Consider the following 121896-nt stretch of genomic DNA (forward strand, 5'->3'; position numbering starts at 1 on the left):
TGTGTAGCCATTTTCAGTGAGCTATGAACTTTGACCCAAGACCCCTCTATACATCAATTAACAGTCTCTTTACATTTGATCTCCCAAAGTGCAACACCTCATATTTTGCCGGATGTAAATTCCATTGACATTTCTCCTTCCATATCTGCAACTGGTCTATACCCACTGTATCCTTTGTCAATCTTCTATGCTATCCTTAAGAACACTAATCTTTGTATCATATTGTGATCGTTGTCAATATTGTAGTCTAATGAGAATCCTGCTAAGCCTGAAGAAAACAGTTCAACAAAACATTGATGGAATTAATGGATTTTGTGAAGAATCACTTTAACTAAAGCCATGCAAGATAATGCAGTGGTGTAAGTTTGATTCACAGCCAGGAAATCTAATGGAACAGTGGTTGAGATATGCAGCCAAATTGGGGAAATTATCACAAGACAGTGATTACAGCACCATTCTGTCATAGGCAGGTTAGAGTGCACAATTGATGATGAGTGGATGCAAAAGATAGCTATCAGAGGTGAATCTGACCTTTGAGAATGCGTTGAAAATTGCCAAAGTAGTAAAGTCAGCAATTGATAATGTGCAGGACTTGCAAATTCCATCTAACAGTGAGCATGGTGGACAAGCGATAAAACACACCGGTCTGAAGCAAAGTGGGATGCTTTAAGAAGGTAAATAAATGGCTGTTAACACTCCGGTAGGAAGCACACTTTCTCAGTGCAGATACAAGCAAGGAAAATGTCAGCGAGGTGCTTTAAAAAGCCACATTGCCAGATCTTAATATAATCCATTTAAAGTTGAGTAAACAAAATGGAAGTGAGAATTTAAATGAATTTCCAAAATTTCTTCTATCTTCAGCACAATCAAGTGAAGGCTGTAATACTGAGGTGAGTATTCACCTTTAGCACAAAGTTCCCACTAATTTGTAATGACCAGTGTGTGCAAAACTCTTGAGCTGTGCAATTATTGACAACAACATGTGTGCACTGAATAATTTCTTCTATATTAAAAAAAAGTATAAATAAGCCAGTTCTAAACTCTGCAGATAAATCATCGCAGACTCCATGTTGTCAACACTGTCTGCATCAGAAACCAGAAAAGGAAGTGTGATTGTGTACGATTGTGGAATACGCTTAACATGATATGAGGTGGAGGATGACAACCTTTTGTGTGGAGTTTAAATTCCTTTGTGCACTTAGTAAATGATGTGTATGTGCGTATATACACACACACACACACACACACACACACCCAACCCTTAAAGGGAACATTGATTGTAGGATACTTTCTGTGATGCATCAATAAAAGTTTGTGAGGGTCAAATTTCTTTGGTATCCTGAGGAGTAGTGGCGCTGGTGAGCTTTCTTGGCGGTGATGTCAACATGATTGCACCAGGACAGACTATTATTGCTGATATTCGCTCCTAGGAACTTGAAGATCTTAGTCCTTTTGACTTCAGCACTGTTGATGTAAATAGAAAAGTGTGCACTGCTCCCCTTCCTGAAGTCAACGACCAGCTCTTTTGTTTTGCTAATATATAGGTAAGGTTGTTGTCAAGACACCATGTCATTATGCTCTCTATCTACTCCCTGTAGACCACCTCATTTTTATTTGTAATATGGCCCATTGTGGTGGTATCATCTGTAAAAGTGTACATAACACGATGCAGCCAAACAAGTTATCAATCACAGAAACCAAAGTTGGAGTAATGGATTCCAGTCCACCCTGTTTTTCTTCTATGTTTCTTCTTGATATTCCTTACCCCATTCCTGATAAGCCAGAACCGCTCTCTACATTTATACCCTTTTCTCCAACTTGGATAACTTCACATGCATATGATATTTCTTCAGATATCCTTTTAACACAAATGGTCTAAAAGTGTTTTGGAGACATGAACCTCAGCTAAGGCCTGTAAATGTTGTGTTTTTAACTTCAAGCTGATTACTGTTTTCCATTTACATTTTAGGAACTGAAGACTGACTCCCATTTATGATCAGAAAGTACACAATACATATAATTGGAAGTTTATTTACATCTGTGTTTGATCCTATAAGTGGCAGATGCTATGTTTAGAAAGCGGACATTAGCAAACATAAGCCAGGAAGCGAATATCTATCACCACTCCCTGCCCACTCCCCGCGAAGAGAAGATTTCTAACCCAACTTCTTCTTTCCGATATCAACTTTGAGGTCAAGGCTCCTGCCAAGACTCCTTCTAGGAAAACACTATCACTCCACCATCAATTCTAGTAGGTTACCAGAGCTAGAAAGAGCTCCCTTCACTCTGAAGCTCAAATATCTCAATGTAAGAGTTCCTGTGTGATTTTGTCTTTAGAGTATCCACTTCTTCAATCTCATCTGCACACACCTCTCAAACCTTAAAGGAATATCACCATTATAATTTTCTATAAACACGCAACAACCACACATCGATGTCCATGTTATAAATCCATATTAGTCCGTCTTTAAAATCATCTTCCCCGCAAACATTTCTTGCCATTTCCCCAAGCAAATTTGAATCACTGTCTCTGTCGCCATAGTTCATCAGGTGAGCTGGCTCTCAATAAGCTGAAGGTAGTTCATCTCTTTCACAGGGCTGTTCGTGTTGCTTTCGATGCGATGCACAACTTTACTCAGTTTTCCTGAAAATGAGTTGAAGCATCAACTGTTCGTTCTTTTCCATGGATGCTGCCTGGCCTGTGGACTTCCTCTATCATTTTGTGTGTGCAGCTTTGGATTTCCAGCATCTGCAGAATTTTTCATGTTCCGTACAGTATATAACTGTTCAGGTCTTTATGCTTTACTTTAGAGAGTTGTAAAGCACTACAGCACAGAAAAAGGCCCTTTAGCCCATCCAGTATCATTTGTTGTTTTTATTATTTGCACGACTTGTCCTCTTTTGCACATTTGGTGTTTGCGAATCTTTGTTGCATGTGGTTTTTCAGGGATTCTATTGTATTTCTTTATGTTCCTGTGAATGCCTGCAAGAAACAATCTCAACGTCGTATATGGTATACCTACATTGATAATAAACTTATTTTGAACTTTAACAGAGAACTCTTCACACATACCTCAGGTCAAAATAGTACATGAAGCACAGATGAAGTCCCTGAAGCCCAGTGTCGAAGTTGGTGCAGATGGTATCTGTGATTAGAAAATTAAGTTGGACAGACATGGACTGAAGAGGAGTAAGGCCACTTACTCCTTTCCTTGATAAATTAAAATTGATAAATGCAGTTTTCCCCTTTTGCTTTCTTGACTGCAAGGCAACATAGCTCAGTTCTGATCATTTACACCTTTCCACATCCAGAATTCGCTAATGAGAGCATTTAACATGTGGGAATGTAAATGCGAGGTGAGAGTAAAGTACATTATGTTCGCAGTAGTCCTGAAAAGGAAAAGGTGATATGAGAGTTGTAAAAACCTACAAATCTCTCGATTGAACACAGGCAGCAGAGTAGCATTTCACTCTGCTGTCAGACATATGATTCACTGTCAATCTGCCCACAAGTTTCAAGAAAGTGCTTCAGTTGTACCATTGAAATGAGGTAAACACCACAAGGATGAGACCTAGAATTTAAGATGTACAGAACCTCTTAATTGCCAAATTCCGTTCTGGTAGATTAAAATAAATCTCCAGGATTGAAAGGGAAAAATATTCAAGACACATTTACACATTCATCAGTTTGTAGGGTAGTGAAGAAACATAGTGAAGAAGGTACTCGACTGGCAGTTTTAGCTCTAGACCACTGATCCAGAGACACAAATTCAATTTCTACCAAGGAAGCTGGTAGTTTAAATATAGAATTTAAAAGGTTAACCACTGCAGCAGCAGCCTTGAAAATACTGTAATGTCATTAAAACACAACTGGTTTTCCAATGTACTTCAGGAAACAAAATCTAATACCCTACATAGTGATTATAGAGTAGAGTTGAGGTGATACTGAATGGAGACCTTTAACACACCTTGTCAATGCTGACCACTGGGTACCTAATTACATTAATCCAATTTCCCAGCACTTAGTCCTTGGCCTACTTATCCTGCAGTGTTTCATTAGATCATCTAAATACTTAAACACTGTGAAAGTACTTGTCTTTACCATTCCCTAATTTCAAAGTTCAATGTAGATTTATTAGAGCACACAGCACATATATGTCACCATATACAACCCTGAAATTCGTTTTCTTTTGGACAATCAGAGTAAGGAGCACAATAAAATACAAGAATCAATGAAAGACCACACCAATAGGATGGACGACAACCAATTTGCAAAAAAAAACCATAAACTGTTCAAATACATAAAGAAAGAGAAAAAAGAAATAATAATAAAAAATAAACAATACATATCGAGAACAAGAGATGAAGAGTCCCTGAAAGCAAGTCCATAGTTTGTGGGAACAGTTCAGTGATGGAGCAAGTGAAGAGGAGTGAAGTTATCCCCTCTGGTTCAGGAGCCTGATGGTTGAGGGGTAATAACTGTTCCTGGTGGTGCAGGTCCTGAGAATCCTGTATTTTCTTCCTAATGGCAACAGCAAGAAGAGAGTATGGCTTGGATGGTCCTTGTTGATGGACGCTGCTTTCCTGTGATCCACTCCATGTAGATATGTTCAATGGGTGGAGGACTTTACCCACGATGAACTGGTTTGCATCCAATACTTTTTGTAGGCTTTTCTGCACAAAGACATTGGTGTTTCCATGCCAGGCAACCAACCAATTAATATACTCTCCACCACACATCTATAGAAGTTTGTCAAAGTTTTAGATGGCAGGCCAAATCTTCCCAAACATCTAAGAAATAGAGGTGCTGCCTGCTTTCTTCGTAATGGCACCTATGTGCTGGATCCAGGACAGATCCTCTGAAATTATAATACAAAGGAATTTAAAGTTGCTGACCCTTCCCACTTCCAATAACCTGATGAGGACTGGCTCAGCAACCTCCGGTTTCCTCTTCCTGAAGTCAATAAGCATCTCCTTGGTCTTGTTGACCTTGAGTGAGGTGTTGGTATTGTGGCACCACTCAGCCTGATTTCCAGTCTCCCTCTGATATGCTGATTCGTCTCCACCTTTGATTCGGACAACGGCAGTGATGTTGTCAGCAAGCTTCAATATGGAATTGGGGCTGTGCTTAGCCACGCAGACATAAGTGTAAAGTGAGTAGAGCAGGGGGCTAAGCACACAGCCTTGTGGTTCACCTGTACAGATGGAGATTGTGGAGGAGATGGTGTTGTAATCAAAACTGACTGGGATCTGCAAGTGGTGGCGAAGGCAGAAGCAACAGGGTCTTTTAAGAGACTCCAGGATAGGTACATGGAGCTTAGAAAAATAGAGGGCTATTGTTAACCCTAGGTAATTTCTAAGGTAAGGACATGTTCGGTACAGATTTGTGGGCCGAAGGGCCTGTATTGTGCTGTAGGTTTTCTATGTTTCTAGATACTTCCTGACCTGCTGTGTTCCTCTGGCACTGTGTGTGTGTGTGTGTGTGTAGGTGCGTGGCTGCAGATTTCCAGCTTCTGCAGAATCTCATTTGTCTACCACGTCTCCCCTATTGTACCAACTAATCAATAGCTTTACTTAGCCCAAGACTATCTTCCTGGTTGTCAGCAACATCAACAACCTTTATGCTATTTGGTCTAGTTCAAGCCACAGTGTTACTCCTGTACTTGTCTCTTCAGTTCAGAGGCAATTATGACAGGACACGAATGATGACAAGGCCATTAATAGCCAAATCCCATCAGGAAACACGTGGTACAAACATTTCAGAAGTAAAATAAATGGTGTTTGCCGCAAAAATAGCAAACTCTAAGCACTGAGTTAGACATGAGATGTAGTTCATTTCAACAGTGCTCATATTTATTTGGCTATGTCCTCGAAATCTCCCGATAAACATCTTCTACTTTCCATTTTTTATACCTCAACAATTAGCTCCGCATCTCACTCCCAATCTTTACTCACGGAGGAAATAGTGAACAATGTGGTAGAGTCAAAACACAAACACGGGGAAATCTGCAGATGCTGGAAATTCAATAAGGAGGTAAAAGCGCTCTAATCTGTATTCGCCCACGGAGGCACATGTATTTTCTTGATACTTAGGTGTTTTATTCGATGCTGAAACACATGATTGTGTCCATTCGCACCGTTGTGAAACGTTTCCAGTATTCTGGTTGGATGGAAGCCCAGCCACACGCACGGAGTTTCCCGGTGTCCCCCGTGAACGCAGCGAGTCCACGTACTGCGGCGGAAAATCCCTGAAACCAAAGCTGATGGAGGAAACGTCGGAGGACTTCCGCTACTTTCTTGGAAAGCTCTGTAGCTATGCAAATTTCCTTGGTTACGTGCATCGAAAAAAACACTTTGTTTTTTATATGCAAATTATATAGGTAAGCATCAGTTCTCGGCATTATAGGATGCACGTGCACAGAAATCTGCAAATATGCACTTTAAACACCCCCCCCCATGATGCATTGTCTTATTTTTTTTAATCAGAGTGGCTTCAATTAGTCCTGCAATAAAATGTCAAATTCTGTTTCAGATCTCGATATGAAACACAGGAGATTCCCGATTTCCCGATATAAAACACGAGATTCTCTTCACAATAGAGACAAGATATCCGGAGTAACATACACTCACAACGCTGGAGGAACTCAGCAGGCAGCATCTACGGGCGGGGGTCGATCGAGACTCGTTATAAAGGAGGGAGATTATCTATGCTGCATTAACTGCTGATCAGCAAGGAAATCAGGGAAGCTAGATCTCCACATCAGTTCTGTCCACCATTCCTCGGCTGCTTTGGAGGGAGTTATTGAAAAAAGATTTTAATAGCTCCTGTCAAGTGTAAATGGCAGCAAAACAACCATCTGTGGAGCTCTTTGCAGCTGATGGATGTTATTAGTGCACGGGACTCGGTAGCCTTCTTAACTGCTAATGCATTTTTTGGGTGCAATCCACATTTTGCTTTAAGAATTAAATCCATGTCGAAAAGAAAGTTCAATCCGAAAGTGGTAACATCAAGCTGACGTTAACGGTTAGCTCTTATACGTATAGATGACAAAGTTACTGTTTTTATAAGTTACACTACTCTGTTAACTTCTCAGACAGCAAATATTCTCACTATATTGTATGTAAAGTTAAAGTTAGATTACACTTTTTATAGCAATAATTTTACTGTAAGGTTTTAGCAACTAGCTAACAATTTCAGTTCGCAAAATGAACAGACACAGAACAAAGAATGTAATTAAGGATTAAGAAAAACGGAGAATTTTTTTTAATGATGTGAGCCTGCATGGTGTTAGTGATCAGACGTGAATCACTGAATGTTAACATGCAGAAACAGTGAGCAATTAGGTTGATGTGTCGAAAGCTAGAGGGCACTGGTTTACAGAAGAGCTGTAACAAGGATTGAGTGATTTTTTTTCATACAAAGATGATGGCTGCAGGAAAAGTAGCAACATTTAAGAGAGATCTTGACAGATATTTGAATGAGCATGGCATAGATGGATATGGAATAAATGTAGCCATGGTGGATTAGTATAGGCGGTTGGCATAGTCACAATGAAATAATAGGCCTCCTTCTACACTGTCCAACTCTAAGAGTCCATTATAAATTGTATATTTGGATGTATTGTAAGAGGATTTAATTGTAAGAGTGTCAGAGCACTGGAGCAGGGATCCAATCGCAGACCCAGTACTATGACACAGCGATATTAATTGAGTAACAAATCTAGAGGTGCAAACAAAGTTGGCGTCAAAGTTCAGGCAGCGATCAAAACATCCAGAGAAATCCAAAGACCAGAATCGAGAAACAGGCAGAGTCAATATTCAGATGGACAGAGTACAGATACCAATGCTGGAAAGGCTCAGGAAAATTCACAGGCACAATCTGGCAACAAACAGTTGAAAACACAGGACTAAAATACACTGAGCGATAAACAGAGAGGCAGGTGATAGGTGGAGCATGATAGATAGATAGATATACTTTATTGATCCCGAGGGAAATTGGGTTTCGTTACAGCTGCACCAACCAAGAACAGAGAATAAATATAGCAATACAAAAACCACAATCAAACAACAATATGCAAACTATGCCAGAACCAGCCTATTGGCTCAGGGTGTCTGACCCTCCACGGGAGGAGCTGCAAAGTTCGATGGCCACAGGCAGGAACAACCTCCCATGACGCCCAGTGTTGTATCTCGGTGGAATATGGCCGGAGTCCAACAGCAAAAAGTTCAATATCTGGTCTAGAAACACGTTCCTTGATCGTAATATGACCAAGATTGCACCATCCATTGTTAACCAGAACAGTAAGCCCCCAACTCCTTTACGCTTACCGCTCTCAGTGCACTTCCAGTCAGCCCGAACGGTCTGGAAGCCCTCCATGGAAAAGTTTTGGTCGGGTATGTCCTCGTGCAGCCCCATTTCAGTAAAACACGTAACACTGCGCTCCCGAAACGTTCTCTGACGCCTGGCTAGCGCCGTCAACTCGTCCATTTTATTACCCACAGAACTCCTCTTCTCCAGAAGTCTCTGTTGTCTCGACCCGGTCCTCTTTCCTCGCCATTGTGATCCCCCTCTGCATCCTCTGTGAGTTTTCCTCCGGATTTCAGCAGAGGTGTCCGCCGCTCTGCTCGCTAAACCAGCCAGCAATGAGACAGAAATGGTAGCTAAACAGGTAATAATGTGAAACAGGTGAGAGGTGGAGTACTCAGTAATACAGGGGCCGGAGTAGAGCAGGAGCGGGGACAGGAGCGCATGGCAATACAAAACCACAGACTGACGGCTAGGGGGAAAACACACAAAAAGACAAAGTTCAACTGGAGGTACTAACAAAGAGTCAGAATGTCTTGCTCCAATTATATAGGAAACTGGCATGCCTCATCTGGAAAATTGTTTATAGACTTGATCTTCCTGCATAAGAAAGTGTAGGAGCCATGTATCTGTTCTCTATCTGCATTGTATTCTGTGTTGTGCATTTATTATGTTTATTATGGTAACTAATCACATGAGTGGGGGTGTGGTAAAAACTAAGGGAATAAGTTACGCCTTCATGCTTTGTACTAGGCGGTTTGTAGCTTGGGACCAGCGATGTCGTATCTTTCGCTGACTGCTCAATGTCACTCAATAACATTCAATTATGCTGTGCTTACACTTGGACTTGCTTAAGTTTCATTGCTTCAAGATTGTATGTTTGCTAATTGTTAATAAAAGGTTGAATAAAGGATCCAACATTTGCAGCAATCTTTGCAGCTGCGGGTGCGTCATGCAAGTATAACAACTCTGTAGGTTTGCAGGCAGTGGCAAATGTTTTGCCACTACAAACAATATGATGAAGAGTTTGCAATAAAAATTCATTTGGTTGATTCTTGGAATTGGACAGTTAGTTGTATGAGAAGGTTAAACAGACTGTGTGAGGAGATCAGTGTTTCAGGAACAGCTTCTTCTCCTCCGCCGTCAGATTTCTGAATGGATAATGAACACTTACTTACTTTTTTCTCCCTCTCTCTTTGTGCTACTTAATTAATTTATTTTCACATATATGCTTATTTTAATTTATAGTTCATTATAATTATGTAATGCAACATACTGCTGCTGCAAAACAACAAATTTCTCGACATATGCCAGTGATATTAAACCTGATTCTGAAAGAAACTTTGAAATTCTTGTATTTCAGAGTGAGAGTTGATGTCATTGAGACATAAGATTTTTTATGGGATTTGAGGGGAGAGATGCAGAATTCACGTTTTTCCTGGTTGGGTGTCTTAAGACAAAAGGTCACATTCTCAGGGCAGAGATCCAGGCTTCAGGGCAGAGATGAGAAGAAATCTCTTCACACACAAAACAATTCCCAACCAAGAAGGTCGGTAGAGTCAGTTAGCCAGCATGTTCAGGATAGAAATAGATTTTTTTGGAATTTATTAAGAAAATCAAAGGGTGGGGAAAATTTAAGAGAGTGGCAGTGAAGTAAGGGATCAGTCATAATTTTTTGAATGGGAGAACAGGTAAAGGAGGCTGACTAGCCAATTGCTATTTCTAGTTCTTAAGTTCCTTCATCTTTATAAGCTTGCACAATTTATACAATTAATAGCTAAAGAAGGAAAAAGCTTTACTCTAGTATTAGCTGTATTTAATGTTGGAATAGCTGAAATACTGTATGACAACTTTGTATTTTGAAATCTTCAGTCAAAGTCTGACATATACACTTGGTGTATTAGATGCTCCTTTACACCTGCTCATTAACACGAATATCTAATCAGCAAATCATGTGGCGGCAACTCAATGCATAAAAGCATGCAGACATGGTCATGAGGTTCAGTTGTTCAGATCAAACATCAGAATGGGGAGGAAATGTGATCTAAGTGACAGTGGAATGATTTCTTGGTGTTAGACAGGGTGGTTGGAGTACCTCAGAAACTGCTGAAATCCTGGGATTTTCATGCACAATATGATTATGAGGACGCACAGTCCCCTTTTATTGTCATTTAGTAATGCATGCATTAAGAAATGATAAAATGTTTTTCCAGAATGATATCACGAAAACACACGACAAACCGACTTAAAAGCTAACAAAAACCACATAATTATAACATATAATTACAACAGTGCAAAGCAATACCGTAATTTGATAAGAACAGACCATGGCACAGTAAAAGTCTCTCGAAAGTCCCATCATCTCACGCAGACGGTAAACATCCAGCGCTGCCAACTTGCTGGTGCAGCATCCTGGAAGCATCCAACCACAGTCCGACTCCGAGTCCATCCAAAATACTCCGAGCCTCCGACCACCTCCTGACACTGCGCACCATCTCTGCCGAGCGTTTCAACCCCGGCCCCAGCAACAGGTGATACACAAAGCTGAGGATTTGGGGCCTTCGTCTCCAGAGATTCTCGATCGCACAGTAGCAACGGCAGCAAAGCAGGCATTTCAGAAGTTACTCCAGATGTTCCTCTGTGCTTCTCACAGCTGTCTCCATCAAATCCGGATTGTGCACGGCACCCCTAGTTACACATATCGATATCATTCAGAACGGCTGCGCGCGCTGCATCGCACCACCATCTTCTCCTCCCTCCCTACTATAGTCCTAGAGGTTATAGAGAATGGTGGAGAAAACAAAAGACATTCAAGTGAGTGGCAGTTGTATGAACGAAAAAGCCTTGTTAATGAGAGAGGTCAGAGGAGAATGGCCAGAGTGTTCAACCTGACAAGAAGGCAACAGTAACGAAAAATAACACAAAACACATCAAACCTTGAAGCATATGGACTACAGCAGTAGAAGAGCACAAGCATTTACTCATTGGCCACTTTATTAGGTATGGGAGGTACCTAATTAAATGGCCACTGAGAGTATCTTTGCATCTGGTTAAATAGGTTAATTATATGGAGCTATAAACTAAGATCCCCTGCATTAATGTTGAATGACTATATTTGTATTTAAAAGTATTCTAAATTTTGACCATGTAAAAAGGTGAAGCTTTATCCAAATTTATTGCAAAATTGAGACACACCCACATCAATCTGATACCAATTTCAATAAATTAACTAGCAATTACCTTTTAACACTGCACACACTTCTGAATTTCCTGAAAGCATGTCCTTTGGCTTCACAATTCTAAAAGATCCAATTCATGTCCTTCTTCATCATCTCACACCAATTTCATGCTGACTGAAAAGGTAGCAACATTTATGATACCATCTTCTATTGTATCATTGCATTTTAGTGTGGCTTTTGGTGATGAGATAGATCTTTCTGTTGTGCATTGGCAATATTCTCATCCTGAATCTAGGAATAGACATTTCATTGCCACAGAATATTCTCTACACATGACCTATTTGTTTGGTCATAGCAATAATTCCGTTGACCATATATATAACAACTACATTTAACATTGAGATGTTTCAGACTTCATTAAATTTTATTGGATTTTTTTAGTGATGCCGACAAAAACAATGCTCTTTGAAATACATGTCATGATAGATGACGATTAATCTGTTTGATGTTAGCAAAATAAAACTCATTTGATATAAATAAAAGCTTGGCTCTTTCCCATCAAAAGCACAAAAACTAAAAAAAAGTTCTTATTTTATTGATGTAAACACCGATATTATTTTGAATGACCTTGTCCTGGTTAATTGGTCTCTTTAATCTATACCTTGTAAAGCCCAGAGCTTTTGTGCAGGGGATATGAAGAGTCTGCAGAGGGATATAGATAGGCTAAGTGAGTGGGCAAGGGTCTGGCAGATGGAGTACAATGTTGGTAAATGTGAGGTCATCCACTTTGGAAGGGAAAATGGAAGATTAGATTACTATCTAAATGGTAAATGATTGCAGCACGCTGCTGTGCAGAAGGACTAGGGCGTGCTTGTGCATGAATCACAAACGGTTGGTTTGCAGGTGCAGCAGGCTATCAAAAATGAAATGGAATGTTGGCCTTCATTGCTAGAGGGATTGAATTTAAGAGCAGGGAGGTTATGCTGCAACTGTATAGGGTACTGGTGAGGCTGCAACTGGAGTACTGTGTGCAGTTCCGGTCTCCTTACTTGGGGAAGGATATACTGGCTTTGGAGGTGGTGCAGAGGAGGTTCACCAGGTTGATTCCAGAAATGAGGGGGTTAGAAAATGAGGAGAGATGGAGTCGCCTAGGACTGTACTCGCTGAAATTTAGAAGGATGAGAGGAGATCTTATAGAAACATATAAAATTATGGAAGGGCTAGATAAGATAGAGGCAGGAAAGTTGTTTCCACTCACAACACGCTGGAGGAACTCAGCAGGTCGGGCAGCATCCGTGAAAACGATCAGTCAACGTTTTGGGCCGGAACCCTTCATCAGGACTGAAGACGGAAGGGGCAGAGGCCCTATAAAGAAGGTGGGGAGAGGGTGGGAAGGAGAAGGCTGGTAAGTTCCAGGTGAAGAACCAGTAAGGGGAAAGATAAAGGGGTGGGGGAAGGGGAAGCAGGGAGGGGATAGGCAGGAAAGGTGAAGAAGGAATAGGGGAAAGCACAATGGGTAGTGGAAGGAGGTGGAACCATGAGGGAAGTAGTAGGCAGCTGGGGGAGGGGGCAGAGAGAAACTGGGATAGGGGAAAGGAGGGGGAGGGAAATTACCAGAAGTTGGAGAATTCAATGTTCATACCAAGGAGCTGGAGACTACCTAGACGGTATATGAGGTGTTGCTCCTCTAGTAGGTGAGACTAGAACTAGGGGACATAGACTCAAGATTCGGGTGTGTAAATTTAGGACAGAGGTGAAGAGGAATAGCTTTTCCCAAAGAGTGGTGAATCTGTGGAATTCTCTGTCCAATGAAGCAGTGGAGGCTACCTCAGTTAGTATATTTAAGACAAGGCAGGATAGATTTGTGCACAGTAAGGGAATTAAGGTTATGGGGAAAAGGCAGGAAGGTGGGGATGAATCCACGACAAATCAGCCATAATATTATTGAATGGCGGAGCAGGCTCGACGGGCCAGATGGTCTACTCCTGCTCCTATTTCTTATGTTCCTATGTTTTGATACAATCACTGAGTAATCTTCAATATTAAATCTGCAATCCTCAGCTCTCAAAGTTCCTTCACTTTTGACATAAAGGAAAAGCATTAGTTTTCATCACTTTTCTTCTTATCACAAGCTTTGATTGTACTGTAGGGTTACTTAGTGAAATCAATACCTTAAAAACATAATTACTTGCTTTAAAATTCAATGGACAATACAGATTGAAAATGGAAAGTAATGAAGCAACAGGAATTAATTGATTGAAGATCTGTACTACAGCTCAATAGCTCCCTCAAAAAGGCATTTTTGAAACTACATCAAGATGAATTCAAAACGGCAAAATACTGTATATATTAATAGGAGATAAAATTACTATTTTTAGTGAGGTATTTAACTCTGAAGATTAAAGTAGCTACAAATGTAATCACACTCACTTATTTACAATTTTGCATTAATCACTGTGCAGCAATTTACCAATGTTACCCGAGCATTCACTTACTCATCTGGACCGGTACAGTACAACCCAGGTTTAACCCAGGTGTCAGAGGACCACTTTAACCCACATTAAGTAGAGTTCAGAGTAAATCTATTATCAAAGTACACACTGTATATGCCACCATATACAACCCTGAGATTCGTTTTCTTGTGGGCATACTCAGAAAATCCAAGAAACGTGACGGAGTCAATGAAAGACCGTACCCAACTGGATGGACAAATAACCAATGTGCAAAGGACAGCAAACAGTGTGAATACTGAAGAGAAAAAGAAATAATTAATATTAAATAAATAAGCAATAAATATTGAGAACATGTGATGAAGAGTCCTTGAAAGGGTGTCCAAGGGTTGTGGGAACAATTCAGTGATGAGGCAAAGTTCTGGTAATAGGACCCTGCTGGTTATGGGGTAATTGCTATTCCTGAACCTGGTGGCGCGAGTCCTGAGGCTTCTGTACTTTCTTCCTGACGGCAGCAGCAAGAAGGGAATATGGCCAGGGCGACGGGGGTCCTTGATGGCGGATGCTGCTTTCCTGCGACAGTGCTCTGAGTAGATGTGCTCAATAGTGTGGAGGGCTTTTTCCATGATGGGCTAAAACATATCCATCACTTTTTGTAGGATTCTTAGTTCAAGGGCTCTGGTGTTCCCCTAATAAGTTACCTGCATTATGTGTAGCTAGCACTCACCTAATTTCATCTTGGAAGACATAGTAAAATTAGGGTATTTCTAGAGTCACAATCTAATGAGGTTGTATTACATTGAGAATGCATTGAATTTTGTTTCTTCATATTCATATAGGCAAGACAGCAAAAGTATTCAGATTTAATGAGACTGGAAAATAAATCCAAAAGGTATTAATTCTGAAATAAAATTTATTATTTATATAAATGTTGCTGGTGAACGCAGCAGGCCAGGCAGCATCTCTAGGACGAGGTGCAGTCGACGTTTCAGGCCGAGACCCTTCGTCAAAACTAACTGAAGGAAGAGTGTTGCTTGAATTTCCAGCATCTGCAGAATTCCTGTTGTTTTTATTATTTATATTGTGCTTTTATATTGTAGTATTACGTAAGACTTTTGTTTAAGATGCTTTTGAATTTTGTGGATTCGTACATTTAGAAGCAATTTCCCGATTCCTGTTTCTGATCTTTCCAAGTTGACTCATTGGTTTAACAAGACTGTAATCATTATTATTATTTAATAATTATTATTTTGAACAAATGAAAATAAGAAGTCGATTGTCATTTTCCACAACTACGTTCCTTTAATTATGATGGCGAATTTCACAATCATAAAGAAAGTATTTTTTGAAGGAAAATTGTAGGAGACACTGCTGAAAAGACACTGCTGGAGGAGATGGATGGGTTTTAAGGATAAATGTAAAAAATATTAGACTGTAGTTCACAGGTAATGGATATACAGTAGTGTATTCTATATATAAACTGATTCAAAATGCACATAAAATCTTACACTAACTCTGTCAACACCAATATTAATATATTCTATGAGGTTAGCTTCTACTAACTAAGACAAAGTTGTATTAAGGTGAAACAGAAGATTTTCCAATAATGGAAAACAAAACAGCACAGAGAAAGCAGGTTTCTTTACTGACCACCCAAGCTTTCGCCTAAAATATTTTCAGTCCAGTCCTCTCTGAACTGGCTGCCTCCATATCCCTAATGATTTAAACCTTTTCAATTGAGTTTGCTTACCCCTCTTTGATTTCCCCGGCCTAGCTTTTTAAATTTTAACTTTACTGTGCAAATACCCCAATCAGGACCAAGGGGGCCGATACAAATGTGAGCATTCCTAGAGAGAAACACCAACAAGTGCACACTGAGGACGTGACCTTGATCGGCAATGAAACGTCTGCAAGCTAATCGCTAAGCTCTGTGAACACTGTAACATCAAGCCCCTCAACCTCAGCTACCAATATTCACCACCATCCAAAACCCCAATTTATTTTCAATCAATTCCTCGACCATACTGAGCCGTCATTTATCTCTTCCTTATATTCTTCATCAGTCTGCCTTTCCCCTCCTTGCAACACCACATTTATGCATGTCTACACACCGTCCGACCTCACCCGGAGAAGAGGGATGTATATGTTAGAATGCTATTCCTGGACTACAGTTCGGCATTCAACAGCGTAATTCCCCCAATCTTCACCGGAAGCTCAGAGACCTTGGCCTGCAACCCACCTTGTGCAGCTTGATCCCAGATTTCCTATTGGATCGCTGACAGATGGTAAGGATCGGCTCCCTCACTTCTGACCCTCAACACAGGTGTCCCTCGAGGGTTGTGTCCTGAGTCCCCTCCTCTACTTCCTTTACACCCACGACTGTACTGCCACACACACCTCCAACCTGATCAAATCCGCAGATGACACAACTTTGATCAGCCTTATTTCTAGCGCTGACGAGACAGCCTACAGAGGAGAGGTTGACACCCTGACACAGTGGTGCCAGGATAACAACCTCCCTCTCAATGTCCAAGAATTATAAGAGCTGATTGTGGATTATTGGAGGAATGGAGACAGGCTCTGCAGTTGAGAGGGTGAGTAGATACAAGTTCCTCGGTATACACATCACAAATGATCTCACCTGAACTGTACACCAGCTGTGTGGCAAAAATGATCTCACCTGGACTTTACACCGACTGTGTGGCAAAAAAAAATCGCAACAGCGTCTCTTCCAACTCAGGCAACTGAAGAAGTTCAGCATGAGCCCCCAAATCCTCAAGACCTTCTACAGGAGCACCATTGAGAACATACTGACTGACTGTATCTCTGCCTGATATGGGAACTGCACCAACCCTGATTGCTGGGCACTTCAGAGAGTGGTATGGACAGCCCAGCACATCTGTGAATGTGAACTTCCCTCCATTGAGGACATTTATAACAGCAGGTGCAGAAAGAAGGCCTGGAAGATCACCAGTCACTCAAACCATGAACTGCTCTAGCTGCTTCCGTTTGGAAAACAGTACCACAGCATTAAAGCCAGGACCAACAGGCTATGGGACAGATTCTGTCTACAAGCCATTAGACTTTTAAGTTCACATGTCTGTACAATGCAGCAGAGTCATAACGCAAGGATTTTTACTCCCTCACATTGTGGGATGGATGTAAGATTTAAATAAATTCCAAACTCTAACAGCCTATCTCCAACTCTGTCCCTGCCAACATTTTCATGTATTTTATTTTAATCGCTCATCTGGACAATTATCTTATAGACATGTTGCCTTTTCCAATGCACAAGAAACTTCAGACATCCCTGAATATAAGACTTGCACCTCCAGAATTCACTTACTTAATGTCACCAAAGTGTAGTGCCTCCTGCTCCAAATTTAAAGCAGGTCCCTCCATTACCTCAGTTCTACTCACTCCATACCCCACAACCCATCTGCATGATACATTCCACTTATAAAATTCCAAAATTCCAATCCATTGATTTGATCCACATTTTGGAAGTGATGAACTAACTCTGGTCTCTTATCCCTTGTCCCTTCTGCCCTATTTGCAAAAGTTTTGGTGACTATGCCTTCAGTTATTTAAGATATTACATTGAATTAAATGTGATGCCTCATTCTCTCCAGGACTCACCATAAAATGTAACTCTTGAGCCTATCTATTGCTGTCCTTCGTAATACTGAGTGAATTTTTTGTCTAATTATACCTTTGTATGGTACCTGTGGATGTATTCCTGTTAAATATGCTACATAAATCCAAGCTCAGTTTAATTCTGTACAAATATTGCAGTTGTATCAAATATCTGGTTTATAATGCATGAAACAGGAATAATCAGACATCTCCACCTAACTCGAGCTGGCAGATTTCCCAAAATGCATTTTGTACATTTAGACAGAAACACATCGTGAACAGCAATTGTTCTAGCTGACCTAATTTCACGGACAGCTCAACTGAGGGACTAATTCTGTTTTTATTATAAAGGGTGGTGTAAAATGAATCTGAATAATTTAATGTATCTGAAAATTACAAAATATACACTTTGTCTTTGAATTAGTACAATTGGTCAAATGATCATTATACCAGATTAAAGAGGTATTTTTGGATTTTCTTGTAATGGACTCTGGTCATTAATTGAATGAAATTATTGCTACTTTAGGTGTGCATGTACTGAGTAGATTACACTATGAAATACAAAGCAAGGTCAAAAATACCTGCAACACACACAAAATGCTGAAGGAACTCAGCAGGCCAGGCAGCACCTGTGGAAAAAAGTACAGTCGACATTTCAGGCTGAAACCCTTCGGCAGGACTGGAGAAAAAATGCCGAGGAGAAGATTTGAAAGGTGGGGGTGGGAGGGGAGAGAGAAACGCCTGGCGTTAGGTGAAACCTGAAGGGGGACGGATGAAGCAAAGAGCTAGGAAGTTGATTGGTGAAAGAGACAGAAGGCCATGGAAGAAAGAAGACAGGGTGGGGGGGGGGTGGAGGAGCAGCAGAGGGAGACGATAAGCAGGCAAGGAGCTAACATGAGAGAGGGACAAAGGGGATGGGAGTGGGTGTAGACATTACTGGAAGTTTGAGAAATCGATCTTCATGCCATTAGGTTGGAGGCTACCCAAATAAAATATAAGGTGTTGTTCCTCCAATCTAAGTGTGGCCTTATCCCGACAGTGGAGGAGGCCATGGATGGACCTATTGGAATGGGAAGGGGAAGTGGAATTAAAATAGGCGGCCACTGGGAGATCCCGCTTGTTCTGGTGGACAGAGCGTAGATGCTCGGTGAAGCGGTCCCCCAATCTACGTCAGGTCTCACCAATATACGAGAGGCCACACTGGGAGCACCGAACAGAATATATGACCCCAACAGACTCACAGGTGAAGTGTCGCCTCACCTGGAAGGACTGGTTAGGACCCTGATAGGTAGTGAGCGAGGAGGTGTAGGGGCAGGTAAGGCACTTGTTTCGCTTGCAAGGATAAGTGCCAGGAGGGTGTTCATTGGGGAGGGACGAATGGACAAGGGAATCATGTGGGAATGATCCCTGCTGAAAGCAGAAAGTGGTGGGGGGAGGGAAAGATGTTTGGTGGTGGGATCCAGTTGGAGGTAGCAGTGGTTTCGGAGAATTATGTGCTGGATGCGGAGGCTGGTGGGGCGGTAGGTGAGGATAAGAGGAACCCTATCCCTGGTGGTATGATGGGAGGATGGGGTGAGAACAGACTGTGTGAAGTGGAAAAGATGTGGTTGAGGGCAGTGTTGATGGTGGAGGAAGGGAAGCCCCTTTCTTTGAAAAAGGAGGACATCTCCTTCGTTCTAGAATGAAGAGCCTCATCCTGAGAGCAGATGCAGTGTTGATGCAGGAATTGAGGGAAGGGGATGGCATTTTTACAAGTAGCAAGGTGGGACGAGGTGTCGTCCAGGTATCTGTGAGAATCCATTGGTTTGTAATAGACATCGGTGGATAAGCTGTCTCTGGAGATAGAGACAGTGAGATCGAGAAAGTGAAGGAAAGTGTTGGAAATGGACCAGGTGAATTTGAGGGCGGGGTGGAAGTTGGAGGCACAGTGGATGAAATCGACAAGTTCAGCACAGGTGCAGGAAGCAGCACTGATGCAGTCATCAATGTTGCACAGGAAAAGTGCGGGACAGTCAGCAGTGTAGGCTTGCAACGTAGATTGTTCCACCTAGCCGACAAACAGGCAGGCATAGCTGCGACCCATGCGAGTGCCCACGGCTACGCCTTTTGTTTGAAGGAAGTGGGAAGGCCCAAAAGAGAAATTATTTAGAGTGAGAACGTTCCACTAAGCGGAGGAGAGTGGTGGTGGAGGGGAACTGGTTGGGTCTGGTGTCCAGAAAGAAACGGAGAGCTTTAAGGCCTTCCTGGTGGGGAGTGGAGGTGTACAGGGACTAGACATCTATAGTAAAAATAAGATGATAGGGGCCAGGAAACCTGAAATCCTTGAGAAGATCGAGAGTGCGCTTTATGTTTTGCCAGTGGGGGGAGGGGGGATTGTTGCTCACTGCCGCTTACGCGCGGGAGGGCGGAGCTGGGGGGGACTTTGGGGTTTTCACGTTTAATTGTCGTTCATTGTTTGGGGCACTTCTCTGTTTTCATGGATGGTTGCGAAGAAAAAGCATTTCAGGGTGTATATTGTATACATTTCTCTGACGTTAAATTGAACCTTTGAACCTTTGAGTGTGTTAGGTTTCATGGATATAGGTGGGAAGGTAAACCAGGGGGGATAAAACCCAGTCGAGGTATACAGATATGAGTTCAGAGGGGCAGGAACAAACTGAAAAAATGGGTCTACCTGGACAAGCAGGTTTGTGGATTTTGGGTAGGAGGTAGAAATGGGAGGTGCGGGGTGTGGGAACTATGAGGTCGGTGGCAGTGGATGGGAGATCCCCAGAGTCAGTGAGGTTGGTGATGGTGTGGGAGACAATGGCCTGGTGTTTCTTAGTGGGGTCCTGTTCGAGGTGTAAGTAAGAGGAGGTGGCTGAGAGCCTCGCAAGGTAGAGGTCAGTTCACCAGACTACTACAGATACATACCTGTAATACCTGTTCAATAGCCGGTCAAATTACCCATTTGACTTTTACAAACAAATGGCTGCTAATACAGCTCCCTTACCTCTTCCACCATGCAGTCTTCAACTCTGCATTTTTCTGGTGTATTTAACTAACCCATCAATTACAAAAAAAGATCACCTTTAATATTGACAGTGCACCCCCACCTTCCCATCTTGAAGAATCTATTAGAGACTCGGTAGGTGGAATACTGAATCGCTACAGAAAATGTAGAGGCAAAATCAGAGCTTTTTCCCAAACTTGTGTTCTCATTTCTATACATTGACATTAACATTGCCTTTCAACTATTGACGAAAAATTCAGGTAACTTCTATCTTGAATTTAACAAATATTAATACCAATCCTGCTGTGATGAAAAGGCAGGAAAAATAGAGGACTTGCCACCAATAGTTGGCAATAATTTCCCTTCTCCCAGAGACGGAAAACGTTACCCCGACCAGGAGCTGCTGCAACAGAAGGAAGACATTGAATTAGGAGATCCCTTTTTAACACCTGAATACAAAGCATTCCTATGGTTAGTGAATCTTAGCAACAAACTAAAATTATGTCTTGATGACTGTCGTACTCAATAGATTTGATGAACCATGAATTGTCTGTTGAAACTTTTCAGGATCAGTGTAGATCTAACAACAGTCAAGAAGTTGACACTATCCAAGACAAAGCAGTCCATTTGATTGGTACTTTGTGAACCACCCTAATATATATTTTATATGTGATTATACGGGCAGTGGGAAAAGTGTTTGTAGATCTCGTACTGGAGATGCAGTATCACTTCACCATGCCACTTTGTCTTTATCAGCCAGGTACCCCACTTGCGTTCATTAGGATCTTCCTCCTTGTTAAGTCCGTTTTAAAGTTTAAGGTTACCAGTATGATAAGGTGGTGGGGTTATTACTCAAGCTTAATGTTGGAGGGGTTTGAGTACAGTATAGGAAATGGGTGCTGTGATTTGAGGAGTTATGCACCAACTTTTTTAGGTGTGGAGGGAAGGCCAGGAATGGGGGTAGGACTGGACAATGGAGGTGGAGGCTACACGGCAAAGGTGGGGGGGGGGGTACTGGCATTGCGGGGGAGGGCTGGGGAGGAACCTGACGGTGTGGGGGTGGGGGGGGGGGTTGAGGGAAAAGGAAAAGAACTGATGGTGCTGTGGGCTGAACCAGGCCCCTAGTTGGGAGAAAGCTTGGGTTTATATATATATATGTGTGTGTGTGTGTGTGTGTGTGGATACACATATATAAAAGGTATATATGTTTTATCAGTACTGCAGTAAATGTTATGTTTACCATCTACAAAGTCACTGCAGTTACTTGCTATTTCTTCAATAACATCTATAACGGCAAACTCTATCACCAAGAACAATAGCAGGGAAATAGGAACTCTGCAAATTGTACATCACCCAGACTTGAAACTTATATTGTAGCTCCTTCAGCATCATTGGATCTAAATCCTCAATTTTCCTCTTTGGTGGTATTGTAAGTGTACCATCACCGAATCATTCCTGTGGTTCAGGAAAGCATCTCATGAAGGAATTTCGCAAACTTCTACAGATGTGCTATGGAAAGCAATGTGGCAGGTTGCATTTCAGCCTGGTGATGCAGCTCTGCTCTGGACCGTCATAACCTGCAGAGAGTGGTAAACACTGCCAGGTCCATCACAGACTCAAAACATCCTTCCATCCAGTCCATCTTCGCAATATCTTGCATCGTGGAGGCTAACTGTAACATAGAGGATGCCTTCTGCCTTCCAGGACAAGAGACGCTTGAAAGCCTGTATATGAGAATAAAACAGTCTGAATGTGAGCATTCTAAATGGCAATTAGGAATGCATAATATAAGCTGGCCTTGCCAACTATACACTCCTCTGAGAAACAAATAAATGAACAAACAAACATTCAATTAATAAGAAATAAATAAAATTGATTGTAATGTAAAATATTGCAAGCCTGTTTCACTGGTAACATAGAATACTGCAATCCCAGTTCCTGGTTCATTGGATAGACCGATGGCAGGGAAGCTGCATTGCCTTGGTTGTTGCGCGGAAAAGGCCCACGTGCCTTGGACTCGCCTGTTCCAGTCATCAGCGAAGGAGACTGCGGAACTGGCCATGTGCTGGTGGATTTTGTACTGGGCTGGGGACTGACTCCTGTCCAGTTGGTGTTACCCTCAAGTGTTCGCTCAATGGAAGGACAAGCTGGACCAGGACAACTCAGGGACTTGGGCTATATATTATTTTCCTCTTTGCAACTGTTCTTTGAAATCATAACCATATGTGTTATGTGCAATGTGCTGTGAGCTGTGGGTAATGTGCTCTGCAACTTGGCTCAAGACGAACACTGTTTCATTTGGCTATATTAATGTACAGCTGAATGATTGTTAACCTTGAAGCTTGGAACTTGAACTTGATTAATAAATAACAAAAGGGTATTTGGCAGAAAACATTATCAGCACATAAGCGAGTAATGCTGAGGGAAGTCCTTTCCTATAATCATCAGGATAAGAAACAACGAGCACCAGAGGAAGTCGCATCAGCTCTATCATGCACCCAGCTGGATGTAGGAAATGAGATGAGAGAGAAAATGAGAACTTGTAAAGGAGTCAATTGAAGATTATCAGAGAGCAAATGAGAGGGAATCTGTGGGGGGAGGGAAAGCCAAAGAACTATGAAAGGGTATAATAACTGAAAGGGTTAGAATAAACCCCACTTGCACGCCAACAGCTCACAATGAAGTTCAGGCATTTCCCCAGCACTTACGATGGGGAATCTGCCCAGATTCGGAAGCCCGAACATTACAGTAACAGCAAATTCATTCACTTCAACAGACGGGGTGAAATATTGGTCAGGTAACTTTTTAAATTAATTTTAATATTTTAATTGTTGCTAAAATAATTTAATTAAAATCATTTAATTGTATGATTAATTTAATAGCTCGTAAAATCAGTAACTAAAACCTTGGGTTTTCATTTTTTCCACAGTTATTATCATTTGTAACCCTTTTCAAAATAGATGGGCTTTTATTTTCCCTAGAACTTAAGTCAAGTCACTTTTATTGTCACTTCAACTATAACTGCTGGTACAGTACACAGTAAAAACGAAACAATGATCCTCCAGGACCATGGTGCTACCTGAAACAACACAAAACTACACTAGCCTAGACTCTGGGTGTTAAGGAGTCTGATGGCTTGGGGGAAGAAACTGTTACACAGGCTGGTCATGAGAGCCTGAATGCTTCAGTACCTTTTGCCAGATGGCAGGAGGAAGACGAGTTTGTGTGAGGGGTGTGTGGGGTCCTTCATAATGCTGTTTGCTTTGCAGACGCAGCGTGTGGTGTAAATGTCTGTAGTGGCAGGAAGAGAGACCCCGATGATCTTCTCAGCTGAGCTCACTATCCGCTGCAGGGTCCTGCGATCTGAGGTGGTGCAATTTCCGAACCAGGCAGTAATGCAGCTGCTCAGGATACTCTCGATACATCCTCTGTAGAATGTGGTGAGGATGGGGTGTGGAAGATGGACTTTTTTCAGCCTTCACAGAAAGTAGAATCATGTGGATTAGATGTGCAAGCCTCTGGCAGAATTGTACACATTACCTCACAGAAGCACCATAAATCAGTCATACATTTTGCCTGATCATCTTCAAAATTTCTAGGTGTTCTGCTATAACGAAATTCTAATATTTTCCCCTTAACAGTCATTAAGCTATCTGGTCTGTAACTCCTTGCTTTCTGTCGTCCAACAGTTTTTGAAAATTTTGAGCTCCATTAGCAGTTTTCTAATCTGAAGGAAGCTTCGCCTAATTTAGTGAAGTCAGAAAATTAAAGCCAATGCTACCTCAATGATTGCTTTTTTAAAACCCTAGGATGAAGTCCGTCAAGATCTGGAGACTTTTGACTTCTTGCACTTCCAAACTTTTCTCTTTGTGATATTCCTGTGACTGGAATTTTCCTGAATTCCTTCCTCCCTTCCAATTCTCATTAAGTATTTCTGGTATATTACTTGTGACCTCTAGAGTGAAGAATATGCTAAATATTTGTTTGATTAATTTGCTATAATTCTTATTTTCTTCGTGTCCAAGACTCACTTTCTATGGGATCAACACTCACTATTTGTTTTAAAAATAGCTGTAGAAATTCATCAAGCAACACATACAAAATGCTAAGACCCATCATCAGGATTGAAAGGAAGGAGGAAGGGGTAAGAAGTCAGCTGAAGGTTCTTGGCCTGAAATATTTATTCATGCCAGAATCTTTCCTGTAATACCCTGGGCTGGTAGCTTGTTAAGCAGCATCACATGTGGCACCTTGTCAAAGTCCTTCTGAAAATCCAAGTACACAACATCAAGCAATTCTCCTTTATCTAACTTGCTTGTTATTTTATTAACTTCCTACATTTTGGCACTGATGAACAATATCTGTTGTATTAAATCTGAGGTTGAAAACTTGGCTGAGTGGTGTAATAACAACAGCCTCTCACTCAATGTCAATAAGACCAAAGGACTGCTTGTAGACTTCAGGAGAGGGAAACCAGATGCCCATGAGCCAGTAATCATCAAAGGATCAGAGATGGAGAGTATCAGTAACTTTAAATTCCTGGGTGTCACTATGTCAGTTGATCTGCACTGGACCCATCATATAAATATTATTGTGAAGAAAGCACGGCACCAACTCTACTTCCTCAGGAGTCTACAGAGGTTCGCCATGTCATTGAAAACCTTGGCAAACTTCTTTAGATGTGTGGTGGAAAGCGTGCTGACTGGCTGCATTGCGGCCTGGTATGGGAACACCAATATCTCTGAGCAGAAAATCCTACAAAAGGCAGCGGATTTGGCCTAATACATCACAGGTAAAACCCTCCCAACCATTGAGCACATCTACAGGAAACATTGCCGTAGAAAAGTAGCATGAATCATCAGAGATCCTCACCACCCAGGCCATGCTCTTTCCTCGCTGCTGCCATCAGGTAGAAAGTACACAAGCCTCAGGACTCCCACCACCAGGTTCAAGAACGGTTACTACCCCTCAACTATCAGGCTCTCGAACAAAAGGGGATAATTACATTCAGTTAAGGACTTCGTTATTTCATTCTCGTTATTTATTGCTATTTATTTATATCTGCACTTGCACAGTTGGCTTTGTTGTTGTCTTGATACTTTAAACAGTTTTGTGCTTAGAACGCTTTACAGCATCAACAAAGATTCATTCAAAGAATATTTAGACCTCAAAATTAGATCACACTGAACTCAGTCATTAAGGTGTAAAAGAAGTGCTCAGCGCCTTACCTTCATTCACCCAGCATGTTAACAATGTCCATTCTCTGTTAATGCAGAACGCCAGAGGGGAAAAAAATCTATGATCTCAGATTCTGTGAATAAGAAAATTTACATTTAAGTATATGTTTGCTTCTTCTCCTCAATTAGCTGCTTAAATGAGCTTAATGTTTTTGCTGTTGGCTATAAATGGCCACAAACAATTTACCACATATGGTAAAGAAAAAGAACTCTTAATATACTTACTATTATTTTCCAGAAATGTATCTTATCAGTATTTTCATTTAAAAAAACACAATATGGATCTTCTCAGTTTCAGATATTTTCATATAGAAATAAATTTACTAGTGAACTAATTAAATCACCACAGGAAAAAAGGGGTCAGGGTGAAGCTGAACATGAGATTGCAGATGTGCTATTCTCATTAAAGAATCCTGGAGGAGTGTCAAAAGAGCATATTATTATTTATTTTTAAATCATTTACATTTTAAAAAATAAATATGCTCCAAGATGGAATTGGCATATTATCCCCAGCATTGCAACTGGTTGTTTTAAAAATTCGACAAATAGAAGCATAAACATCAAAACCTGAGGAGATTTGATGATATTACTACAGGACGAGGTTCAGCTAAGTTGAAATGTAATTAGAGGAGTGGAGGAGTATTAATATTGAATGCCCTTCTGTTCTAATGCAGTTTCTTTTTAAATCATGGCTTCCCCACAGCAATTAGAATTACAAATGCATTAATATTTAGTGCACTTCTGATAAAGAGCATCTAACTGCATTATTTACAACTTCCTGAATAAACATGCCATTCGGATTAAAGATCTTAAGGTTCCTACTTTGAATTAATTTTAAAAACATTATATTTTGTAAATTCTCACGAACAAAAGAATAACCATTAAGTCCAACCACCCTAACACTTTCTTGGCAGCTTTAGATGAAGGTTACCATAGAAACAATATTAAGGTGCAGACAAAACCAGGTACCGTTCCAGAAACTAGTGACTAGTGGAGTGCCGCAGGGATCCGATGTTGTTCGGCATCTATATCAACAGTCTGGATAATAATGTGGTTAACTAGGTCAGCAAATTTGCGATTGACACCCAGACTGGGGGTGTAGTGAACAGCAAGGAAGACTATCAAGGCTAGGCAGTTGAAATAGTTTGTCACAGTCTGGATGGGCTGAAGGGCTTGTTTCTGTGCAGTAGTTTTCTCTGACTCTAAACTGGATTCTAAGAAATTATGTATTGGAAGCTCCTTTTAAAAATGTTCAGTAGTCTGGCCTGTACGTGAATTCTGACCCACACATGTGCTGTCTCTTTAATGCTCCCTTAAATAGCTCCTGTTTGCACTTAGTTGTCTGATAACTGCTACACTGAAAGAATAAAAATGGACATACCAATTACATTGACTGAGGCACCAAATTTAGGCAGAGGAAAGTCACTCCCAGTTTCAAAGTCTGTTATATAAACAAATAGCGACTGATGATTAAATTGTCCCAGAAAGCTGGTTAAGCAACAGGCTGACATTGTTATTCTCACTGACACATAACATACCAAACTGCTCCATCATAATCCCTATGCATGTCCTGTCCATCTGACAGGACCAACCCATCAGATGGAGGAGCAGAAGTACATAGAGACAAAATGGAGCGATCCTGGAGTCTAAACATTGACATCGGTCCCTTTGAATTCTCGAGCACCAGACCAGATACGGGCAAGAAAATCTTTTCCTGATTGACCATCGTCTGTGCTCCTCCAGATAATGTATTTTTCCTGCTCTGTGTTTGTGGCTTAGTGCCAAGAGCTGAAAATGCAACATATTAGATATTATTTGGTTTCAAATACAGTGGTTCCAGTTAATTGAGCCATTGGTTAATCATGGCAGCCGCATATTTGGGACAACTCCGAAAGAACAAAAACAAATCGAGAAGATTGCTGGTATTCCCTTTGTTTATTCGGGACACTATGCTGATTGGGACAGGAGACTTGCCAAATAGGTTCAACCTGGCTGCTAGACGCAGTTTTTTAATTAGTGTAGTTGTATGTGTTTGCGTTCAAAGAGCAGTTACTGTATACTTTTCACCGATAGTTGGCGAGAAATAAGCAGTAAGACAAATCAGGACTGTTTTGCACACTGTCGTTTTAAGCACTGAGGCTTGGAGGTGCCTGAAATAGCCAGGAATGAAAATGAAACAGTTTCACTATTTTAACAAGTTAGGAACTACGAAGAATTTGAAGGCATCGACAATCATCTTGAATGTTTCCTTTGTTCCCCACAGGACACTCAGCTCTCACCTGCGGTACCAAGTACCTGTTTGCATGCGACAGCAGTCACACCCCGGTACACCTCTTCGACAGGTGGGCTAAACCAGGTGAGAGTAACTGTCAGGTCTCATACCCTGGTGAGGTAGAGACATATCTGTCCTAGCATGCAAAGTCAGCTCTGGCACATCGGACAGATGAGATCTACAGTGAGATCCGATGGCTTGGAAGGTGGTACTGCAACACTCCGTGGAGACCGAGGAGCATGACAAGGCACCGAAGAGGTCATGGTCATCTCCTGCAACCAGGGAATACCCCAACTGAGATGTCTATACATAGCTCTGGACCCGGGCTTCTGAGGTCAACAGTGGAAATACCCCAGTTTAATAGCTTTTCCACTTAAAAAAAACTCTCCCGCACAGGTTTCCTGTCATTGTCAGATATGACCAATAACCACCAGTAGGTAGTGTTATAATTTATTCTGTATTCCACTTACATGCATAATTTGTTACTCAGTTAAATAATACTTTTTGTTTTTATACCCTTTAAACTATTTCCTTAAAACTTCGGCTATTTGGAACAGCCACTTAATTGGGCCAGAATTTATTAGTCCAAATGTGTGTTCAGAATCCACACGCTCTTAAAGTTTTACTAACCAGCTGGTGCAGTTCAGAACTGTATTCTTGTGGGTGCTATTTGATCCTTTATGAGCTCTTTCTAGCACTAGTGAAAAGGTCCTGTGGATAATCATTTTTCCTGGTGTCTAATCACTACTAAAGTTATTTTTGTTCTTTCAATCCCTCTATCTTTTTTGTAAGTTTAAATATGTTGTGCCTTTCCGCACCTTGTGGCACATTGGGTGGCAACCTTGCTGTTTTTGTCTGCTTTTTACGAGGTCAGGTTGCTAGCTCGGCACTCAACTCCCAGCACAGATGGAAAGCATGCAAGGAGCCGGCTCGAAGTCCGGTGTGGATGCCACGACACTACCAGCTGGCTAGTAGCTTAAATGTGCTATATCCTAAAATGTTCCCATTCAAGAAAGGACATTGATCTGAAAAGTTAACTGTTTATTTCCCTCTTCATAGATGTTAACTGAACTGCTGAGGTATCTCCAAGATTTTCTATTTTTATTCTAAAAATCAAAACTATTTAACTATATTTATGCCTACCTCTTTAATTTCTTTCCATTGTTCTCTCCAGATTGCATCATAACCCTAATTTCAAATGTCACTCAATTATTAGCACTCCAGCACCTGATTAAAAAGGATCTATCGAAGCCATCAAAAATCCAGGTGAATACAACTGCACTCTTCTTCTGCATAAGATGTACAACATAATAAAATGCTACATCATTCAATGTGCTATTTTTTAGTTAGGGTATTACATCTGAGGCCCTCTTTAGGCGTAAAAGATCCCACTGCACTATTCAAAAGAAGAGCAGGTCCAATTCCCCGTTGTCTTAGCCAATTAATGTAAGATCCAGTGTATAAGCCATTCTTCTTTTAGGGATTTCAATTTTCAGAAAACACATTTCTTGGAAAATCCTCCCGTCTAATGCTGTGGTGTTGGCTGAGCTTGGCGATTAGGTTGCAGCTGTCTCATCACCAGTCAAGTGACATCCTCAGTGTGCTGTTGTTGGTGTTTCTCTCGGGGTTTGCTTGCGTTTATATAGGGCCTCATTCACTTGCCTCTGTCCTGATTTGCTACCCCTCCAGTTGGCCTTTGAATTCTATTGGCTTGCATTTCTTTGCCTCTTAGGAGTCTGTAGATGGCACCTATTTCAATATGTTTGTTTGTAAAGTTATCTGGATAGAACAACGCTTCAAAAAATTATCGTGCCTGCTTCATGTTTGCCCATGTGAGAATCTCTGTGGTGTCCTTCTTGGTCTTCATGTACTGAGATCAATGACAGTGGATCATGACCCTGTACTGCCCATTTGTATTCCCATAAATGAGTTGAGAGTTTATGTCCTGTTTGGCCGACGTAGTTTTTGTTGAAGTCTCCACAGGAGATCCTGTACACCACACTGCTTTTGTCAAAGGTTAACTGAAGGGGTAGCCAATCAGGAGCGAGACAAGCCAACGGGGGGCCTCTATAAACATGAGCATTCCCAGAGAGAAACACCAACAACTGTGCGCTGAAGGTGTTAACTCGACTGCTGATGAAATGTCATGGGTTTATGTTAGAGCATTTTATTGGTGAACTGTTCTGGTCACTCTTTTCTTTCTTGTCGACTGCTCGAGACAACAAGTCAGCAGCAAACTTATTTTCCCAGTATGTAGATCATCTTCACATCATACTTCTGCATGGTTGTCACCTCCCTTCCACTATCAACGTGCGCTGTATCCTCATGGGGCAGTCATTCGGTGGTTTGGACATAATTCAGACCAGTGGTTTATGGTCTGTGTCCACTGCAAAAACTTGTCCATAGATGTACTGATGGAACCTTCCGCGCGCATATGTGCTGGCGAGAATCTCTTTCTCTATCTGTGCATAGTTGGCTTCTGCACTTGTTAAAGTCTTGATGCCAAGGTCACAGGTTGCCATGCGTCATCATGCTGCTGCAGTAGTACTGCTCAAGGCCATGCCGGGACGCATGAGCCAAGATCGTCGACGCCTTTCTGGATCATATCGGCACCGGCTCTTCAGTTAGGTCCTGATGAAGGGTCTCAGCCCAAAACGTCAACTGTGCTTCTTCCTATGGATGCTGACTGGCCTGCTGCGTTCCACCAGCATTTTGTGTGTGTTGCTTGCATTTCCAGCATCTGCAGATTTCCTCGTGTTTGCTCTTCAGTTAGGATTCATTTCAGCCTCTGGAAATACTCTTTCTTGCTCGTGAGACCAAATCCATTCATTTTACTGCTCAAGGAGTGACCCAAGTGGTGCTGACACAGTGAACTATCCCCAAGAAACGTCTCATCTCCTCTTTGTCTTGGGGCCTCTCCATGTTTTCAATGGCTGACATCTTTCTTTGGGGTGAGGCTTCACTTCCTCTTCAGATATGACATCTCCTGTGAAGATCAGTATCTTAACACCAAACTCACATTTCTCTTGATTTAATTTCAAATTGAAACTCTGTGTCATGTCAGCACTTGTCTCAGTTATGCATCATGTTCATCCTTGGTGGACCCCCAGACCACCAAGTCATCCATCATAGTCTCAACACCAGGTATGCTGTCGAAGATCATGAGGATGATTTTATGGTAGTGCAGACAGAATCCCATATGGTAGCCAAAGAAAGCAATATTTTCCCTGTGGTGTGTTAAAAGTACACAGTCTCGAACTTGCCTCATCAAGTTTCATCTGCCAAAACCCAGATGACCCGTTGAGCTTGCTAAGCCACTTGGTACTTGCAAACTGGGACATGATCTCCTCCCATGTTGGTAATTTAAAATACCCTCTCTTGATGGCTTTATTGAGCTCTCTTGGGTCTAGACATATCCACAATGCTCCATTTTTTTTTTTGCACAGTTAGTGAGCCCACTCAATCTGTTGGTTCTTCAATTTTCTGTATGACATTCACCCATTCTTCACGGTGCTAGTTCTTGTTTAAGTTTGTCTCTAAGTGGAACTTTCCTGCATGCATGGTCAACAGGAGCCACTATCTCATCTATTTGAAATTTGTGTACACCAGGTAAGCATTTGAGCCCCTCAAAGTCGTCTGCGTACTCTTCCATAAGTTACTGGGTGGTCATCTTTGGTGGTGAAGACACTATGAGAACTCTTTCCACCAGTTTGAGCTATTCACATGCACTCAGACCTAATATTGGCTTTATTCTCTTTTCTACAATCAGTAGCTGTGCCTTTAGGTACTGCCTCTTGTGCACGAAGGTCACCATACAGCCCCCATTTACTTGAACATTCTCTCCAGCATAGCCTGTCACTTTTAACTTCACAGTGAGAATCTTGTAATCATCCATGGATTGACCTGGGCTCCGGTGTCAAGCTTGGATGGAATTGCTTTCTCATTCACAGCCAGTGGAATGACCCATTCTGTTTTACCAGCACCAGCAGTCTGCAGAGAATCCACAAAGAATTCCTCTATTTCCTCATCAACCATGTGCACCTTTCTCTTGGTCGGGCACCGTTGCAGCACTTTGCAAAATGATTCTTCTTCCCATAACTATTGCAGGACTTTCTGTAAGCACAACACGTCTTTGGAATATGCCTACATTTTCTGTTTGGACCTTCCTCTTTGATTTGGGAAACACCTTGTACACCGCTCCTCTGTTTTCACAGCATGCACTGTTGTGTCTGCTCTGTGCAGCTCCTTAGCTTGTGCTCGTGGGGTCTCTGCTGCCCTACACATAGTCACAGCCTTTTCCAGAGTCAAATCTTTTTCACGCAGCAGTCTTTCACTGAATCCATTACCTGGAATTCCACAAACTATTCTGGCTCTAACTGGTGAGTTTCTCAAACCTCCAACTTCACAGGACTTACTCAGAGTGTAAAGTTCAGCTGAACCTTGGTTGAAGCTAACACCTGGTTTCTGGTCACAGGAAAAAAAAACTTCTCTCTCTCAAACATGGTGTCTTTACTTGGGACAAAATACTTCTCAAATTTTGTCATCAGAGTGACCAACATAAAAGCTGCCTTATAATTTTGAAAGCTGTTATTGATATCCACAGCATCTTTGCTAATTACATGCCGAAAAATTTGGTCCCTCCTGCTCTACTAGCAGCTAAATGGATCACTGTTTGAAGTGTTTTCGGTTATCAGTTAGAATGCTGATAAACTGCATAGGTGCGGGAGGACTTAGATTATCCACAAAGGGAACTTTCGCCCTCTCACCTGAACCTGTCTTGGTGAATCCGGAGACCACTGAACTTCGTAACAGTGTGCCCTCTCACCTCACCGGCCAGCTTCTCTCCGTCGTAACTGGTGTCCGACCTCACTTGCTGCTGGCACCTTTCGTACTCACGCACTCCCTTTCTCATTTGTGCACGGTATTCATTTACTCTCCATGTTCAGACCTCACGCTATCTTCTGACACCATGTTATGCTTGCACTTAATAAAGAGAAACTTGGCTTGGGTTCACATTAGAACATTTTATTACTGAACTGCTCTGTTCTATCAGGAGATGGTGGAAGGGAGGTGACAATCATGTCAACATAGGCCTGCATTAACTTCTTGGTTGCTTTTCTTTCTTGATGACTGCTCAAGCAAACATAATTTCCCGGTGCGTAGATCACGGATCACCCATGGGCAAGATGTAGCACCTGCTTAGCACTCCCCCCCCCCCCCCACCACTTCCCGATCAGGGTCACACGGAGCCATGGGAGCAGGTGGTGGATGGTCGTATGAGTCGCTGGTGCATATCACAAATCCTGGTTATGCAACCACTGATGCCAGGCAGACAGTCTCTAAGAAGTATTGATCATGAACGGGGTCACCCATCTAGTGCAGACACTGCCCGGAAGAAGGCAATGGAAAACCACCTCTGTAGAAAACTTTGCCAAGAGCAATCATAGTTGTGGAAAGAGCAACAGCATAAAGGGGGTCTTCCCTCCCCTGCAGGCAACGATTCCTCGCTCAGTTGACAGATTAAAGGCAGATGAAAGACCATGATCTCCCACATCATATGACAGAGCGCATAATGATGATAATTAAATTTAAAGCCCTCTTTAGCCATAAAAGATCCCACTGCACTTTTCAAAAGAAGAGATCACACTCCCCATTGCCTTAGCCAATAATTTAAGATTTAATGTATAGGCCATTCTTTTCTTTTCTTTTTTTTTAATATAATTTTTATTGAGTTTTCAAAAATACATGAAAAGATAATATCTACCTTCCCCCCTCCCCTTAACCCTCCCCTCCCCATATAAAGTCCTACTTAAAAAGAAAAAAAGAAAAAAAAAAGAAGAGCCGCCTGGGTGTTGGAAGGTTTCCACATGCTCCATGGAGTTCAAAATAAAATTGGTATACTTATTCGTTACTTTCCCCAACGGACCAAGATCTTTATCGGAGCACTTAACTATGCCATCCTATCTTTTGTAAATAAGGGCACCAAATATTCAAAAATGTTACATATTTATCTCTTAAATTATAAGTAATTTATTTTTTGTGGTTTAATATATAATTGGTGTAAAAAGTTATATTATACTAATCTAAGTCGAACATTTATTGTGTTTGTCATACTGTCAAGGCACAGTCTTGACCAATTTGTTTCATCAATATTAATATTCAGATCTGTTTCCCATTCTTGTTTTGACTTAAAAATTGCTACTCCCCACTACAACAACACTACCCACCCAATCTCTCTTTAATTTCTGATATTCTGTTTCTGTTAAATGTGTTTCCTGTAAAAAGGCTGAATCTATCTCCATTTTCTTAATATGTGTTAAGATTCTTTTTCTTTTCACTAGTCCATTAAGCCCATTAACATTAAAACTCAAAAAATTCAATAAATTAGTCATTATTTTTAACAAAGTTACTCCAATCTAAAACATTACTTAACTTCTCAACTCTCATAGTTCCTTGGGGAATCTCTTTGAACTTCACCATGTTGCTATACGTTCCCCCCCACAATCATCCAGGCAAAAAGAAAAAAGATAGATGAGATATAAAAAAAAAGAAAAAACAAAATACCCCCCCATTAATGTTGTGAATGAAAGGATACACAACACTACCCCCCTCCATTTTGCGGGTCATGGCTAGAGCCACGCTTGCACACATGATTAGCGTAGCAACTGATCAGTGCTTCTTCCAGCTCCCCCGCAACAAAAAAAATTATATATATATAAAAAAATTAATGTTACTATTCCCAACCAGTATTCCTCAAATTTTAACCTTACTTCCCCTCCCTCATATAATTAGTAATATATTTATATATTCATCCGCCTTCAAAAATCCAACAAGTCCATTCTTTGACCCAGTCTTCTTCTTCAATCCATCTCGCTCCCCTGGTTTTGTTCTTGTACCTGGTGAATATTCAGAGAGTCTTGCATAAACTGCTCTGCTTTCCGGTAATCATCAAAAAATCTTTTTTCTCCACCAGTCAAAAAAATCTTCAAGGTTGCAGGGTAACGCAATATAAAATGATAACCGTGATCCCATGGGATTTTTTTCACTGGATTAAATTTCTTCCTTCTCTTCAAAAGTTCATAACTTATGTCAGGATAGAAAAAAATTTTGTTCCCTTGGATCATCAATGGCCCTTTTCTATTCTTGGCAGCTTGGGCAGCTGCTTGTAGAATCCTTTCCTTGTCTTGAAATCTTAAAAATTTTATTAAAATTGCTCGTGGATATTGGTCATCTTGTGGTTTTGGTCTTAGAGCTCTATGTGCCCGCTCAATTTCAATTAATCGGCCCTCCTCTTTCACTTGCAAAACTTCCGGGATCCATCTTTGAAAAAATTTTATTGGATTTCCTCCCTCCATACCTTCTTTAAGACCAACAATTTTAATATTATTACGTCTACTAAAATTTTCCAACATGTCCACTTTCTCCAAGAGTCGATTTCTTTCCGTGTTCCAGACAAGCAAATCATTTTCTGTTTTTTCCACTCTATCATTAATATGCTCCATTTTTCTTTCCATCTCCTGAAGCTTCTTATCCATTTTATCCTGTCTTTTCATAGCTTTATTATAGCACATCTTCATGTCTCTGAGCTCTGCTCTTACTTTTCTTACTTCAGCCGTTAATTGCAATAAAGCCTCTCTTATGTCTCCATCATCTCCTTTAGTTCCAATCCCTTCCAGTTCTTCCTCCTCTTCTTCATCTGTATTCTCTGCGGTATCCGATTCTGACTCTGAGTCACTTTCAGTTGCAGTGGCTGTCGGTTCTTGTAGTTTGAGTTGTATCGATTTGCGCATGCGTTCTTCTTTGCGCATGCGCATTTCCGGCACCTTCTTCCGAGAGACTGCTGCCGCCGCCATTGCTCCCTGTTCTCCGGCAGAGATAGAACACATCTCCTCCAAAAGAGATCTAACCTGAGTCCGAGAGGCTCCATCACTGCAGTAGGCCCTTTTTTCTTCCCTTCTCGCGGTGGCTTCGCAACAACAGACTTCTTCTGTTGCGGATTAGGAGGCATATCGTAAAGTAGTCTTGCAAAGTTATAAATAGTTTTCGGAAAGTATTTATTAACTTTGTTTTGTTTAAACGGTACTTTGCTAATTTTTTACGGGAGAGCTGGATTTACACGTCTCAATCCCACGCTATCACGTGACACCCCCGGCCATTCTTTTCTTGAAAAATCCTCCCATCTTTTCACAAACTATTCTCTCTATCCATCTGAATGAGAGCTGCTTGCTTTGGCAAACAATACACAGTATGTAAATACAGAAATGCTGCAAGAACTCAGCCAGTCAGGCAACATCTGGGGGAAGAGAAATCAGTCATCATTTCTGGTCAACGAACTTTCTTTTGAGTTTCAGATTCTCGCATCTGCAGTTTTATTTGCTTTCCAAAATATGGGAAAACCTGACATCCATAATGCAAAATCTGAAAATCTGCAAAGCAAATCTTGAAACTTCACCCCTATCTGCAGTCTGTGGACCGAGTGGGTAAGTTAAACATTGGCCACCCAAACAGGGAGAGGAGATGGGCTCTAACAGCAGAATGGGCAGTACAACAATGAGAGTCAAAGGAACAGTCCAATGGTTTGGGAGATTAGTTTAGGCAGCAAGAGTAGAGAAGTCAGCCTGAGAGTGTGAGTGAAGAGGCCCACCTTTCGCCTGAAGAACTCATACCAGCAGCCAGAGTGAAGAGGGCAACCCCGCATGTAAGAGATGCCAATCAGTGAATGGGAATATGGAGTCCAGAACCATATGCAGGAGAGACAAATCTGAAGAGTGGAAGAGGTCAAAGTCACAGGAGTGGAGAGGGCAGTCCAGCAGCAGAAGGAGAGGCTGTTGTGGCAGCAAATGTGCAGGAAGTCTGAGCAAATGTCCAAGGAAACATGATGAACTAAATGTGACCAAGCTGAAGTCATTACTCACATTTTGGTACGACTGAACTGTACTAGATGGAAGTCACTCTGGTGTATCTGTTGCTTTACACTCATTGCTGTGTTGTTACCATTTATTCTGTTTTCCCTCTGAGTTTCACACAAGCAAGGAATTTCATTGCACCCTGGGGTGTATGACAATACCTGCGAGTTTCACATGAGCAAGGAATCTTATTGCACTCTGGCGTATGATGACAATAAACCATTCTGAATCTGAATCCAACTCTGAAGAATCAACCCCTTTGTGGGCCTTTCAATAAACACTCTTAGAAAATCAATTAACATACCAGATTCTACAATATCCTTCAATCAACATTACAAGAAAACAATAATTTTAGTTATTATTTTGTTGATGTTCTGGAGGAATTGATAATAAATGTTCAACTTGCAATTCAAGTCTGTTATGGGAACAGGAAAAAAGCTATAGCCTACTCATCCATTGGAAGAACCCAGGGTCTAGTGGATAAAAAAAAACTTAAATAATGAAATTACTTGGCTTTGAAACAAGGATGTAAAATGATCTTTGATTAACACTTTTTGATAAAAAATTAAGTTTCAGTTTACAGAAAACTTCTTTCAATATTAAAGCCATTACCAATAAAGGCCAAATGCAGCTCTCCATAGAAGATATTATTCTTAGAACTCTGATCAGGCGAGTATGACCTTCCAATCGCTTGTCAATTGTTAAAATTGCAAAACCAACAGAGTGTTGCATACCTCGAAACAGTCAAATGATCTTTCACTCTGGATCTCTAGCCTTTCTTTTTAAATCTTTTTATTAATTTTTCAAAATTATAAACTCAATAACAAAGTTGGTACAAAGAGATTGGAAAAATGTTCATCAGTATATATAAAATGAATTTTAAGTAACATAGATATAAAAGACTTCCAAATTCATAATGAGATTAAACATTAAAAGGAAAAAATATATAAACAAAAAAAACCCGAAAAGAAAAAGAGGGAAAAAAAACCCCAAGAAAAAAGTAAAACAGGGCTAGACCAACAGCTTGTATCAGACACATTCAATAATGTCGTTAACTTCACTCCTCTCATCATATAATTTAAGTTTAGAAAAGAGATTCGGAAAGGTCAGATTACATCATATGAAAATGTTGCATAAAAGGTTTTCAAGTTTCTTCAAATTTAACCGAAGGGTCAAAAATATCACTTCTAATTTTTTCTAAATTTAGACTTAATATGGTTTGAGAAAACCATTGGAATGTAGTTGGAGGATTAGTTTCCTTCCAGTTCAACAAAATAGATCTTCTCGCCATTAAAGTAACAAAAGCTATCATTTGACGGGCTGAAGACAACAAAGATCTATGTTCTACCATTGGCAATCCAAAGATTGCCGTAATAGGATGGGGTTTTAAATCGAAGCATCGAACTGTTGAAATAATATCAAAAATGTCTTTCCAATATTTTTCCAAAAGAGGACAGGACCAAAACATATGAGTTAAAGAAGCCACTTCAGAGTGACATCTATCACAAGTAGGGTTTATATGGGACTAAAAGTGAGCTACTTTATCTTTGGCCATACGAGCTCTGTGTACTACTTTAAATTGTATTAATATATGTTTAGCACATATAGAAGAAGTACTAACTATTTGAAATTTTTTTCCCATTTCTCTATAGGTAGGGAAAGTTAAAGTTCCCTTTCCCATTCATTTTTGATTTTATCAGATATATCTGGCTGTAATTTCATAATTATATCATAAATTATTGCTATTAATCCCTTCTGCAAAGGATTAAAACTTAAAATTTTATCAAAAATGCCAGAAGGATTTGAAGTCGGAAAGGTAGGCAACGTAGTATTTAAAAAATTTCTTACTTGTAGGTATCTAAAAAAAATGGGACCTAGGCAAATCAAATTTCTCAGATAACTGCTCAAAAGACATAAAGCAGTTATCCAGAAATTGATCACGAAAATATATTATACCTTTCGTTTTCCATACCAAAAAGGCTTGGTCCATTACCAAGGGTTGGAAAAAAAATTAGATATAATAGGGTTTGATAACATAAGTTCATTCAGGCCAAAAAATTTACGAAATTGAAACCATATTCACAATGTATGTTTAACTATAGGGTTGAAAATTTGTTTATTCAATTTAGATAGTGCAAAAGGCAGTGAAGTTCCTAAAATGGAAGCTAAAGAAAACCCTTGTACAGAATGGCCTTCAAGGCTTACCCAATATGGGCTTGGAGTTATATTCCAATCTTGTGTCCAAAATATTAAGTATCGGATATTAATTGCCCAGTAGTAAAATCTTAGGACAGGCAATGCCAAACCATCCTCTTTCTTAGATTTCTGTAAGTATTTTTTACTTAATCTGGGATTTCTATTTTGCCATATATAATAAGGAAATTTTAGAGTCAACAGTATCAAAAAAAGATTTAGGAATAAAAATCGGTATCGCTTGAAATAAATATAAAAATTTGGGTAAGATAATCTCTAGCCTTAAAGCCCATTTTAAAGAAATTTAATAGTGTACATTGTTGAGGAAATTCTGATTGTTTCAACTAAATTTACTTTTACATAAGTATTGCTGCAATAAAATATGTACAGTGGTGCTAGAAAGTTTTGTGAGCCCTTTAGAATTTTCTCTATTTCTGCATAAATATGATCTAAAATATGATCAGATCTTCACACAAGTCCTAGAACTAGATAGGGAATCCAATTAAATAAACAACATAAAAACTTCATACTTGTTCATTTACTTATTGAGAAAAAATGATCCAATATTACATGTATTTATTGGCAGAAGTATGTGAACCTTTGCATCTATAACTGATGTGACCCTCTTGTACAGCAGTAACTTCAAGCAAACATTTCCGGTAACTGTAGATCAGTTCTGCACATCGGCTTGGAGGAATTTTAGACCATTCCTCCATACAAAACTGTCCCATTCCATCAATATTTCTGGGCTACCTTGAATGAACAGCTCTTTGCAGGTCATGCCACAGCATCTTAATTGGGTTAAGGTCTGGACTCTGACTTGGCCTTTCCAAAACAAAAAAAAAAAAAATTCTGTTGTTGATTTGCTCTTGTGTTTCAGATCATTATTTTTTGCATTATCCAACTTCTATTTAGCTTCAGGTGACGGACCACTACCCCGACATTCTCCTGTAAAATCTCTTGATAAAATAATCCCTCAACGATTGCAAGCTGTCCGGGCCCTGAGGCCAAAGCAGCCCCAAACATGATGCTCCTTCCATCATGCTTCACAGTTGGGATGAGGTTTTGGTGTTGGTGTGCAGTGCCCTCTGTCCTCCAAACATAGCAGTATGCATTTTTGCCAAAAAAGTTCAATTTTTGTCTCATCTGTCCACAGAATATTGTCCCAGGAGCATTGCAGAACATCCAGGTGGTCTTTGCAAACTTGAGACACACAATTTTTTTTTTGGAGAGCAGTGGTTTCCTTCGTGTTGTCCTCCCATGAGCACCATTCTTGTTCAGTGTTTTTCTTATAGTGGACACATGAACAGAGACTTTAGCAAGTTCTAGAGATCTCTGCAGGTTTTTTGCTGTTACCTTGGGTTCTTTTTCACTTCCTTCAGCATTGCACATTGGTGCTCTTGGTGATCTTTGCAGGCCACCCACTCCCAGTGAGAGTAGCAACAGTACTAAATTTCCTCCTTTTGGAGACAATTTCTCCTACTGTGGACTGATGAGCACTCGGGTCTTTAGAAATGGTTTTGTAGCCTTTTCCAGTTTCATGTATCTCTACAATTCTTCTTCCAAGGTTCTCTGAAAGTCGTTTTGACCGAGACATGGTGCACATAAAGGGATCTTCCTGCAGAAGCACAGGCTCTATTAAGTAACTTGACTTAGTGCATCTTTTCTAGAGGGCAAGGGCACCTCTACAATCCACACCTCTCATTGATTGGAACACCAGACTCCAAATAGCTTTTGCAGAAGGCATTATCCCAGAGGTTCACATACTTTTTTGAACCTAGACTGTGATTACTTAAACGATGTACTCAGTAATGATGAGAAGAAGTACAATTGTTTGTGTGTTCTTAGTTTAGGCAGATTGGGTTTGTCTATTATTGTGACTTAGATAAAGATCAAACCACATTTTATGATTAGTTAATCCAGAAAACCAGGTAATTGCAAGAGGTTCACAAACTTTTTCTTTCAGCTGTTGATTTGCATCTCTCCAGGCTGTGGAATTTATTGGTGGTTAGAACTTGTGAAAACACCCATAAAGAAAAATAACTGGTGTAATATCCTGTAAGCCGCTCTATTAATTTACTTGCACATGATCTAAAACTTTATTTGTCAATTTGCATTCATACTTCTCAGCACAGTTAGTAAAACTGTCTGGAATTGGGTGTGACTAATCATCAGTTTCTCACACGAGCAGCTGGACTCCCAGGGTGAGGGTGTGATAAATATAACATATTTTAAATTCAGTGCTCAATATCAAACTGAACAGTGAGGGGGTGGAAGTGCAGAAAATATTCCCTAAATAGCGCATAACAAAATGTTATGGAACCTCTCCCCTCTGAGGAACTATGTACATGAGATATTTGGTTGCATCCAAACCTTGCCTGTTCAATACAAATTAAGTCCAAAGCCTAATTTCAAACTTCAAATTCAAGTTCAGTTTATTGTCATTCGACTATACACATGTATACCATCAAACAGAACAACATTCCACCGGGCCAAGGTGCACAATACAGTACGTATAACTCACACACATAACAAGTTTGGTGGTGTTCTGTATAGTGTACAATTTTGTCATAGTTTACAATGGGAATTAGACAGAATGCATAGCTGAGCAGAGAAGTGGCGGATGGGGTTCAATCTGGAAGAGTGTGAAGTGATACACTTTGGAAGATCATAGTTGAAGATAGAATACAAAGTTAATGATAGGATTCTTAACAGTAGATTGGAACAGAGGGATCTTGAGGTCCAAGTGCATAGATTCATCAAAGTTACCATGCGAGGTCCAAGTGCATAGATTCATCAAAGTTACCATGCAAGTTGATAGCATTACTAAGAAGCTATATGGTGCGTTGGCCTTCATTAGTTAGGGGATTGAGTTCAAGAGCTGCAAGATAATGTTTCAGCTCTATAAGACTCTAGTTAGAGCACACTTCAATTGTGTTCAGTTCTAGTTGCTCATTATAGGAATGATGTGGAAATTTTACATACGGTGGAGAGGAGATCTGCCAAAATGCTGCCTGGATTGAGAGCTTGTCTTATAAGGGAAAGTTGAGCCAACTAGGAATTTCCTCTTTGGAGTGAATGAGGAAGAAAGTGACTTGATAACAGTGCATAAGATGATAAGAGGCATGGACAGAGTGGATAGCCACCATCTTTTCCCCATAGTGGGAATGCTTTATACTTTATTGTCGCCAAACAATTGATACTAGAACGTACAATCATCACAGTGATATTTGATTCTGCGTTTCCCACTCCCTGGATTACAAATCAATAGTAAATATTAAAAATTTAAATTATAAATCATAAATAGAAAATAGAAAAATGGAAAGTAAGGTAGTGCAAAAAAACCGAGAGGCAGGTCCGGATATTTGGAGAGTACGGCCCAGATCCGGGTCAGGATCCATTCAGCAGTGTTATCACAGTTGGAAGGAAGCTGTTCCCAAATCTGGCCGTATGAGTCTTCAAGCTCCTGAGCCTTCTCCCAGAGAGAAGAGGGACAAAAAGTGCGTTGGCTGGGTGGGTCATGTCCTTGATTATCCTGGCAGCACTGCTCCGACAGCGTGCGGTGTAAAGTGAATCCAAGGACGGAAGATTCGTTTGTGTGATGGAATGGCTAATTATAATGGCATTCTTTTGAGGTGAGTGGAGGAGGGTGTAGGAGAGATGCCATAGGTTGTTTCTTTTTTACACAGAGAGCAGGTAAGTGTCTGGAATGTGCTGCAGGGGATAGTGGTAAAGGCTGATACATTAGGGACGTATAAGAAACTTTTAGATGGACGCATGGATGGGATAACCCCATGGGGCTCTGTTGGAAAGAATGGCTAGATAGATTGTAGAGTAGGTCAAAAGGTTGGCACAACGTTGTGGGCAGTAGGGCTCATACTGTGCTGTACTGTTCTATGCTTTAAAAGGCGAGAAAAACCCTGGATGCTCTTGACCACAAAATCCAGACCAACATCACTTATTTAATGTTAAAAGACAATGAAATTACTCCAGTTTATATTCTAATCCAATTATATTCTAATCCAATAGATCACAAACAAGAGAAAAATCTGCAGAAGATGGAAAACCGAGCAACACACACAAAATGCTGGAGGAACTCAACAGGCCAGGCAGCAACTATGGAAAAAAGTACAGTCAACGTTTCGGCCAGAAATGTCCACTATACTTTTTTCCATAGATGCTGCCTGGCCTGCGGAGTTTCTCCAGCATTTTGTGTTGTGAGAGATTGATAGATTTTAGATATTAAGAGAATCGAGGAATATGGGGTTAGTATGGAAGGTAGTGTGGAGGTAACAGATCGGCCATGATTTTATTGAATGGTGGAGTAAACACTAGGGGGCCAAATAGCCTATTTCTGCTTCAGTTTCTTAGGTTTTTAATTTATCTAGTAAGAATCAGCACTAAGTAGAATCTCATAAATAAATATCACAGAAACATTGACCCATCCAATATATACACAGTGGTAACCAGGTTACCTTGTCCTGCCTAAAAATGATACAGTACCCTTGCAGAGATAGGAAACCGGACAACTGCATGGGCCAATGAGTTTTAAAGCAATCTGGGAAAATGGTTTCTGAAAATGGACTGCACAAGACTGCACTTTATATGAACTTAAACACTCATGCCTGAATGAAATGTAGACAATGATTATTAGGCAGGATGAATAGCTTAAGCTTGCCTCTCCCCAGTAACCCTGTGTATTCCCCATTTCTGACTGAATCAGAAACTATAAATTTTGTTAAGACACCAATCCTGTTGAATGTTATACATTTTTTTGTGAAACCATATAGTCTCACTCTCAGACCAAAGCATACCTGACTGGGAGCACTTGGTGAACAGAGGTACATTACATGAGCCATCTAAGTGCTAGGTAAAGAACCAATGTTTCCTCTAATTTGTAATGACCAGTGTGCACTAAAATCTAGTGCTATGCAATTTTTTGCCCAGTGACAACATGTGCACACTGAATAATTTCTTCAATAAAAGATAAATAAGCCAGTTCCAAAATCTGCAGACAAATCATTGCAAACTCCACATTATCAACACTGTCCGCATCAGTAACCGGAAAAGGAAATGTGAATGTGTACAATCATGAAATATACTTAACATGCCAATGAGGTAGTGGGTGACAACCTTTTTTGTGCCATTTAATAGACAATAGGTGCAGGAGTAGGCCATTCGGCCCTTCGAGCCAGCACTGCCATTCACTGTGACCATGGCTGATCATCCACAATCAGTACCCCGTTCCTGCCTTCTCCCCATATCCCTTGACTCCACTATCATTAAGAGCTATATCTAACTCTTTCTTGAAAGCATCCAGAGAATTGGCCTCCACTGCCTTCTGAGGCAGAGCATTCCACAGATCCACAACTCTCTGGGTGAAAAAGTTTTTCCTCAACTCCGCTCTAAATGGCCTACCCCTTATTCTCAAATTGTGGCCATTGGTTCTGGACTCCCCCAACACTGGAAACATGTTTCCTGCCTCTAGCATGTCCAATCCCTTAATAATCTTATATGTTTCAATCAGATCAGTTTAAGTTTCTTTGTGCACTGGTCACAAAAGATGTGTGCCCATGCACTGGGGCACACCTTACAGGGAACATTGAAAACAACCACATTTCATTATCACGCTTTTCCCTTTACATAACTTGAGATGGAGATCCCTAGCCTTTCTTGCTCTGTAAACAGATCAACTTTATCCTTGCTGCATTCAAAATCATAGTGAAAAATATATTTATAATATTTATAAATATGTTAGGTTTAGACTTCGTCTTGTTGGTATAGATTTTAGACCAAGACATAGCCTCTCAGGATGGATAACTAAATATCTGAAATTAAAAAGTTTAGTTGATGATGCTTAATTATTATTTTGGTTGGAGAAATCTATGAAGGGAGCACATCAAAGGAATTCGATAGACCAATATGCAAATATTGCTTTCATGATGTTTTTATACTTAGATTTTATACTTTGTAAAGCTAAATCAAAAACACTTCAACACCTTATTTAAATGTACAGCTTACATTATTTTTTCTATGATAGGCGTGGTAGCATAGTGTTTAGCCAACGCTTTAAAGTATCAGCGACCTGGGTTCAATTCCTGCTGCTACCTGCAGGGAGTTTATACATTCGCCCTGTCACTGTGTGAGTTTTCTCCAGGTGCTCCAGTTTCCTCCCACAGTCCAAAGTCCTACCAGTTGGTAGAATAATTGGTCATTTGTAAATTGTCCAGTGATTAGACCAGTATTAAAGTGTGGGCACGTGGCCAAGTGGTTAAGGCATTGGACTAGTGACCTGAAGGTCGTGAGTTCGAACTCCAGCCAAGGGAACGTGTTGTGTCCTTGAGCAAGGCACTTAATCACACATTGCTCTGCGACGACACTGGTGCCAAGTTGTATGGGTCCTAATGCCCTTCCCTAGGACAACATTGGTGTCATGGAGAGAGGAGACTTGCAGCATGGGCAACTGCTGGTCTTCCATACAACCTTGCCCAGGCCTGCGCCCTGGAGAGTGAAGACTTTCCAGGCGCAGATCCATGGTCTCGCAAGATGCCTTTATTATTAAATTGGGGGGATTACTAGGTGGCGTGGCTTGAAGGGCTGGAAGGACTTATTCTGCACTGTATCTCAATAAATAAAATAAATATATTACTGCTCTCTCAATTGACACATAAACATGTTAGTTACTTTTGTATTTGGATCCCTTTTAGACATCTCCTTGACACATGCCTGAAGGATGTTCATTAATTTGACCAATTCTATACATTTCCAAACTATTACACTGTACAAATTAAAAATGAAGAAATTAGATGTATGATTTTGGAAATGGATTCAGTAATGTTATTACAGATTGAGTACCCCTTATCTAAAATTTTTTGCATGCTGACACAATGTCACAAATGGAAAATTCCACAAGGCGCTGGGAAATTTTCCAGGCGATGCACAGGTCTCAGTGCATCACAAACATTTCTGGGAAGTGACGTCACATATGTAATGAACAGTAGTTAATGAAAAATGGAAAAACACTGCATAAAGCAAAATATGAAGATCTCGATCATGTATTGAAAGAATGAATTTGTCAGCGTCAGAGTGAACAGATGCTGCTTAATGGTGTACTGATCATGAAACAAGCAAAGATCTATCAAGATGAAGTGAAATTTGAAGATAATTGTGAATATTCAGCAGGATGGTTGCAGGAATTTAAGAAAGGGCACAGCATTAACGTTTTAAAGATTTCAAAAGTTTTAAAGATAAAGCATCTGCTAATCACGAAGCAGCAGATAAATTCATTGCGAGCATCACCGCTGATGAAAATCTAACACTGGAACAAGTCTACAATGCTGATTGTTTTTATATCTTAAGACAAAGATTGCTTGCTGGTAGCACATAAATTCAGAGTTAGAAATGATGGAGATCCCAAACAATCTTATTATATATTCCAAACTTTGAAAAAATCCAAAATATGAAAAACTTCCGGCCCCAAGCATTTCAGGTAAGGGCCACTCAACCTGTTGTACTATTTGATGGACTGCTTTGTTGATGAGGCTTTAAATAGCAAGGAGAATTGCTGTATAATGGAAAATCTATAGTCAAATTAATTTATTTGTAACTACCATCCTTCTTATCTCCCGATTTGAGTTTACTAACTCTGCAGGATGATTTTTTACCTATTCCACTGCATATTCATTATCCTCAAGGGCTTCAGATGAAATATAATAATTATTATGATGTTAAAACTCACTGCCTTTTTGAAAGTGTTCTTATGTTGCTTTCCAGTTTAATTAAGTAAATGATAATAATCATAGTCAACTAGGAGTCTATGGTTTTCTAACACTGTTATGGGGCTTAAATAGCCTTATTTAAGGCTGATATAGAGCTGATATTGGATACCATCATTGAAAGCAAACAAAGCCTGCTGAGACATTGACAGATATTTCACAAATACTTTGATGAATGCAGGAACCAATTCAAGATTGTTTAATATCATTTCCTGCACTGCAAGTGTAAAGGAGAATGAAATATTGTTACTCCAGATCAGAGACACAATAAATGTAATTACATATATAGCCTATATACAAAGATTAATTGTATGTCCATAAATTGATGCTGGGCTGTATATCAGGAGACTGGTGGGAGATAATAGAGTTGTTGATCAGCCTTACTGTTCAGGGAAAGCAATTGTTTTGAGCCTGGGGTGGTCCTGGCATGAATGTTATGTAGCCTCCTCCCCGATGGGAGTGGGGCAAACAGTCCATGAACTGTTTGGGATCCTTCATTATGTTACTGGCCCTTTTCCAGCACTTTCTGTATGTATGTCCTTGATGGTGGGTAGACTGGTGCCAGTGATGCATTGGGCATTTTCGACTACCAGTTGTAGAGCTTTCCTGCCTGCCGCAGCGCAGTTTCTGCACCAAGCAGTGACGCAGCTTGTCGGGATACTCTCTACCGCACACCTGTAGAATGACGCGAGTATGGATGTACAAAGCCCAGCTCCCTTCAGCTTCCTCAGAAAGGAGAGGCATTGGTGAACTTTCTTGACTGAGTAGAATGTGTGTGACCATGAGAGGTTGTGTGTGATATGCACTCCCAGAAGTTTGAAACTACTATGTTGCCTATGTAAGGTTGGGGCGGGTGGTGAGTGATGCGAGGTCTCCTGAAGCTGATAACCTTCTCCTTTGTCTGTTCACATTCGGCGAACTTGACTGTGTGATTACTTGGATGTTTGGCGGTGCAAGCATGCATGAGCAGAGTATACAACAATGGACGCAGCACACAGCCCTGGGCGGGGGACACACCCGTGTTGTGGATGATGGTGAGGGAGGAGCAGTTGTGTATCCTGACTACCTGAGGTCTGTTCATTAGGAAGTCCAACACCCAGCTGCACAGCGGTGTATTTACACAGAGGAGTCAGAGTTTGTTCATCAAGGTCACCAATAAACAGGCACTAATAGATATTATATTGCAGTACCAATAAGTCATGTGCCTTCATATCACTGTTAACATTTATGGTCAACAAATAATAAATTATCCCAACAGGAATATTCCACGATCTAAAACACATAGCAAATAGACATTAAGGAATCACACATTTTCAGCTGGGAGCATCAGTCACAAAAAACCACTTTCCACAATGCACAGAACACACATTTGGAAAGGTCTAAAATCTCCCAGTTAAAGAAACGCAGAGAAATCAAATGTTATAACACCAGGCAAAATTCCAAGCTAATCGCTTGCAGAATGAAGAGCAATTGCATCCTCCTAAACCTCATATTGCACGCTTACCTCATTATTCAATTAAATTGATTGACTAAAGCCAATGAATTGCAATTAAACGCTGAAATGGAAAACAAGACCCAGATTACTGCGGCAGGCTGTGGCTAAAACAATAATAATGGGCATATTATTGAAGTCTCCAGGAGAAATATATCCAGGCATCTATAGCAACATATTAGAGATTTTATAAATGGGGTACCTTTCATTCTCGTGATCTTACTTCCCGAAAGACTAAGTCTCAACATTTATAGTAGGAACTGCCAAAATAAAATAGCAAAAATAAAATTCTTGTCAGTTTGTAATCTTAACAGAAATATATAGAGGAACCAGGTGAATAGTTAATTCTCAGCCTATAGTTTAATTTCAATTTGTAGGTGTATGGATGAATCATGCTTGAGTAGGCTCAGTGAGTCATCTCAACTAACCAGTATGAAATGAAATGAAATTAATTTATTATTTCTCCGTTAAGTCACCCCACAGATGCTAAGTGAAAAAAATATTCTTGTCAAGTCATCAAGAAAGAAGCCAGTGCACACATCATGTACAAAACGTTTTTACTTGTTACAAATCACAAACATTGCTTGCAGGAGCACTTAAGAGATATACATAAATGTAATCAGTGTTACCAAGCATTTGAGTTGCAAATCAATAATGTTTAGTTACTTAACAAAATGAGTAGCAAAGTTAAGACTACCAAGCCAGTAAATCACTGCAAATCAGCACTAACAGCTGCAGATTATTAACTAGAGCAGTGACTGGAGCCTGATATTATAAACTGGAGAGATTATGTTGACAAATACCTCAGAGAACTAACAAATTAACAGTTTTGAGTGGCTTCAATCAAATAGCTATCTTTACGTATGATTTACAGTGGTTACATGACCTAATCCTTTTGAGTGGTCTGCTTGTACTTTATCTCCTTTCTGTGCCAGAATGTAGCCAAAATGCTGTACTGTTAAGGCAGTGGATTGGGTAGAAAGGTCAAGTCAAGTCAAGCTTTTGTCATTTAACCATATATAGGTATACCATCAAACAAGTCAATGTTTTTCCAGACCAGGTGTAAAGCACAGTAGTACACATTACACACAATAACTTAGGAAAGTAAGAATTAAATCTACAAATGATTTACACATAAATAAAATGCATAAATTCAATCTTGTAGGGTGATATTGGGAATAGCTACATTCTTACTTTTCTCTGACTTAGTCTACTCACAATTAAATTTACTCTTCAATTCTGCTTACAAGAGGTCTATGTTTCTACAGTTTTGTTATTAGCCTTTGACATTCTACCCTTAAAAAGGTACATTTTACAGTGGTTGAAGATTATATTTTAGTGCAAACAGCTCCCATTTATGACTGACAATCAGAAGTTTGAAAATAAAAAAAGGATATCAGCAGTGAGAAATGATAAAAAATTACAAATAAAATTTATGACAATGCACAGCAACCACAGATCAAACACAAGACTGATTTGTACCCCAAAGTAAGATCCAAGATAACTTTTGTTCCCCATACCTAATTTCACCAGTCTACTTGTCAAGCCTAACAACTAGAGAGAAAAAATGCAATGCATAAAGACTCACTGAAGGGACAAATCTTTGAAATCTGAAAGGACTGCAGTTCTGTAATCCTGAAATTCAATGAGATGGTTTACTTCTGAAATCAGACTCATAAATAAGACCTAGCATAACTAGTAAACATGAAATCCTCATCTACCCACCTATCAAAGCCACTGAACAAGAAGCATAGACTAAAAATTTGTTACACTATCATCATGCAGCTTCCAATTAACCTGTTTTTCAAGATTTAAGAGATTGTTTAGAAAGGCCTTCAATACATCTAAGAGTATTCCCGGGCACCAGGCTTACCACAACAACTGAAAACAAGTATTAACTATTCACTTGAACCGACGAGCTATCAAGTACCTTTCACCACACTTTTTAAAAACTAAATGTAACCATTAAATTGAAAACAATACCTTTTTTAACATCCCAATACTTTTGCTTTTATTGGCACAAGCAGCTATGTCCCTGATGCTGTTGGCAAGTAAATATGAAAAGGAAAGATTACGAAGGAAGTGATCAGATGCAGTATAATGGGATTCAAAGAAATAGATTTGGTTCCTGCTGTCCACAAAAAGCTTAGGACCTGCTTACCAATTCCCAGAGAGTTTCATTATTGTCATTCATCTCCAAAGCTTATTACAGTGGTTGAAGGAGGTGGTTCATTAGTTCATTACCAATGGTAGCTTGAGACTGCCATAAATGCTGGTAGCAATCCAAAGAAAAAAAGATATGAAGGATGTGATGTGTGTAGGTACCATAACAGTGAGACAAAGTTGAAGACTTTGGGATGACAGTGGTGTTAATAGTTAGAAAGTTTAGACATGAGTATGTGATAAATTTGGAGTCAGTGAGATTGAGGGAGATAGATGTAGGTTCAGTGACGGAGATGGAGACAGACAGAGGTGGATTCAATGAGATAGGGATAAAGTATAGTGAGAGACGGAGATGGGGAAGGATTCTGTGAGAGACAGGGAGGGATAGATTCAGTGAGATGGAGAGAGATAGGAATGGATTCAGTGAGATGGAGAGATATGGATGGATTCAGTGAGGTGGAAATACAATTAGATAAAGAGATGGGGGTGGATTTAGTAAAATGAAGATACAATTACAGAGATAGAGGTGGATGAAGTGAGATGGAGATACGGTGAGATAGAGAGAAATAGGGATGGAGATGCAGTAAGGTAGGGATGGAGATACGACGATGGATTCTGCGAGATGGGAAAAGGGAGGAATATTTTCGTATTTCTGAATCCAGAGGTCAGCGGGATGGAGCCAGGAATCGGGAGCGCGCCGCGTGGTGACGTCAGGCGGTGACTGCGACCGGTGGCGGCCCTGACGACAGAAGCTCAAGTGGAGGCGGCCTGAGTGCGACTCGAGTGGCCGCCCCGCACTTCACATCGCGCCGAGTGGCTGCTGGCTCCCCTCCTTCCCATCGGAACCGCCGGTGAGTGACTGACCAGGATGCCGAGTACAGAGAGGGCCAAGCCCCGACCGATGAGCCGGCCGAGCCCGGTATGCGGGTGGCCGGAGTGGAGTGGCCAGGGCGGGGGCGGTGATGATGGGGAGGAGGGAAGCCGGTGACTGCCGCTTCGGGTGTGCGGAGCTGTCGGCGGGTAATGCCCGTAAGATGGCGGAGCGGGGTCCTGGAAGGAGCGGGGGCACCCACCGTGTCCTCGGTCCCGCAGGAGTCAGAGATGCTGGTTATCAGAGCCCATCCCTTCCTCTGGCCGCCCACTGGGCTGCGACTGAGACGGGCGGGGCCAGGATCTGGTTGAAGGTGGGTCTGGCCCGTGGGGGAATATAGGGTGGTCCCGCCGGGCCCCGTGTGTTGGGCCGCGACCTCAGCTCTGGCTACGGCGGGTTGAAGTTAGCGAGACAGAAATTTAAACTTGTACTTTCCATCCAAAAGATGTCTGGACAGCTCCGGAATGGTAGAAATTGAGCGAAAATCGTACATTGCTATTTGTAGTCTTTTTCCCCCCTCGGTACTTTGTATTCAGCAGTAATTTATATTCTTGCCAGTGACAAGGCTTGATGTGAGTGAGGCAAGAACCCCGCCTCAGTATCCCCGGAGGCCGCTCTACAGTCAGGGCGGATGCTGTATTCGGATGCCTGCTTTATGTCGTCTAAAACCTCCTATTAATCCAGAGTCGATTTGAGCCGAAATAGGGTACCGATAAATGTGATTTCAGCACGTCTCCTTACTTTTACTTTTAGAATTGATTGCATTCATAATATGGCGAATGTGCCACAAGTTTGAATTTCAGTTGGGGGAAGTACTTTACTGAAAATCGTATTGTTGTATGCTTTTTTGTGTGCAGTTTGCTTAATGTTGAAGGGTTGCCTGTTTAACATGATTTCATGTACCTACTTGTGTTTTTTTATCTCGGAGAGACTGTCACTGAAATTTGTTAGATTCAGTATTGTGGATTGAAGCCTTGATTTTTATCCTGTGGGGGAATGTGGGAACATCAGGGCGAATTCCTGTGCTTCATTAAGTCAAAATGACAGGAAGTGATTTTGGTAATCCTCTCGAGTTTTGGTTTAAATATCATCTGGTATGTTTTCTTGTGTGAAGAATGTGAAAGCAAGAAGCTGTCTTTTAGATTTATTATTGTAGATTAAACTTTTAAATTAGAATGGCAATCTTGAAAATGAAGCATGTTGAGTAAAATTTAATGTTTTGGCAAGTTGTCCTAAAAAGCACCCCATGATAGAATGTAATATATATCTTAATAGATTGTTGTGTATGTATTAATAGATTGTTGTGTATATATTAATAGATTGTTGCTTTGGTTATGGTAGAAATTCTCCAGAATACTCACTTCAGCCCAGAAGAAAAGAGCTAAATTTCAATGCTGCCATTAAGGTAACATCTAACTTGGGGATGATACCAGGGTGCCCCTCCCAAATAAAACTAAAATAAGTGGGAATAAAGAGAAATATACTTCCCTGCTGCAGTCCTATTTTGTACAAAAACAGTTGTGAATTTTGGAGGTTAATTATCTTGCCCAGGCATATCACTTTGTACAATTTCTTCAGAGTAATGTTCTAGCCTAACAATTGTTAATTGTTTTAATAGCTTTCACTGAGTGAGGTCAGAAATGAGGGTGTTTGCTGATTGGGCAATATTCAGTTCATTTGCATTTCCATAGAAAATGAAGTCAGCATATCCAGGTCTTGCTGCATGCAGCATGCATGATGAATGGCAAATTCATGCTGTGTACCAAGAAGCGATAATTACCATTATGAGATTAAAGCCATGCATCTCTGTTCAACCACATTGCCATCACAGATATCCCTTCATCGACACCAGGGGGAGATGGAAATTGGGGTTTAAACTCAAAAACAATAAACCCAGAAATTTAACTGGTCATGCCACAAATCCTGTAACTTTAAGAGGAAGTCGGAGGCTGGGTATCCTGCTGTACGTGACTCACTTCCTGATTCTGCAAGGTCCCTTTCCACTATCTGCAAGTTGCAAATCGGAAGTGTAATGGAATAACCTTCACTTGCCTGGATGAGTGCAGTTCCTATACTCAAAAACCACACCATCTGGAAACAAAGTGGCATGCTTGATTGGCACCTCATCCTTCACCCTAAATATTTTCACGTTCCTTAAATGGTTCTCAGTGGTAATTTTTGTCCTAATTTTAGCTGATGGAAGGATATATTTGCATTAAGGTAGAATATTGACAGGCTCTGATTGACTAGTTTGAAGTCAATTTTGACTGGTCGTGTGCTAAAGACACCTGCCAGTAGTGTAAAATTGTATACCTGAGCCACTACTTTCAACAATCCCTGGTTTGCCCTAAAATTAAGCAAATCTAGTCCATGATTTTAGATTGGGTTCTGTAAACTTGCTGGACAAATTGAAACAGTGCAGTTTGTCTTGGTTCAAACTTAAGTAGAAATCTAGTTGGGTCAGTGGTGCAGCTTGTCGAGCTCCTGCTATGCACCTCCACCTATTGAAATTCAGTTGTAATCTGAGCTGTGTGTGGAGTTTGCATATTCTACATTCTCTCCATGATTGCACAGGTTTCCTCTGGGTTTTGCAGCTTTCTCCCCAAAAATTGGGCTGATGGGTAGGCTAATTGGTCACTGTAAATTGTTCTTAGTGTATAGGTGAGGGAGAAAATCTGGGGAGAGATTATTAGAATAGTATAAATTGGTGCTTGATCATGAACTGTTTCCATATGAGATTCTGCAGTGAATCCTTAGAAAATTAATAGATGATTATTACTTAGTTTTGACAATATCTTCAACAATTAACTTCAATTTTCAGTCATAGTTTTAAATTGCATTGATTCAAGGAGGTTGGAAATCAGTTTAATAGAAAGGTCATCTTTTTAAAAATATCAAAATATATTTAGATGGTGGGGTAGAAGCACTACTGTTTTATCTCTAGGCATTTAGTTTTAATACATCTGACAGAAATCTTTGGATTAGGGGTATAAGTACACCAGTGTAGAACTGGGTGTTGGACTTCATAACCAGTGGACCTCAGTTAGACAGGATATAAAAGCACTCCTCACTCCCCATCATTGTCAACACAGGTGCCCCCCGTTCCCATTGCTGTACACTCTACTCACACATGACTGCGTGGCCAAACACCTGACTAATCACATCGTCACATTTGCTGATGACTAACCAGTGTTGGAGCTCATCACCAACAATGTTGATATGGCCTATAGAGAAGAGGTGGAAAAGCTTGAGGTGTGGTGCCAGGCGAATAACCTCTTCCTCAGTGTTAGCAAGACAAAGGAGATGGTTGTCGATTTCAGGAGAGCTCTCACCACTCACATCCCATGAGACATAGGAACAGAATTAGGCCATTCAACCCATCAAGTCTGCTCCACCATTCCATTAGCTGATCCCGGGTCCCACTCAAACCCATGCACCTGCCTTCTTGCCATATCTTTTGATGCCCTGACCGATCAGGAAACTTTCAACTTCTGCCTTGGCCTCCACCGCAGTCTGTGGCAGAGCATTCCACAGATTTACTACTCTGGCTAAAAAAATTCCTCCTTACCTCTGTTTTAAAGGGTTGCCCCTCAATTTTGATCTGTGCCCTCTGGTTCTAGATACCACCACCATAGGAGACATCCTCTCCACATCCACCCTGTCTAGTCCTTTCAACATTCAGTATGTTTCAATCAGACTCCCCCCCCCCCCCCCCACATTCTTATAAATTACAGCGAGTCCAGGCCCAAAGCTGAAATGCTCCTCGTATGTTAACCTCTTCATTCCCAGAATCATCTTCATGAACAACCTCTGGACTCTGTCCAGTGACAACACATCCTTTCTGAGAGTGGGGCGCAAAACTGTTGACAATTCTCCAAGTGCAGCCTGACTAGTGTCTTATAAAGGCTGAGCATTATCTCCTCATTTTTATATTCTACTGCCCTTGAAATAAATGCCAACATTGCATTTGCCTTCTTTACCACAGACTCAACCTGTAAACTAACCTCTGGGAATCTTACACGAGGACTCCTAAGTCCATCTACACTTCTGATGTTTAAACTTTCTCCCCATTTACATAGTCCACACCATTGTTCCTTTTACCAAAATGCATTATCATACATTTCCCAACGCTGTATTCCATCTTGCACACGCTTCCAATTTGTCATAAGTCCTGCAATTGAATTTCTTCCTCAGCACTACCTACCCCTCCACCTATCTTCGTATCACCCGCAAACTTTGCCACAAAGCCATTAATTCCATTGTCTAAATCATTGACAAACAATGTGAAAAGTAGCGGTCCCAATACTGACCCTTGCGGAACATCACTAGTCACTGGCAGCCAGACAGAAAAGGCTACTCAGAGTTTCCTGCCTGTCAGCCATTCTGCTATCTATGCCAGTATCTTTCCTGTAACTGCATAGGATTTTATCTTGTTAAGCAGCCTTGTGTGGCACCTTATCAAATGCCTTCTGAAAATCCAAGTAAATGACATCCACTGCCTCTTCTTTGTCCACCCTGCTTGTTACTTCCTCGAAGAACTCTAACAGACTTGTCAGGGAAGATTTCCCTTTACAGAAACCATGCTAATTTTGACTTATCGCTAGTCTCCAAGTACCTGGAAACCTCATCCTTAATAATAGACTACAATACTTACCCAGTGGTTAAGTTAACACTTACCCATAGGCTAATTGGCCTATAACTTCCTTTCTTTTGCTTTCCTTCCTTAAAGAGGGGCGTGACATTTGCAATCTTCCAGTCTTCTGGAACTATGCCAGAATCCATGATTCTTGAAAGATCATGATCAATGCATCCGTTACCTCTTCAGCCACCTCTCTCGGGACTCTGGGATGTAGTCCATCTGACCCGGGTGACTTACCCACCTTAAGAGCTTTGAGTTTGCCTCGCACCTTTTCCTTTGTAATAGCAATGGTACTTACTCCTGCTCTCTGACACTCTCAGACCTCTGATCAAATCTCTCCTCCCTTTTACTCTTTATATAAGTGAAAAAACTTTTGGTATCCTGCTTTATATTATTGGCTAGTCTGCCCTCATTTCCCTTTTAGCTTTTTTAGTTACCTTTTGTATTTTAAAAGCTTCCCAATCATCCAATTTCCCACTCACTTTTGCTATCTTGTATGCCCTTTCCTTGGCTTTTTTGTAGTCTGTAACTCCCTTTGTTAGCCACGGTTGCCTACCCCTGCCATTTGAGAACTTCTTCCTCAGTGGGATGTATCTATCCTGCGCCTTGTGAACTATTCCCAGAAACTAAAGCCATCGCTGCTCTGCCAGTATTCTCCTTCAGTCCACCTGGTTAAGCTCCTCTCTCATGCCTTTATTCCATTGTGATACTGATGCATGTGACTTGTGCTTCTCTCCCTTTTCATCAGTGGCACACAGACTCCTGCGAGCGCACATCTTGCACAGCCTCTGGTCCCAGAATACATCCTACACAATCAGGAAAGCTCACCAATGCCTGTACTTTCTGATGAATGAAAGTTGGAGTATGCACATTTATACTGTCATCATTCTACAGATGCACAGTAGAGAGCATCCTAACAAGTTGCATCGCTGCATGGTATGGAAACCTCAAAGTGATGGACAGGAAAGCTCTACGAGTAGTTAAAACGACCCAATACTTCATCAGCACCAGCCTACCCTCCATCGAGGACATATATACAGCAAGTTGCCAGAAAAGAGCCAGTAATAGAAGGATTGTAGTCACCCTGCTCATGGGTTGTTCCTCCCACTCCCATAGGGAGGAAACTACATAGAATCCCCGCCAAGACCACCAGACTCAAAAACAGTTATTTTTTTCCCTAAGCAATAAGGCTGATCAACACCCCCACCCTCTAACCCACCCCTCGACACCCCCAATCACCACTACTTTATCATTTCTTGTCGGTCACCTTAAGTATAGGCACTCCTGTGCCTATCATCTCTTTATGGACATACAATCAATTCACGTATTAAGCTATCTTATGTATTATGTTTTAAAAGTATTATTGTGGTCTTTATTTTTTTTGCTGTAGCAGATCTGGCATAATAACTATGTTGTTCTCCTTTACACTTATTTACTGAAAATGACATTAAACAATTTTGAATCTTGAATCTATCTAAAACTTGTGTTTCAGTTCATTGCCTAAAAGATATAATCTAACTCGTAACTTCCTCCATAGTAGGTATCAAATATCCTTCAGCGAAACATCATAACAGTTGAAATAGAAAACGTGACTTTTATGTGCAAAGGAGTGTTTTAATGTTACAATCAAATTTTCTTATTTGGCATGTTATTGAAATTTGAAATTCCTTCGGCTCCAATGCTGCTATGATAACACAACATTTGGTATTCAGTTTTATTTATATAGCATGAATGACATTGTTTTCAGCTGAGTCAATGTGGTTTTGAGAACTTTACATAATGTATCTATATTTATACAGTGGAAAGGTTTAGTTTGTGAATCATTACATAATGTGCTGGAATTCTTTGAAACCAAACACTAGAACATGAGAATGCTTTGATTAGTGTAAATTATGTACATTAAGGCACTGTTAATGTTTATCCCAAAACAGACATTCATTGCTACTCCCATTGAAGTAAACATGGCAGCTGCTCATTGAAGAAATCGGAAAATGCATGGTGACATCAATCACAAAAGTTGGTTGCTGTTCACTTGCAGCAGTGGTAATCTCACACCAGTTTTATTTTGCTTTAACTATGATGGCTGGAAACATTAAACAAAATAAATTATATTATGTAGTGTGATGTGATAGAATTTTTGTAGCCCATCATTTTAGTTTGCTCCTATTTAGATTAGTTTTAACAAGGAATTATTTTTGAAATTTTCCAATTGGTATTTACTCTGTTAACTATGTATTAATGAGTGCAAATCAAAACTAATGTATGCTCAAGCAGAATTTAGTACATGAAACTAGTCAAAATCGACTCAAAGTAACTAATGGAATGCAACTGTCAAAATGCATTCTACCATGAGAATTTAGAGAAAGTTTCTGTGTTGTCATTGAGTGTGAACAAAAAATCTTCCAAGGTTAAACAGCGTAATGGATCCAAACTGTTTTGTGACTGGAACAGATCATTCTCAGCATAACAGTGGAGTCGACATAATCAGTTGAATAATGGTGTTATCATCCAGCTTGTTACAATTGACTACTTTGATCTGTCCATGGCCCAAATGACCTGTGACCACTGAAATTGTACATAGAAAAGTAAAGCATGTAAACAGGCCCTTTGGCTCATCTAGTCCATGCTGAAACCACCTAAACTGCCTACTCCCATCGATGTGCACCAGAAACATAGGCCTCCATGCCTGTTATCCATGTACCTATCCAATCTTTTCAATGTTGAAATCAAGCTTGTATGCACCACTTGCACTGGCAGCTTGTTCCACACTCTCATGACCCTCTGAGTGAAGAACTTTCCCCTAGTGCTCCCCTTAAACATTTCACCTTTCACCCTTAACCCATGGCCTCTAGTTGTCCCACCAAATCTCAGTGGGAAAAGTCTGCTTGCATTTACCCTATCTGTACCCCTCATAATTTTGTATACCTCTATCAAATCTCCTCTCAATCTTCTATATTCTAAGGAATAAAGTCCTGACCTATTCAATCTTTCCTTATAACTCAGGTCCTCCAGACTCACAACATCCTTGTAAATTTTCTCTGAACTCTTTCAACCTTATTTATATGTTTTCTGGTCATCCACCCGTAACCAAAGCTGCACACAGTACTCTAAATTAAGCCTCACCAACATCTTATACAACTTAAACATAACATCCCATTTCCTTTGCTTAATACTTTGATTTATGGAGGCCAATGTGCCAAAAGCTTTCTTTATGACCCCATCTACCTGTGACGCCACTTTCAATGAAGTACAGAGCTATACTGTATTCCCAGATCCCATTGTTCTACCACATTCCTCTGTGCCTTAAGAATTCCTACTGTGCTGTTATTAATAAGCTCTCAGGCCAGTTTTTAATTGCAGTAGTTTTAATGACATGGCATCTCAGTGTGAATGCAATTGAGACCAGCATATGAGTGCCAGTGCCAAGGCTGAAGCATTTCCAATCATATTCAGCCAGAAGGTTTGAATGGATGATCCATCTCTGCACATTCGTGAGGATCCCTACCATCACAGAAGACAATCTTTTTATTTGTATGATATCAAAAAATGGTTGATTGCACTTGAGGCTAATGGACCAGTCTATCCCAGCTGTGGTACTGAATGCCTCTAGTCAAGCTTTTCTAATACAATTGGAGAAATTCACAGGCTGGATTCTTGAGAGCAGCAACTGAAGAACATACTCCAACTCAAAGATTAGTATGTGGAGCGGTACCACCATTGAAAATATGCTTTTTCATATTTAACTGCATTTTTTTCTTCCATTTAAGAGCACAGGAGTTTGTCCTGATTTATTAGGATAATAGCCAGGCCTTCACTGAGTTCATTGCCGTCATACTCACATAATGATTTAATATTCTAAAGGTGTGCCATCTGAAGATTTTGACAGATGTAGTCTTGGAAGTTGGGACTTATTCAAAGGGTATTGCTACAATGTGTCATGTTACTGTTAAAGAGCTGAAAAAATATCCTTGTATACTGTGAGTTAACAGCTTAAGGGTTTGTGAACTAGTACAAGTGGGCAGAAAGCATCCAGTAGTCAGAATCGGAATCAGTATCACTGGTTTTTTATCACTGTCATAAGTAATGAAATGTGTTTTGTTGCAGCAGCACAGTGCAAGACATTAAATAAAATTATTAAAAGTTAAAACAGGAAATAAGATAAGTAATGCAAAAGAAGAATAGAGTGGAAGTGTTCATGGGTTAATGGACCATTCAGAAATTTGTTGGCAGAGGGAAGAAACAATCTCTAAAACATTTGAGTATGTATCTTCAGGCTCCTGTACCACCTCCCTGATGCAGTAATGGGAAGAAGGCACATCCCACCATGTGCTGCCTACGTTTGGCCTATATCATTCTATACCTTTCCTATTCATGTAATGTCCACGCATCAAAAATTTAAGTACGATTAACGTTAGAGTCTATTAAGGATGAGGTTTTGGGTTACTTAGAGGCACATGATAAAATAGAAAAAATGTCAGAATGGTTTTCTCGAGAGAAATTCTTCTCTGACAAATCTGTTGGAATTCTTTAAGGAAATTACAGGCAGGATAGACAAAGGATAGTCCATGAGTCTGCTTAACAAGATAAGAGCTCTTGGTATTACAGAGAAGCTACTAGTATGGATAGTGATTGTCTGGCAAGAGGCAAAGACTGGGAATAAATGGGGCCTTCTCTGGTTGGCTGCCAGTGACTAGTGGTGTACCATAGGGTTTGCATTGGGACTGCTTTTCACGTTATATATGATTTGGGTGAAGGAATTGATGGCTTTTGTGGCCATGTTTGCAGACGATACGAAGATAGGTGGAGGGCAGTTGATGTAGAGGAAGCAGGAAGTCTGCAGGACTTAGACATATTGGGTGAATGGGCAAAGAAGTGACAGATGGAATATAATGTAGGGACGTGCCTGGTTATGCACTTTGTAGAAGGAATAAAGGCGTAGACTATTTTCTAAATGGGGAGAAAATTTAAAAATCAGAGTTGAAAAGGGACTTGGGAGGTTCCCTAAAGTCATAGCCTCAAAATTGAGGGACAACCATTTGCAACAGAAATGATGAGGAATTTCTTTAGCCATAGGGTGGTGAATCTGTGGAGTTCATTGCCACAAACAGCTATTCAGGCCAGTTCATTGGGTATATTTAAGGCAAAGGTAAATAGATTCTTGATTAATCAGGGCATCAAAGGTTACAGGGAGAAGGCTGGAAAATGGGTTGAGAGGAATAATAAATCAGCCGTAATGGAATTTAGAGCTGGCCTAATCCTGCTCCTATATCTTATATATTTTGAGTATAATCCATATTTTGTGTTAACTGCACCTCTGCTGTTGGAATCTAGATTCTCACCGTACCCTCACCTATATACATACTAGCAACTCAACTTGATAATAATGAAGATTTAAGTGCTTGTGGCTGCCTTTTTGGATTTCACTATGTGCACTCAAAAACCTGTACAATGTGATCGTTATAAAGTTAGTTAGATCTTTATTGTATATTGTAACTCACTGTGCACATGACAATAAACAGGAATTGGCTCTCTGCGGGACTCCCTTGTCCATTCGTCCCCTCCCATCCCTTCCCACCGATCTCCCTCCTGTTACTTATCCTTGTAAGCGGAACAAGTGCTACACATGCCCTTTCACTTCCTCCCTCACCACCATTCAGGGCCCCAGACAGTCCTTCCAGGTGAGGCAACACTTCACCTGTGAGTCGGCTGGGATGACTTACTGCGTCCGGTGCTCCCGATGCAGCCTTCTATATATAGGCGAGACCCGACGCAGGCTGGGAGACTGTGAACACCTATGCTCTGTCCGCCAGAGAAAGCAGGATCTCCCAGTGGCCACACATTTTAACTCCACATCCCATTCCCATTCTGATATGTCTATCCATGACCTGTTCTACTGTCAAGATGAAGCCACACTCAGGTTGGAGGAACAACACCTTGTACTCCATCTGGGTAGCCTCCAACCTGATGGCATGAACATTGACTTCTCTCACTTCCCTTAATGCCCCACCTCCCCTTTGTACCCCATCCTTTAGTTATTTATTATTATTTTTTTTTTCTTTTTTTTTTCCCTCCCTCTGTCCCTCTCACTATAACTCCTTGCCCATCCTCTGGGCTTGCCTCCCCTTTCTTTCTCCCTAGGCCTCCCGTCCCATGATCTTCTCCCTTCTCCAGCTTTGTATCCCTTTTGCCAATCAACTTTCCAGCTCTTAGCTCCCCCTCCAGTCTTCTCCTATCATTTTGGATCTCCCCCTCCCACTTTCAAATCTCTTTCTATCTCTTCTTTCAGTTAGTCCTGACGAAGGATCTGGGCTTGAAACGTCGACTGTACCTCTTCCTATAGATGCTGCCTGGCCTGCTGGGTTCACCAGCATTTTTTATGTGTGTTGCTTGAATTTCCAGCATCTGCAGATTTCCTCGTGTTAGAGGAATTAGCTCAACTTGATTTAGTGCTGGGTGGCTATGGGCTCCAGTTGAGGATCACAGACCCTAGTAACTTTCCAGCAGAAATCTATCTGACGAATCTGTTCCAGGATAGGCCTGTCACAGGTTCAGTGACTCTATTCATTAACACGGAGAGGGATCTGTGTGGCATGTCAGTTTGGTAAGTTTGTGGTATGCTCATATTTTGTGTAGTGGAGAGTACATTGACTGGCTGCATCATGGTTCTGTATTGAATGGAAAATCCTACAAAAGTTAGTGGATTCAGCCCAGTACATCATGGGTAAAGCCCTCCCAACCATTGAGCACATTTACATGAAACACTGTTGAATGAAAGCAGCATTGATCATTAGAGATCTTTGCCACCCAGGCCATGCTCTTTTTTTTGCCGCTGTCATCAGAGAGAAAGTACAAGAGCCTCAGGACTCGCACCACCAGATTCAAGAGCAGTTACTACCAATCTCAACCATCAGGCTCTTAAACAAAAGGGTAACTAGTCTCACTTGCCCCTTACATTAAAACGTTCCTACAACGAATGAACTCACTTTAAGGATGCTTTATCTTGTTATCTCATGTTCTTGTTGTTTATTGCTATTTATTTGTATTTGCACAGTTTGTTGTCTTCTGCACTTTACTTGATCTTTCATTGATTGTGTTATAGTTACTATTCTGTAGGTATGTTGAGTATGCCTCACAGAAAATGATTCTCAGGAGTGTATATGGTGGCATATATGAACTTTGATTAGAATTTACTTGGAACTTTTTTTTGATTTGAGAAACATTAAACCAATTTTAAATGTTTTCCTGTGACTTACTGTGCTAACTTGTTTTTTTTAAAATTTTTTTTTAAATAGTTTAATCTTTAAGAGCTGTGGAATGACAGATTAAAGTCAACGGCTTTGGCTAGTTCAGCGTAGGGTTGTGGCTTCAGTGGCTGAGAAAACAATCTGCTGGTTTGGTTGGAAGAGTTGGTTGCTATGACTCTAAAACATGGAGCAAGCATGCGCACTGTCAGTTTGTATGTACTGTATATGTTTTCCACACTGATTTCAACCTATTTGTTTGCAAAAAGTTTTCTTTATTTACAGTCTTTTCCTGAAAGTATATTTGAGTAGCAAATCAAAAATAAATGAACATGGTAGATAGGTACATTAAAATAGTACCTACGTTTTAAAAGTACCTTGTCTGTATAGTCTTAGAAGCACAAGGTCTTGAAAAACACTTTATAGACAGATCTCAATTTAAGTAGTAAAAAAACAATACTATATAGTATGTTTGGTCAGATTGGACCCCATGGTTTACTCACGTTGAGCAAATGCAGAATCATTGGGGGGAGGGAACGAACTGGAAATATAAGGATGGAGTTAAAGGAGAAATGAGAATAAGAAAAGTTAAGAAAGACAACAGAATCAACGGAGCAGAAAGCTTAAGAAGGGATCGTACAGTATGGCCAGATGAAATAGGAATTGATATGAAAGGTGAGGGGAGTAATGAATTAAAAGTATTATATATGAATGCAGGAAGTATAAGAAATAAAGTGGATGAGCTTGAGGCACAGTTGGAAATTGGTAAGTATGATGTTGTGGGAATAACAGAGACATGGCTTCAAGTGGACAGGGCCTGGGAAATGAATATTCAAGGATATACGTCCTATCAAAAGGACAGACTGATGGGCAGAGGGGGTGGGGTGGCTCTGTTGGTGAGGAATGATATTCAGTCCCTTGTGGGGGGGGGGGGCATAGAATCAGGAGACATAGAGTCAGTATGGATAGAACTGAGATATTCTAAGGGTAGAAAGACCCTAATGGGAGTTATCTACAGGCCTCCAAACAGTAGTCTGGAAGTTGGATGTAAGTTGAATCAAGAGTTAAAATTGGCATGTCGCAAAGGTAATGCTACAGTTGTTATGGGGGATTTCAACATGCAGGTAGACTGGAAGAATCAGGTTGGTACTGGACTCCAAGAAAGGGAGTTTGTGGAGTCCCTCCGAGATGGATTCTTAGAACAGCTTGTACTGGAGCCTACCAGAGAGAAGGCAATTGTAGATTTAGTGTTGTGCAATAAACCGGATTTGATCAGGGACCTCAAGGTAAAGGAGCCATTGGAAGTAGTGACCATAATATGATAAGTTTTAATCTACAAATTGAGAGGGAGAAGGGAAAATCGGAAGTGTCTGTATTACATTTGATCAAAGGGAACTATGGAGCTATGAGGGAGGAGCTGGCCAAAGTTCAATGGAATGATACCCCAGCAGGGATGTCAGTGGAACAACAATGGCAGGTATTTCTGGGAATAATGCTGAAGGTTCATTAATGCAGAAGATCAGTTCATTCCAAAGAGGAAGAAAGATCCTAAGGGGAGTAAGGGGAGGCCATGGCTGACAAGGGGTGTACAGTAAGAACAATATAAAAATAAAAGAGAAGTATAACATAGCAAAGATGAGTGGGAAGCCGGAGGATTGGGAAACTTTTAAAGAGCAACAGAAGATAACTAAAAAGGCAATACGTGGAGAAAAAATGAGGTACGAAGGTAAACTAGCCAAGAATATAAAGGAGGATAGTAAAAGCTGCCTTAGGTATGTGAAAAGGAAAAAAATAGTTAAGACCAAAATTGAGCCCTTGAAAACAGAAACGAGTGAACTTATTATGGAGAACAAGGAAATGGCAGATGAGTTGAACAGGTACTTTGGATCTGTCTTCACTAGGGAAGACACAATCAATCTCCCAGATATAATCGTGGCCAAAGGACCTAGGGTAATGGATGAATTGAAGGAAATTTATATTAGGCAGGAAATGTTGTTGGATAGACTGTTGGGTCTAAAGGCTGATAAGTCCCCGGAACCTGATGGTCTGCATCCCAGGGTATTTAAGGAGGTGGCTTTAGAAATCGTGGACGCATTGGTAATCATTTTCCAATGTTCTATAGATTCAGGATCAGTTCTTATGGATTGGAGGGTGGCTAATGTTGTCCCACTTTGCAAGAAAGGAGGGAGAGAGAAAACAGGGAATTATAGACTGGTTAGCCTGACATCGATGGTGGGAAAGATGCTGGAGTCAATTATAAAAGATGAAATTACGACACATTTGGATGGCAGTAACAGGATAGGTCCGAGTCGGCATGGATTTACGAAGGGGAAATCGTGCTTGACTAATCTTCTGGAATTTTTTGAGGATGTAACTATGAAAATGGACAAGGGAGAGCCAGTGGATGTAGTGTACCTGGACTTTCCGAAAGCCTTTCATAAAGTCCCACATAGGAGATTAGTGGACAAAATTAGGGCACATGATATTGGAGGCAGAGTACTGACATGGATTGAAAATTGGCTGGCTGACAGGAAACAAAGAGTAGCGATTAACGGGTCCCTTTCGGAATGGCAGGTGGTAACCAGTGGGGTACCGCAGGGTTCAGTGCTGGGACCGCAGGTGTTTACAATATACATCAATAATTTAGATGAAGGGATTAAAAATAACATTAACAAATTTGCAGATGACACAAAGCTGGGTGGCAGTGTGAAATGTGAGGAGGATGTTATGAGAATGCAGGGTGACTTGGACAGGCTGGGTGAGTGGGCGGATGCATGGCAGATGCAGTTTAATGTGGATAAATGTGAGGTTATCCGCTTTGGTAAGAACAGGAAGGCAGATTATTATCTAAATGGAGTCGTTAGGAAAAGGGGAAGTACAACGAGATCTAGATGTTCTTGTACATCAGTCAACTGAAAGCAAGCATGCAGGTACAGCAGGCAGTGAAGAAAGCTAAATTGCATGCTGGTCTTCATAACAAGGGGAATTGAGTATAAGAGCAAAGAGGTCCTTCTGCAGCTGTACAGGACCCTGGTGAGACCACACCTGGAGTATTGTGTGCAGATTTGGTTTCCAAATTTGAGGAAGGACATTCTTGCTATTGAGGGAGTGCAGCGTAGGTTCACAAGGTTAATTCTTGGGATGGCTGGGTTTGTATACACTGGAATTTAGAAGGATGAGAGGGGATCTGATTGAAACATATAAGCTTATTAATGGATTGGACATGCTGGAGGCAGGAAGCATGTTCCCGCTGATGGGTGAGTCCAGAACCAGAGGCCACAGTTTAAGAATAAGGGGTAGGCTATTTAGAACGGAGTTGAGGAAAAACTTTTTCACCCAGAGAGTGGTGGATATGTGGAATGCTCTGCCCAGAAGGCAGTGGAGGCCAAGTCTTTGGGTGCTTTCAAGAAAGAGATGGATTGTGCTCTTAAAGATAGTGGAATCAAAGGTTATGGGGATAAGGCAGGAACTGGATACTGATTGTGGATGATCAGCCATGATCACAGTGAATGGCGATGCTGGCTCGAAGGGCTGAATGGCCTGCTCCTGCACCTATTGTCTTTGGGTTGCAAAGAAAGTGCTTTTCTTGGTAGCTTGTGAAGAATTGAAGAATGGGATGATTTGAAAACATAACACAGGTTACCATTCAGCACATTATCAGTTTTGATGGGAGAAGGATGTAATCCCACTCAACCAATAAGCTCTAATCGTGCAGATTGTGCCTTTTCAAGTAGACATCCAAGTATCTTTTAAATGTAATAATGGTTTCTGCCTCTGCTACCCTGTTAGCCTTGAGTTCCAGAAACATGCCACCCTCTTGAGTGGAAGAATGTTTTTTTTTTAAATCATCTTTCTAATCATTTTATCAATTAGTTTCCATCTATGTTTCCTAATTTTTGAGAGAAATAGAATCCTGTCTCTTCAGTAACTTTACATGGTTTGATTTAATTTACTCTTTTCTAATGGATGGAGACATACATTGTTTAGTCTTGTCAAAATATTGAGTTTCTGGAAGCATTCACATAAATCCATTATGTAGTCTCTCAGAGCAGTCACATTTTCCAATATTCTCACTGGAGCTGTACTTAATACTTGACCTATGTAGCATAGTATACATTAATAGCATAACATCCCTCCTCCTCCTCTTTTAGCTGAAGCATAGAGTGTAAGGAATCTCATGCATCTTTTTAACCACTTTATTGACCTATTCTGCTTTTCGGGATCTGATGTACCCACCAAGGTTTCTGTATCTCTGAAGGTCACTGGAGTTTATAGAATGAATGCAAAGGTAATTTAGTATCTTTTGTCTGACTAGGAAAGGAATGTCACTGTATGTCACAGAGTTTAATGGATGGACTACGTTGTTATGAGGCAGGCAGGATGAAGCATTGTCATGGGTGATGTCAGAAAGGAAAATAGTCTGTTGTGCAAATTTAGAGCATTGTAGCTGTAAGGGTGTGTCCTTGATACTGTCACCCGCGTATCACACCAGCAATATATACACTGCATGGTATTATGTTTTGTAAAGAGAAACTGTAGCATTTTTGTATTTCAGTTTGTATTCCTTTCGGTGAGAAGGAGCAGAATAAGTTTGAGAGATAAAATATGCATGTATTTCAAATGCATATTGGGTGAATTCTTTGTTGAGAGCCAGAACTTTTCAGAAGGCATGAAATAGTTTCTCAATGCAAAGTCACCGTCACCGCCACTGCCAGTTGGATCTTTCAGCAAGTTGCCAATCTTGATCCTCGCAGCAAGTCGAGTATAAACACACCTTGTACTCAATTGAACTGAAATTTATTTGCCTTGGCAGAAAATATTCCCCTTTTTTTATATAAAGCTATGCACAATTCTTGTATTATATTAACCTTTAGGACTAAAGAAGTCACTTTTGTGAATGTGGTCATATTGCCATATAGCACCTAGATATTCCTAAATTACATTATTTTGTCAAATATTTTTATAAATGTAATGAAATAGTCCACAAAAGTTAATTTTACTGAGACTATCAAACATGTTGCACAAATAGGTTATTAGGTCCTGCAAGTGGTAGTTGAGGAAATGTGTACCAAAACACAGTATTCTGACCTTGTAAGCCTTTATCACAATCCAACCAGTTTAGGTTTGATCTGCCTTTACAATTGACAAAAGGCATATTTGAAGAAAATCTCATGTCTAATATTTGAGGTTAGGGTCCAAAGGTGACTTGATATGAATATTTTAAAGGGAAGAATAGAGTTTAAGGGTGAAAGGTGAAATATTTAAGGGGAACACGAGTGGGAACTCTCACACCCAGAGTGTGGTGAGACTGGAACGAGCTGACAGTGCAAGTGGTGGATTTTGAAATTTAAGAGAAATCTGGATAAGGACACAACTGAGAGGGGTATGGAGAGCTATATTCCATGTGTGGGTTAATGGGACTAGGCAGGATAACAGTTCGGCATGGCGTGTTTCTGTGCTGTGCTGCTCCATGACTTTAAAATCTCTGTCCTCTTTCTCAGTTATGATTTACTTAGTCAAATTGTTTGATGTGTCTTTTAAACATCTATATCATTTTTTACTTAGTCAAATTGTTTGATGTGTCTTTTAAACATCTATATCATTTTTTTCCAAAGGTCAGAGTAAATTTATTGTCAAAGTACATGTGTCACCTCATACAACCTGAGATTCATTTTCTGGTGGGCATTCAGTAAGTGCAAGAAACACTATAGAATCAATGAAAGACAGCACCCAATAGGACGTACAATTAATGTGCAAAAGACAACAAACTGCAAATACAAAAGGAAAAAAAAATAATAAGTAATAAATATTGAGAGCATGAGATGGGTTGGGGCAACAGTTAAGTGAAGTCATTCCTTCTGGTTCAAAAGCCTAATGGTTGACAAGGGGTAACAACTCCCTGAACCTGGTGGTTCCCAGTAATTGAAATTTCAAGAGTAGAAATAATTGTAAGTAAATCCGTATTTTAAAGATACATTTTACAAAATTTACCAAGCAAGTGTTCCCTTTTGTCTTAAAACGTCATTCACTTTTTTTGCTTCCAATCCTTTTACCTGAATAAATGTAACATCCTATAATATGAGAGTTTAGAGCTGCAAGAACATTGAAGTTGAGAATAGGATCACGCAATTTTTCATCCTAATTTGAGATTATTTACTCTAAAAAGATTGAAAGAACAAGGAGAAAAAACACCAGTGTCTGCAGAGATGTTATTCAGTCACCATGTGATATGCCATTCCACATTTTGGATATGGGCTGTTGCTGAGAATTTGCATTATCTCACCTGCTAATCAATTGACCTTGCTCAGTGTAAGGTGTTTTGTTCATACACAACACTCTTGAAGAGTTCAGTCCAAATTAGTTTTGAGGCAGGGGTTTAGAGTAGATCGGCAAGAGGAGAGTTGATGAGCAGGAGCATGAGTTTGTGGACAGATGAGGTGATGACCAGGATAGAGTTAGCAGAATGATAAATTGGTGATGTGTGGGTTTGATTTGTTGGGGCGGGTTGAAGTGGCTATTATCCCAAGGAAACTTGTAAATAAACAACTTAAAAGATCTGCCTGAGTTGTGTCCCATCTCAAGGGAGGCTTCCTTTTATATTGCACATCTGCATTACATAAACCAGGTTAAAAGCACAGGCATTTTGGAGCTATTGAATGTAAGTTCACCAGGTTTTGTTGCAAACAAGGATTAAAGTTGTAATAATGAAGTCATGAGGCAGCAGATACTGGAATTTGGAGCAACAAACAAGAAGCTGGAGGAGCTCAGTGGGTCAGGTAGCATTGTAGAGGGAAGTGGCAGCCAATATTTTGTGATGCAAGTTTCCTTTCCAATTAAATGGCTTTTATGCAGAGTATTGACTGTAGAAGGACCACTGTTGGATGTGTTGGTTATTACCCCAAATAACATATTTCATTGTTTTGATGTATGTGATAAATGTGAATCTGGAATCAAGATGTACTAATTTGATGCAGTTCTAAGATTCAATCTGAGAGTTAATTATGGCACGTTGCATCAAAATTTTGTAAAATTTTATCTTTGTTTCTGAAATAATGCAGTGTATGTTGGAAAAATATACCAAATGTACAGTTTATTGCATAAGTGTGAAGTTCTAATCAATGTCCTTTGTATTGGTACTTAATGAAGCTTGTGAGACTGAAGCTTGTGAGACTGAAGAATTTGCTTTTTGTTCAAACATGCATTGTATTTATTTTATTTGTGTTACTACGTATTGGAAAAGATTTTTTTTTATTGTGCCTGCCTTATGGAAAAGTGTATATATTGTTAGGTGTGGAAAATAATGACCTTAATTTATCACTGATTTAAATTTATAGCTAAACTTTAAGGTTCATTCATTCTACGACTTTGCTAATTTTTTCTTTTGCAGGTGGAAGCTATTGAAAGCATCATCCTACTACTAAAAGGAGCAGTGTACTGAAAAACTATAAGTAATCAAGATTTGTGATAAATACTGTGATTAACCATTTTTATATTCAAACTTCTGATATTCTCAAAATTTTAATTACGCCATGTTTTAGAATTTGTTGACACAATTTGTATATGGAAATGTGCAGCAGTTTGAGCCTTGTAGTTAAAATATTACTGATGATGGAGAATGAGAATTTGGGGATTTAAATAATTCTATCACATAGTTTTGAGCAGTGAGCCAAATGGAACAATTTCTGGTCCTTCACGAGCTGCTAGTGGGAGCAATTGACGGTTCCAGTGTTGGTAAGATTGAGGGGGAGGAGAAGTTGGAGTGGGAGTAGAGGCAAGAAGTGTGCTGGGGGTTCATGTTTTCTCAATTTAATGAACGCTGTTGAAAGTATATTTGAATGTAGTTACATCACCCTGAGGAATCTACAAGTCTGTACCAAAGTAGCAGCGTGGTACTTTGACACCATTTAACTAATCCATGCGAAAGATTCTTTAGGCAGTCTGCACATGTTATGATACTAAAAAATGTTGCCAACATGGATTGCTATTAGATTATGAAAGAAAATTGTGAAGCACAGTTAACCTATGGGTCCAGTTATCTTTGTTTGGTAGTGCTGTATATAAAATAAATTATCTAAAATATAAAATTACCAGGTTTATGGTTCAACTTGTTTGTTGTTCCTATCCTTGTCAATTTCATCCTGCAGCAGAAAATCTGATTTTGTAAATCTCCTTTTTTTAAAGAAAGGGGCTTCTCTTCCTCCACCATCAACTCTGCTCTCAAACACACCTCCCTCATTTCACACACATCTGCTCTCATTCCATCCTCCCGCCACCCCAATAGGAATAGGGTTCCCCTTGTCCTCACCTACCACCCCACCAGCCTCCGGGTCCAACATATAATTCTCCGTAACTTCTGCCACCTCTAATGGGATCCCACCACTAAGCACATCTCCCCCTCCCCCCACCGCTTTCTGCAGGGATTACTCCCTACGCGACTCCCTTGTCCATTCGTTCCCCCCCCCCCATCCCTCCCCACCGATCTCCCTCCTGGCTCTTATCCTTGTAAGCGGAACAAGTGCTACACATGCCCTTACACTTCCTCCCTCACTACCATTCGGGGCCCCAGACAGTCCTTCCAGGTGAGGTGATGCTTCACCTGTGAGTTGGCTGGGGTGATATACTGCTTCCAGTGCTCCCGATGTGGCCTTCTATATATTGGCGAGACCAGACGCAGACTGGGAGATTGTTTCGCTGAACACCTATGCTCTGTCCGCCACAGAAAGCAGGATCTCCCAGTGGCTACACATTTTAATTCCATGTCCCGTTCCCATTCTGATATGTCTATCCACGGCCTCCTCTACTGTAAAGATGAGCCACACTCAGGTTGGAGGAACAACACCTTATATTCCATCTGGGTAGCCTCCAACCTGATGGCATAAACATTGACTTCTCTGACTTCCGCTAATGCCCCACCTCCCCCTCGTACCCCATCAGTTATTTATTTTTATATACACATTCTTTCTTTCTCTCTCTCCTTTTTCTCCCTCTGTCCCTCTCACTATACCCCTTGCCCATCCTCCGGGTTTTTTTTTTTTACCCCCCTCCCCCTTTTCTTTCTCCCTTGGGCCTCCTTGATCCCGTCATATCCCTTTTGCCAATCAACTGTCCAGCTCCTGGCTCCATCCCTCCCCTTCCTGTCTTCTCCTATCATTTCGGATCTCCCCCTCCCACTTTCATATCTCTTACTAGCTCTTCCTTCAGTTAGTCCTGACGAATGGTCTCGGCCTGAAACGTGGACTGTACCTCTTCCCAGAGATGCTGCCTGGCCTGCTGCGTTCACCAGGAACTTTTTTTGTGTGTTGCTAATCTGATTTTGTACTTGGTTTTTTATTATGATAAAACAACATACCCTTCACCTCCATTCAGGGCCTCAAACAGTCCTTCTAGGTGAGGTAACACATTACCTGCAAATCTGCTGAGGTTGTTTATTGTGTCTGGTGCTCTTGATGGTGCCTCCTCTACATAGGTGAGACCTGTCATAAATTGGGGGACCACTTCATCGAGTACCTCCTGTCCGTCTGCCAAAAGTGGAACTTCCTGGTGGCCAAGCATTTTAATTCCAATTCCCATTTTCATTCTGACACATCGGCTATGGCCGCCTCCTTTGTCATGTTGAGGCCACCCTCGGTGGAGGAGCAACACCTTATTCCATCTGGGTAACCTCCAGGCTGATTGCATGAATATTAATTTCTCCTTCCGGTTTAAAAAAAAATCCCTCACTCTTCCTTCTTCCATTCCCCACTCTGGCCTCTTCTCACCAGTCTTTCACCTCCCCCTGGGTCCCTTCCTCCTTCCCTCTCCTCTCCTATCAGATTCCTTCTTCTCCAGCCCTTGACTGTTCTGACCCACCTGTCTTCACCTATCACCTTTTGTCCTCCTTCCAATCCCTCCTCCTTTTATTCTGGCATCTTTTCCCCTTCCATTCCAATCCTGAAGAAGGGTCTCAGCTCAAAACATCTGTTTATTCATTTCCATAGATGCTTCCTGACCTGCTGAGTTCCTCTGGCATTGTGTGTGTGTGTGGTGTGTGTTGCGTGTTGCTTTGGATTTGCAGCATTGCAGAGTTTCTGGTGTTTATAACATACATGTATATTTATCCTGCTGTGGTGAGCTGGCCTTGCACCACATGAGTTCTCGGAAAATTCACAAGCTTGTTCCAATCCATTTAAACTGGTTTTAAAGAAAATAGCTTTATTTGTCACGTGTACATCGAAAGATACGGTGAAGTGTGTAATTCTGCATCAACGACCATCACAGTCTGAGGATTGTATTAGGGGAAACCCACAAGAGTTGCCATGCTTCGAACACTAACTTGGCAAACCCACAACTCACTATTCTTAACCCAAGTCTTAAAATGTGGAGTACCCAGAAGAACCCTATGCACTCACGGGAAGAACATGCAAACTCCTTACATACAGCAGTGGGAAGCAAGCCCCAGTCAGTAATGCTGTGCTGTAAAGCAGCCATGCTAACTGCTGAACTACTGTGTCGCCTAGGTTCTAGTTATCTATGGCTGATCACTAGAAGCAGTGTGAGATTTTTATACAGTCAATTTAGTTCCCCTTCAGTTTATTTCCCATTTGTGGTACAATGAATGTTATGGGATTGATATTGGAGTAGGTTAGCAGACATTGTGGGGGGAAGGGCCTGTATTGTGCTGTACTATTCTATGTTCTATGCTGGAAATCTAAAGTAAAAACTGAAAATGTTGCAAATATTCAACTCATCAGTGCAACTTTTGTAGAAAGTGAACCGAAGTTATCGTTTCAAGTCAGACAACAACACTGGCCTCGCCCTCCCTGCAATTTAGTTAATTTTAGCATCGTTGACCTGAAACAGGAAGTTTCTCTAATCTTGAGCTTTAACAGCATTTCTCTTACATTTAGAGTTAAACATTTCAATTCCAATCCCCATCCCCATTCTGGCTTGTTGGTCCATGGTCGCCTCTTCTGCCAAGATGAGGCCACTGTCAGGTTGGAGGAGCAACACCTCATATTCTGTCTAGGTATCTTCCAACCAGATTTCTCCAACTTCTGGTAATTTCCCCCCATTTATCTTCCTCCTTGAATTCCCCATTCTGGCTCCCTTCTTGCCTCTTTTCCTCACTTGTCTGTCAACTACTTCTTGCCCTTTTCCGATGGTCCACCCTCCTCTCCTTTTCCTTTTCCACCTATTCCCTCCCCCAGGTTCCTACTGCATCCCTGTACTCCTACCCACCCAGCTTCCCCTGTCACCATCTATCTTTGTACTCATTTCCCTCCCCCACCACTTTATTCTCATCCCCCTTCCTTGCAGTGCTGATGAAGGGTCTCAGTCCAAAATCTCAGTGTTTATTCATTTCCATAGGTGCCTAACCTGCTGAGTTCCTCCAACATTTTGTGTGTGTTGATTAGTACAGTTATAGTTTATTTATTAGTAAGCAAGTTTCTCATTACTGGTGAAATCATTCCAGACCAACACTAGATTGATCTAGCATTTCGACATGACCCATGGATTAGCTTCCCTCATTGAACTGATCACATTCATCTAAGCACGAGAATTATTCATCATAAATATTACTAACTTAGTATTCAACTGTTATATTGTAACAGTAAATTGTTAAAAATACCCGGTGTTAATGGAAAGAGCATTATGTAAAGTTATGTCTTTTGACCACTAAAATCAAGATTTAATATTTAGTCATCCAGAATGTCTGTCAAAACAGGAAAGCACTGTCCTGCAGAGCAGCCAATACTGGGGCACTGAAAATAATCATATTGACAAATTACTCTACCAAAATAAAGTTTACAAAAATGTATACAGACTTGTGTAATCAAAAAAACAAAAATTGCAATACTAGACTGAAATTTTTAAAAAGTGCTGAAAATACTGGGAAGATCAGGCAACGTATGGAGAGGGAAACCATTGTCATTGCAATGACATTTTTCTGTCTCTATATTCCATTTATAGCATTACTATAATTGTGAATCGTTTCGATGTCCCCACATTGAACAATTTTGATTACGAAACCAGAGTTCAACGTAACAGAGCATTAGCTTTAACAACAAAGTGTATAATTTGCAGTGCGCATACAGTTGACTTAATTAATGTGGTTTATTCAGCATATTTCACTATTCCTATAATTTGGATTGTGTTCCACATATAGCATGCATATTGAGATATATTATTGTAATTATATAAGGCTACATGTGAATTATCTTGAATAAGTCTTGTCATCCTCTAAGGAATGATGTCCTTATTATAAAGCGAATGTCTTGAGGAAAGTTCACCAGATTGATTCCTGTTTTTGGGGATGATTGTTCTAAGCTGAGAAGTAGACTAGGTCTAGAGTCTCAAAGAATAGAAGGTCAGCTCGATGGAACATACAAAATTCTTTTGGAGTTGATGATGTAACTGTAAAGCTGATATTTCCCTTAGCTGTGGTGTCTAGGACCTAGGCTCAAAGATTTGAGGGATTGGCTATCAGAACAGAACTGTGAAGAAATCGCTTCATCCAAAAAGTAGCGGGAATTTGGAATTCTCAATTCAAGTAGCTGTGGAAGCCCATCACTGATGCATTCAAGACAAATGAGTAGATTTTTGTAAAAGGAATCAAGAGATGTGCAGTTAGTATCAAAAAATCATTGCAAACTATAAAAGCAAGCAAAAGCATTCAGAGTGAAAGTGAGTCCATAAACACAAAGCCCAGAGCAGGCTCACTGCCTCAGCCTGAGGTCATCACACACTGGAGCACAACACCATCAAGCTTAGAGCAGCTGGAGCACGCCCTCAGCCTCAGTGCAGTGGAGAGCAGAGCAAATATCGCAAAGCAGCGAGCAGAACCAGCTCAACCCTCGCCTCCAGACCTGAAACCTGCCTGACGTTTAGATTGTCCAAACATCAGGTTGTTCCTTGCTATATTCTGTACAACCAGGGTCTTGCAGCTTCTGTACTACACAATGATGCAGCCAGACAGGACACACTTGAAGGTACTCCTGTTGAAAGTTGTTAGAATGGGTTTAGGGAGCCTTGTGTGCCTAAATCTTCTCAAAGTGTAAATCGTGCTGTGACTAGTAAGGGGATGTTGTGGTTCCAGGTTAGATCATCCATTGTGTGCACATCAAGGAATTCCATGGCAGAGCCAGTGATGTGCTGTGGAGGGTGGTGTACCTGTGCCTTCCTGAAGCCCACAATCATCTCTTTTGACTCAGGTTGTTCTTGCACCATTTGACAAACCTCGCTACCTCTTGGTATGCCAACTCATCATTGTTGCTGATGAGCCTAACCAAGGTATTATCATCAGCAAACCTGATGTGGTTTAAGCTGAATTTGGCAGTGCAGTCGTGAGTCAGCGACAGACTGAGCACACAACCCTTTTTGGGGGGGGGGGGTGGGGAAGGTTGTTACCAGTGCTCAGTGCAATGGAGCTTGAAATGCTGCCGCAAACTCGTAGAAAGCGTTCAGCCTATCAGGAAGGGAAGTGTTGCTGTCATTGACGTGCAGGGTGGACTTGTAATCAGTTATGGTGTATATACCTTGCTGCATGTCCCTGCTGTCACAAAGATTCTGTGGATTTTCTGTGCATACTTGGGCTTTGCTACCTTGATGACATATGAGAGCTCAGCTCTTGCTGTCCTTTGAGTTGTCCTGTCCCCAGATCTAAAGGCAGCGTCCTGATCCCTGAACATTGCACAAGCTTCTGCAGTCAGCCATTGTTCTGATGTGCCCTGGCAGTGTAGTGTTTAATTATCTTAATGTCCTCAATGCACTTTCCTATGTAGCCAGTCACTGATCTCGCATAGTCATCAATATTGATATGATGATCGTAGCTAGCCATCTCGAAGCAGTCCTGCAGAACTGAGGTGGCACCTTCTGGCCGGGTCCTGATCTTCCTGTGAACTGGTTTGACTTGTTTAACCAGTCGTCTGTATGCAGGGGTTAGCAAAATGGATATGTTATCTGAGTACCCAAGATGCGGACAGTGTTGTAGGTTCCACGAATGTTGATATAAACCAGGTCCAATATATTCTCTCCTGGTTGTGAACTTAACATGCTGGTAGAACTTTGGCAAGACTCTTATTAAGTTGGCATGATTGAAGTCACCAGCCACAATGAAGAAATCATCAGGATGAGTGGCTTCGAGGCTGCAGATTGCACCATAGAGCTCCTGCAGCGATCCCCAAAACAAGTACAAGGAGATGTAAACAGCAATAATTAGAACGGCAGTGAACAATTGGTACAGGCCAAATGGCTGCCTTCTGCTTTTACTTCTCATAGTCATATAACAGCTAATAACTTAAGTACTGCAGTTTGATAGTACTGAATAAATGTTCTTTTTATGCCATTTAGTGATTAAAACTTGTTACAAAAAATGTTCTTCCACATTATGGAATTGAAAAAAAAATGACAGGCTATTGTGGATACATGTTTTGAGGAAAGAGATTAGGAAGAGTCATAAAAAAGCATGAATGCTTGGAAGTCAAATGTAGAATCAAGATGAAAAAGATAAAGAAATTAAACTGTGATGCTGGAGAGTAGTAATGGGGGACAAAGAAATGTTGGATGAACTGTATGAGTACTTTGTGTCAGTCTTCACTGTGGAAGACCCTAGTGAATGCCAGAAATGTGAGGGTGTCAGGAGACAGAAATGAGTGTCATTGATATTACTAAGCAGAAGGTGCCTGACAAGCTAAAAAGTCTGAAGGTAAGTATAGACCAGGTAGACTATACCCAAGGGTTTTGCAAGAGGTAGGAAAGAGATTGTGGAGGCATTCGTAATGATCTTTCAAGAATCACTGAATTCTGGAGTGCTTCCAGAGGACTGGAAAACTGCAAATGTCCACTATTTAAGGAGGGAGGCAAAAGAAAGGAAGTTATGGGTCAGTTAGCTTGAATTCAGTAGTTGGAAAGATGTTGGAGTCTATTATTAAGGATGAGGTTTCGGGGTCCTTGGAGGTACATGACAAAATAGGCCAAAGTCAGGATGATTTTCTAAAGGGATATTCTTGCCTGGCAAATACGTTGGAATTTGTTGAGGAAATAACAGGCAGGATAGACAAAGGAGAGTCAGTGGGTGTTGTATACTTGGATTTTCAGAAAGCTTTGACGAGGTGCCAAACATGAGGCTACTTAATGAGCCCATGGTATTACAGGAAAGATACTAGCATGGACAGAAGATTGGCTGACTGATAGGAGACAAAGAGTGGGATAAAGGAGGCCTTTTATGGTTGGCTGCTGGTGAATTGTGGTGTGCCGCAGGTGTCGGTGATAGGAGCACTTCTTTTCATGTTGTATGTCAGTGATTTGAATGATGGAACTTGTAGCTTTGTGGCCGACTTTATCAATGAAAGGAAAATAGGTGGAGTGGCAGGTAGTGTTGAGGAAGCAGGGTGTCTGCAGAAGGACTGAGACAGATTAGAGAATGGGCAAAGAAGTGGCAGGTAGAATATAGTGTAGGGAAATGCATGGTTATACACTTTGGTAGAAGGAATAAAGGTGTGGACTATTTTCTAAATGGAGGGAAAATTCAGAATTCTGAGGTGCAAAGGGATTTGGGAGTCCTTATGCAGGATTCCCTAAAAGTTAACTTGCAGGTTGAGTCAGTGGTAAGGAAGGTAAATGCAATGTTAGCATTCATTTTGAAAGGACTAGAATACAAAAGTAAGAATGTAATACTGAGACTTCATAAGGCATTGGTCAGAGCACACTTAAGTATTGTCATCGTGTTATGCTCCTTATCCAAGAAAAGATGTCCTGGCATTGGATAGGGTCCAGAGAAAGTTCATGAGAATGATTCTGGGAATGAAAGGGTTAACATATGAGGAGTGTTTGAATCTGGATCTGTACTCACTCAAGTTTAGAAGGGGGAAATCTCATTGAAACCAATCGAATATTCAAAGGCCTAGAAGATGGGATATGGAGAGGATGTTTCTTAAAGTGGGGGAAGTCTAGGACCAGAGGGCATGGGCTCAGAATTGAGGGCAGTCCATTTAGAACAAAGATTAGGAGGAATTTCTTTTGCCAGAATCTGTGGAACTCATTGCCACAGATGGCTTTATAGGCCAAGTCATTGGTTATCTTCAAGATAGAGGTTGATAGGTTTTGAATAATCAGGGTGTCAAAAGTTACAGGAAGAAGGCTGGAGAATAGGGTTGAGAAGAACAATAAATCAGCCAATTTGGAATGGGCCAAATGGCCTAATTCTGCTCATATGCCTTGTGGTCCTGTATGCCTGTTTATCCAAATATAGCTTGGCTTGGGAATTTGCCAAGATTATGCCCTCTTGCTTGGCTAGCTAGTTTAAGACTTCCACTTCCACATTAACGATTGGAAACATCTGCAATTTACTGCTAAGTTGACAGATTTTCCTTGGTATTTCTGACTTGGACTGTATTTCTGTCTCCACAGATGGTGCCTGAGCTCCAAAGAATTTCTGGGAGTTTCAGTTCAACTGTAATCGGGGCATCTTTTATGGTTTATTTTTAATGTCCCATGCTTAATTCTGAAATCCCACAAAGTTCTGTCCTTGGCACCGTGCATAATGCACTGTTGCAAAACTATTTGTAGACTTCGGAGACTAGTGTCAGCCACTTCCAACATGCTTTGTTGCCTTGTTTTGCAAGGTTATCTAGTAATGGAAAAATCTCCAGTTAATTATTATGAAAACTGAGACCACCATCTTTACTCCTATCAGGATTGGTCTGACTGCTCGTGATTCTATCTCCTTAATGTCATTATCTTAAACTAAACCAGAATTTTCACAGCTGGGTGCTCTGTTGCTCCTGATCTGAACCACAGTCACAAAAATCATCTATGTTCTCTAACATTATCTGCTCCTGTCTTTGCTTTAGCATATTTCAGAACAATCAAAGTTGTGATCAAGTGGAATAGGCCCTTTGGCCTATCATGTCTGTTGTCGCAATCCCATCTGCCTGCAAGTGATCCACATCCCTCTGTTCAATGCCTGTTAATGTCAGTCTAGATGCCACTTAAACAAAACATTCAAATCTCCTTTAAACTTGCCCTCTACCATCTTAAACCTATGCCCTCTAGTTGTTTTTGACATTTTAGAAAAATGATTGACACTCTACCCTGTTTATGCCTCTTATAATTTTATGTACTTCTGTCAAGTCACACCACAGCCTTCAATCCTCCAGATAAACTATTTCTAAGTTTGTTCAACCTGAAGTTTGTTCTACTTGAATTTAATGCACTCCAGTCAAAGTCTCATCCTTGTGAACCTCTTCTGCGTTGTTCCTTTCGTGTCTTGTGGCGCATTGGGTGGCAACTTTGCCTTTTCTTTAGCATTTTTGTCTGTTTTTTTACATGGCCAAGTTGCTTGCTCGATGCTCAACCCAGCACAGCTGGAAAGCGTGCAAGGAGCTGGCCAGATTCAGTCCGGGGACCACATGCCTCGAAGTTCAGTGCAGGTGTCTTTGACACCCTATCCACTTGTGCTACTGCTTTCAAGGAGCTATTGACTCGCACTCCAAGATCCCTCTTCCATTTACTGTATACTTTTTGCAGTTGACCTCATACTTGTCTGGATTAAACTCCATATGCCATTTCTCCTTCCAAGCCTCCAACTGCTTTATCCTTTGTCAAACTTTCTTTTTATTTACAACTCCACCAATTCTCACGGTATCTGCAAGCTTACTAATCAGACCATCAACATTTTCATCTAAATCATTAATATGACTTCTTGGAACAACAATTATTACAATGAGGTCTGATAAATGCATTTTCAAGATTCAGTGCCTGGAAAATGTATTCAGCCCCCACAGCTATATTTGCATTTTACTGTCTCATTTTCTAAATTGAGACAGGATTTTTGAGCTAATCTACAAAACATTTTGTATCATGTGAAATCAAAAGAAAAATTCCAAAACCTGCCAACAATTTAAGAAAAATTAAAAACCAAAATTGTGAGGCTGCAAAAGTATTCATCTCTTTTATAATTACTATGCTAAATTTCCTCAGGTGTAATACTTACCAACTCATCCAATTTGTTGATGTAGAAAATTGGAGGATCACCTGTTTTCACTTAATTCATAAGAGTAAATAATCACTCACTCTGTAAGGTCCAACAGTATGGTAGACTTTTAACAAACCAAACCAAAATTAAGACAAAAGAGCAATCAAGACAAGTCAGAGAAATGAATACAGAGAAGCACAAATCTGGGGAAGGGTACAAGTCCATCTCAAAGGCACTGAACCTACCCCAGAGCTCTGGAAAAAGTGGGGGGAAAAAGATACGAAACCACAACCACACTGCCTAGGTCAGGTCACCCTTCAAAACCCAGTTGGAAGAGACTAATGGTGCTTGTAAGAGGCTACTGTGATGCTAACAGTCACTCTGAGTGAGCTGCAGAAGTCAGTGGCTGCATCTGGAGATGATGTTCATGGCTGCACAATCTCTAAGGCCTTGTTCAAAAAGGATATTTATGAAAGTGGCAAAGAAGAAGCCCTGTTTTTTTTTTTATTTTAAAACAAGCATACCTTTGCCCACAGGAGCTTCTCTTACGAGCACCATTATTCTCTTCCAACTAAGTTTAGAAGGATGGCCTGACCTAGGTAATGTGGCTGTGGTTTCATTTTTTTTTCCACTTTTTCGAAGTGTCATTTAGAAGATACAGTAAAGATGTGGAAGAAGGTCTTGTGGTCAGATGAGACGAGTGGAACTTTTTGCCCTCAGTATTAAACAGTACCTGTGGTATAAATCTAATACTCGGCATCAGCCAGTTAACACCATCCCTGTAAAGTATGGTGGAGCTAAGATTATGCTCTGGGTATGCTTTTCAGCAGCTGGGACTAGAAATCTAGTCAGGATTGATAGGAAGGTGAATGCTGCTAAATACAGACAAATGCTGGATAAAAACCTACTAGCCTCTGCTAGAGGCTGAAACTGGGGAGGAAGTTTGTTTTTCAGCTGGACGACAACCCAAAGCATACTGCCAGAGCCACCACAGAGTAGCTTCAAATGAAGAAATTGATGTCCTTGAGTGGCCCAGTCAGAGTGCTGACCTTAACCCCATTGAATATCTCTAGCAAGACCTCAACATTGCTGTCCGCTGTGCTCTCCAACCAAACTGACACAGCCTGAACAGTTTTGCAAGGAGTAATGGGCCAACCTTGCTCCATCACATTGTGCAAAACTAATACTTAACCAAAAATACTATTGGTTATAAATGGCTGTGACAGGTGGTTGAACTAAGTACTGAGCCAAGGGAGATGAATTTCTTTTGAACTGCTGATTTTTCAATTTTTGAAGTTTTAGTTTTTCATGCTTTACAATTTTCCCAGTTTTGGGGCTCTACTGTGGGGGAGGGGAGGGAGCATGTGGTTCACAGATAAAAATTCTCAGTGAAATTGATCAAAATCCCTGGTTGTAATACTTATACTCATTTATATGATCAAAGCATTGGGGGCTGAATACATTTTCAAGGCACTGTATAAAGATTACAGCCCAAAGAGTGAGCAAAACATCCCATTGGTAGAGTGATCAAGAACATAGAATTAATGGTTGTCACTTTTGGTATATGTGCCATGAGAGAAAACTAGCTTTAAACAGTGAGTAGTTCAGATCTAGATAGAATACACTGCTAGTATTTGTTGTGGAGGCTCATTCAATTTTGTAGCATGCAAAATGGAACTGTATCGTTATCTAAATGGAAAGAATTTGCAAGGATGTGGCATAAAATTGCTGTGGACTTGACATCTGAATGGTCTCATTCTATGGTATAGCCATTCTTTTATATTTTAGATTAAATGAAAGATTATATGCAACCCCCTTCTGTTTGTTGAATTAATTTCTTTGCTTCAGCCTGGATCAGATGGTACAAGAACAGAAATTAAATCTACTGGGTTAATATTTATTTATATACACTATCTGATATTATTGCGAATCTGTATGAACATCTTGAAAGATTTCGAAGTTTACAGCTTGGTGTCTGGAAAGTAATGTATGACCAACATTAAATTTTTCTTGGAGCTTATAAATTAATGGATTAAGATAGCCTTTAAATATTAATTTTTTGAGATCTACCAAAAGCTAATTTTTTAAAAAAGGGGCATAAATGGTATCTTCAGATTCTTGGAGTTTACTGACATAGCCTGATTGAAGAATACATTCTTTTAGGCTGGTATTGTTCAATAAAAATTGCTGTGTTGACACACAGCTGTGCAACTAGTTCATCTGCTGTCTTACCGTTCTAGTAATCCATGTTTAATTCTGACTTCCTGTGTAAAGTTTTTATTTTCACTTTGTGACTACGTGGGTCTTTCCCAGGTGCCTCATTTGAAAGATGAGCAGATTTGTCAATTAATTCCTCCTGTGTATGTGTGTAATCAAATCTGGAGGTAAATGCGAATATGAGAATAAAATGGAATTAGTATAAATCGTTTCTTGATGTAAGTATGAACTCAGACCTGTAGGACCGGTTTCCAAGCTGTGTAATCCTTCGTAGATTTGGCAACACCATTTTTGCTTTGTGTGTAATTTAATAAGCTTGCTGTGCAGAATTCTTCATGCAGATAGCACCCTACACTGGCTAATTAGGTTTTGCTTTGGTTGATGATCCTCTGAATTGCTGCTCATTTAAAGTGTCAGTTTAATTTAACAATTGCATTCCTTTTAGAGTGTGTATATATATATTTACCATTTATATCAACTTTAATCAGTTTGGCTCATTGCTATTTGATGCAGTTTTTGCAAAGCCCACTGATGAAATATAAATTTGTTTATCGAAATAGACGTGCCATTTATCTATGTATGAGTACCCAGTGTCAGAAAAGAATTAACACTTTGCCATTCTGCATTTGCTGGATACAGCAGTTTTACAAGATAACAAAGAAAATTGATGGTGGCAAGTATTGTCAAGCTTCAAGACCAGAGCCTCTACCTGCGTCTGCAACTGAATGCTCAACTTTTTCATCAGCAGACCTCAATCAATGAGGATTGGTAACAATATCTTCTCTCTGCTGATCATTAATACCCGTGCACCTCAAGACTACACGCTTAACCCCCTGTTCTGCTCTTCATACACACATGACTGTGTGGATACGTACAGCACCAATGCCATCTTCAAATGCACCAACAATAATACTGTTGTTGAACGACTCACGGGTGGTAAAAAGTGAGCTTACAAGAGTGAAATAGGGCAGTGGGCTGAGTGGTGTGGCAAGAAAACCTGTAGCTCAACAGCAGCAAAATTAAACATCAGCTCAACTTCAGCTGTTTGATGACTTCAGGAAGGGAAAGGAAGGCGAACTTGCACCAGTCTGTGATGAGGGAGAATCAGTGGTGGAAAAAATCAGCAGCTTTGAATTCCTGGTGTTAACATATGGGATGAACTGTCCTGAGTCCAGCACATAAAGTAGATACATTTATAAAGGAGATGTGCCAGCATCTTGGGATGAGGAGTGGGTTTGGTTTGTCACCAAACACTCGAACAAACTTCTACAGATGTACTGTTGAAAGTATCCTAACTGGTTGCATCATGCTGTGTTGCAGAAGACATGAAGACATGGCCAAGAACACGAGAAGATGCAAAGTATAGTTTGTATCTATAGGAGGCACTGCCTCAATAAAACAACATCCATCATTAAAGATCTCTAACATCCAGGACATGCCATATTTGCAGCTACTATTGGGCAGGAGGCTGAAGTCCCAAATCACCAGGTTCAAAAACAACTAATTCCGTTCAGCCATTCAGTTCTTAAACTGCAGAACCCTAATCACATTGGAGTTTATAAACGCTATGACCATTCTGATCATTTTGCAATCAAATGGATTTTGATTTTGTTTTGTTAAATGTGTGTATTATTTGTTTTTTTTAATATGATGCTCTGTACCTGCGATGCTGCTGCAAATGTGCTTTATTGCACCTGTGCATACATTTACTTGTGCATATGAAAAATTCAATTTTGAGTTTCATTGGGACACATGAGATCTGGCACACGTTAGCAGACTGGATCAAAATTGGCTCGGCAACAGGAAGCAGTGGGTACTGGTGGATGACTGTTTTTCTGACTGGAGTTCAAGTCTCCATGTTACTAAAAGGATGGGAAGCTATTCCCATCAGAAAACTCACATCTCTTTGACATGAAAGTAAAATAATAGAAGCTTTCAAGATTAAGAAAGGAATTCATATCCACTTATAAAAGAAACCAACTATGAATCATTAATAAAACCATTAAGGAATTCAGGAAGAAAGGTTTCAGTACAAAGATTATTTTGACCATAGTACTTGTTCTCTCAAACAAGAGTTGAAGATATTATGGATGCACTTAGAAGGAGGGAGAGTGAGTGTGTGTGTGTGTGCGCGCACACACTCATGCACAGAAGGCTGAAATGGGTAATGCTGATTTAGTTAAATTAAACTAATTGTGGACTCTTGTGTGGTATAATTCTGGAATAGGCTTCATGGATGAATAGCCTGTTTTTAAGCTTCTGAATTCTAAGGAATTTTAGTAATTTTGTGAAACCACATTTAATTTTGGAGTAATTTTGCAACTTTTTTTTGGTGCAGCAAGAAGCACTGCTCACTGAATACATTACACAATGCGTGAGTATAAGCTGGTGGTTCTCGGTTCAGGCGGTGTTGGAAAATCAGCTTTGGTGAGTCCTGTTGAATTTGTTCATAACTTCATCTTCCTAGGGTTAACCACACTTGTATGACAGCCTTCATATCTACCTGCAAGTGCAAGTACTTAATGTTAATCCCGTTAATGATGGATCAACATCCCACTGTTCCCTTCTATTTTGAATCTAATTTGAGTATGTGTATACATGTATGTGTTATGAACCCAATTTTTATTTTGTCTGTCTTCCTCTCACTCAGTCTGAAACTAATTGCCACTGAATTACTGCACAACTAGGTATGATTGAAGAACTCCATATGAAGTTGATAGAAAAACAATTCTGGATTTGGGTGCCACAGTACATGGTCTTGTAGTCATAATGACATGGCATTGAACCCAGCCCTTTGGCCCACCACACCCAAGCCTTACATCATGCTTCCTATACTAATCTCATGTGCCTGCTATACCAATCTCATTAATCCCATATTCCTTTATGCCCTGTTCTTCAAGTACCTATCTAAAAGCCACTTAAGTGGTGTTACTGTTTGTGTTGTCCTCCTCCTTCCCCTCAGGCAGCTCATTCCAAATACTAACTTCCTCCTTCTCACCTTCAGCAAAAAGAAAGACAGAGCTGGGATCCATGCGGGTGCCTATGGCTACACTTAATGTTTGAAGAAAGAGGGAGGAGCCGAATGAGGAATTGTTGTGTGCGAGGACCAGTTTTGCAAGATAGAGGGTGGTGGTGGTGGAAGGGAACTGGTCAGGTCTGCTGTCTCAAAAGAAGGAGAGAGCTTTAAGGCCTTCTTGAAGTGGATGGAAGTGTAGAGGGACTGGACATCCATGGTGAAAATAAGGCAATCAGGGCCAGGGAAATATCTCAGATGTAGGTGGGAAGGTACTGAATCAAGGAAGATAAAATGGAGTTGAGGAATAACTGACAAGGCTGGAACGTTCCGAGATATGAAGGGTCTGGTGTGGTTAGGTCAGCCACCTGATCCTCCAGTGAGGACTGGCTCATGGACCTCTGGCTTCCCCCTGAAGTCAATAATTAGCTGCTTGATCTTGCTGACATTGAGTGAGAGGTTGTTGTCATTGTAGCACTGTTCAGCCAGATTTTCAATCACCCTCTTGCATACTGATTCATCACCACCTTTGATTCAGCCAACGACATTGCTATTGTCTTCAACTTGAATATGGTATTGGAACTATGCTTAGCCATACAGTTGTAATTGCAAAGTGAGTAGAGCATGGGGCTAAGCACACACCCTAGATCATTGAGGAGGTGTTGTTGCCAAACTGAACTGACTGATTTTTAAGTTCCTTCTATTGATCCATGCATTTCACTTTGCTGACCATTTGTTCTGATGTAATATATAAAAGAGTGCTAACTCCACCCCCCCCCACCACAATGCTGTAATGGGAGAGCTGTGTCCATATTCTTTTTCTGTAATGCAATTCTGTGGCAGCATATTTTATTCCTTATTTCAAATTTCTGGGTAATGATTTCTGAACTCAATCGACATGAATATCCATAATCTGAATGGCTGTAATGCAGATGTCACTTCTATTCAGAGTAGATGTACAAAATTTTTATGTCTCAAATGCTGGTTTTGGATGGGGTTGTTACTGAACACTTTAAAGTTCGACTTGTACAGTGTACTAATTTATTTCCATAACAACAAGTTGTACTGTTTTGCAGACGGTGCAGTTCGTTCAGGGAATATTTGTTGAAAAATATGATCCAACAATAGAGGATTCTTACAGAAAGGTGAGTTTACAATGAAGTCAATCTTGAATGTAACAAAGCTGGGATATGGCAATACCCTTTGGGGACCAAAGCTGCGAGTCTCGTCTTGATCACTGTATAGTAGACAACTGTGTTATTTCTCATGTTCTTACAGGCTTGTTTAGCAATAATGGGTATTTTTTGTTCAGGGGTATGAATATTGGATTTCAGCTAGAAATGTCTTGTTAGTGGTGCAAATCTGTTTTACACAGTTCTTTTCATAACGTGATTCACTTTCATAAAGATTGCAATATTCAGTAAAATGTCTGTTTTCTCTTAATATTTGCCGCATTTAGCACTGTAGTATTATCATTACTGTAAAAGTACTTTGAAGTTGATAATTCAGACCTATTTGTGTTAATTCCAGCATTTTTCCTTTCTTACAGCAAGTTGAAGTAGATGGACAACAATGTATGCTTGAAATCTTGGATACAGCTGGAACGGTAAAATACTAGTCAGAGCATTTCATCAAAGAGACAACAATTTCAGCCTAATTAGTCTCTGCTTATGTTTATATTTCATGTTTGTCTCTGATTCCATTTGCCTTTTAAAAATAGAAATGTGATATTCTAATTTCATTGATTTTTTTTTGCTGGTTTTGATTTGCCCAGGCTGACGATTCATTTGGATAATCTATCTAAGGGGTCCCCAACCTTTTTTGCACCACGGACCGGTTTAATATTGACAATATTCTTGCGGACTGGAGGGGGGTGTGTTCAAGTAGGGTGAAACTCACCTCAACATGTCTTTTACAGTTAGGGTTGCCAACTTTCTCACTCCCAAATAAGGGACAAAAGTAGCAGTCAAATCCTGGGACACTTGTGTTTACCCCGAGAAAGACTACAGTGACCATGAAGCCTTGCGCGGTCACCCGTGTCCGTATGCATGACGTGTGTGTACGTGCCGATTTCCCCCCCCCCCCCCCCCGCAAATCAGTTTTGGCTTAATCTTCCCGACTATACTGTACGTACATTATTTCTACTTTATATAGGCTGTGTATTTATCATATTCCTGCTTTTACTGTATATTAGTGTTATTTTTGATTTTATGTGTTATTTGGTAGGTTATTTTTTGGGTCTGGGAACGTTCAAAAATTTTTCCCATAGCCATTTCAGCTCGAAAGATTTCCTAGGAACGCTCTACCTTAGTGGGGGAAATATGGGACAAGGACAGTCCCGTATGGGGAAAACCAATTTAGCCCAATATACGGGATGTCCCGGCAAATACGGGACAGTTGGCAACCCTGTGTTCCATTTCAACAGTGTGTGACAGGGAATGAGGAAAGGTGCAACTTATATCATTTCCTCGGGGCCTGGTAGCACATGCTTTGCGGCCTAGTACTGGTCCGCGGCCCGGTGGTTGGGGACCGCTGATCTATCTGACCAAGGGCTTTCTGAAACTGTTGGAGAATAGTTGCAGCATTGCAGTTTATTTTATTCCTCTTCCCTAATTTGGTTTCCTTTTGGAAATGTTTTCCTTAACCACAATTTGTGATAAAGTTTTACATTATTACTAGTTGTTTTTTAAGTAAGCTATGGGTAGGATGTAGAGAATCTGTGAAGGAATATTGACGGTAAAAAGTGGATAGGATGGTGATAGGTGGTATACAGTATAATTTGGGAATATTATGCACTGCTTGAGAGAAGGGATAGAGAAAAGTTTTCAGAGAAAAATGTTGGTGTATAGAGCGATTTGGATATGTGGTTCACAAGATACAAAAAGTAAATGTGCAAGTATAGCCAGTGTTAGGAAGGTATGTGAATTGGTTTTGTTATAAAGGACTTGATCTGCAAAATTAAACAAATTTTTCTGAAATTATGTTAGGCTTTGAGGTTGGACATAATGTGTGCTGATTTGGTCATTTTACCTGCAAAGAGCATATACTTGGACTCAGTGGGGAGTTAATTTGCCACATTGATTCCAGGGTGAGGGGGCTGGGCTAAGCAGATTGGATGAGGACGGCCTATGCTTGCTATAGATCAGAAGAAAGGGCTTGGGATTGACAGACAAGGTGCCAAGATAGTTCTAATTGTAAAGTTGGAACAAAGGTGCATTGAAATGGGTTGATATTTTAGAATGGGGGGGGAATTGTTTATGGAGGGTTTGTAAATTTTTGGCATTTTTTGTGGGTGCTGCTCATTTGTGAATATGCTCAAAGCTGGGGTAAACAGATTCTTAGCAACCAGAGGAATCAAAGGTTATGGCAATCAGACGGAAAAGTAGAACTAAGCGATTGGATCTGCTTCCTCTTACTGAATAGCGGAACAGGCTTGTGGAAGCCTTGTGCCCTGCTCTTTCTAATCTTTACGAATCAAAGTTCTTTTGAATACATTCACCTCTTTATGCTGTTAGATTTATTTCTAGCTTCACCTCTTAATGTTAGATTTATTTCTAGCCACCAGTTTTGGATTCTAACAGAAATATTCTTATAAATCAGGCTTCAAATCAAATGAACAGGCAATGACATTTTTTTTAAGTGATCTTGTGCAATCTAGTTATATTTTATGATGATAAGCACTAGGTCTTGTAAGCTGTTCTTCAGGAGATGCACTCAAGAAGGTATAAATAAACCACTTAGCTCCTCAAACCTGCCCTGCAATTCAATGTGCTCTATCCCAAGCCTCAATTCTTCATCTGTGTCAGATGCCTATAGCTCTCAATCCCCTAATCTTTCTGTCAAAAATGTATTTACCTCCACTTTAAATACCTATGATGATCTAGTCCATGACTTTCTGGGATTGAAAAAAAACTCTGGATACTCACTACCATCTGCAAAAAATAACTTGTTACATGCCTCAATTTCGAATGTTTGCCTCCGTACCTTGAAATTGTGTCCCCTTGAGACTCTCCCACCAGTGAAAATAACTCAACATTTACCCTGTCATGCCCCATCAAGGTCTTGGATATTTCAATTAAGATCTCCTAAACTCAAAATCACAGACCCAAACTGTTTAAAGTCTCTTCATAAGACAATCCACTCATCCCAATTTCCAAATATATTTTACATTTCTTTGCCAGTTCAAGATTCCTTAATGTTATTTCCAGTACACAAGTATAAAAGGGAATGAAATAATTGTTACTCAGATCTGATGCAGAACAACAAAAGACAATAAGATATAGAGAACACAATAATAATAATATAAATATGTAAGATTGCTTATATACATAGATTTATTAAATATCCATAAAGCGACACGAGCACGGGAGTGTCTGTACGTAATGTGACTGACAGGAAATGATAGAAGTAGGGGGTGGTTGGGGTGTGGAAGGGTGGGTTAGTGGGTGGAGAGATGTTGATCAGCCTTGCTGTTTGGAAAAAGTAACTGTTTTGGGGTCTGGTGGTCTTGACTTGGGCGCATTGTTTCATTTTTTTCAGCTTTGTTGGAGATGTGCTCAATGCTTGTTCACTGAACCCTGCTAAGACTCATTCTGTGTGCATTTTCAATAGCAATCTGCCCAAGTCCTTCTGCACAACCCTGCTTCTTTAACACCATCTGCCCAAGCACCTATCTCTGTATCACCTGCAAACCTGGCCACAAAGCTACCAATTCTAATCTAGCTCATTGACATATAACATAAAAAGAAGTGGTCTCAACGCAAACCCCCACAGAACACTGATGGCCAACTAGAAGATGTCCCCTTTATTCCCACTCTTGGCCTCACCTTGTCAAAGGCCTTCTGAAAATCTGAGTAAATAACATTCTCTGACTTTCCTTTGTCTATCTTGGCTGTTGTTTGCTCAAGCAGGATTTCCCCTTTGGAGAACAATGCTAACTTTGGCCTAGTGTGTGCCTCCCAATACCCCAAACCTCATCATCAGCAATGGACTCCCACATCATCCCAACCACTGAAGTCAGGCTAACTGGCCTATAATTCCCTTTCTTCTGCCTCCCTCCCCTCTTGAAGAATGGAGTGACATTTGTAACTTTCCAGTCTTCTGGAACCATTCTGGAATCTAGTGATTCTTGAACGATAGTTATTAATGCCTCCACAAACTCTTCAGCTACCTTTTTCAGAATGTAATCCATCTGATTCAGGCGACTTCTCTACCTTCAGACTTTTCAGCTGCCCAAGCACCTTCTCCTTAGCAATAGCAACTACACTCATTTCGTACCCTTGTCACTCTCAATTTTCTGACACACTGCTGGTATCTTTATATATATGAGAAAACTCTTAGTGTCCTCTTGTATATGTTATTGGCTAGATTATCTTGATATTTCATTTTTTTTAATCCTTATTGCATTTTTAAATTTGCCTTCTGGTTTTTAAAAACTTCCTAATCCTTGAATTTCCCACTAATATTTGCTGTATTGTATGCTCTGTCTTGCTTTTATACTCTCTTTGACTTCCCTTGTCATCCACGGTTGTCTCATCCTCCCTTTACAATATTTCTTTCTCGTTGGGACGTTTCTATCCTGCACTTTTCAGATTTCTCCCAGAAACTCCAGCCTTTGCTGTTCTGCTGTCATCCCTGCTAGTGTTTCCTTCCAATCAACATTGGCCAGCTTCCCCCATGCCTCTAATTCCCTTTACTACACTGTAATACTGACCATCTGATTTTTAGCTTCTCAAACTACTGGATGAATTCTTGTCATGATCACTGTTCTTTGCCTTAAGCTCCCACATCATCTCTGGTTCATTACACAACACCCAATCCAGAATTCTTTCCCATAGTGGACTCAACCACAAGCTGCTCTAAAAAACCAATTTGTTGGCATTCTAGAAGTTTCCTCTGGTTCCAGCACCAACCTGATTTTTAGTGTACCTGCATATTGAAATCCCCCATGACAATCATAATAATTGCCTTTTCTATCTCCCATTGTAATTTGTACCCCACATCCGGGCTACTGTTCAGGAGCCTGTATATAACTTGCATCAGGATCTTGTTACTCTTATAGTTTCTTAACCCTACCCATAATAATTCTATGTCTTCCGATCCCATATCACCTGTTTGTAAGGATTTGATTTCATTTTTTACCAACAGAACCATCCCATCCCCTCTGCCTTTTGATACAATATGTATCCTTGGATGTTAAGATCTGCCTACAATGTCATACCTGCCAATCTCTAACTACCCTACAAGGTCATCCTGGTTATTTGGTATGCTGTGTGTATTCCAACAGAGCACCTTCAGTCCTATACTCATCATCCATTTCAATTTTGCCCCCATGTTATATTTCAACTCATCCCATTGACTGCAATTTTGCCCTATCATCTGCCTGTTCTTCCTCAGTCTTATCACTCCAAATTCCATTCCACTGCCAAATTGGTTTAAACCCTCCAGTTGGTTTAAATAGCTCTAACACATCTGCCTGCTATGGTATTGGTCTCCTTCGAGTTCAGGTGTAACCTGTCCTTTTTGTGCAGGTCGTACACTCCTCTGAAGAGATCCCATCTATCAAGGAATCTGAAACCCTATCTCCTGCACCAATTCCTCAGCCGCACATTTATTTGCCCAATCATCCTACTCTTACCTTCACTGGCATGTGGCACAGGCAGCATTCAAGAGATTGCTACCCTTGAGGTCCTATATTTCAGCCTTCTACCTAATTCCCTGTATTCTCTCTTTAGGAGACTTTTTTTTCCTACCTATGTTGTTGGTACAAATATGTACCACAACTTCTGGTAGTTCAACCCCCCCCCCCACCACCACCTTTAGAATGCTGTGGACCCAATCCGAGACACCTCTGATGCTGGCATCTGAAAGGCAACATACTATCTAGCCCACAGAATCTGCTGTCTCCTTCTCTAACTATGGAATCCCCTATAGCTAGGTGACTTTAACATTCCACGTATTGACTGGGAATCCAATAATGTAAAAGGACTAAATGAGATGGAGTTTGTAAAATGTGTTCAGGAAAGCTTCCTTCATCAGTACATAGAAGTCCTAATGAGAGAGTGTGTGATACTGGATCTGCTATTAGGGAATGAGACAGGGTAGGTGACAGAAGTTTGTGTAGGAGTACACTTTGCATCCAGTGACCACAATGCCATTTGTTTCAAAGTAAGTATGCAAAGAGAGAGGTCTGGTCTGTGGGTTCTGTTTCTAAATTGGAGAAAGGCCAATTTTGATCATATCAGAAATGATCTGGGAAGTGTGGATTGGGACAGGCTGCCTACTGGCAAAGGTGTACTTGGAAAGTGGTGCACTTCAGAAACAAAATTTGAGAGTATAATGCTCACATGTGCCTCTCAGAATAAAAGGTAAGATAAAAAATGTAGGGAACCTTGGGTTTCAAGTGATATTCAGGCCCTGGTTAAGGGAAGAAGAAAAAAAAAAGGAGGTACATAGCAGTTATTGGCAAGTAGGAACAAATTAGATGCTTATGGAGTACAAGAAATAAATCAGCAAGGCTAAAAGAAAGCATGAGGTTGCCCTAGCAGACAAGATGAAGGAGAATCCTATGGATTCTACAGGTACTGTATGTTATGAACGAAATAATTGCTAGGGACAAAATTGATCCTCTGGAAGATCAGAATGGTAATCCATGTGTGGAGCCAAAAGAGATGGGGTAAATCTTAAATGCATTCTTTGCATCTGCATTTCCTGGAGGGACAGATACAGAATCTATAGAAGTGAGGTGAAGTGTTATCACTTTCGTGGACCCTGTACAGATCACAGAGGAGGAGATGTTTATTACCCTGAGGCAAATCAGGGTGGATAAATAACCAGCGCCTGACCAAGTGTTCCCTTGTACCCTACGAGAGGCAAATGTAGAGATTGCCAGGGTCCTAGTTGTGAAATTCAGAACATTCTTAGCGACAAGAGAGGCACTAGTGGATTATAGAATTGCCATTGTTGTTCCACTGTTTTTTTTTTAAAAAAATGCTCTGAACAGAAACCAGGAAATTATAGGCAGGTGAGTTTGACATCAGTTGTGGGAAAGTTATTGGAAGGTATTCTAAGGGACCGGATGTACAAGTACTTGGATAACCATGGACTGATTAAGGAAAGTCAGGATGCCTATGTGAGTGGTAGGTCATGTCTCACCAATCCTATAGAGTTTTTTGAGGAAGTTACCAGCAATCTGGATGAAGGAAAGGCAGTGGATGTTGTCTACATGGACTTCAGCAAGGCATTTGGCAAGGCCCCACATGGGAGGTTGGTCAAGAAGGTATAGTTGCTCAACACTCAGGATGTGACTGTTGGTGTGCTGCAGGTGCTGGGTCCTTCATTTATTATCTATATCAATTATATGAATGATAATGTGGTTAACTGGATCAGCAGCTTTCTGGATGACACCAAGATTGGGGCTGTAGTGGACAATGAAGAAGGCTGTCATGGCTTGCAGAGGGATGTGCGTCAGCTGGAAAAATGGCAGATGGAGCTTGATGTAGACAAGTGTGAGGTTTTGCCCTTTGGTAGGACCAACCAGGGTAGGTCTTGCACAGTGAATGGTAAGGCACTGAAGAGTGTGGTAGAGCCAAGGGATCTGGGAATACAGGTACAAAATTCATTGAAAGTGGCGTCACAAGTAGGTAGGGTCATAAAGAGGGCTTTTGGCACATTGGCCTTCATAAATCAATATATAGAGTACAGAAGATTGGATGTTATGCATCTTATTCCTCAGAAGATGTTAGTGAGGCCTAATTTGGAGTATTGTGTGCAGTTTTGGACACTTACCTACAGGAAAGATGTAAACAGAATGCAGAGAAAACTTACAAAGATGTTGCCAGATCTGGAGGACCTGAGTTTCAAGGAAGGGTTGAATAGGTTAAGACTGCATTCTTTAGAATGTAGAAGATTGAGAGGAGATTTGATCGAGGGATACAAAATTATAGGGGGTATAGATAGAGTAAATGCAAGCAGGCTTTTTCGCCTGAGGTTGGATGGGACTGCAACTAGAGATCATGGGTTAAGAGTGAAACATGATAAGTTTAAGGGGAACATGAGGGGAAACATCTTCACTCAGAGGGTCATGGGAGTGTGGAATGAGCTGCCAGCACAAGTGGTGCATTCAAGCTCGATTTCAATATTTAAGAGAAGTTTGGATAGATACATGGATTATAGGGATATGGAAGGCTGTGGTCTTGCTGCAGGTCAAGGGGGCTAGGCAATTTAATTAGTTTTGGCATGGACTAGATGGGCTGAAGGGCCTGTTTCTGTTCTGTACTTCTGCCCTCTTCTGAGCCGCAGAGCCAGAATCAGTGCCAAAGACCTGGTCCCGCTAGGTTCAGTATATCATGGACATTCAGGAATGTTACTGTGCTTTCCTTCTTTTATTTTAATTTATCCCATAAATTATAAAACTGACAGGGTCGTAAACTGGTGTGTGTTTGCAATCATGCAGTCACTATTACTGTTCATGTGCGAATTGGGTAATATTTTGAACATTAAGCTGGTTCCAAAACCAGTTAATCCAGCATGATTTCATCATTGGGCTGATGTGTGTTACTGTTTTTTTTAAACTAGTGAGATGGGCAAAACAGTCCAATCTAAAACTTACTGAAAAGTGTGATTTTTGTTTTCCTCATAAAATGCAGTTTTATATGCAGTCATTTAACTAGTATAAAATTTTACTTTAATACTTGCTAATTTAAGTGATATTTGTTAATTATTTAAAGATACTGAAAACTATAGAATGATAGTCATATTTCATTTACAGGAGCAATTTACTGCAATGAGAGATCTATACATGAAAAATGGACAAGGTTTTGCTTTAGTGTATTCTATAACAGCACAATCGACTTTCAATGACTTGCAAGATCTTAGAGAGCAAATTCTTAGAGTGAAAGATACTGATGATGTAAGTATGTACAACCAGCTTTTTGTTTTGGGAAACCCTAATTTAGAATTTTTCAAATTTTTTTTAATCAAGCTTATAATTAAAATGTTTGCTTCAATCGTGGGACAAATTATAAAATGACCATAGGAAAAAGAAGAGATTAATGGCGCAGAGCTTTTAAAATTATACTGAAAGAGATTAATTTATTCTTGAAACAGCTGAGCTTATGCAGTGTTCTGTAAAACTAATGTACAGCGCTACACAATATTCACAATTTACCATCTTATGATTTTGACAGAACCAAAGTATGTAATCCATTTTAATTTTTTTTAAGTTTCTATTTTTGCCCTCAACCAAAATATTGTTTGTTTTGATGGGTTCTAAATTGCCCCCAGTCCTAAGCCACTTTTTTTTTTAAGAACAATTTTATTTGACTTTGTCTTTTTTAAGCTTCTTTTGTTAGCTGTTGTTCAATAATCTTTTTATTTTGTTTTTGTATCAGAATTAATTGTGCAACTCTTGCAGTCCTGTGTTTGGTCTTAAACTATTAACCTTTACCTATACTTTGCATGCCTTTCATTGAAGCTCCTTGGTGATCTGTCATAGCTATGTTGCTTCTCTTACATTCATAGTTTCCTTCTGTTTAAATTTAGGTCACTGATTTTTGGGTTGAACTACTTCCCTTTTCAATTCTATCATGTTATGCCTAACGTATTCTCACAATAGGATTATTGATTAACCCCTTTCATCGCGTATTACTTGTTCCCTAATTGGCCACTCAGTGTATATGGCCCTCCTCTGGTCAAGTTCGACCATGAATGTTGCTTCCTAGCTGTCAAGCCAAGACAGTACAATATAGAGGGGGAAGCTGTTGCCTGTGCAGCAGGCTGCGCCTCTCCAGGGAGCTGATGAGTCTAAAGAAACAGCAGAGATAGATACAGTTTGGCAGTAGCAGTATGGCAGGAGTGGCCTTTCAGCGTTAACAGCCATAAGGGACTCTAACCCCAAATTTTTTCTCCGGGTTTACTCCCGAAGGTTTCCCCATGAGTGGGTACAGCCACAAGGTAGTGTAAGTTTGAAATCAGAGTTTTCCTTCTCCTAGATAAGCTGCCAACCATGGCTGACAAACCCTATCTGCCCAGTTTTTAAGGTACTAGTAACCCGCTTTTGCCACTTCTGTCCGTAGAAAAACTTCCAGGCTTAGTAGCTAAGTCACACGTGAAGACCAGACCCCTCCATGTATTGATTGAAAAATATCATCCCAAACACTCTCTCAGGAACTTATCCTCTCTGGTTGCAAGAGCCTTAAAATCTAATAAATAAGTGCAGAAGCTGGGGCTCCTCTAATACTACCTCCTGATCCCCATCACAAGCTTACTCACAGACACATTTTCTGTACAGGGACTAAGCTCTATATACTTGACTGGCTTGTATTGTATCCTACTTTCCTAAGAATTCATCATTTCCAAGGTATTTAATTGAAAACATTCACTCCCTCAAAAGAGAAACCTTTTTCCTCCCTGTATCTCTGACTTAACTCCTCATCTCCTATCAAAGCTAGAATTCCTCAAACTACTGTCATTTATAGAACATGGAATAGTACAGCACAGTACAGGCCCTTCGGCCCACAATGTTGTGCCGACCCTCAAACCCTGCCTCCCATATAAGCCCCCACCTTAAATTCCTCCATATACCTGTCTAGTAGTCTCTTAAACTTCACTAGTGTATCTGCCTCCACCACTGACTCAGGCAGTGCATTCCACGCACCAACCACTCTCTGAGTAAAAAACCTTCCTCTAATATCCCCCTTGAACTTCCCACCCCTTACCTTAAAGCCATGTCTTCTTGTATTGAGCAGTGGTGCCCTGTGGAAGAGGCGCTGGCTATCCACTCTATCTATTCCTCTTATTATCTTGTACACCTCTATCATGTCTCCTCTCATCCAAAGCAATTATTACAATGTAGCTGATTTGGGTAAACATGTCCACAAGCTCTGAGATATTTCAGTAATAATGTTTTCTGTCCTTGTACCTGTTTATTTAGTATAAATCATGTTTACCTCTGTTTACTATATTTAATTAAATGCTATAGGTTAATTTATACTTCAAGTTAAATTGTCATTCAGTGATACATGAATACCAAATTGCTTCACGTGTAGCTTGGAGACTAGGCCTGGCGGAACTGTTTCTACTGACAAGAGAAGGGGCAAAGATGGACCACTGGCGCTTCATAACCAGTTCGGGCAGCTGGGGCCCATCAGCCTTGAACGGCAGCCCGCGTAGAAGGAAAACTGATTTTAAACCTCCGCTCCTTTGTGGCCATACCCACTCATGGGAAAGGCTTCGGGAGTAGACCTTGAGGAAGAAATCTGGAGCCGGGCTCCCTAAGGCAGTTTGATGTTGTTTACAACTTCACTCTGGCAACTTCTGCAATAACACTGGTGCCAAGATGTATCAGCGCTTGCCCTTCAGGACTACATCAGTGACGTGGAGAGGGGGAGCCCGCTGCATGGGCAACAACCGGTTCTTCAAATCTTCCCACCCAGGATTGCGCCCTGGAGAAGACTCTTCACTCAGCGTTGACACAACATGGAAGCAGCAGTTACCGATGATAAGCCACTGCGCTCGATTGGCGGAGAGGTGAGGCGCCAGAGGCTGCTTCTAATGGTGGGAGAGGTCCGAGGACCTCAATAGGTAGCTCCTGCCCGCCTTAAGCTGGGTAGTCCCCAGTCAAAAAGTGCTGCCTTGTCACGGTCCACGTGCTCCACTGGATGTGTGGGGCATAGGGAACCCCCGACAAGTGGATCGATAACCTTACACCCGGCAAAAAAAAAAGCAAACGTCAAAAGTATTTCGCCCTCAAGATAGGTACTTGGAACATATGGACCATGACACCAGGCCTTACAGCAGACCTGCAAGATTTGAGCAATGCCCGCAAGACCGCAGTGATCAACAGCGGACTGAGCAGACTGCAGATGGACATGATTGCTCTTCAAGAAACGAGGTTCTCTTCCTCTGTAGGCTTATGCGCCTACATTAACATCTGCTGGACAATGCTGAGGATGTTCTACGAGTCTGCAGTGCCCAGTCCTATCATGTTTGCTGTTGTATGCTGGGGCAGCAGGCTGAGGGTAGCAGACACCAACAGGATCAACAAGCTCATTCGTAAGGCCAGTGATGTTGTGGGGATGGAACTGGACTCTCTCACGGTGGTGACTGAAAAGAGGATGCTGTCTAAGTTGCATGCCATCTTGGTCAATGTCTCCCATCCACTACATAACGTACTGGGTAGGCACAGGAGTACATTCAGCCAGAGACTCATTCCACCGAGATGCAGCACAGAGCGTCATAGGAAGTCATTCCTGTGGCCATCAAACTTTACAACACCTCCCTTGGAGGGTCAGACACCCTGAGCCAATAGGCTGGTCCTGGACTTATTTCATAATTTACTGGTATAATTTACATATTACTATTTAACTATTTATGGTTCTATTACTATTTATTATTTATGGTGCAACTGTAATGAAAACCAATTTCCCCCGGGATCAATAAAGTACGACTATGACTATTAACCTCTACCCAGGAAGCTAAAGACAAGTTCTATGATGAACTCAGTGCTGCCACCATTCATTCACAGTGACTTTAATGCAGGAGTTGGCAGTGACCACCACGGCTTCCCTTCCCTGTTTGGGACTGTTCAGAACTGGAAAGATGAAGGAAAACGGCCAGTGCCTCCCTGAACTCTGCTGCCTACATGACCTCTGTATCACTAACACCTTCAGCACCGAGCCTCAACACAAAGTGTCATGGAGACATCCAAGGTCCAAACATTGGCACCAACTTGATCTCATCTTCGCAAGACACAGCAGTCTTCAGACTGTCAAGCTGACACACAGTTACCAGAGTGCAGATTGTGACACCGACCACTCCGTTGCGTGCAGCAAGGTAAAACTTCAGAAGGGATGGGAGGCCACACATTGTCACCAGCAATACTGGTGACTCTGTAAAGATAGCAGAGTTTCTGCAAGCCTTGGAGGAAGCTCTGCCTGGCTGTCCTGACACCAATGTCAGCAAGAGACAGGAAACCCTGCGGGACACCATCTACAGCACTGCGGGGGGTGGGGGGGGGGGGGGGGAAGACAGTTAAGTTTGCTGGCTGGTTTGAGGCCCACTCTGAAGTGCTGTTGCCTCTGATTGAGGAGAAAGAGAAAAGCACTGACCACATACAAGTCCTCTGCTAGCGAGAAGAACCTACAAGTACTCGGTCTACCCGGAACAAAGTTCAACAGGCGGTGTGCTAATGATTACTGGCTCCAGCTCTGCTCCAACATACAGGAGGCTGCTGACACTGGCAACATTAGAGGAATGTACAATGGAATCAAGCTAGTCATTGGTCCATTACAGAGCAAGACTACCCCACTAAAGTCATCAACGGGAGAGGTCATCAAGGACAGAACACAATAGATGGAACGCTGAGTTGAACATTACTCGGAGCTGTATGCCAGAGAGACTATCATTTTAAAAAAAAAAGCTCTGAGCACCATTGAACCTCTGCTCACCATGATCAAACTTGATGAAGACCCCACATGGAGGAACTCAGCGGGGCACTAGAAGCACTTCCTTCTGGGAAAGCACCAGGAAAAATTGACATCCCTCCTAAGGTTCTCAAATGTGCCAAGGACACCCTCATCCCAGAGCTGCACCAAATCCTCTGCCAGTGTTGGAGAGAAGGCAGTGTACCCCAAGACATGAGGAACGCAAATATCATCACTCTCTACAAGAACAAGGGCGACAGGAGCAACTATAACAACTATCATGGCATCTCTCTTAGAGTTCTGGGGAAGCTTTTTGCTCAAGTTGCCCTGAAGTATCTCCAGCTGCTTGAAGAAAGGGTCTGTCTTGAGTCTCAGTGTGGGTTCAGGGCTGAGCGGTCCACCATCGACATGATCTTCTCCCTCATGTAACTGCTAGAGAAGTGCAGAAAACAGCAGAAACCACTCTACATTGCCTTCATCAATCTTACTAAGGCAGTCGACCTTGTGCGCAGAAAGTGCCTCTTTGAGATCCTTGCCAAGATTGGCTGCCTCCCAATCCTACTCATCGGGTCGTTTCATGACAACATGAAGGGGACCATAGTGTTTGCTGGCTCTACATCAGAGTCCTTTAACATCCTGCAACCCGGGGTAAAATGGGTGTGTCCTTGCTCCGATGCCGTCCGGCATCTTCTTTGCTGTCCTGCTCAAGTCCGCCTTTGGGGAGGCCACTGAGGGCACTTAACTCCATTCAAGATCAGACAGAAACTTCTTCAGGCTGTCAAGACTCAGAGCAAGGATCAAAATGTAGATAAGGCTCCTCAGAGACTTTCTGTTTGCTGATGACGCAGCTGTCGCAACTCACTTACAGCAGGAGCTACAAGATCTCATGACTCGCTTTGCGGAAACCTGCCAGGAGTTTGGCCTGACTATCGGCCTGAAGAGGACACAGGAGAGGGACAAGACATTGACGACAAGCCATCCATTAACATTGTCAACTATGATCTGGAAGTCGTCCACAAATTCACATATCTGGGCTCCACGATATTGGATAACCAGTCACTCAAAAGCAATATCAACAAGCGCATCGGAAAAGCAGCCGCAGCTTTTTCAAGGTTGGCTGAGGGAGTCAGCCAACCTTGAAAAAGTCCAGAACACCAAAGTCCAGATGTACACAACCTGTGTGCTGAGCACTTTGCTCTATGCTGGCAAAACTTGGACCCTGTGCACAAAACAAGAGCAGCGACTCAACGCTCTCCATATGCGCTGCCTCAGACACATACGTGGTATCACCTGGGAAGACAAGGTTACCAACAACAGTGCTCAAGAGAACAGGCGCCACCTCCTTGTTCACCTTCCTCAAACAGGCGTATGTGCTGGCTAGGCCCATCTTGCACATGGCAAATGGTCGTATACCGAAGGACATTTTCTTTGGGGAGCTGGACTCTGGAAAGAGACCAACAGGAAGACCCAGCTGCACTACAAGGGCACCTGCAAGCGTGACCTCAAGGCCCTTGGTATTAGCGCCAACACGTGACAGCCACTTAATGCTTTATAGACATTAAGAAAGAGGATGCGCTGGAGCTTTTGGAAAGCATCAAGTTGGGTAAGTCACTGGGACCGGACGAGATATATACTTCATGCTACTGTGGGAGGCGAGGGAGGAGATTGCTGATCCTCTGGCAATAATCTTTGCATCATCAATGGGGACAGGAGAGGTTCCGGAAGATTGGCGGGTTGCAGGTGTTGTTCCCTTATTCAAGAAAGGGAGTAGAGCTAGCCCAGGAAATTATAGACCAGTGAGTCTTACTTCAGTGGTTGGTTAGTTGATGGAAAAGATCCTGAGAGGCAGGATTTATGAACATTTGGAGAGGCATAATATGATCAAGAATAGTTATCATGGCTTTGTCAAAGGCAGGTTGTGCCTTACAAGCCTGATTGAATTTTTTTGGGGATGTGATTAAACACATTGATGAAGGTAGAGTAGTAGATGTAGTGTATATGAATTTCAGCATTTGATAAGGTACCCCGTGCAAGGCTTATTGAGAAAGTAAGGAGGCATAGGATCCAAGGGGCCCTTTGAGGATCCACATTTGGCTTGCCCAAAGAGTGGTTGTGGACAGGTCATATTCGGCATGGATGTTGGTGGCCAGTGGTGTGCCTCAAGGATCTGTTCTGGGGCCCCTCCTCTTCGTGATTTTTATAAATGACCTGGATGAGGAAGTTGGAGGGAAGGGTTAGTAAATTTGCTCATGACACAAAGGTTGGGTGCGTTGTGGATAATGTGGAGGACTGTCAGAGGTTGCAGCGGGACATCGATAGGATGCAAAACTGGGTTGAGAAGTAGCAGATGGAGTTCAACCCAGTTAAGTGTGAGGTAGTTCATTTTGGTAGGTCAAATATAGTGGCAGAATATTGTATTAATGGTAAGACTCTTGGCATTGTGGAGGATCAGAGGGATCTTGGGGTCCGAGTCTATAGGACACTCAAAGCTGCTGCACAGGTTGACTCTGTGGTTAAGAAGACTTGCGTTGTATTGGCCTTCATCAACCATGGGATTGAGTTTAAGAGCCAAGAGGTAATGGTACAGCTATATAGGACCCTGGTCAGACGCCACATGGAGTACTGTGCTCAGTTCTGGTCACCTCATTACAAGAAGGATGTGGAAACTATAGAAAGGGTGCAGAGGAGATTTACAAGGACATTGCCTGGATTGGGGAGCATGCCTTATAAGAGTAGGTTGAGTGAACTTGCCCTTTTCTCCTTGGAGCGATGGAGGACGAGAGGTGACCTGATAGAGGTGTATAAGATGATGAGAGGCATTGATCGTGTGGATAGTCAGAGGCTTTTTCCCAGGGCTGAAATGGCTAACACGAGAGGGCACAGTTTTAAGGTGCTTGGAAGTAGGTACAGAGGAGATGTCAGCAGGTTTTTTACGCAGAGGGTAGTGAGGGCGTGGAATGGGCTGCCGGCGATGGTGGTGGAGGTGGAAACGATAGGGTCTTTTAAGAGACTCCTGGATAGGTACATGGAGCTTAGAGAAATAGAGGGCTATGGGTAACCCTAGGTCATTACTAAAATAAGTACATGTTCGGCACGGCATTGTGGGCTGAAGGGCCTGTATTGTGCTGTAGGTTTTCTATGTTCTATGTACTGATATCCAATAGGGTCTTCTGATCACAAGAAAAGCAACTATGACAATCACTTGCTGTTAGACTGCACACAGTCTTTGCATACCTTTGCACACCTCTAATTAGCAGGCAACAACACAGTCGGCACCAAGTCCAACTCCTTCAATTTCTCCACCAACAAGCAACAATGCTAATGGGGTAGAACTGCAGTATTTCAAGTTCTTAATGTCCAGCAGGGTCTTGCGATAGTAAAAAAAAATTAAAGAAAGACAATAACACATTTATTATTACCGTAGAACCCACTGTGTATGAGCATGCCACCATCTTAACCAGTTAGTTCATAGCTATCAATGAGTTATCTGCCGTTTCCACTTGAGCAGGCTCCTTACCCTATGCTTTAACTACCATCAACTCGTTCAGGATTAGATTCCCTTTTTATCCAAGTCTTTGACAAAACCTTGGTAATTTTTATTGGAGGATATGCTGATAATGCTCTGTGGATACCTTGAGCAAGTGAATGTTCATATTTAAGTTCTAGAGTTTATCTTCAGTTTTTAAGTCTTTTCATATCAATCATTTGTTCTTTAATAGTACTTAATAGAAACCAAGCCCCAGGGTAATTTGGTGCAAAACACTAAAGCTATGCTTATGATCTAACAATTACAATTTTTAAAAAGCCTGTGGTCTTGAGGACTACTGGGATAATTCGGCAAGTTTCCATCAAAAAGGGCCTCTGTTGTGCATTATCATTAAAAAAAACTTCTCCTTGTTGACCAGTAGTAAAACGCCGAAGGCTGAATCGACTATCAACCTTTTGTTTTCAACTGCAAGATCAGTACTTGAAGCAATAAGTAGCTGATCTGCTAACTGATGCTGTGGAAGATTTCTATTTAAAATATCAATTTTCAGGCCATTTGCAGCTCATCAACTGACAACAGCACAGAGAGCAAGTACAACATTGAAATGCTACCCTGATACTTTCATCTTTTTGTGATTGTATTGTACATTAGATTTCAGACTCAAAATAAAAACCTGTATTTAAAACGTCTTAATTTACTTCCCACCTTGTATGTCCATTGCTCGTTTAATTTTTGGATTTTTGTATGGGAGAGGGTTGTTTTGTGCTTTTTCTGGAAAAGGATTGGCCTTGTGTTAATTTCTTGTGCTTTTTGTCATTCTGTCAATATTAAATAGAAACTGGTTGTTGTGGCTTTATTTGTTAGAACATTTAAACTTCCATCCTGCTTCATCTATGTGGGAGAATATAACTTATATTGGCAACACTTCACTTTTTAATTCTATGATGTCATGGATGTTCTTGCCAAGTAGTATAGCTCTTGTATTATTTCTACATGGGAAATAGATTAGGTTATGAGGGCACTCGGTCCCTGTTTATTGTCATTTAGAAATGCATGCATTAAGAAATGATACAATGCTCCTCCAGTATGATATCACAGAAACACAAGTCAGACCAAGACGAAACTGACAAAAACCACATAATTATAACATATAGTTACAACAGTGCAAAGCAATACCGTAATTTGATAAAGAGCAGACCATGGGCACGGTAAAAAAAAAAGTCTCAAAGTCCCGATAGCCTCATCATCTCACGCAGACAGTAGAAGGAAGAAACTCGCCCTGCCATGAACCTCCAGCGCCGCAAACTTGCCGATGTGGCACCCTGGAAGCACCCGACCACAGCCGACTGAGTCCGTCCGAAAGCTTCGAGCCTCCGACACCGAGCACCATCTCTGCCGAGCGCTTCGACCCCAGCCCCGGCTGCCAAGCAACAGGCAAAGCGGAGGATTCGGGGCCTTCCCCTCCGGAGATTCTGGATCGCACAGTAGCAGCGGCAGCGAAACAGGCATTTCAGAAGTTTCACCAGATGTTCCTCTGTGCTTCTCGCATCTGTCTCCATCAAATCAGGATTGTGCATGGCATCCTACTTGACAGATTACAGATATTCATTCCAGAGTGGCCGCTGCGCGCTGTGTCGCGCCGCCATCTTCTCTTCGAAAGATCCTTCAATTAGTAATTACGCTGCTTTGGTTACTTTTTCTGGAGTAAGAGTCCGAGGGGAGATCTGATGGTTTATAAGATTATTAGAGGATTTGGTAGAGTGGACAGTTGGTATCGTTTTCCCATGCTTGAACTGCTTAAAACCATAGGGCATACATTTAAGGTCAGCGAGGGAGTTGAGTTTAAAGGAGGTTTCATCATTTTCTGGTGAACCTCCAGCTTCTGCACCCTCTTCAAAGCTTCCATAACCATCCTATAGTGTGATGACCAGAACTGCACACAATACTCCAAATATGATCTAACTAAAGTTTCGTACAGTTGTAGCATGACTTTCTACTTCACGTACTCGGCCCCCGGCTCATGAAGGCAAGTGTGCCATAAGCTACCTAACCACCGCGTTGCTAGTTTCAGACAGCTATATACTTGGATCCCTAGATTCCTTTGTCCATGAGTATTTCTAAGGGTCCATGTATTTACAATATACTTCTCTTACATTTAACTTTCCAAATACCTAATTGAGCTATATCCTGCTGTATCCTTTCGCAACCTTTCTTAGTACCAGTATCTACAATGAGATTTTCGGAATTGAAGTAAGTTATGGTGACTGGCATACGGTCTGCGAAAGTTCGCCATGAGCCCAGGAATAAAACAGAGGAGACAGTCTTGGATTCATGTTTCATTGTTTTTTTTTCTTGTTGTTAGGGTAGAATAGCAACTAAGGCTTGAATTTGCTTTGTACTGGTATTTAAAATATCCTATCTAGTTACCCAGTTTGAAGGCTGCCAAGTGTTGTTGGGAGAGTACACTTCATGTTTTGGTTGCAAGGGTTATTGATGAGGCAACATAGTGATCTTGTTACAATTGTTTTGTAAAATAACTTTTGGATGCAGATTTTTTTTTTGTTATCAAATACTAATTCCTGCCTAGTGGATGTTTTCTCAGCAGATTCACATTGTAACATTGTTACCACTGCACTTTTAGATTTTAAGCCTAGATTGTCTGTCAATGCTTTCTTGAACAGAACATTTCAAGCAGTAAATTACTAATAAAATATTAGTTATTGCAGGTAAATGTTTGGGATCCATTCCAAGATATTGTCAGATGGACATTGTATGCTGCTCATGTTTACAGCTGCCATCCACTTCAAGGTTCAACATGTGCATTTAGAGATTCTCTTCTGCACACTACTGTTATAACATGCGGTTATTTGAGTTACCGTTGCCTTCCTGTCAGCTTGAACTAGTCTGGCTATTCTCTTCTGACCTCGCTCATTAACAAGAGATTTTCACCCACAGAATTGCCACTCACTGGATTTTTTTTGTTGTTGTTTTTCCACACCTTTCTCTGTAAACTCCAGAGACCTGTGCATGAAAATCACAGGAGATCAGCTGTTTCTGAGATATTCAAACTACCCCATCTGACCAACAATCATTCCACGGTCAAAGTCACCTAGATCACATTGCTTCCCTCACAACACGCTGGAGGAACTCAGCAGGTCGGGCAGCATCCGTGGAAAAGACTGGTCGACGTTTCGGGCCGGAACCCTTCGTCAGGACTCACGTCAGGACAGTCCTGACGAAGGGTTCCGGTCCAAAACATCGACTGATCTTTTCCATGGATGCTGCCCGACCCGCTAAGTTCCTCCAGCATGTTGTGAGTGTTGCTTTGACCCCAGCATCTGCAGATTATTTTGTGTTCACATTGCTTCCCCATTCTGATGTTTGTTCTGAACAACAACTGAATCTCTTGACCATACCTGCATGCTTTTATGCATTGAGATGCTGCCGCATGATTGGCTGATTGGATATAGTGAGCAGGTATACTTAATAAAGCGGCCACTGATTGTATATTAAATATACCCAGTGGCAATGGCATCGTTTTCTTTGGTCACAACCATAAATATAATTTATATATTGCTATTTGGTACATTTTAATAAAATAAAAGAAGAAAGTAAAGCATGTGTTTTTCTAATTGTATAACTGTTTTGTTAGCCATTAACAACTGAAATTTTTACTTGTAGGTGCCAATGATTTTGGTTGGTAATAAGTGTGATTTGGAGGAAGAGCGAGTGGTTGGAAAGGAACAGGGACAGAATCTAGCAAGACAGTGGTGTAACTGTGCCTTTCTTGAATCCTCTGCAAAGTCAAAGATTAATGTTAATGAGGTGAGCCTCGTTCTTTTCTGCAAATTAACTTTCAGAACAATCTTCGGTCTTGTGTTGTATTAAACAGATTTACCTGCTGGGAAAATCTCCACTCATTTGTTGATTAAATTTCAAACAAATTGCACAAGTCTGATCCTTTCTTCAATGGCATTCAGGTTGCAGGCCTTCAATGAAAAACTAAAAATGTGTGAAATGTGTTGAAATTAAGTTTGAGATGCATTATTGAATGCAGATAAATCTTATCCATGCTTGAGAATGGTTTAACTGAGCATATGATATTATATTTATTGATCTACACTGAGAGCGTGTTAATGTCTCGAATGTTCATGTTCTTGTGATGTGATGTATGGCAGAATGATGTGCAGTTTGTAGGCATTGATATTATCTCCTCTTGTCCTTATGGCCAGTACATATAGGTAATGTAACACCCTGGTTCACATTTTTATTGATATGTTGTAAGTATTTCATTTAGCATTTCTGTAAGAGCAGTCTGCTCTGCTTTCAGTCTGTTTGGGTTATTGTTGAAGATGAGGAATGTGTGCCATCCAATTAGGATGGTGGAACTGGGGGGAGGTTTTTGGTGAGGGGCACTAAGGTTGGTCTTGGGGCTTTGTTCGGCGGGAGATGAAGAAAGAAGGCACTGGGGAGAAATGGTTGTAGGATTTGACCCAGTGCGGACTGTGGTTTGGTGGATCCAGGTGCTGAGAACAACTGAGGATCAGTAAATATCGAAGTGCTGAGCTCCAACTTGTGCACATTTGACTGTTTAATTAAAATGGACCCTTATATGTTTGTTTTTCTTTACTAACCCTTTAGTTAAGATTCATAAATATAATTCCTTTAATCATATGCAGTGTACTGTCTGTTATGACGTGGCACTAATTTGTAACAGAGTTGCAGATTACATAGCATCCACACAAACCAGGGTTTGGGGTGGGAGAGCCATCTCAATCTCATGGGTTTGGTGGGACCGGAGTGTGTCTTTCCTACACTTGCACAGCCAAGGAAACCAGGGGGTTTCAGTACTAAAAAACAATCTCCATCCAAAAGTTATCAAATTCCAACTCCTTCCTGCTGGACAATTTCTCAGCAGGCTCACACTGGCACTTCAGTAGGTTAAGTTGCATCACTGCAATTTTAGATGTTAAACCTAGATTGTCTGTCAATGTACAAATGAAATTTAGTTATTGCAGTTAAATGTTTGGGATTCATTCTAAAATATTGGGTTAAAAGGACATTGTATATTACTTGTGTGTTACGACTGCCTTGATATTGTAAAAGTCTTCTGATGTGTTAATAGATCAGCCAAATTACTATAGAACCAGCTTTGATCCCTGACTTTAAGTGTCCCAAATAACAATCACTGAATGAGACTGTTTTGTAGTCCTTTCGTTTCCAGCTTCAAATACCATGAAGCAATTAAACACAAAAAGCATGAGGTGGCTTCAAGAACAGTCCCTGTTTCTCGATCATAGAGCCCAGCAAGTGAGTAACCAGATGAAGCTGAAGCTAGGAATACTGAGCAGATGAGTTCCCTCAACTGCTTCATAAAATCAGGCATCGCAGAAGCTGGTCAATGACCATTTGATTCATTCCATGTGTTATCTAAAACTGGCAGAGTACTTATTACAGCAGAAAATGTGGGAGCAGAGGAACTTTATTCAGGATCTACCTGCTCCTTGGTCAGGTTATTCCATTGCATTTGCAGCACTGGTATCTACCACATTAGCATTAACAACTTCATAGACACATACTGTTCTCAAAATGATGGAAGGTGTCATTGCAATTGCCGTCAAGTGACACTTTATTTCCACTAATATCCACCATCTTTTCCAGGTGGAATAAAGTGGTTCAAGGAGATGGTTCTCTGTATTACCTTTGAGAGCTGTTACTAATGGTGGCATTAGAAAACAAAGGAGATGAAAATTTCTTTCTTTTTGGAAGTAGATTATAGAACATTGGGTATTCTGAAGAATATTCAGTGTTTGTTTTTACTGTCAATATCTCATTGTTTTTACATTCAATGTAACTGGATTTGTTTAATGCACTTAAAATCAAACAGCATAGGAGGCACCCATACACCCTACTGCTGTATGGTGAGGGACACTAAGGTTGGCCTTGGGCCTTTTTGATCAGCGGGAGATAAAAGAGAGTGATCTAATTCCTTCAGTTTTAATTTCTCTTTCCCTGCAAAGTTCTTTCATGGATGTATCCTAATTAGAAGTTGATATCAAATTCATTTTCCGATTTCTGCCAACCTTAGGAACATAACAGCACGGTACAGGCCCTTTGTCCCACAATGTTGTGCTGACCTTTTAACCTACTAAGGTCAATCTAACTCTTCCCTCCTAATTTTGACTATCCTTACTAAATACCTTTTCAATATTTTCTCTATTGAGAATTAATCTAGCTTTTCTAGTCTCTGCCATGTGGTGATGAAATGAGGTGGCATCAACCTGAATCTTTGACTTTGTTTCTGTCTGCAAAATGCTGCCTGACCCACAATGATTCCAGCATTTTCTGTTTTTGCATCTGATGTCAAACCTAAGCGGTATTTCTCCTTTTCTGCGCAGAGATTAACTCTGCATCTTCTATAGGACCTTAAGAAATTTGCTAAGGTGCTGCGCTAGAATTGACAGTTTTCTAGTTAAAAGCTGGTTTTACACTAAGCTTCTTATTTACAAAGACAATGGTATTTAAATATCCTTGATAGTTTATCCCGCTGCTTCAATTCAGTTTGAGCCACCTAATTGTGAGTAACTTATTGCAGGCAGAAAAGATTAAATGTGGATGTAAAATGCTACCAGTGGCAAAGATGATTATGCAAGGCTTGGATTGATAGCATTCGAGTGAATTTCATTATACTTGTTGCTAAAGTATTTTATTTAAAATATCACATATTGCAATAACATCTTTTATTTAGATATTATGAAATATTTTAGTTGATTTTCTAAAAAAAAAAGAGAGAAATTTAATTGAGCAATATATACCATAAATTCAGTTGTTTGTGTGAAAGAATTTTGGGGTTGGGTGATGTAACCTGTGCCACTTATTCAAATGCACCAATGCAAAAAAAATAGTCCGGCTTTTTACCTCTTCTCACCTGTCTATCGCCTCCCCCTTTGCCCCCTCCTCCATCCCTTTCTCCTGTGGTGTACTCTCCTCCCCTATCAATTTCCCTCCTCTCAAAATATGAAATTTTTATTTATTCCCATAGATGCTGTCTGACCTGCTGAATTCCTCCAGCATTTTTTTGTAAATCTTGTTTCTGAACAGTCTAAAAGTATTTTTAAGGGCGTTGTGAAAATTAGGTATTTGCTTAAATTTTACTGTTGAAATATTTTTGTTCACAGATTTTTTATGATCTGGTCCGACAAATCAACAGAAAATCACCGGTTTATGGAAGGCCTCCAAAGCCAGCAAAATGCCAGCTGCTTTAATAATCCTATTTTAACTTTGAGCCAGGTAAAAACAAAGTTGCATTCAACCTCATGTTGATAACTATATGCAAAGGATGGCTGGGTGGGGATTCTATGAAGAATGGTAGTGCTATATGTATTTTAAGCAAATGCCCCTTTTTATCAGCAAACATTTCTCTTGGAAATTGTGCATGCATCCCTTTGTGACAAGAGAGTCAATTTGTCAGTACTCTAAAGTCTTCTATTATATTTACAAAACCTGGTGGCTGCAGGCTAAGCCTGCAGAGTCAGTTCAGGCCAAAGTGCCTGGTAAATAGTAAAAAGAAGTAAGCACGTAAACATGGATCATGAACTGCAGGGTACCCAAAAGTCAGTCCCTTGGCGCTGTGCGTGTTCATCGCTGAGGCGAGCGAAGCCCATACAGTAGCCTGATGGCTGCAGGGCAACAACTGCTCCTGAATCTGGTGGCAAGGGAACAAAGACTCCTACACCTTCCACCAGCAGCAGCAAGGAGGAGACTGGTGAAATGCAGACAGACAGCGCTGAGCACCTCTTTATTTTCCCCTCTCATCCTCGACTCTGGTTAATTTCTCTTACTTCCCTTTGATTTTTGCCCTTTCTTTCCACCCCATTTTGTAGCGTTCTCCGCATAACCTTTGATACCCTTACTATTAAAGAATCTATCAACCTTCACTTTAAATATACCCAATGACTTGGCATCCACATCTCTCTGTAGCAGCAAATTCTACAGATTCATCACTGTCTGGCGAAAGAAATTCCTCCTCATCTCAGTTATAAAGGAACATCCTTCTATTTTGAGGCTGTGCCTTCTGGTCCTAGACTCTCCCACTGTTGGAAACATTCTCTCCATGCCCAGTCTGTTTAGGCCTTTCAATTTACTTCTTCTCCCCCCTCCCCCCCCCCCAATGCTAGCAGATTCTTTATTAGATAAGATGCCCAAGACTACTCACTATACTCCAAATGTAGTCTGACCAGTGCCTTAAAGCCCCAGCATTGCATCCTTGCTTTTCTGTTGTCATCCTCTCAAAGTGAATGCTAATATTGCATTTGCCTTCCTATAGCACAAAGTAAGGATCCAATATGGCACTTTCAATTTCTTGCTCAATACCACATCAGCATTTGTTCTCTAAACAAATGGAAGTTTAATACTGTATTTTGAGCAGTGTTTTTGAAAACAAATTGAAGAGTCTGATCCAGCCTATCAGACTTATTCAATAGGAAACAAAAGAATGGTTTTAAAAATCAGGTGTTAATATAAATGCTGGTTATAATAGTAAAGTAGATGTTAGTTCGTTAATTATTATATTGTTTTAGTAGAACTTTCACTTGAACTTTTTAGAAATGCTACAGATATATATTGGTAATATTGAAAAGTACTGCTATATGCATGTGATGCTACTGCAAGTAAGCTTGAGACAAGTTTTAAGTAGGTTTATATTGATGTAAACCTAAGGAACATATTCACATTGGATATAATTTGTACTGAAGATTTAAAATGTGGAATAAATAGTCAGGAAGTAATAATGAAAATTGATTTGGATAAGCCTATGTTGAGAAGTTTGATGGGTTTCGGGTCAGACAACAATTGGATTGGCTTTTGTCTGTCAATGACAAGCTGTATAGTACAGTGGATTCTGGTTAATTGGCCCAAATCGGAACCAGTATATTTTGGTCAAATTGGCGGCTGCCCCCAATTAACTGAAGTTTCATGGAAATAGTTTTCTTAGTATAAAAAATACAGACTGCCATTTAATTGAGTTACAAATGATGTATTTAAATGAAATGCAGAAATTAGAAACTACCAGTACTACTGCTGACTGTCCATTATGTCTGACGATGACTGGAAACTTGTGCAAGAGAGTTTCTAAAGTGGAAAAGCCATTGCACTGGGGCAGTTACACTCTCAACCTCAGAAGTCTGGGTCAATGATATGAATATCATCACAACTGGGGTCTTCCTTGGCTTGCTGAACTCTATGACTTCTGTGCCTCGTCATGTTCTTCACTCTCCACGGAGCTTTGCAGAACCACCTTCCTAGCTGTTGGATCTCACTGTAGATCTCATCTGCCACCCGGTGTGCCAGAGTAGGCTTCACATGCTAGGATAGGTATGATCCCATCTCACTCAGGTTATGACACCCGCTGGGTAACCTCACCTGGTTAAGCCCACCTGTCAAAGTGGCATGCTGAGGTGTGGTCACTGTCACATGCAAACAGCTACTTGGAGCCACAGTTGAGAGCTGAGTGTCCGGTGGGAATCAAAGGTAACATTCAAGATGATTATTAATACCTTCAAATTCTTTGGAGTTCCTAACTTGTTTAAGTGGTGAAATAATTTCATTTTCACTCCTAGCTGTTTCTGGCATTTACAAGCCTGAATGCTTAAAACCGCAATGAGCAAAACAGTTCTGAATTGGCTTTCTGCTTATTTCTCGCTGACTATCAGTGACAAAAATCACTGCATTTTGAACACAAACACACACAACTAACATTATTTAAAATTTGTTCGCTCTGAGTAAGGTGTATTGTCTAAAGGCCACACAAGCACGTGACTGATACTAGTTAGAAACTATACGGGAACAGTCTTCTGTCCCAATTAAGCGGCATAGAGTCCCAAATAAATGAAGTGAATACTGGCTATTTTTTTCAATTAATTTTGTTCTTCAAGAGTTGTGCCAAATGTGCCGCTGTCCTGATTAATCGATTGTCCAATCAACTGTATTTGATTAGATCATTCATTTTAAATTCAAGCTGTATTAACTTACTAAAGTTTAACTTTTTTTTATATACTTCTAGATATGATGAACTATTTCTCATTTTGACAGTGCCAGCATTCCACTTTACTGAACTCATTGACAATTGAAAAATGGACTTTCCTGTGGTGGTATCTTTCAACAAGCGGATGAAAGCTCCCAAGTCATTTTGCACAAAAAAAACAAAGCTATTTTTTAAACTTCAGAAACATTCTATTAGTAGGTAACTGTTAATCCGCATCCTACTTTCAGTGTTATTGTTGATCATATTGGAGGAAGTATTCCTTTTACCAATGTTGTATTGAACTTATAATGAGTAGTAAGTCTGGTTTTGTCAAATAAAAGCTGTAATTTACTGGAAGCACCACTATTTTAGCATCATTTAGATGGAAGTCCAAAGATATCTTTAGATGATTTCTCACAGCTGACTCTGCTTCTTTGACATTTGTAGCTTCTTTAAAATGGAGATGCAAGATAATAGTTCCAGTGATTAACTGTGCTCTGATAATTGCAACAGCTATTAAAATAATTGTTTTTTTAATTTTAGAACAACCTGTGGAAATTATGATTATTATGTACAGAAAATGTATGTTTCTGTCTCATTTATATTTTGTCTTTGGTCTATAATGCTTTTAAATAGCTGTTAACATTTTCAGAAAAATGTCTTTCCTTGTGAGTTTCTTCTGTTTACATGAGGAATAATGTTTATATGAATTGTACAGTGCGGGTCTACATCCGGAAGTATATATTTTAACATATTTTAAGATTTTGCAAGTTTGCTTGGAGGTCTAAATGCTCCTGCAGCTGTAGGTTCTCACTGTAATTCTGCTTGCTTATGCATATTTGTAATTATCAGTACCAAATATACATTAAATTAGACATTGCCTGTTAGTGGTTACGTTATGCGTGTGCTGTTTTGTTGAAATGTTTCTTGGTGGAAGAGTATTGTGGGTATTGATGGTGAATGTGAGAAATAATTATCTGAGTGTACTTGGTTACATGGCCTAAATTCTGCTAATTTTATTTAACAATGCCTTTATGCTTTGTATGCATTAACTTTTGGATAGAAGTTTATCTGAGGAATTGAGGCACAGTAATTTGAAATTGAAAATTAATGCTACATGTGCTTTAAGGTGGCCAAATGCAAACTTAAAAAGCCTTAATTTTCATAGTGGTGCAATTTTTTTTTTTTGCATAACCTATTCAGTTCCATAAATTTAGATTGCTGTGCAAGGGCTTGCATTATGATTATCTACCACTTGAATGTTTTGTCATGTTTTAATTGCAAGTAAATAAAGTATCTGTTTAACTTTTGTAAATGTAACATTTGAATGATGTGTGTGAAGTTGGTGGTTTCATTTTTGAAGTTTTATTAGCAATTCAAAAACATCATCTTGGAGTAGGCTACATATTTTTTGCTTAGTATTATTGGGAGTAGCTGTGTATATCTATTCATTTTTTAGTCTGCTATTGTATTGGTAAAGTTTAAAGTAAATTTATTATGGAAGTACATACGTCACTAGAACAACTATTTTCTTGCAGGTGTACTCAATAAATCCATAATAGAATCAATAACAACCATAACAGAATCAATGTAAGTCTGCGCCAACATGGGCGTTCAACCAGTGTGCAAAAACAACAAACTCTGCAAATGCAAAAAGAAGTAGTAATAATAAAAAAATATCGAACATGAGATGGTGTTCTTGAAAGTGAGTCCATTGATTTTGGAAACATTTCATTGATGGGGCAAGTGAAGTTGGGTGAAGGTATCCCCTTTGGTTCAAAAGCCTGATGGTTGAGGGGTAATAACTGTTCCTAAACCTGGTGGTAATCACTGCACCAAAGTAATTGATTAATTTAGAAATGTGCTAAGGAAACTAATAATTTCTTAGTGACTGGAAATACTCTTCTGCATCAGTAAATCCTTTAATTATAAGCCAACATTTGATTTATAACATTTGAAAATACCTTTTAGCCCATTTCGTAATTTAGAAAATAAGTTTTTACCCATGTTTTCTACTTGCAGGGTTAACATTCGTGTTTTTATCTCTACAACTTAAAAACTAATATCTGTACATTCCCTCAATAAGCAAGTGATTACTTGTGAAACCCATGTAGTGCTCTACCATTAGTGTCAGTTCAGAAATTCACTGGCCATTAAAATTGAATCTCAGTTCTTGAGTGGAATGTCAAGAAAGAAAGACAGTGCACTTTGTTCAAATTCTATTAAGTTGATTATATTATAATATTCTGTTAGTTTCATTAGATGCCTGAGGATGCTAATCAGAAAGGTTATTTCTCTTTTTGCATCTGTCCAGCATAGGTATTCGCACTAAGTCTGCCCTCGTTTACAACAGGTGAGAATTGAGTTACAACTCTGTATAATAGTCCAAACTTGAAATTTAATAAATGATGAGAAAGCAGAATTTCTTAGATCTATTTTTAACCAGTGGGGTTACAATAACTATGTCCAATACCTTTTCATTATGAGCTTAACCCCATTTGCTGTGAGCCATTCTAGTGGCCCAAAAGTGCGCACAATACTCCAAATGCTGACTGAACAATGCCTTATAAAGCCTCAGCATTATATCCTTGTTTTTATATTCTAGTCATCTTGAAATAAATGCTAACATTGTATTTGCCTTCCTTACTACTAACTTAAACTGCGAGTTAACCTTTAGAGAATTGTGCACTCGGGCTCGAGTCCTATTGCACCTCCAATTTCTGAATTTGCTCTCTATTTAGAAAGTAGTCTACATCTTTACTCCTACCAATGTTCATGACCAACACTTCCCTACATTGTATTCTACCTCTGACTTCTTTGCCCATTCTCCTAATCTGTCCAAATCCTCCTGCAGACTCCCTGCTTCCTCAGTAATGCCTGACCCTTCATCTATGTTTGTAGTGTCCACAAATCTGGTGACAAAGCCATCAATTTTATCAAACAGATCATTAACATATAACTTGAAAAGCAGCGGACCTAAAGCCAACCCCTGCAGAACACCACTAATCTCCAGCAGCCAATCAAAAAAGGCCCCTTTTTTTTTGTTTTAACCCACTCTTTGTTCCTTGCCAGTCAACTGGTTTTCTGACCAGGCTAGTATCCTTCCTGTAATGCTGTGGGCTCTTATCTTGTTTAACAGTGGCAGCTTGTCAAAGGCCTTCTGAAAATCCAAGTAAACAATATCCACAGGCCTTCTTTATCTATCCCGCCTGTAACTTCCTTAAAGGATTCCAAGAATTCGTCAAGCAAGATTTCCCCTTAAGGAAACCATGCTGACTTTGGCCTATCCTTATCATGTGCCTCCAAGTACCCTGAAACCTCGTGCTTAATAATGGACTCCAACATCATCTCAACCACTGAAGTCTGGCTAGATGACCCATAATTTTCTTTCCTTTGCCTCCTTCTCTTCATAAAGAGTGGCATTTGCAATTTTCCACCTCTGGAACCATTTCAGAATCTGGTGATTCTTGAAAGATCATTACTACTTCCTCTTCAATTTCTTCAACTACCACTTTCAGAACCTGGTCCATCTGATCCAGGTGAGTTATCTACCTTCAGACCTTTCATCTTCCCAAGCACTACCTCCTTAATAACGGCAACCACACTCACTTCATTGGAATTTCTGGTATGCTGCTGGTACCTTCCACAGTGAAGACTGACACAAATACTTATTCTCCCATCAATGTATCAATTCCCTTCAGGTTCTATCATTCACCTACACCCTATGGGGAAGTTTGCTGTTGCCAATTAACCTGCATATGTTTGGGTTATGGAATGAAAATTAGAGCACCTAGAGGAAGTCCATGAGGTCACAAAGAAAGTCAAGTCCAGACATATAGCACTAGGGTCACTGCATCTGAGTTGTGGGAGTTGGAGGAAGTGTTAGGCTTCAAATTGTTGTGATACCTCTGCAGTGAAAGCTCATAATGTATAGGTGTTTGAGTTTCCAATTGATCTTGTAAGCTGCATCACTAACCATAGCAAACAATGAGGAAATACCCTCATTCTGAAAGTTAGGTTGGTTCATTTTGGCAAGGACGTTATGTGTCTGACACATGAGATAGTGAGGATAGGGTACGTAGATTTCACTCATTTTTCTTTTTAACTGGACAAAAACAGGAACTGTTCTCCAAACTTAAACAAGTGATTTCATTGAAGTTTTTCAAAGTTCAAAGTAAATTTATTATCAAAGTACATGTACATTATTTACAACTGTGATTCACTTTCTTACAGATATACTCAGTAAATGCAAGAAACATTTTAGAATCAATGTAAGACTGCACCCAACAGGAGGGACAAACAGCCAATGAGTGCAAGAAAGCACCAAACTCTGCAAATACAAGAGAAAGAAATGATAAATAAATAAGCAATAAATGTCTAAATCAACCAGCCCCATTAACCTACTTCTACCACATCAAGTGCTTCACTATATTTCACGTATACTCAGCAAGGAAGAGCACTAATATATCATTGAAGGGAGGATGGGATGTTTCATGGGTTTTTTTTTTATAATATATCTAAAGTCAGTGTTGAATATTTCCATGACCACACCAATGGGCAGCTCTATCCTGGTCCAATAAGCAACATTTTCCATGGAAAGTACATGACAGTATGTAGAAATGTAGTTAATATGATTACAACCAAGGCATTACAACTTGTTTGGAATGGCTTTCTCTATCCTTGGGATATATCAGAGGGAGGACTAAAGAATGGTGGAATTTTTGATTGATCTGATGTATATTATAAACTAAATTTCCTTTGATATTTCTATTATGTTGAGGTAGATACATTTAAGAGAAATGACCGGGATTAATGTTGATGCAGACATTCTAAAAGCATACCACATAAATTTTCAGTTTATTGATGAGTTGAAATCAGGAGTTATCAACTGTACTATCTCGTCTATGAACTAGTGATGTTAAATTTGTCCTGGCACATTAATTTGGCACCAGTTTTTTGAGGTTATTCCAGTAGGTCACTTGAAGAACACGGTTGTTATGGGTTCTGAGTAAGTGAATGGAAACGTGGGGAATTGTAGGTGCAGAAACTTGGGGGAAAACACAAACTGCTGGGAAAACGGGGGACACTTAGTATCTGTGGAGGCAAAAGGGATGTGTTGATAGTTCAGATCTGATGCAAGGTCTTTTTTTTCTTTGCTGAGTGAATTAATTGTTAGAAAAGTTGAAATTAATTTTTTTTATCATCTTTAGAATCATACTATGTATTACTTAGACATCCAATATGCAAATAATTACTAGCTTTGAATGAAATAAGTTTACAAATGCAATTATATAAGTTAAATAATAGTGACAATTTATTTTAAATTCCAATTGAAGTCTGTATGTAAGGTTATTTTAAATACACACCAGACTAAGATTTGTCCTCTCTCAGACTCAGCAAGTAAATATGAAATAGCCTGTATGCTGCAACAATTAAAATATGTCTCTTAGCAATATTCAGGAACTTGTTTGACCTGTTTTCTTTAGTAACTTCCCTGTGGTGCTGGCCTTCTAAAATTAGCCATTTGCAGAAGTGTTACTTAATTCTGTGACTTGCATTATCTGCTGTTTACTGTGTTTTCTTAGGCCATCTGGTGATGTAGTGGCAACTGCATCAGACTTTGAGCCGAGTGGCCCCGGATTCGAATCTGGCCAGCTCCTTGCACACTTTCCATCTGTGCTGGGTTGAGCATCCAGCTTGCAACTCGGCCTCATAAGAAAAAAAAGCAGACAAAATGCTAAAGAAATGGCAAAGGTTGCTGCCCGATGTGCCACAAGCTTCTACATCACCTGACACAAGTAAATGAAATCAAGATAAAAATCAGCTGTGATCTGATAAAATTGGCTTAAGGGGTGAATGACCTGCAGCTCTTGTTTCAATAAAATTAAAGTGAACTGCTGATTTAAGTGATTACTTTTTTCCCAGTATTCAATTTAAACCCGAAGGAATGAAAATCAAACAATATTTGTAAATTCTTTCCTTCGAATAGCTACAGTTCTTAAATTTCTTGATGCAACAAAATGTGACTGCTGGAAATCTGATCTGGCAATAGAAGACATCAGAATATTCATTTCTGTAGGAGAGAAACTCAACATTTCAGGTCATTGACTTGACGCAGAGCTTAATGGAAATGACTATTGACTTTAAAAAGTACCATAGAGTGTGACCCATTTCAATGATAGCTGGTAAGCTGAAGTACATGACATGAGATTGCCTTTGAAAAGTATGGTTAAGTAATGTTCAATATTTTATAATGTTAATGACACATAAAACTAGATTACATTCAACTGTCAAAGCTTAAAAGTTTTGAAATTGTCTAGAAATGTAATCTTCAAACTTTCACCAGGCTTTTTCGGAGTGAGAATTATTCTTCCTAGCAGAATTCGTGTAGGCAGGTGGATAAACTATAAATAGAGCCTCTGCCATTTTCTTAATTATAGATGAGCTTTGATTTTCTGCATTAATTCCATTTACTTAGATCTAATATCTGTGCCACATGTTGCTCTGGTATTGTTAGATTCTGTTCTCATATAGTCTACTGTGGGAATAATAGTCACAAGTTTCCTTTATACCCTTAATCACCTTATAGATCGGTGCTACTGCCTTCAGCGATGCTTGGCAATGTATCCCAAAATAACTATGTTTGTCAGTGTTTTTTGGGGTTCTACCATTCATTCTGTACATTTTAACCTTATGAGGCCTCCCAAAATGTATTACCTCGCATATTTGAGGATTTAATTTCTCTGCACATCTTACCAACTGATCAGTATCAAACCACAGCCTAAGAGTGCCCTTCACAGAGATAATGAATTTTCATCTCATCTGTGAACTTGGTTCACCTTCAGGTCATTAATGTATATAACAGATATCAAAGTTAGCACGGATCATTATGAAATACCACTGTTCACAGTTATCCCTGCCATAAATATGTTCTACCTACCATGCAATCAAACAGTGTTAAAATTATAAATCCATCTTAATAGACTATTATTGCAGCGAAAGAAAAAATTAGATGTTACATGTTCTCGCAGATATCTTTAGGGAAAGGAAGCAGTAATTCTTTAAATATTACTTTGATGTAGATATGGTGGCCACATTTTGGGCACACCTTAATGCAAATATTTAATCAGCTAATCATGTGGCAGCAACTCAATACATAAAAGTATGCAAACATAGAAAATCTACAGCACAATACAGGCCCTTCAGCCCACAATGCTGTGCTGAACATGTACTTACTTTAGAAATTACCTAGGGTTACCTATGGCCCTCTATTTTTCTAAGCTCCATGTACCTATTCAGGACTTTCTTAAAAGACTCGATTGTATCTGCCTCCACCACCATCCCTGGCAGCCTATTCCACACACTCACCACTCTCTGCGTTTATTTAAAAAAAACCTTACCCCTGACATCTCTGTACTTACTTCCAAGCAC

General features: G+C 40.5%; 1 protein-coding gene and 1 long non-coding RNA gene across 4 annotated transcripts; both read left to right on the forward strand.

Moving 5' to 3' along the window:
• Window positions 1–51317: 51317 nt before the first annotated feature.
• Window positions 51318–115785, forward strand: LOC140202556 (ras-related protein Rap-1b). 3 transcript variants are annotated; one of them, XM_072267545.1, is made up of 8 exons: window positions 51318–51451; window positions 85860–85948; window positions 87611–87679; window positions 88084–88140; window positions 96304–96444; window positions 108126–108269; window positions 111623–111734; window positions 114505–115785. In XM_072267545.1, exons 2-7 carry the CDS (start codon window positions 85892–85894, stop codon window positions 111707–111709), a joined length of 555 nt encoding a protein of 184 aa, XP_072123646.1. In that variant the 5' UTR covers window positions 51318–51451; window positions 85860–85891; the 3' UTR covers window positions 111710–111734; window positions 114505–115785. The 3 variants fall into 3 exon arrangements, with proteins under 3 accessions (XP_072123646.1, XP_072123648.1, XP_072123647.1); XM_072267547.1 differs by having other exon boundaries at window positions 114534–115785; XM_072267546.1 differs by lacking the exon at window positions 51318–51451 and adding an exon at window positions 70764–70799.
• A 926-nt stretch (window positions 115786–116711) lies between these two features.
• On the forward strand, window positions 116712–119924 carry LOC140203327 (uncharacterized). Its single transcript, XR_011887342.1, has 2 exons — window positions 116712–116818; window positions 118699–119924. It is a non-coding gene; the product is annotated as an uncharacterized lncRNA (long non-coding RNA).
• Window positions 119925–121896: the final 1972 nt, after the last annotated feature.

This window comes from Mobula birostris, chromosome 9 (assembly GCF_030028105.1).
Source record: "Mobula birostris isolate sMobBir1 chromosome 9, sMobBir1.hap1, whole genome shotgun sequence".
Classification (NCBI taxonomy): domain Eukaryota; kingdom Metazoa; phylum Chordata; class Chondrichthyes; order Myliobatiformes; family Myliobatidae; genus Mobula; species Mobula birostris.

Coding starts and splice junctions, on each gene's coding strand:
- LOC140202556 (XM_072267545.1), top strand. CDS start 85,892: ATGCGTGAGTATAAGCTGGTGGTTCTCGGTTCAGGCGGTGTTGGAAAA. Junction 96,445..108,125: donor GAGTGAAAGATACTGATGAT/GTAAGTATGTAC, acceptor TTTTACTTGTAG/GTGCCAATGATTTTGGTTGG. Junction 108,270..111,622: donor CAAAGATTAATGTTAATGAG/GTGAGCCTCGTT, acceptor TTTTGTTCACAG/ATTTTTTATGATCTGGTCCG.